The sequence below is a fragment of the Zingiber officinale genome, chromosome 4B, assembly GCF_018446385.1.
Source record: "Zingiber officinale cultivar Zhangliang chromosome 4B, Zo_v1.1, whole genome shotgun sequence".
Classification (NCBI taxonomy): domain Eukaryota; kingdom Viridiplantae; phylum Streptophyta; class Magnoliopsida; order Zingiberales; family Zingiberaceae; genus Zingiber; species Zingiber officinale.
In genome coordinates, this window is record NC_055993.1 from 75758629 (window position 1) to 75902807 (window position 144179).

A 144179-nucleotide genomic window follows, 5' to 3' on the forward strand; every position below is an offset into this window, starting at 1 on the left:
GGGAGCTGGTTTTCCAAGACTAGTGCCATGTTGAAGTTGGTTTTAGAAAAATAGCGTTAAGGTTCATGCCACTTGACACATGATCATAAATTCATGTCGGAGTCTCAAAACTAGATTTGGAGGGTATAAATATATTCTACACACTCACCCCTTCCATCCAATATAAGGAGTTCAGAAATCTAATGCCTCTAGGTCAATCAATGGATTTGGAGGGCATGAATAAATTCTAATAATGGTCCAAGTTGTAAGGGTTTATATGGATCACAGTAGTCACAATATGCCCTCATTTATTATTTAGATATCTTCCTAATGATGGTCTAAATAGGTTGAAGCTTTGTTAACATAGTGGTGTTGGTTTTCCAAGTACAGCGCCATGTGGGAGCTATTTTTCCAAAACAAGTACCATGCTGTAGCTAGTTTTGGAAAAATAACGGCAAGGTCTAGGTTAGAATCTCAGAACCAGGTTTGGAGGGCATAAATAGATTCTACACACTCACCCCTTTCTATCAATACTATGATTTCATAAATCAAAGGCCTCTAGATCAATCAATGAGTTGCGGTTAAACCCATTGATGGACATAGAGTGGTTGGATCAAACCCATTTCAAGTTGTAAGGGTTTATATGGATCACAATAGTCATAATATCCACTCAATTATTGTTTATATATCTTCCTAATGATGGTTTAAATGGGTTAAAACTTTGTTAACATAGTGGTACTGGTTTTTTGAAGTACAACGCCACATGGGAGCTGTTTTTCCAAGACCAACGACACATTGAAGCTAGTTTTGGAAAAACAACGCTAAGGTCCGTGCCACTTGGCCCGCCACCATAAATTCATGTTTGAGCCTCAAAACCAGGTTTGGAGGGCATAAATAGATTCTACACTCTCATCCCTTCCTATCAATACCAGGATTTCAGAAATCTAAGGCCTCTAGGACAATCAATGGGGTTCTGTCAAAATCCATTGATGAACCTAGAGGGGTCAGATCTAATCCATTCTAAGTTCTATAGATTCATATGGCTCACATAAGTTTAAATATGTCCTCAATTACTATTTAACTATCTTTTCAATGATAGTCCAAATGGTTTGAAGATTTGTAAAGATAGTGGTGCTAGTTTTTCCAAGAATAGTGCCACTTGGGAGCTATTTTTCTAAGACCAGCGCCATGTTGTTGCTAGTTTTTAAAAAATAGTGTCAAGATCCGTGCCACTTGGCATGTGACCATAATTTTATGTTAGAGTTTCAGAATCAGATTTAGAGGGCATAAATAGATTCTACACACTAAATACCTAAATTTACGCACCATGTATTAACTTATAACACCCTGACAATAGGTACTAAGAATATTTCTTCACACAAATTCAAGAACAACTTGTAGATTAGATAGAAAAGATTTATTTACATGTTAATGTAAAATATTCAATAATGTCTGTAGGCGCAGCGGGGACCGGCAAGAGGGGGGTGAATTGCCTGAAACTAAAAGTTACCCTCCTCAAAGCTTTTCAACTCTTAAAATAAAGGAACACTTATTAACAAAGTAAAATAACAAAAAAAAATGAAACTCAGCTATTTGACTTGGTTACAACCGAGACGGTTGTTAATCCAAGGCGGTGGAAAGATGCACTAAAAGAGTCTCCTTCTCTGAAGGCGGAGAAGCCTTTTACACTTTGACAACACAGTAGTTGCTAAGAGAATGAGAGTACAAGAGTTGCTTTTCCGTTTGTTTTCGTTGTTCTCGTTGTCCTCTAAAGCTGCCCGAGACCCTCCTTTATATAGGGGTTCTAGAGCTTATCGGATGACCTGATCTTCGGGATCAGGTTTTGACTCGAGAGGGATCGGTCGACCGATCCCCAGGTTCGGTCGACCAAACCTGCTGTACCTGCCCAGTCTTCCATCCAGGTGCAGTCTCTGTGGATCGAGCTTGGGTTCGGTCGATCGATCCTTATGTTCGGTCGACCGATTGGCCAACGGTCTCCAACTGAGTTGGCCTGATCAAAATGCTCGACTAAGTCTCTGGATAAACTTGGGTTCGGTTGACCGATCATGAGGTTCGGTCGACCGATCACTTCACCGCTGGCTGATGTGATGCTGACGTGTCACCAACGGCTGTGCTCTGATGCAAAGGGGTTTGGTCGACCGATCAGGGTGTTCGATCGACCGAACCATTGACAAGTCAACTTCCAGTTGACTTGTTCTGGTTCGGCTTCCTTGGGTGATTTCGGCCATCCGGAATAGGGATCACTCGAACCCAGTTCCCGGCCTTCTCCTCGAGCTGTCTTCCGTCCCGACTTTACGTCCCTCGAACGCCGCACACGTTCTTCACGCCCACCGGTGTACTCTTCTGCAGCTCTCTCGTCCTTCGGACGCACCGAGCCCGTCGGCTCCCTTCCCGTTCCGTCCTTCTCGCTAGCTGCGTCTTCCGCTCGACTTCCTGCACTCCTAAGTTCCTACATACTTAGACACAGGGATCAGACAAACAGGACCTAACCTAAACTTGGTTGATCACATCAAAACTACCACGGGGTCCAACAATCTCCTCCCTTTTTATGTGCATCAACCCAAGTTCAGGTTAGGGTAAAACAAAGAGATAGTAATTTAAAGAAATTACTAAACTAACAATTCAAGCATAATTTTGTAATTTTAAAATAAATTGCAAGATGAAAAATTTATACTAAGATAAAAGATAAAAAATTTATACTAACATAAACTCCCCCTTAACTGAATAAACTCCCCATTAACTGAACTTATCTTTATTCTCCCCCTTTGATCACAGCAAAAACGGGGTACGAAAATATTGTCAAAGTCTTTTGAAAGAGAAATTTTTTTTTGGAGAATTTCTAAGAAAATGTTAAAAAAAACTTTTCAAAGCATTATTTAATTCTTATTTTAATGCTTTTATTAGAAAGTTAATTAAACATTTTATTTCGATAATTCGATTTCCAGGTCGTGGCGAGGCACTAATCCTTCTTGGTTATTGGAGCAATAACCACTTCCTTAGACAAAGCTTCATAAAGAAATTGTTTAATTTACTTGCTGTCAAGCTCTAACTTATATAGTTTTTAATTTAGTAAAGATTTTGGAATCCAATAAAGATTTCTTCCTATTGGATTAATTAAAAACTTAGGGGGTACATAGTTTCTTGGTATTTTCCTAAGTTGACCTTGATGCTTCCTTATGTACCAATTTAATTTTCCATATAACTTTATTTTTGAATGTGGAAAAATATTTTTAAAACATGCATCAGTTTTTAATTTTTTTATTTCTAATTTTAAAATTTCATTTTCTGATTTCAAATATTCATTTTCCTTTTCTACTTTATCTAATTCTTTAGAAAGAGCTTTAATAAAACGAAAGGACTGTTTAGGGTTTAGGGCATGTACCTTACTTACCTCGTCCTACGATGCTCCCCCTTCATCATAGCTTTCTTCTTCTTCTGTTGTTCCTCCCCCTTCATCTATGCTCATTTCTGAGCTAGACGTTTCTTCTAGCTGATGGTTGGCCATCAGTGCTAGTCCCGAGAATTCTTCGACTTCGGATTCGGAGGACGATGAATCATCCCACGTGGCCTTTAGGTTATGTTTGGGTCAAGCTGGCTTCTTACTCTTTACTTTACTTTTGCTCTTCAGTTTTGGGTAGTCATCTTTGATATGTCCTTCTTCGTTGCAATTGTAGCAACGAACCACCCTTTTCTTTTGCTGGAGCTTTTTCGACTGTGATATAAATTTATTAGATTTAAAAAATTTATTAAAGCGTCTTACTAGTAGTGCCGCTTCGGATTCGTCGACCGAGGCTTCGGAGTCAGAACCATTTATTCTTGCCTTTAAGGCAATGTTCTGACTAGACTTCTCTACTCCATTGGGCTCTACAACACGAGATTCGTGAAGTTCAAAAGTAGAAAACAAATGTTATAGAGTACTTACCTCGAAGTCCTTAGAGATGTAGTACACATCTACTAAGGAGGCCCACTCGGGAGTTCTCGGGAAGGCGTTGAGCGCGTACCGGATTGAGTCCCGGTTCGTTACTTCCTCTCCAAGATTGGTTAGTTGCGTGATCAACTCTTTGATCCTTGCTTGGAGTTGCGCTACCTTTTACCTTGGTTCATCCGGAGGTTCGTCAACTGGGTCAAGAGGATGTCGCGCCTTGCTAGCTTCGCTTCGGAAGTACCTTCGTGAAGCTCCAGGAATTTTTCCCAGAGATCTTTCGTGGAGTCATAGCTTTCGATCCGATTTACCTCCTGAGGTGGCAGAACGTTGAGCAGGTGGAACTCAGCCTTTCCGTTGGCGACAAAATCGGCTTGCTCCTTCTTGCTCCACGTGTTTTCTTCTTTATCTTTCGGCGCTGCATATCCATATTTCATTATTAAAAGTATATCAAATTCAGTTTTAAAAAATACCTCCATTTTTCACTTCTATGTAGCGAAATCACCGTTGAACTTTGGGGGATGAATGTTCGTGCCGGCCATTGTTCTGATCTTTGTGCTTCAGATGACGGTTAGTCCCTCTGAGGCTGTTGGGCTCTGATATCACTTGTAGGCGCAGCGGGGACCGGCAAGAGGGTGGTGAATTGCCTGAAACTAAAAGTTACCCTCCTCAAAGCTTTTCAACTCTTAAAATAAAGCAACACTTAATAACAAAGCAAAATAACAGAAAAGAAATGAAACTCAGCTATTTGACTTGGTTACAACCGAGACGGTTGTTAATTCAAGGCGGTGGAAAGGCGCACCAAAAGAGTCTCCTTCTCTGAAGGCGGAGAAGCCTTTTACACTTTGACAGCACAGTAGTTGCTAAGAGAATGAGAGTACAAGAGTTGCTTTTTCGTTCGTTTTTGTTGTTCTCGTTGTCCTCTAAAGCTGCCCGAGACTCTCCTTTATATAGGGGTTCTAGAGCTTATCAGATGACCTGATCTTCGGGATCAGGTTTTGACTCGAGAGGGGTCGGTCGACCGATCCCCAGGTTCAGTCGACCGAACCTGCTGTACCTGCCCAGTCTTCCGTCCAGGTGCAGTCTCTGTGGATCGAGCTTGGGTTCGGTCGACCGATCCTTATGTTCGGTCGACCGATCGGCCAACGGTCTCCAGCTGAGTTGGCCCGATCAAAATGCTCGACTGAGTCTCTGGATAAACTTGGGTTCGGTCGACCGATCATGAGGTTCGGTCGACCGATCACTTCACCGCTGGCTGATGTGATGCTGACGTGTCACCAATGGCTGTGCTTTGATGCAAAGGGGTTCGGTCGACCGATCAGGGTGTTCGGTCGATCGAACCATTGACAAGTCAACTTCCAATTGACTTGTTCTGGTTCGGCTTCCTTGGGTGATTTCGGCCATCCATAATATGGCTCACTCGAACCCAGTTCCCGGCCTTCTCCTCGAGTAGTCTTTCGTCCCGGCTTTACGTCCCTCGAATGTCATGCACATTCTTCACGCCCACCGGTGTACTCTTCCGCAGCTCTCTCGTCCTTCGGACGCACCGAGCCCGTCGGCTCCCTTCCCGTGCCGTCCTTCTCGCTAGCTGCGTCTTCCGCTCGACTTCCTGCGCTCCTAAGTTCCTACACACTTAGACACAGGGATCAGATAAACAGGACCTAACCTAAACTTGGTTGATCACATCAAAACTACCACGGGGTCCAACAATGTGTACTATCATTCCCCAAAAAACACCACAATGTTCAAGCTTAAATCACTAGATGAGATTTGTCATGGTGGAAACTTGAAAGCTGAGTAACGCATTATCTTATTCCCAACTAAAAATTTATAAGTCTTCATATGATTTTATGTGAAATTTATGATTATTCCATAGTAGAGAGATTCAATGAATCATAATACCAAAAATAAACAGTCGTATCTATAAAGAAAGAAATTAAAGAATTAGGTCAAGATGATTAACTATTAAAAGTAATATAATTACTTACGATGAAATTTGTTTGGGAACAGACACTTTCTGGATTGTGAATGGGTGAGTATGCATTGTGGCATGGAGGATAGGGTGCCAATTGTAATTTGCTGATTTCTCTATTCCTAAAAATAATTGAATCTACAACCATCAAAGAAACTTGATCATCAATTAGAAAACAAATATTGTAGTAAAAGAAAAAAATAATACTTACTAAACTAGTAGAGTGCTCCATGTATACTTGTTTTTCAGTTATAGAATTATAATTTATAATATCATGTTTTTCGAAATCAAACACTACAAGGTGATAGTGTTTAGTTTATTCAAGATGCACTCGATAGAATATGTATTTGAAGCCATTATTGACATTGGTTCGAACCATATGTACAAATGCATCATTCCCCATGACAAGGTACATAATCCGTGTAAAAATCAAAGTCAGAGCTTTTTAATGTAAGAAAGTTTTATGGTTAAAAGAAAAAAAAACTCAACCTACAAGGAAGTTAGATGCATAGAAGATCGTTGGGTGATATGCATGATCACTACGCTTCCCCTCATCAGCTAATACTGTAAGGTAAGCATCCATGCATTCCTCGTCGATCAATATATTCCAATCAAATATGGTTAACAATAAATTCATGTATAATAATATGACTACATCTGTGGACCATATGGGTTGTTGTGTTGATCTATACCAGACAAAAAATAACGAAGAAGCAATCAGTCTTGCATCAAAGTGGAACCAAAGATCAAATCAGGAAAATAAAAATAGTAATGGTAGTTAAAGTTATCTCACTTTAACTTCGTGATCCTTTCCACTAAATCATAAATAACTGGATCTAAATTATTGCCAAAATGTTCATTGACTTGCTTGAAAATTTTGCTCTTCATCTCATCGAGGACTTTAATTGGAACGTTATCCTTTTCTACAATGTCTTTGTCTTTGGATTCAATAGTAGCTTTGTCAGTTATGTCATGGCCACCAGCAATAAGCTCTTGACAATCCATTTCACCACCCATCTCACCACATATTTCACTCCCATTGCTACCTAGAGACTGCGTTGACTTAGCTACAACTAATTGCTCATCTAGCTTCTGCCTTTTACCTTTCCTCTGATAGGACACATTTTTTTAGCACATCCTCTTCATTTTTTAGCAATACCGATAGACCATTGGAGTGTTGGTGTTGGTCCCTCAAGGTCCTATGACTTGGACTGGTCTGCATCATTTTATAGTTGACCTATTACACCCTCATTTGAATCAATTATCAATTCTTGAGAAGTTATCAAATAATCCTTTTTAGCAATTAACAATTGGAGTTTATTTATCATATTGTCTTTTTCAGATATGGCACTCTCCTTATCTTTTTCCACATCTTTAACATGATTAAGAAGTAGTTGATTTTCTTTTTCCTTCTTAGTGATGATTAAGGAGCAATCTCTTTTAACCTTCGCACGTTGAAGAAGATCTTCAATTTCTTTTTCCTTCTGTGAGATTGTAAGGTCCTTTTTTTGGCATGATACGTAGTTTTTAGGGCCATGCTATGAAGTATTAGGGGACTGGTGTGAGGTTGATGCAACCACATCTCTAGGTTGTTGAGTTGGTTTTGCAATTATTGATACTAGAAAGGCCTCTGCCTCTGCTGGAATAAGGGCAATCAGTACTTGATCAGGGAACAGACGGTCTATCATCCTTTTGACATTCCATCTCAATAACCTAGGAAACACATACGAATTTTATGGATTGAAAGTAGGGAAATGCTCAGACATCCACACCTACAAGGTGATCATAATATGTAAAGGAAATAATAAATATTAGTACTATGAAAATACATTCTAAATTACAACTAATAAAGTTAGAAAACCCTTTAGCAAGGGTCTAGGCCTTGTACCAATGTGATGTGGTTTTTTCCTCAATGTTAAAATTGCCCCAATTGACTCTATTTGAGGAGGCATGTAGTTGTATATCGCATGACACTAGTTATACTTGGCTAGGATGTCAAAATCATCTATGCATGGGTAACCTAGGAATGCTGGTAGTAGTAGAAAAAAATATACATACAAAAAAAAATATAAAATTAGGAGCTGACGATATAGCTTATCAGATATGGATTTCCTGGGGATCATGAACTCCTAATAAAATTTTCTAGCTCCTTGTATATATAAAATGTATCCTTGAAATGCTATAAATATAGTGGGCTGGAGGCATCATATGATTCCATTGGTACTGGTACTCCTTAGTCTAGTAAGCCAAGAATGATTGCCACATAGGACCTTTTGAAGTTTAATTTTTTTCTATGAAAAATGAAGACCTTTTCCTTAATGTGTTAAATCAAAAGCGCAAGAAGGGGTGAGGGTGAATAATACTCATGACTTTTTTACTTTTTCGATTAAAACTATCAAGAGAGAACACCGCAGAAATAAGGAAGTAAAGGAAGAAAACAAGAAGCCAATCTAACACGAGTTCGTTTTACTTGGTTTGGGGTCTGTGACGACTCCTACTTTAAGACCCGTGATTGATGATCACTTTCGTTGGACAATCCACTAATAGTTCGAATGAGGTTATAAAATTTAAGTACAAGAACTATACTAATTTAAATGTTGTAAACGAAATTATACTGATAACTTAAAGAATTGAAGTTGCGAGCTTTCGATGGTCGGAGAAGCATTTCGGTGTCATAGAGTCATTTCTAGAGTAGTGCGCAGGAGAGAAAGTTGTTCGAATTAATGTGTACAATGTGATGGTTGAACCCTCCTTTTATAACCCTATCCAGGAGTCTGGACTCCTCCCCGAGCGCACCCATAGGGTTGACGTGACGTGCTCTCGTTGAAACTTTATCAAACATGTTTTATCCATCTCCGAGTGCTCAGACCAATTCAGGGGCCTAGACCACTGACATGGGTTGGCCAATTGAAGTGTGACACTACAACATGAAGATGAATTTTGCATAGTCCGGGTGCCTCTTGTGATGTAGGCTGATCACTCGACGTGCTCCATCTCAGCCGCTGACCCAGGCCCCTGGACTCCGGGTGCTCGGAGGTCTAGGAGCTTGGACCTAGTCCAAGTCCATGGATTCCATATTTTCTAGTTTTTAATTACCTGCACCAAGGAGTTAGAAACAAGTAATAATATGCAAAGTAAAGTCATATTTGACAGCCTCCAGATTGTCCGATCCTGACTTTGAGTTTCTCTAAAACTCTAGATCAGACTAACGCCTACTATCCCTTGAATGAGGAACACTTCCTTACCTACTACTCTCAGGAGAGTTTACTTTTTGCCAAATCAATCCTCCATACCATTTCGACTTTTGCTTAGCACCCGAGACCTCAAGACTTTCCGTTGGACATTCGAACTCTAACCCATCTAGTCTTCCGCCTAGTGTCTATGATCCAAGGATTTTTACCTAGTATCCTCGACCCTAGAATTTCTACACAACGTCCTCAACCTACCAAGATTTCGCTCAGCCCCCTAGACCAAGACTTCCTTGATTAGCCGTAACAAGGACTTTCCACCTACCTAGTGTCCACTAGAACTTCTTTGCCTAGCCTCAACTAGGATTTTTACCTTACCTAAGATCACTTAGAACTTTTCTGCACATTCAGTTAAACTTGTTAGAACCACAACAAATCTTAATTTTTAACCTTTTATCATTATCAAAACTTAGGTTCAATCATCTGATGCTCCTTGTACTAACAAGCTTCCCCTTTTTTATTATGACAACACTGTTCAAAGTTAAGTTAAGTAAATAATATTTCAACAAGTTTAGAGCAAATAAAGAATTTTCACAAGTAAGAATGCTTATTCAACGTAAGAAAAAAACTTTTTCAAGGTAAGAAATTTCTAAGTATTAAAACACAACTTTAAAGTTCATGCTTTTCAAAGTTAAAGTTTCTAACTTAAAATTCCAAAAATAATATTTTAGCTTTAAGCTCCCCTAAAAAGTAATTAGTTTTTGAAATTTTAAAAAGCTCCCCCTAAAAATAATACTTTAGTTGTTGATCTTAGCTTTTGAAGCTTTAAAAAGCTCCCCTTGAAAATAACACTTAATTTTAAAAATTTTACCTAACTTTTATACCAATACTTTTGAAAGTATCTAACTTGTACACTTTGCTTTTGAAAATACTTTAACTTTTGAAAATACTTAATTTACTTTACATTTTCTCCTTCTTTGACATATATTAAAAATAAGTAGTGTTCTTTGCAAAAACTTTCAATAAGTTTGAAATTCTTCTCTTGAAAGATTTTGAAAATAATATTTTAAAATTTTTGAAAATAATATTTTAAAAATTTTGAAAATATGTTTCAAGATGAAAAAATTGAATAAGTAATTATTTGGAATAATTGCCTTAATTTTAAGGGAAAAGTAAAATTAAAGTTAGATAAAGTCAATGATTATGTCCCTAGAGTCCAAGCATGGAAAATTTAAAGTAAAAATTTTGTTAAAAAATATTTAAAATAATCATTTACTTTCCTTAAAAGAAGTGTCTAACCATTAGTTACTAGCTATTTACCATAAAGTAGTAATGTTTATTTGGTTAGTCAAGTTAAGTAAGTAATCCAGCTAGTTTGATTAAGAAGGATGACTTAGCTTGATCAATTTAAATTGGTATTTTTCGCCCAGACTTTATGTTGATGCACTGGATTGGTACCTAGCATACATATCAACCACAAATAAAATATCAGGTTGACTTGCAGTTAAGTATAATAGACTCCCTAGTGTACTTCTATAATATTCTAAGTCTACTAATTTTTATTCTAAATTAGAATCAATTTTTACATTAGTTACTGATATGAGTTAGGTTTTGTGGGTCTCCCGATGAGGAAAGAAAAGGAGGAAGGAAAAGCAAAAGAGATAAGCTAACATCGGCCGGGACATACCTTCAGGATGAAGGTAGGCTAATATCGGTCGGGACATACCCCGATAGGAGGTAAGCCTATATCGACCGAAATACGTCTCCCAGGAGGAAGATATATATACTTTAAAGGGAGTAGGCTAATATCGGCCGGGACATACCTTTAGGATGAAGGTAGGCTAATATTGGTCGGGACATACCCCGATAGGAGGAAAGCCTATATCGACCGAAATACGTCTCCCAAGAGGAAGATATATATACTTTAAAGGGAGTAGGCTAATATCGGCCGGGACATACCTTCAGGATGAAGGTAGGCTAATATCGGCCGGGACAAACCTTCAGGATGAAGGTAGGCTAATATTGGTCGGGACATACCCCGATAGGAGGTAAGCCTATATCGACCAAAATACGTCTCCCAGGAGGAAGATATATATACTTTAAAGGGAGTAGGCTAATATCGGTCGGGACATACCGTCAGGATGAATGTAGGCTAATATCGGTCGGGACATACCTTGAGGATTAGGGTAGGCTAATATTGGTCAGGACATACCCCGATAGAAGGTAAGCCTATATCGACCAAAATACGCCTCCCAGGAGGAAGATATATATACTTTAAAGGGAGTAGGCTAATATCGGCCGGGACATACCTTCAGGATGAAGGTAGGCTAATATCGGTTGGGACATACCCCGATAGGAGGTAAGCCTATATCGACCGAAATACGCCTCCCAGGAGGAAGATATATATACTTTAAAGGGAGTAGGCTAATATCGGCCGGGACATACCTTCAGGATGAAGGTAGGCTAATATCGGTCGGGACATACCCCGATAGGAGGTAACCTATATCGACTGAAATACGTCTCCCGAAGGAAGATATATATACTTTAAAGGGAGTAGGCTAATATCGGCCGGGACATACCTTCAGGATGAAGGTAGGCTAATATTGGTCAGGACATACCCCGATAGGAGGTAAGCCTATATCGACCAAAATACGTCTCCCAGGAGGAAGATATATATACTTTAAAGGGAGTAGGCTAATATCGGTCGGGACATACCTTCAGGATGAAGGTAGGCTAATATCGGTCGGGACATACCCCGATAGAAGATAAGCCTATATCGACCGAAATACGCTTCCCAGGAGGAAGATATATATGCTGTAAAGGAGGTAGGCTAATATTGGTCGGGACATAACTTCAGGACGAAGGTAGGCTAATATTGGTCGGGGATATCCTTTCAAGGGGGGAGCCAGTACGGGCCGGTCGATCAATACCTTGGAAAGATATTGGATAAAATGCAGCTTATTAACATAAAAAGGGTGCAAATAGAAGCTGCATGAGAAAGGATCATAAATGAATATTTCACAGAAGATAATTAATGAGGATATCTGTAAAATGTAAATGCATGACAGGTGTTATATATTTTGGCGGGAAATATGCTTCCAGATTATTTTGCAGGTACTAAACGACAAAGAAGGTACATCTGAGGTAAAAAAAAGATTCCTTAAAAGTCATCTACCGCAAGTACGCCGCTGACGTCATCTCATAACGAACTCTAACAAACCAAGGTCCACTTCATGACTACGGAGGTTATATGAAGTGGTATAAAAAGGGGAATCCTCTCCGTTGGCAAGGTAAGGTCACATTATTGAGCACATTCATAACCCTAATTTTTCCAGACCATCTTCTTCCTCCTTCTTCCACACTGAGAGAGATCACTGACTTGAGCATCGGAGGGCCTAGCCAGGGATTCCCACCCCGGTCTTAGGTCACTGACGATAGTGTTGGTTGATCTTTGGTGCGCAGGAAAGCTTGGAAGCTTCGGATCAGAGTTTCTTCTCTTCCGAGTAGTCGTTCTTCTTCATCATCGGGTCTTCATACGAGGAAAATCTCCGGCGACTTTATTCTCTCCCGATCCGCTTTGGATTTCTCGAATCGGTATTCTGCAAACGTTATTCTCCATCGGCATGACATTATTCTTCATCAGTACGGTGGGTTTCTTTCTTCCGGATCTCCGTCTTATCCAGCTTCTCAGACAAGATCAAATTTGGCGCCGTCTGTGGGAACTTCACCTGAATCTGAGGCTACATGATGGAAGAAGCTGGAAAATCAAACCTACTTACTATCAGTCGTGAGGATTTGAATTCTCTCATCAACTCTCACGTACAGAAACCCTTACAACAGCAGCAACAACAACTTCAAGCTCACACTGGAGCAACTCTGCCAATAGCTCATAATCCGGCAATATCAACTACCGAGCATCGGAAAGGAAAGGATCTAGAAGAAGAGGAACATGCGTTTTTTCCTCCAGCTGCTGTTTCTCCGACGAGACGTCCACAAGCCTTCCTTCGCACCCCCATGTAGCAGGGGGGTAGAAGGCCTGTGTTCCAAGAATCCTCTGGTGAAGCACCTGATAAAGAAAAATGTAAGATCAAAATGATAACTAGTGATAGCTCACCAGAGAAAGTCATCTCTCCATTCTCTCAAAGTGTACTAGAGGATCCGCTTCCTAAGCGGTATCAAAATCTTCAGATCGGGGAATATACTGGAACAACAGATCCGGAAGATCATCTGTTGAAATTTGAGAACGTGACATTATTACAACAATTTTCTGACGGGGTGAAGTGTAGGATGTTTCTCACTACCCTCGGAGGAGCAGCACAACGTTGGTTCAAAAGGTTGCCGGAGAAGTCTATTAGAAAATTTAAGGACTTCAAGAAAGTCTTTCTACACCATTTCTCCAGCAACAAGAGGTATCATAAGACCCCTTGGAGTTTATTTTCAATTAAACAGGCATCTAAAGAGTCTATCCGTGCCTACATCAAAAGGTTCAATCAGGTAGCTATTGATGTACCTAATGCTACTACCGAAATATTAGTAAGCGCTTTCTCTCAAGGTTTAAATGATAATAATTTCTTTAAAGATTTGGTAAGAAATCCCCCTGTTAATTTTGATTCCTTGATTGAGTGGACTACTGAGTTTATTAATGTAGAAGAAGCTCCAGCTACTCGTAGGAAGGAAGGTACTACCTCTTCCCCTACCCAGGTCAAGGAGAAAGCTCCGACCCCCGTGCCTCCACCAAGAGGGCCTAGAGTAGCTCATCCACCCCATCGACAACCAGAGTACCGTCCACAAGCTGTACAACACGTGGAGATACAACCAGAGGCACCGAGGAGATGGTGCACTTATCATAAAACTAGCAGTCATCATACTGAAGATTGTTTTGTTTTGAGAAATAAACGAGCTAATCGGGAGCGTTATCAGAGGCAAAATCATTATCGACAGCAGTACCCCAGGCAGCAAAGCCCACTCAAACTGGAATATCGCCCGGTCGAACCTCGGCAAGAGGCAATACCAATCCCGGTCGGTACCGGCCAAGTATCAGAAAAAGCACCTGCTGAAGCTGTGATGACTCGGCAGGAAGAAAACAGAAGCAATGTCACTCGAGGCAATATCAACATAATTGTAGGCGGACCCACTGATGGGGATTCTAATAGAGCTAGAAAAGCACATGCCCGAAAATTGGAGATTCATGCAGTAGGGTGCAGCATGGAACGAGCAGCCGGTCCTGAAATAAGTTTCGGACCCAGAGATCTTGAGGGGGTAGAAATACCTCATGATGATACCCTAATCATCAAAGCTGTGATAGCCAACTATGCCATTGCTCGTACCTTCATAGACACGGGCAGTTCCGTCAATATTATATTCAAGAAGGCTTTCGATTAGCTACAAATTGATCCAAGTGAACTTCAACAAATAGTTACTCCTCTGTATGAATTCACAGGCAATGAAGTACAACCTTTAGGTCAAATAAAGTTGGTCATTTCACTGGGAGAAGAGCCTCTGATGAGAACCAGGAGATCTTATTTTATGGTTGTAGACGCTCCATCCTCTTATAATGTGATATTGGGTCGGCCTGCCTTAAACGAGTTTAGGGCGGTCGTTACTACTTTTTGTCAGAAGATCAAATTTCCTGTGGATGATCAAGTTGGAGAGGTACGGGGCGATCAGAAGACAACCCGAAAATGTTACATAGAGATAATTCAAGCTGAAGCTAACACCGCCTGAAAGATTTAGAGAATGGAGGTTAATGCCATTCGGGAAAAGCAGCCCGTCCTGGTGTATGAAGAAAAGGAAGAAGTCCAGATCCAGGCCGGTCAACCTGAAGCTACTACGTATATTGCGGCAGATCTTGATCCCACTCTGAAGGCCGAATTAGTGCAATGCCTAAAGACGAATAATGATGTATTTGCCTGGACTCCTAAAGAAGTCTCGGGCGTTTCTCCTACTGTCATGGAGCATTCCTTGCATGTCTTCCCAGATGCTCGCCCGGTCATGCAAAGAAAAAGGAGTTTCAGCGTGGAATAAAATCAGATCATTAAAGAAGAAATAACCAAACTTATGGAGGCCGGATACATCAGGGAAGTACAATTTCCAAGCTGGTTGGCTAATGTAGTGTTAGTTTCTAAACCAGGGAATAAATGGCGAGTGTGCATCGACTTTCGGGATCTTAACAAAGCTTGCCCGAAGGACTATTATCCATTACCCAGGATTGATCAATTGGTAGACTCCACTGCGGGATGCGAATACATCTCTATGCTAGACGCTTACCAGGGTTATCATCAGGTTCCCTTAGCTAAAGAAAATCAAGAAAAGGTCAGTTTTATAACATCTGAAGGTACTTATTGTTATAATGTTATGCCTTTCGGACTAAAGAATGCAGGAGCAACCTATCAAAGGCTTATGAATAAGGTCTTCCAAAAGTAGATTGGTAGAAATATGGAAGTATATGTTGACGACATCTTGATTAAGTCTCTTCAAGCTGCTGATCTATGCAGGGGTGTAGAAGAGACCTGCAAGACATTAAGGCAGTATGGGCTCAAGTTGAATCCGAGCAAATGTTTATTCGGAGCAAAAGGAGGGAAGTTCCTGGGATATATGGTATCCGAACGAGGGATAGAGGCCAACCCGAGCAAGGTTAAGGCGCTGCAGAATATGGAGCCACCGCGCAATATGAGAGAAGCTCAGAGGCTGACAGGACGAATTACAGCCTTGTCTAGATTCATTTCTAGATCGGTCGATCATAGTTTTCATTTCTTTAAAATACTCAGAAAGGCCAATAAATTCCAGTGGAACGAAGAATGTGATAAGGCTTTCCAAGAACTGAAGGATTATTTGTCCACTCTCCCTGTATTGGCCAAACCTATAGTAGGAGAGACTCTTTGGGTATATTTGTCGGCTAATGAAAATGCTGTAGGCTCTGTATTAGTCAGACAAGAAGGAAAGGAACAACAACCTGTATATTTCTCTAGCCATTTATTAAAAGGGGCTGAGTGTAGATATACTACACTAGAAAAATTAGCTTATGCTCTAGTATTGACTGCTCGGAGGTTGCGCCCATATTTCTTAGCACATGAGATTATTGTATTAACCAATAGCACTCTTGGACGGGTGTTACTCAACCCAGAGGCATCAGGTCGACTGATCAAATGGACAACCGAACTTGGAGAATATGATATTCAATATCAACCTCGTTCGGCCATCAAGGCACAAGCCTTAGCAGACTTCATCATAGAAGTTCAAGGCCCTGAGGAAGGAAACACTTAGAAGGTTTATGTAGATGGCTCTTCAACTAGACAAGGCAGCGGAATTGGTGTTCTGCTTATATCTCCAAGGGATGATAGACTTCAACTCTCTATCAGATTGAATTATAGAGTTAATAATAATGAGGCAGAATATGAAGCTCTAATAGCCGGCTTACAAGCCGCACGGTATATAGGGGCAGCTCGAGTCCTTATCTATTCTGATTCTCAATTAGCAGCTCAACAATTATCAGGTAATTTCGAAATCAATAATGACATGCTTAAATTATATGCTGAAGCATTCGATAAGTTGAAGTCTCAGTTTCAAGAGGTGAGTATACAAAAAATTCCTCGAACTGAGAAACAGGTAGCTGATGAATTAGCTAAGCTGGCCTCTGCTATAATGCCATGGAGTTTAGATCGGCCCGTGGAACATACCCTGTTAATATCTTGTATTGAAAGACAGACCGAAGCCGAAATTCGAGGTGATTGGAGAGCTCAAATCATATTGTATTTGCAGCAAGGCATTCTCCCCAGTGATATAGACAGGAAAGGGTATTCAAGAAAAGAGCTGCTCAATACACTATGGTAGGAGAGCAGTTATATAAAAGAGCTTTTTCTAGACCTTTGCTCAAGTGTATTGGCACAGAAGATATACAGTTTATTCTATAAGAAGTCCATCAAGGTTTATGTGGTAGTCATATAGGAGGGAGATCTTTGGCTCGCAAAATTCTATTAGCAGGATATTTCTGGCCTACTCTGCATGAAGATGCTAACAAGTTGGTAAGAACTTGTATTTCTTGTCAAAAATATCAGAATATCTCACATCATCATACACAGTTATTGAGAACCTCTATAGTTGCATGTCCCTTTGATCAGTGGGGCATGGACATAGTAGGTCTGTTTCCTATGGCAGCTACACAAAGAAGGTTCTTATTGGTAGCGGTGGATTACTTTTCTAAATGGGTGGAAGCAGAACCACTTGCTCGAATTACTGAAGATGCAGTTATTAAATTTCTATGGAAAAATATAATCTGCAGATTTGACATTCCTCATAAATTGGTCTCTGATAATGGAAGGCAATTCCAAGGGGATAGGATTTTAGACTGGTGCAACAGCTACGGCATTACTCAGGCCTTCACCTCTGTGGCTTATCCGCAAAGTAATGGTCAAGCAGAAGTAACCAATAGGGAAATCATAAGAGGTTTGAAGACCAAACTGAATCATGTCGGAGGTAGCTGGGTAGACGAGTTACCTAGCGTCCTTTGGGCATATCGTACTACGCCTCGAGAGGCTACAGGAATCACTCCCTTTCAATTAGTTTATGGAGGAGAAGCAGTAATTCCCATCGAGGTGGGAGTAGAATCTGACAGAAGACAATTATATGATGGGGACAATGAAGGTCGACGACTCATGGAGCTAGACTTAATAGAAGAGGTTAGAGATAAAGCTGCTACTCATCTTGTATCATATCGGCAGCGGATGAGACAAAACTATAACAAAAGAGTTATCCCTAGATTTTTCCAAGTAGGGGATTTGGTATGGAAGCGAATTAAACTTGTCGAAGATGTCAGTAAGTTGGCACCACAATGGGGAGGACCTTACAAAGTGATAGAAAAGCTCGCATCAGACTCATATTATCTCCAAGATGCTGAAGAGAGAATTCTGGAGCACCCTTGGAGTGCTAACCATTTACAGTCTTATCGAACCTGACTAGATCATACTATTTAAGGATGTGTGTGAATAAATGAATCACAATTATTTTAAGGTCCCTGGTGAACTGAGGACAAGTATACCTGTAGTTTATGTACTTTACTCCTTTTTAATAAAAGCCAGGCAAGACAAATATCATCGCAGGAAATAAATATTGGTTCATACAGATAGATAAATATCGAGAAAACCTTCATTTCCTATTTCAAGCAATCAAAAGGGGAAAATCCTAAAGGCCTATTCAGCTCCCCTCAAGAAAAGCCAAGAGACTTTAAAAATCATCACAGGGTTAGTACAAATATCATATTTTTGCATAGAAACAAGTCGATCGGGAAATCTTATGAAATAACTCGGACGGGTCTTCATAAGAGGAACCGGAGACTCTAAACCATCAGAGATAACAAGTCGATCGGGAAATCTTATGAAATAACTCGGACGGGTCTTCATAAGAGGAACTGGAGACTCTAAACCATCAGAGATAACAAGTCGATCAGGAAGTCTTATGAAATAACTCGGACGGGTCTTCATAAGAGGAACCAGAGACTCTAAACCATCAAAGATAACAAGTCGATCGGGAAATCTTATGAAATAACTCGGACGGATCTTCATAAGAGGAACCGGAGACTCTAAAACATCAGAGATAACAAGTCGATAGGGAAATCTTATGAAATAACTCGGACGGGTCTTCATAAGAGGAACCGGAAACTCTAAACCATCAGAGATAACAAGTCGATCGGGAAATCTTATGAAATAACTCAGACGGGTCTTCATAAGAGGAACCGGAGACTTTAAACCATCAGAGATAACAAGTCGATCGGGAAATCTTATGAAGTAACTTGGACGGGTCTTCATAGGAGGAACCGAAGACTCTAAACCATCAAAGATCACAAGTCGATCAGGAAAAACTTATGAAGTAACTCGGACGGGTCTTCATAGGAGGAACCGGAGACTCTAAACCATCAAAGATAACAAGTCGATCGGGAAATCTTGTGAAATAACTCGGACGGGTTTTCATAAGAGGAACCGGAGACTCTAAACCTTCAGAGATAACAAGTCGATCGGGAAATCTTATGAAGTAACTCGGACGGGTCTTCATAAAAGGAACCGGAGACTCTAAACCATCAGAGATAACAAGTCGATTGGGAAATCTTATGAAATAACTCGGACGGGTCTTCATAAGAGGAACCGGAGACTCTAAACCATCAGAGATAACAAGTCGATCGGGAAATCTTATGAAATAACTCGGACGGGTCTTCATAAGAGGAACCGGAGACTCTAAACCATCAGGGATAACAAGTCGATCGGGAAAATCTTATGAAGTAACTCGGACGGGTCTTCATAGGAGGAACCGGAGACTCTAAACCATCAAAAATAACAAGTCGATCGGGAAATCCTATGAAGCAACTCGGACGCGTCTTCATAAGAGGAACCGGAGACTCTAAACCATTAGAGATTACAAGTCAATCGAGAAAATCTTATGAAGTAACTCGGACGGGTCTTCATAAGAGAAACCAGAGATTATAAACCATCACAGAGCACAATCAAGAGAAAAATCTTATAATTTCCAAGCCTAATTGACTGGGGTTATACAGACATGAAGACAGGATTCAAAAAGGGATGCTATGCATATATGATACATTATTCGTTTGGGAGCCTATCTATCTAGAAGTTCTTATTTAAAATTCACCTGGAGTAATATATTCAGCTTAGAACTCAGGAATTTTATACAGTTCTTTATCTAGAACTCAATTGAAATTATACATTCTTTTGGAATTATGAAGTACACCAGATGTTGTCGGTAGAAGGATTCATCAGAACAAAGCTTAACTTCACGAGATGAGCAAGGGATTCTCGAATAAAATTTATATTTAGTACTCACAAGCATTTCAGAAGGGGTATTCTCAAACCATCATAATAAAGAAGCAAGTAAGTATCAAGAATTTCTTATATGTTGCAAGTACTTGATTACCAAGCTTTAATTGTACTTCTTTATCAGTTCTTATATTACAAGCCTTTTATGAATAATTTCCTTAAACATTCGGAAAAGGACCTTTCAAATCTGCGGGCAGTTCTTTGTTAAGCCTACGACGGTTTATGAAAGAAAGGGAAGGTTCCTTAGGTAGATAACCACCCTCTCTTAATTGTTGAAGAACTCCCGATACGGAATGATTCAGAGCACCCACTATCCTGCGGACAAATTCTTGGGCAAATGCTGAAGACTTTAAATAGGCCTGTCGCCACTCTTCCCACCGACTCTTTTCTTGCTCCTTATAATTTTGGAAATCAGCTTGCAATTTTGTGTTTTGTTCTTTTAAAACCTCCTTCTCTGATTTAAGCTGTTCCAATTCCTTCTGGAGCAGTGATAATTCAACATCTTGAGCTCTCCTCTGCTCTTGTTCCTGTAGGAGAATGAAATCATGAGAGGCTATGTCCTGAACTTGGTCAGAAAGACAGGCATTATGAAGCTTCTCTACTTTCTCTAAAATAAGACTTTTTTGAGAAGCATCTGAGAGAACTTTCTCTTTTAAGGCAATCTCTAATCGAAGACCAGAATGTAGTCGATCCACCTGTAACTCTAAAGTTCTTCGGGCAAGCTCTTTATCTTTCGATAATTGCTGACACTCCTCCAATTCTTGTTTCAAGGTCCCCAGTTGTTGATCTTGTAGGGCAACTTTCTCTTGTAACTGAGCCAAATCGCTACTAGAAGAAGGAGAAATAGCCCTCAATGCTTCCAATTGAGCTTTTAATTTTTGGTTCTCCTGATCCTTAGCTGTAAGTAGTTGGTCGATGTGTAAACTTGAGGCAAGGAACTAAACAAAAGGATAATATAGTTAGGAATGAGGGTACAAAGTTAATAACCTATAACTAGAAATACTTACAGCCACTGCCTGACGACTATGGAGATCAGCTCGGTGTGGGAGACTAAGGCCTCTTAGTTGTTCACAACCCTGCATCCAAGATTCGGCTAATAAACCTTGTAGTTGCAGAGAACCATAGCTAGACGGACTAGAGGGTTGACCCAATTGAGAAGGTAAACCCGCAGCCTGTCTAAATAAAGGACTGGGAGTGGAAGAAGCTGGAGGCGAAGAAGAAGGGATGAAATAGAAGGGAAAGGGATAGTAGAAACAAGAGAAACAAGGGAAGAACTAGATGGAATAGAAGGTAATAGTGTAGGAGGTGTTGTGGCAGTTGTGGGAACACTAACGGCTGAAGGACTGACACTTGGAGAGGATCTCCGGCAAGGTGTCCGTTTGGCTCGAGGCCTAGAAGCCAAGGGAGGCAAGGCCAATGCCAAAGATGCAGAGGACACAGGAGGAATAATGGCCATCTCAGAAGCAGAAGCAGGAGGAGCTGAAATAATAGAAGAAGAAGGGATAAGTAGGCCGGGTCTCATCATCCTAAGAGCAGGATTAGAGATAATATGGGTAGGAGTTATCGGTGCTTTACCTCTCTCGAGAGAAATGGGCGCCGGGATAAGGGGAGCTTGCGTAAAAGTACCAAAGAAATCACCGAAGGGAGAGTCCTTAGTGAGATTTGGCTTTTTAACTAAGGTAACAAAAGGTTCTTCTTCTTCCTCTTCCATGGTTGCAACAGCTTCTGCCCGTCGTTCTTCCTCAGATAGTAAACCCAACATGGAGGAATTAGGATTGGACCTGCGAGCGTGCAACCATTCTTCTCCAAGATTATTTACAAAAGACTTAGTCATAGCAGAATTCTTGTACATAAAAACTGGAAGAAGAGCATCAGCTGAAATACAGAGGATAAACACCATTGTCAAAAAAGATATGCTAATCAGCAAAGGCGAAATAAAATGACTATACCTACCGAAAGAGCTATCCAAAGGAGTGTCAATATTGCCTATCCCAAAGGGAAACATCAGACCCTTGATATCTAGTATTTTTTTGTGCATAATTGGGCTCTTGAATTGAGTATTTTGCATCTTCTCATATGATTAATTCTTGTTTTATCTTATATCTTATGAGTTGAGAATTATTTAGAGCCTTGTTGCATTTTCTATATATTTCTTGTGGAATCTTATCTAATAATGGTACTTTATTTGTTTTGAAGGAATAGGCTCATTGGACTACAAGAATTTGGATTGGGCCCGATCCATTAAATGGAACTTTCCTCTTGAGCTAACCCATGTCAAACCTTCTCATCAAATCCCTAATTTTCCTCCTAAACTAAGCCCTAAACCAAATGCAAATCCCAGTTCAAACCTTGGTATAAAACCTAAAATAATCACGGATGAACAGTGGTTGCGCCTACTGTTCATCGTGCCATCGGCGATTCCTCTCCGTGAGCGCGTGCGTATGCCCCCGATTCCAGTGAACAATCACATTCTGAATTCCATATCCATGGAGGAAGAGTAAGGGAGCTGCTGACCTAATTTCCTGAAGCTGGAGGGTTGCCAAAGAGGTCTCGACGGCAAGCTTTGCTGCGATTCAAATCTTCATTTCCGCCCCTGTTCGAACGGTGTTGACAGCAGGAGATCATCAGCCATCATCGGGAAGAGTTAGAGAGGTCTCTCTAGTGTTTACCGACTTGATTCCAGCCGCAATCATCAATCCATCAGCAAGTAACAGCTGCTCACAAATTTGAATCACAGATCCAGATTTCGACAATTTCGCACAGATCTGAACTTGTGTTCTTCTAGAGAGGTTTCTTTGGCTAGGATCAGCGGGTTTTAGATCTGAACTCGGATCAGTTGCGTTCTCTTTTCTGCTTTTCTGGATTTCGCAATTGAGGTTTCAAGTGAGGACTCTTGTGTGACGACAAGAGTTGTGATTCAAGAACCGGTTGTGATTGGAATTGGTTTAGTTTTAATCTTGCATTTCATTACTGTTTTTAGCTAGACCTAGATCTCAGTTGTAGCACAGTTTGGAGCACAGATCAATTTCTTTCCAGAATTTTGTTTTTAATCTCTGTTCTTTGCTGCAGAATTTCCAGCATGTTTCTTTTAATGGAAGTAGTTTACAATCCTTGTTTTAGATGCAGTAATTTCAGTAGTTTATGTTGGATTAGTTAGTTTCTATTTGTGTTCATTGATACATCGATTTCAACAGAATTTTCTTTAGTGTAATTAGTTTCCAACTTTGTTTCAGAGAAGAATGTTATCTTTTTATCATTAAAGAGTAGTTGTTGTTTGATTGCAATTGTTTTTGCTTGTTTAGAATTACTTGAATCGTTTCAATTTTGAGTAGTTGACAATTTTAGAGAATTGCTTTGTTTTATTTCACTTCTCTTCAGATTTTAGTCATGAGAATTCTGCAGTTTATTGTTTTTTTTCATCTTTGTTTTCTTTAGATTTTGTCATCGAATTTGTTGTTTCTTTAAATCTGAATGAGTAGTTCTAGTTTGGTTCCTTTAGATTTCATTTCTGCAATTAAATTCTGTTTCTCTTGTTTCTCTAGTTGGGTATCTTTATCTTTGTTTCTGCACTTTCCATTGCTGCAATTGTAGTTGTGACAAGTTCCTGCACAAATTCATTTCTGCAATTTAAATTCTGATGTATCTCTTTTAGCTTCTAAATCATAGAGTATGTTAGTTCTCTTAAGCTAGGATTTAATCATTACTTAGGATCAGGTTTATTAGCTGCATTTGAATTCTTAAGTTAGGATTTGAAACAACACTAAACACCCTCATTTTATCAGGAGAAAACCTAAAAAAATAATAACAATTCCAGTCTAAGACCAAACATTCTACTACTAGTTTCCTTGAGATATTCGACCTCGGCTTTTTACTACAACAATCTGGAGTAGTTAAGGGTTTTCAAGATTAATTAATTTGGAGTTCATGCGTGACAGTCAATTCGAACTTGCCAAATTTTGGCGCCGTTGCCGGGGAAACTAGTGAGAGTTTGTTTGTTGTTAGATTGTGCATAGTTTGTCTTTCCTTTGTTTTCACTTTCTTGATTTTATTGTCTATCCACTTTTGTTCTAATTATTGATTTTTGGTGGTATGACCAGGTCTTCATGTGATAAGTTACTTGATATTGATCCGGAAATTGAAAGGACCTTCAGAGCTTTGAGAATTCAGGAGAAAATTTCAGAGGACTCAGGAAGTTCTTTATCATCTTCAGATACCCCCATGGCTGATCATAGTAGGACAATGAAGGAGCTTGCAGCCCCTGATGAAGCTTTCAAATATTCATGCATCACTTATCCAACTCTAGCTGGTGATTTTGAGCTGAGATCAGGGCTGATTCATTTGCTTCCCAAATATCAAGGATTATCTGGAGAGGACCCAAATAGACATTTGCATGAATTCCATGTGGTTTGTTCAACCATGAAGCCATAAGGAATTTCAGAAGAGGATATCAAGCTAAGGGCTTTTCCATTTTCACTTACGGGAGTAGCAAAAGATTGGTTGTATTATTTGCCACCGGGATTTATTACTTCTTGGATTGACATGAAGAAGGCTTTCTTGGAGAAATTCTTTCCGGCCTCGAGGACTGCAACTATTAGGAAAAGCATTTGTGGGATTCAACAAGTGGTGGGAGAGACACTTTATGATTATTGGGAGAGATTCAAGAAATTATGTTCAAGTTGTCCTCAACACCAAATAAGTGAGCAGTTGTTAGTCCAATACTTCTATGAGGATTTATTACCTATGGACAGAAGTATGATAGATGCAGCAGCTGGAGGAGCTTTAGTAAACAAGACTCCAGAGCAAGCACGGGAGCTAATTTCGAACATGGCTGAAAATTCACAACAATTTGGAAGTAGAGCACTCACTACTAGAGGAGTTGGTGAAATTCAAATGGTTTCTAATGAACAAAAGGAGATAAGGAATTCATTGATGGAATTGACAACCTTGGTGAAACAATTAGCCTTGAACAATGCTACTCAACCTTCTGTTGTGCCAAATATGCAATTTCCATGTAAACAAAGCATAGTTTGTAGCATTTGTTCGAGTCAAGATCACCTTTCAGACTTTGTCCAAATCTCCATCAGGATGAATCTTTGGCAGCTTTCTCTAGAGCTCAATTCCAACAAAAACATGATCCTTATTCATCCACATACAATCCGGGGTGGAGAGATCATCCGAATTTGAAGTATGAAAATTCATTCTATCAACAACCATCTTCAAATCAGCATTTCAGCCACAATTCCAGCAATTTCCAGCAACCTCAGCAAGGTTTCCAGCAGCATAATCAGAATTTCCAGCAAGGTTTTCAGCATCATTACCAACCTGCAAATCAATATCAGCAATCGTATCAGCCTTATCAGCAATTTCAGAATCAGAATCAGCATTATCAATCTCAAAATCAGAAATTCCAGCAAGCAATTCCAGCACTTCCAGCACCTACAAGGATGAGTTTAACTCAAGGAGGTTCCAATAATGTTTCAAATTCAGATCCACAGCAAGCTAGATTGGAGGAATTAATGCAGTAAATTCTTCAGCAGCAACAAAATCAGGAAAGGCAGATTGGGCAATTGGCTTCTAGCATTAATCAGATTCAAGCTCAGGGATCGAGTCAATTGCCATCTCAAACAATTCCGAATCCTAAAGGGAACGTTAGTGCATTAACTTTAAGGAGTGGGAGAAAGGTTTCAGAATCTGCAAGAGGAAGAGCTGCTGTTGAAAATTTTCCAGAAATCCAGCCATCCAGTTCCAGCAATGAAGAATTTTCAGAAATGCAGAATGTGTCAACCTCGAGTTCTACCCCAATTTGCATTGATCCAATGGATATGGAGCATGAATAAGGAAGAAATAGTTGTATTCCAGAATTTTCCAGCAAGTTTTCTCAAAATGGGCAGTTTCCAGCAGCAACAACTTCAGAAAGCAGCAAATCTGGAAATGCAGGATTTCAGAATTCAGAGCAAAGCATTCCATTGCCTTTCCCTCAACGCAAAGTTCAACCAAGGAAGAATGTAGAGGAAGAGAAAGCAAAGGAGTTCCAAGAGCTTGTGGATTTATTCAGCAAGGTGGAAGTAAATGTTCCTTTACTCACAATGATCAAGCAAATTCCAAAATATGCAAAATTTTTGAAGGATCTTTGTGTGCATAAGAAGAAATTGAAGGGGAATGAGTTGATTAGCATGGGAAAGAATGTGTCTGCACTTCTTCAAACAGTTCCTCAGAAATGCGAAGATCCTGGAGTTTTTACAGTTCCTTGTGAGATTGGGAGTAGTCTGTTTAAAGATTCCATGCTAGATTTGGGAGCTTCAATTAATGTGATGCCAAAATCAGTTTTTCAGACATTAGGGATTGGACCATTACAACCTACAGGAGTAGTCATTCAGTTAGCTGACCGCAGTCAGACTCATCCAGCTGGAGTTATTGAAGATGTATTGGTGAAGGTGAGAGAACTTATCTTTCCTGCAGATTTTTATATCCTCGACATGGAGAGAGACTATCTGGCCAGTAGATCTCCACTCATTCTAGGACGACCATTTTTGAAGACTGCAAGGACCAAGATTGATGTTCATGCGGGCACACTTTCTATGGAGATAGAAGACACAGTGGTCCAATTCAGTATTTTTGACGCTATGAAGCATCCTAGAGAGGATCATTCAATTCTTAGTTTGGATATTTCAGAGGAGCTGGACAGTGTAGATTTCTTTTCAGTGATTGATTCAGATTCAGAAGTTGCAGAGGGTGGTATAGGTGATATTTTGTTTTCAGAAGAGGAGGATATTTCAGCCTTGGGTGTGGATGATGAGTCTTGTGGAGTATATCCGAGTGAGAGAGATAATTTATGCGTAGGGGATTGCTTAGGAGAAGCTCTATCCCTAGGATCGTCCAGAGAAGAGAAATTATGCGTAGGGGATTGCTTAGGAGAAGCATTACCCCTAGGATCGCTTTCAGTTGACCAGACACAGGATGAGTTGAAGTCATTGCCTCCACACTTGAAGTATGCTTATTTAGGAGAGAACCAGCAGCTACTTGTCATCATTGCCCAAAATCTAGAAACAGAACAAGAAAGCAGATTATTAGAGATTTTGAGACAGCACAGGAAGGCCATTGGATGGACTTTAGTAGATATTCCTGGTATTAGTCCTTCTATTTGCATGCACAGGATTTACTTGGAGGAGGATGTGAAACCAGTGAGACAGCCCCAGAGGAGACTTAACCCACTGATCCTTGATGTAGTAAAATCAGAGGTGACTAGACTGCTACAGGCAGGTATCATTTACCCTATTTCTGACAGTAAGTGGGTAAGCCCCATCCACGTGGTTCCAAAGAAATCAGGGGCGACAGTTGTGACTAATGAAGAGAGTGAGTTAGTGCCCACCAGAGTGAAGAATTCTTGGAGAGTTTGTGTGGACTATAGGAAGCTGAACCAAGCAAGCAGAAAGGACCACTACCCCCTACCTTTTATTGATCAGATGTTGGAGAGACTAGCGGGCAAGTCACATTATTGCTTCCTTGATGGTTACACGGGATATTTTCATATTTGCATCGACCCAGAGGATCAAGAGAAGACCACCTTCACTTGTCCTCGGTACATTTGCCTATAGACGGATGCCATTTGGATTATGCAACGCTCCAGGAACTTTTCAGCGATGCATGGTAAGTATTTTTGGTGATTTATTAGAGCATTGCATGGAGGTTTTCATGGATGATTTTTCTGTATATGGTTCATCATTTGATGCATGTCTAGAAAATTTGTCTAGGGTTTTAGATAGATGTATTGAGACTGACTTGGTACTTAATTTTGAAAAATATCATTTTATGGTTGAGCATGGTATTGTTTTAGGACACATAGTCTCTAAGAGAGGTATTGAGGTAGATCCTGCTAAAGTTAGCGCTATATCTTCTTTATCTTACCCTGCATTCGTGCGGGATGTTCGAGCTTTTCTTGGCCATGCAGGATTCTACAGGAGATTTATTAGGGACTTCAGTAAGATTGCTCTTCCATTGTCTCAATTGCTTCAAAAAGATGTGGAGTTTCAGTTTGACCAGAGGTGTAAGGAAGCTTTTCAGAGATTGACGGAGGCTTTGATTTCTGCACCTATCATCAGGCCACCAGATTGGGCTTTACCTTTTGAACTGATGTGTGATGCTTCGAATTTTGCCATAGGGGCAGTACTTGCACAGAGAGTAGAGGGAGCACCGCATGTGATCTGCTATGCATCAAAGACCCTGGATTCGGCTCAAGCAAATTACACCACGACAGAAAAAGAACTTCTTGCTATTGTTTTTGCTTTAGATAAATTTAGATCATATTTATTATGTTCTCACGTGGTTGTATTTTCTGATCATGCAGCGTTGAAGTTTCTCCTCAAGAAGCCAGATGCTAAGCCCAGATTGATTAGATGGATGCTTCTCCTCCAGGAGTTTGATTTGGAGATACGAGATAGGAGTGGAAAGGAGAATTTGGTTGCGGATCACTTGAGCAGAATTGAAGGAGACATGGACTATACGGCTATTGATGATGACTTTAGAGATGAGCAACTCTTTCGGATGCATGGTGAGTTACCATGGTATGCAGATCTGGTTAATTTTTTAGTAGGTAATGTTTTTCCTGCACAATTTTCAAAAGCTCAAAAGGAAAAATTGAAAAGTGATTCAAAATATTATGTGTGGGATGATCCATATCTGTGGAAATTTTGTAGTGATCAGATTATTAGGAGATGCATACCTGATTTTGAGTTCCAGTCTGTACTTGCATTTTGTCATTCATTTGAGTGTGGGGGGCATTTTGGACCCCAGAGGACTGCGAGGAAAGTTTTGGAGTGTGGTTTGTACTGGCCCACCCTCTTTCGTGATGCTTATATTTTTTGTAGATCATGTGATAGGTGTCAACGAACTGGAAACATAGGACCTATGAATGAAATGTCTCAACATTTCATGCTATTTTGTGAGGTCTTTGATGTATGGGGCATTGATTTCATGGGTCCATTTCCTATCTCTTTTGGATTTTCATATATTTTGCTAGTAGTTGATTATGTTTCCAAATGGGTGGAGGTCATCCCCACCAGGACTGATGATTCTTCAGTTGTTTGTAGTTTTGTCAGGACACATATTTTCTGCAGGTTTGGCGTGCCCAGGGCAATAATCAGTGATCAGGGGTCACATTTTTGTAACAGACGCATGAAGACTATGCTGAGCAGATATGGAGTTTCACATAGAATTTCCACTCCCTATCATCCCCAAACAAATGGACAAGCAGAAGTATCAAATAGAGAAATGAAGTCAATTTTGGAGAAAACAGTGAGACCTGACAGGAAAGATTGGAGTAAGAGATTAAATGATGCACTTTGGGCTTACAGGACAGCTTTCAAAACACCCATAGGGATGTCTCCATATAGGATGGTGTATGGTAAAGCTTGTCACCTTCCAGTGGAAATTGAACATAGAGCATTTTGGGCAGTGAAAGCTTGTAATTTTGATGCTAGCACAGCTGGAGAAGAGAGGAAATTACAACTCCAAGAACTTGAAGAGATTAGACTAGAGGCATTTGAGAACTCAAGAATCTACAAAGAAAAGACCAAGAATTTTCATGACAAGCACATTATAGGGAAGGAGTTCAAAATTGATGACAAAGTGCTTTTGTATAAATCCCGGCTTAAATTGATGAAAGGCACATTGAAATCTCGATGGGAAGGACCCTTTAGTGTGACTGACATTTTCCCCTATGGAGTCTTGGAGATAAAGGAAGAGTCTACTGATCGGAAATTTAAAGTGAATGGACATAGGCTAAAGATATTTCATGAAGGAGCAAAAGGGATGGTGATGCAAGAAATGAGCAGTACTGAGGCCATCTATCCAATGTGAAAGGGAAGTCTTGTTATTTTTCATTATTTCATGTCTTCGTAGATATACATGTCGTTACATAATTGCATGAATAATTCGCTTGTTCGTTTTGGTAGTCTTTATGTTTTCTAATAATGAATTCGGTCATAGTGATTAAGATGTCATCATTTGGTGGCTAGTTTAACTTCTTTGTTTTCTTAATAATTTTGCTTTCACAATTAATAATTCAAATTTTAGGAATCAAGTCCTTGTGAATATCGTGGAACTAACTTGGTAGTTTCAAGTTAGTGATAAATGGTACACCCCCCCCCCCCCCTTTACACTTCTTTATATCATTTTAGAGGTTTTAAAATAAAGTTACATTTGAGAATGAAGTTTCAAGTCTTTGTTGCATAAATGAATTCTAGGCTTGCGTAAGGTTAACATTTAGTGATGGATTCTAATTGATAATTTGAGATAATAACTTTTGCTTTCCTGGTGAGGATTGAGCCTAATTGTGTGATGCACTGATGGTTTTTGTCACTCTAGAACTTGCTTGAATCTTGTCAATATTCCACTTGATCAGAGATTAAATCATTTGAATGAAGGTTATTCCAATTCCCCACTAAATCATCATATCATTTATCTTTCCCTTTGTTTTATTATCTTGGATATGGTTACATGGGATGTTGTGTGATGCTTGTATTTTGACCGGGACGCCAAAATTTAAGTGTGGGGGAGATATTTAGTCTTTGAGATATTTAGTCTTTGATTCAGCAGAAGTAATCAGTTACAGCAAATGAAGGACCTGTTTTGAGGGAGGAAAGTTATGATTTCAATTTATGGAATAATCAGCATCAAGATTTGGATAAAAAGCAGAACTCAGATCTTGGAATTTACATTTTGTGAAGAAGAAATGAAGTGCTGGTACTTAATATGAAAAACCTTCTGCTGATACTAAATTGCTGAAGCTAAAAAATGATGTACAGTTTCTGAAATTTTCAGAAACCGAACCTTAATTCCAAATTACTGCAGAAGCATAATTCGTGTTCTATCAATGCAATAAGAATGGAATTCTCAAGAAAATGGGAATGGAATGTCAACTGTTTAAGACATCAGATTAGCAAATTGAAATGGTGGAAATGCAGAAATTGGTAGCTGAATTCTGGATTTGGCCGGCTGCATTTCTGAAATTGAAAACTAGAGTTGCAGAATTCAGAAATGGCTTCATTTGGTTTAAACTTATGGTTGCAGAAATCTATAGAAGTTGAATTTGAAATTCTGATACCTTAATACATGTGTGCAGGAAACAGTGGCCAGAGAAAAAAAAAACAGAATTGCAGGGAAACAGAAACGTATTCAGTTTTGGGCAGAAATACAGAAATGCAGATTTGTGCAGAGTTGTAAAAGCTGAGAGCTGTTAGCTGAAGTTGAAATAAATCAGTTTCAATTGATTCTTTAGTGCTGAGGGAACAAAATGGGACAAGTGAGATCAGAGAAGAGAGAGAAAGAATATTAGTCATGAGGTTGAAGCATATGCAGAAAATGCTTAATCACAGAAATGTAGTAGTTGATATGCAGGAATGTGCAAGACTGCATCCTGATCTTTTCGGATGGAAGGGATTGAATGGTAACTGATTGTTACTGGATGATGGATAAAATAGTCTTTTGAAGGTTCAAATTAAAACAAACAGGAAAGTTGAAGAATCAGCAAGGCAGAAATTTCAGAAATTCTGCTAATGGTTATTTCTGTGCTAATCTGGAGATCAAGTTGTAACAAGTTAGAATTGCTGAAGCTTGTAATTCTGTGAAGTATGCATCAATAGGGATCACAAGAAGCTAGATGAAGAGGAGTTGAGATTTTAGGGCAGCTAATGATGTGTAGTTGGTACAAAGTCAGGGCTGTATGAGAAATTCAGAATGGAACTAAACTGTACTATGTGGTGTAGAGCTATTGGATCATTGGAAAATCAGAATCCAGCTGTTGATTGATTGTGTTGAAATGATGATCTTGTTTCTCTATAACTTGCATGATTTGTAGACGGTGAAATAGACACAGAAACAGAAACATACAGCTGAAAAGTTAAATCTGAAATAATTCTGCAGCTTGGGTTTTTTCCAAAACACTGAATTGCTTATAATGAAAATTTACTGATATCTGTTTCGGTTGTGAGTAAGGAATTCAGGGAATTTGGTTGGAACATTTAAGTGTTAATATCTGATTTCTTAAACTACAAATTTTGTGGCAGCCAAACTCTACTGAATTAGTGCTGAGTTAGAGTGGAAATGTAGAAATCTGTGGATGTAGAATTAAAGAAGCTGGAAATTATTGAGTATCAAATGGAGTATCAAAATCTAGTGGCAGATTTTAATCAATGAGAAACTCAAGTTAAGCTCTATATTGTGCTGAAACAAATGGTATTCTACCTTCTATGGCAGTTCAAAATATAAAAAAATGATGAAATTCAGGAATGCCATCTGGAAACAGAAATGCAGAAGCAGTGCTTAACTATGGAGCTGAAATCAGTTTTGTGCCAAATCTCTGCTTGAATTCAATGCCCTATTGATACACAGACGAATGAGTACAGATTCACATTATTTCTGAGAAATCTATAAATTATCAGGGATTATCATGAAATTGCTATTTTATACAGAATAGATGGAAGCAATAGCATGCAATGGCTGAATCTGCCATAAAGGACATTCTGGAGCCATTTTCAGAACTAATTATGATTGTATAGATCTGTCTTGTTGAATCTGCAGATTTGGAAGGGAAGTGCGGAGTGAAGTATCTGCTATGCAAAAAAATCTAAAAATTTATCAAGACTAAGAGAACAGCATTGAATGCCATGGCCGAAAATTAGCATCACATAGCATTCTCATTCCATGTCTTCCAATTCTACTTTAATCTCTGTTCTTTTACTTGCCTTTCTAATTCTAATGCTTCCATTTGCTTTTGCTTTTGTTTTCCTTTATACTTTTAATGACCTTCATAAGGATGTATTTTGATATCTGAGATGGAGGTGAGAATTAGATGAAGAGCAAGCATATGGTAGTGCTTTTGCCATAAGTAGCTTGAGTGATCTCTACAATTACATGAATTGGAAATTAGGATGAGAGCCACTAAAAACTACCATGTGAGGACTAGTTGTGTTATTATTTTCATTTTATTCATGATGGATGAAATCATTGAGTGATCAACTGAAGTAAGAATGGAGTTCATGATTGCTTGAGTTTTGAAACTTCATGATTTTAGGTGACTTCTTTTTACTATTTTCTGAATATGGTTAAGAAAGGTAAAGGGGGGTGCAACCTCAGTCATTTCTTTAGTTTGTTTACTTGCCCGGGACGAGCAAAAAGATTAAGTGTGGGGGAGTTGATATCTAGTATTTTTTTGTGCATAATTGGGCTCTTGAATTGAGTATTTTGCATCTTCTCATATGATTAATTCTTGTTTTATCTTATATCTTATGAGTTGAGAATTATTTAGAGCCTTGTTGCATTTTCTATATATTTCTTGTGGAATCTTATCTAATAATGGTACTTTATTTGTTTTGAAGGAATAGGCTCATTGGACTACAAGAATTTGGATTGGGCCCGATCCATTAAATGGAACTTTTCTCTTGAGCTAACCCATGTCAAACCTTCTCATCAAATCCCTAATTTTCCTCCTAAACTAAGCCCTAAACCAAATGCAAATCCCGGTTCAAACCTTGGTATAAAACCTAAAAGAATCGTGGATGAACAGTGGCTGCGCCTACTGTTCATCGTGCCATCAGCGATTCCTCTCCGTGAGCGCGTGCGTATGCCCCCGATTCCAGTGAACAATCACATTCTGAATTCTAGATCCATGGAGGAAGAGTAAGGGAGCTGCTGACCTAATTTCCTAAAGCTGGAGGGTTGCCAAAGAGGTCTCGACGGCAAGCTTTGCTGCGATTCAAATCTTCATTTCCGCCCCTGTTCGAACGATGTTGACAGCAGGAGATCATCAGCCATCATCGGGAAGAGTTAGAGAGGTCTCTCTAGTGTTTACCGACTTGATTCCAGCCGCAATCATCAATCCATCAGCAAGTAACAGCTGCTCACAGATTTGAATCACAGATCCAGATTTCGACAATTTCGCACAGATCTGAACTTGTGTTCTTCTAGAGAGGTTTCTTTGGCTAGGATCAGCGGGTTTTAGATCTGAACTCGGATCAGTTGCGTTCTCTTTTCTGCTTTTCTGGATTTCGCAATTGAGGTTTCAAGTGAGGACTCTTGTGTGACGACAAGAGTTGTGATTCAAGAACTGGTTGTGATTGGAATTGGTTTAGTTTTAATCTTGCATTTCATTACTGTTTTTAGCTAGATCTAGATCTCGGTTGTAGCACAGTTTGGAGCACAGATCAATTTCTTTCCAGAATTTTGTTTTTAATCTCTGTTCTTTGCTGCAGAATTTCCAGCATGTTTCTTTTAATGAAAGTAGTTTACAATCCTTGTTTTAGATGCAGTAATTTCAGTAGTTTATGTTGGATTAGTTAGTTTCTATTTGTGTTCATTGATACATCGATTTCAACAGAATTTTCTTTAGTGTAATTAGTTTCCAACTTTGTTTCAGAGAAGAATGTTATCTTTTTATCATTAAAGAGTAGTTGTTGTTTGATTGCAATTGTTTTTGCTTGTTTAGAATTACTTGAATCGTTTCAATTTTGAGTAGTTGACAATTTTAGAGAATTGCTTTGTTTTATTTCACTTCTCTTCAGATTTTAGTCATGAGAATTCTGCAGTTTATTGTTTTTTTTTCATCTTTGTTTTCTTTAGATTTTGTCATCAAATTTGTTGTTTCTTTAAATCTGAATGAGTAGTTCTAGTTTGGTTCCTTTAGATTTCATTTCTGCAATTAAATTCTGTTTCTCTTGTTTCTCTAGTTGGGTATCTTTATCTTTGTTTCTGCACTTTCCATTGCTGCAATTGTAGTTGTGACAAGTTCCTGCACAAATTCATTTCTGCAATTTAAATTTTGATGTATCTCTTTTAGCTTCTAAATCATAGAGTATGTTAGTTCTCTTAAGCTAGGATTTAATCATTACTTAGGATCAGGTTTATTAGCTGCATTTGAATTCTTAAGTTAGGATTTGAAACAACACTAAACACCCTCATTTTATCAGGAGAAAACCTAAAAAAATAATAATAATTCCAGTCTAAGATCAAACATTCTACTACTAGTTTCCTTGAGATATTCGACCTCGGCTTTTTACTACAACAATCTGGAGTAGTTAAGGGTTTTCAAGATTAATTAATTTGGAGTTCATGCGTGACAGTCAATTCGAACTTGCCAACCCTCCTCAATCAGATGCGGCAAACTAAATTTTGCTCCCCTCAATTTAGATAAAGCAAGAGTAATGGAAGGATCGTTGAGAAGATTATGAGTGCTAGGAGGCGGAGGTAAGTCATATATCCAGTGAATGGGAAACGGAGGAGGAGAAGGGAGACGCATATAGAAAAATTTACTATACTATTCCCCCTGAGGAGGAATGCGGTTGAACAAAATGGCCTTGGGACGAGACTGAAACTTGAAAACACCAACATCTACCCACCGGGGAATAAAGAAATGATGAAAGAGACGGGGAGATAGGGGAAAATCTAACAGTTTAGATACCCCGATAAAACCAACAAGGATAGAAAAGTATTGAGAGACAAATTGGTTTAGTGGAATATTGAAATAAAGACTAACATCACAGAAGAAAGAATGAAGAGGAAATCGAAAACCTTGTAGGACTTGATCTCTGAAGATAGAGATACACCCTAAGGGCGGGAGATGCGGACCCTCATGAGGAGCAAGACGGATGATATAAGAAGGAAAACCATAGGTCGCTTGTAAATCCACTTCTTCTATATCTATAAGGTTGGAAGTACGCGAGAGAAACCATGCTGGAGGGGAAGTTGCCATGAAAGAGCACAATAAAAGGAAGAGGAATTAGGGAAGAAGAACAGAGACGGGAAAAGCGGAAGAAAACTTCGTAAAACCCTTATGTCTCTCTTCTGGCCTTGTGCTAAAACCCCCAAACATAAACAGCAGAAGGAAAAAAGGAGAGTAAAAAGGTACTTAGAATGCCAATCGTCATAAATGAGTAATGGCATTAAAGAATAAAAATAAAAGAAAGAAGTAAAGTTGAGTGATCTTCCTCGAAAAGTGTGTAGAGGTTCCCCGAAAATAATTTTTGAGGAACTCTACATTAAAGTTCAGATTATTGGCGTAATAAAAGGAGGAAAAAATTAAGCGTAAGGTATTTGCTAGCAGAAAGAACCCGGTCGAAAATTACTAAGTAAGATTCATAGATATGAATCGGGCGGTTCTGATAAATCGGTCGAGACAAAGGTCGCCCCAAATGTATCGAACAAAGGCTTATCATAATGAGTCAAATAATATACACTATAATAAAACCCCATGAGATTCGATTAATACGTGAGAAAGACATATGAAGACATAGGGGTAAATCGGTCGAGTAAAATAAATCGACCAATATTATGGACATCATGATGAAACTGTGTCAATCAGGCAAGACACAACTGCGCTATGAAATATCGGGCGATATTTATCAATCTTGATATATATCGTCTGATCATAAAGAAACGATCTAAGACATGATAATCTGTTGGGAGAGATCGTATGGTGGCAAGCTGAGCAACAGTGGACACATTTATATAAAACAGATAACTATCCGGAGAAAGAGTGAAGTTGATAACAAAAGGAGAATAAGCCGCGTTATGTGAAATTGTCATTACACAGTTTTAGCCAGCTTCTTTACAAGAGTTTGAATTCAAGTCAGAGTTAACTTAGGGTACAAATCAGGGGGTTTGTTCTCAATCAATCGGCGTCAATTTAAGAAATTAGGAGGAGGGTCATGAGATAAGTAACTTTCTTCTCTTAATTGCTGAATTACCCCTTGAGCTCCTGCAGTAAAGGCTGACAAGATGGACTTCACAATCGGCCTGTTGAATTCAGGAGACTCTATCATGGCAGTGGCCTGCTCCCTGTAACGAACATCTTCGTCACCCTTGTAAACCACCAGAGCCGTCTGAGAAGTCTTCAATTCGCCTTCTTTTGCAGAAACTTCGGTCTTGATTGAGTTAAGAGAGGTGTTCAAGGAAGTTATTTCATCTTCCTTCAGCTGCAGCGCTTTGAGTTTCTCAGCTAGTTCCGCTTTATAATTACCCTTTAATTCGCCAAGTTTAGAAGTCAACTCCAGGTTAAGGTCAGTAGCCGATTTAAATTTCGTCTGAAGACTCTCAATTTGTGCTTCGAGTTGTTTCTTGGCGGCAGCAGAAAACGCAGCAGAAGATAACTCAGCAACCTCTTGTTTTAGCTTATCATTTTCAGATCTCAACTTCTTATTCTCAGTGTATAAGTTGTGCAGTAGTCGAGAAAAGCCCATATTTTCTATCCATCGCTGGAAGTACAACAGAAAGTCATAAGATAATAGTTGAGAAATAGAAAATAGGCGTTAACAAGCATATACCTGATTCTCCTTATGAGAGAAGCGATCAACTGCCTCAGGAATAGAGAGCTCTTCAAAAAGGGGACGAACTTCATCCCAAGAATTGGCAAAAGAACCCCCTAATAATATGGGGAGAACAGGAATGGCGGAAGAACCAGTCGAGAAGGAAGAAGTAGGAATAGAAGGGGGAGCAAAGACTAAGTAAGAAGAAGACGAGGAAGGTAAAGATCCAGAAGTTGGTATAGATAGAGGAAAAGTAAAAGAAACATCCCCAGAAGCGCTGGCACTGGAGAAAGGAGAGGCAGGAAAATTAAGAGAAGGATAAAGCTCCGCCAGTGTCGGCTCATCAGAAGGAAGGTCAGCCGAAGCAAAGCCTTCTGAAACCAACTCATCAACAGGAAGAATGAGCCTCCTTTTTGAAGGAGGAGCCCTGGTTAGTTTACGCCCTGGACGCTTGCCCGTGGAAATTTCAGTTATCAATTTACTGGGGCTATCAGGAGATGTGAGTTCGATTACGGGGAGAGTAGTAGAGGAAGAAACGGCAGCAGCTGCTGGAAAAGTAACAGTGGGTACAGGATTGGGAAGGATCTCCGTAGAAGGGTCTCTAGGAGCTTCAAGAGCACCCAAAGAACTAGACACTTCAGCCAAAGGAGCTGGCTCTTCGATTGGAGGAGGAAGAGCAATTGCAGCCAGAAGTTCAGCCTCCTTGGCGCGAAGTATGCCCTCTTCCACACGTAGTTCTTCGTCAATCAAAGCATCATAAAAGCTATCCACTACAGAAAAAAGAACAACAGTTCAGTCAGTTAAAAATAAGGAGAAAGAAATAAGGTATTACCTAAAGGAACTCGAGTATCAGGTCTGACAGGGCTTAAACCAAACAAGTATAGGAGATCAACCCGTAGCCACTTAAGAATGGAGAGCCGATGATTTAACAATTTCTCACAATAGAGGGGGAAAGAAGGATGAAGATGAAACTCCTTGACGTCGGGCAAGGGGAGCAAAAAAGATTTCCAAGCATGAGACCAAGGAATAGGTCCTGGAAACTTTAAGAAGAAAAAATGAGATTTCCAAGCTTTGAGAGATGAAGGCATACCCTCAAAAAGAACCATTTTAGTTCGTAAATGAAACAGGAAAACACCCGGTTCTGAGCACTTGGGATAAGAAAACATGAAGAAATTTTGAGTAGGAAGAATATCCCGTAGACGAAACAACATGTAAGTACCGCATAGATAACGAAATGCATTAGGGGCGAACTGCTGCAAAGGAATATCAAAGTACCGACTTATTTCAATCAAGAAAGGAGGAATGGGGAACCTTAAGCCCCCTATCAACTGGTCCCTGAAAAAAGTCACGCAGTCATCAGGCGGGTGATGAGGTCGATCATTCGGTGTTGGGATTATGATGCTGTATTCCCTAGGAATTTCATATTGGCGACGGATGGATAATCTAGCATTCTTATCAAAGGAGGAAGATATATGAGCATACCAAGGAGCAATTGCTTCCGCAGCCATGGACAAAAGTATAGGCTAGTGAAGCAACAGATTACTTACTGAAGACAAGAAAAGATCGTCGAGAAACGGTAAGCCCAGGATTTGGTTGAAGACTGCCACCAGAAAAGAATGCTAGAACAGAACAGAAGGGATAAAGTTTAAAAGGAGGCGAAGGGTTTAGGGTTTGGAAGATACACAACCGTCGTCAGATCAAAACATTTTTTGCAGCAAGCGCGGAGGATCATAATAGAAAGGCAGAAGACCCACGTGACGTGGCGGTCAGAAAAAGTGTGTGTCATACCATCATAAAAACATTTATATCGGAGGTGACAGGTCGGATCACGCTGGGGTTGGTAGCGTCTCGGGGTACATTTTCAACATTCTCTCACTTGAAGAAGAACCAATCACTAACTAGGAAGCTTCGAAAGAAGACGTGAATAACTGGGTATAATAAAATAAAAAGGATTGAACTTTTGACTAAACCCAGGCTAAAGACAAAAACATTTAAGGTTGGAGATTTAGGGGAATAACCAATTTTAAATTAATATCCTTATAAGATACAAACTAATATTTATCAAAGTAATTTTATACTAATATAACTATGATTATGCTAGATAAGTATAGTGTTGACTGTGAACAATAAGACAATATTGGCTGGTATAACATTAGTTATAATGTGAAAATGTTCCAACAGTTAAGATAGCCTTAGCTATAAGAAATGACACACAAGATACACCAAGGAACGATGAATGCCACATCACAATTAATCTGGTAAATTACAGAAGGATTCAATAGAACCACTTAATTCGATACAAAAGTTTGTTTTTACACTTAGAATCTGATCAGGATACACAACATTACATTTTCCCTCAGAACAGTAAAACCTCAGCTAGATAACAAATATTACAAACATAAACTCTTAGAATGTTCAGAAAATTTCAAATCCCACTGGATTCAAACTTACCACGGAGCGGAGATGGAGATAGCTCACTTCGTCCAAGCTTGTCAAGGCTCATAAGTGGCAATATGCTGCCTAGGACGAAGAAAGCAACAAAAGCAGAAAGGCTCAGAGGCAACGAGACAGGGAAACATTTATTCATTCCATCATGGAAAAGTAAATGTAAAAACCACTTCCCCTCTCAAGCCATCTAAGCTCGGTAAGTGAAGTAACCAGGTATAGCCCAAGGGTAACATGTGTTGTGCCCTTCACACAGCACCCTTGGGTCATTTGGCTGCCCTTCTATGAGTAGCAAAAATCTCTCTGAAGTTTCTTGAGTCCTTCAGAGCATCGGCATCTTTGGATGAAAAATATGAATGGTGAGGCTTCATCTCTTAAGACAATCCCTTGAACCTTAGAGGTAGTTGGAGCAAAAATTCCAATAAACTCATATATAGATCTCACTTGGTACAACAAAAGTCGCCCCCAAAGGGGAGGATCCAAGACCATAACCTTAGCAATAAGAGATGACAAGGAAGGAAAAGAACTGAAATGTGTGGTGGATGAAGAGAAGATTGTAAGCCTATTTAAAGAGGCAAAAGGCTCACAGGATCACTATACTTGGTTTAGAGAAACAGTGGTACACAAAATCTGTGAGGTCATTTCAATATCTGGAGCAGAGTCACGGGTAGGAAAGGACAAGACCATACTTATGTCTAGTCAGTCGTCTACACCTCCTTCGACTAGACTTGAAGGGAAGGCTAGTGATATGGGTTAGGTTTTGTGGGTCTCCCGATGAGGAAAGAAAAGGAGGAAGGAAAAGCAAAAGAGATAAGCTAATATCGGCCGGGACATACCTTCAGGATGAAGGTAGGCTAATATCGGTCGGGACATATCTCGATAGGAGGTAAGCCTATATCGACCGAAATACGTCTCCCAGGAGGAAGATATATATACTTTAAAGGGAGTAGACTAATATCGGCCGGGACATACCTTTAGGATAAAGGTAGGCTAATATTGGTCGGGACATACCCCGATAGGAGGAAAGCCTATATCGACCGAAATACGTCTCCCAGGAGGAAGATATATATACTTTAAAGGGAGTAGGCTAATATCGGCCAGGACATACCTTCAGGATGAAGGTAGGCTAATATCGATTGGGACATACCTTCAGGATGAAGGTAGGCTAATATTGGTCGGGACATACCCCGATAGGAGGTAAGCCTATATCGACCAAAATACGTCTCCCAGGAGGAAGATATATATACTTTAAAGAGAGTAGGCTAATATCGGCCGGGACATACCTTCAGGATGAAGGTAGGCTAATATCGACCGGGACATACCTTGAGGATGAGGGTAGGCTAATATTGGTCAGGACATACCCCGATAGAAGGTAAGCCTATATCGACCAAAATACGCCTCCCAGGAGGAAGATATATATACTTTAAAAGGAGTAGGATAATATCGGCCGGGACATATCTTCAGGATGAAGGTAGGCTAATATCAGTCGGGACATACCCCGATAGGAGGTAAGCCTATATCGACCGAAATACGCCTCCCAGGAGGAAGATATATATACTTTAAAGGGAGTAGGCTAATATCGGCCGGGACATACCTTCAGGATGAAGGTAGGCTAATATCGGTCGGGACATACCCCGATAGGAGGTAAGCCTATATCGACCGAAATACGTCTTCCCGGAGGAAGATATATATACTTTAAAGGGAGTAGGCTAATATCGGTTGGGACATACCTTCAGGATGAAGGTAGGCTAATATTGGTCAGGACATACCCCGATAGGAGGTAAGCCTATATCGACCAAAATACGTCTCCCAGGAGGAAGATATATATATTTTAAAGGGAGTAGGCTAATATCGGCCGGGACATACCTTCAGGATGAAGGTAGACTAATATCGGTCGGGACATACCCCGATAGAAGATAAGCCTATATCGACCGAAATACGCTTCCCAGGAGGAAGATATATGTGATGTAAAGGAGGTAGGCTAATATTGGCCGGGACATAACTTCAGGACGAAGGTAGGCTAATATTGGTCGGGGATATCCTTTCAAGGGGGGAACCAGTACGGGCCGGTCGATCAATACCTTGGAAAGATACTGGATAAAATGCAGCTTATTAACATAAAAAGGGTGCAAATAGAAGCTGCATGAGAAAAGATCATAAATGAATATTTCACAAAAGATAATTAATGAGGATATCTGTAAAATGTAAATGCATGATAGGTGTTATATATTTTGACGGGAAATATGCTTCCAGATTATTTTGCAGGTACTAAACGACAAAGAAGGTACATCTGGGGTACAAAAAAGATTCCTTAAAAGTCATCTACCGCAAGTACACCGCTGACGTCATCTCATAACGAACTCTAACAAATCGGGGTTCACTTCATGACTACGGAGGTTATATGAAGTGGTATAAAAAGGGGAATCCTCTCCGTTGGCGAGGTAAGGTCACATTATTGCGCACATTCATAACCCTAATTTTTCCAGCTACTATTCACCATCTTCTTCCTCCTTCTTCCACACTGAGAGAGATCACTGACTTGAGCGTCGGAGGGCCTAGCCAGGGATTCCCACCCCGGTCTTAGGTCACTGACGATAGTGTTGGTTGATCTTTGGTGCGCAGGAAAGCTTGGAAGCTTCGGATCAGAGTTTCTTCTCTTCCGAGTAGTCGTTCTTCTTCATCATCGGGTCTTCATACGAGGAAAATCTCCGGCGACTTTATTCTCTCCCGATCCGCTTTGGATTTCTCGGATCGGTATTCTGCAAACGTTATTCTCCATCGGCACGACATTATTCTTCATCAGTACGGTGGGTTTCTTTCTTCCGGATCTCCGTCTTGTCCAACTTCTCAAACAGGATCCGTTACCATTGGGGTATTGATGTTTTTAGAATTTTTCATTTTAAAATTTTTAATTAATTTTTTAACATATTTTCTTTGATTGACATAAATACCCTCTTTGGTTTATTTTATTTGTAAGCCTAAGAAAAAAATTAAGTTCACCTACCAAATTCATTTCAAATTTATTTTCTATTAATTTAATGAATTCTTTTAAGAAATTTATATTGGTTGAGTCAAAAATTATATCATCTACATAGATTTGAGCTATAAAGATATATATTTTCTAGGGTTTTAACAAATAAGGTTGAGTTAATTTAGCCTTGGTTAAATCCTTTAGATATTAGGTATGATGATAATCATTTATGCTAAGCCCTTAGTGCTTGTTTTAAGCCATACAAGGCCTTTGTTACTTTAAAAACATAGTTTGGGTGATCTAAATCCTCAAATCTAAGAGGTTGACCTATATATACTTCTTCTTTTATAAAACTATTAAGAAATGTGAACTTTACGTCCATTTGAAATAATTTAAAACCCTTATGTGCTGCATATGCCAACAATATCCTAATGGATTCAAGTCTAGTTTCAGGGGCATAGATTTCATCATAATCTAACTCTTCTATTTGGACTAACCCCTTAGCTACTAGTTTAACTTTATTTCTTACATGCAATTTCTCCTTTGTCATATAGTTTATTTCTAAAGATCCATTTTGTATCAATTATGGATTTATTTGTAGGTTTAGGTACTAGTTCCCAGACTTAGTTTCTTTCAAATTTGGCTAGTTTCTTTTACATTACAATTATCCAATCTAGGTCAGGTAGGGTTTCTTTTATAGTCTTGGGTTCAATCTTGGAGATAAGTACTATTTGACTTAAGTTTCTATAGGGTGATCGAGTTTAAACTCCTAGGTTTGGGTTATCCAAAATTTGGTCAGGTGGGTGATTGGATCTTGCCCTAGGTGGTCTTATGTTAGAGTTTGCAATTGGTTCTTCTAATTCACTTGATTCAGGTTTAATTTCATCATCTTCTGTTTCTAGTATTTTGATCATTAATTTCATTAATTAAGTTAGGTAGTTTATTTTCTTCATCAAACATTATATTGATTGTTTCTTCAACTTTTAAGGTACTTTTATTATAGATTCTATAGACTCTACTAGTTATGGAGTATCATAGAAATATACAAGATGTTGATTTAGATGTAAATTTTTCTAAGTAATCTTTAGTGTTTAATATGTAGACTTTACACCCAAATACTCTTAGATAATTTAAATTGGGTATTTTATTATAATATATTTCATAGGAGATTTTCTTGTAATATTTGTTAATTAATATTTTACTTTGAATATAACAAGCTATATTTATTGCTTCTGCCCAAAATTAGTTACTTGGTTATATTCATTTAATATATAGTTCTAGTAGCTCATTGTAATATTCTATTTTTTCGTTCTACTAGCCCATTTTATTAGGGGGTTCTAGGATATGAAAATTCATGGTGATATCCATTAGTTTGGTAAAATTTGGTAAACCTATGATTTTAAATTCTCCTCCCATGATCACTTTTGATTTTTTAAAGTTTGGTATCTTTTTCATTCTGTATTAATCTACAAAAATTATTAAAAGTTTCAAAGATTTTATCTTTGGTTTTTAAAAATTTTATCCACGTAAATCTTGAGTAGTCATCAATTATTACTAAACAGTATTGGTTTCTGCTTAGTGACTTAGCTCCATGTAAATAAAAAAAGGCTTAAATATAGAAGCTCATGTATTGAGTTGATTTGATTTAGGTTTATTGGTTTGTGGTTGATTTAGTTTGTTTACCTTATTAACAAGCATTACATATTGTATTTTCTAAATATCTTAATTTTAATAGACCTCTAAGTAAACCATTTTGATTCATTTTTAAAATGAGTCTAATGTAAGTGTGACCCAGTCTTTTATGTCACAATTTGGTCTCCTCTTATTATGTCAATAGACACTTGAGTGAGGAGGTTGGTGTTGGAGCAATCTGGGTACCCTAGGTTTTAATGTTTGGGCAAAGGTTTAAGTTAGGTTTATTATTATATTTGATATGCATTGTGAGTGTGCACGATAAAGTACAACAAGGAGAGTCCAAGTGTGATCTTGGCAAAGGAGGAAAGTCCAAGGGTGAGTCTTGCCAGTGTAACTCCAAGCATGTAGTCTTGGCAACGTAAGTCCAAGTATGACTTGGCAATGGATGAAGTCTCGGATGCGCGACCTCTTGGCAAAGGAAGACCCGATAACAAGGACAAGGCCAAAGGAAGCTCCAGAAGGTAAGGCGTGAATGATGGGAAGGCATCCGAGGGACGCGAGGCTAATGGAGGAGGCTAGAAGGCTAGGTCTAGGTTGTACGAGCAAGGACGAGTGCATGAGAGATTGTACTCAGGGTAAAATGCTAGGTTTAAGATTTTACTGTAATAATTATTATAGCAGTCGATTGATGTTTTCATCAGTTGACTGCTAGCGAACAAAATACCTCTGTTCGCTCAACCCATATGGAGCAGTCAATTGATACTTTTACCAGTCGACTGGTATTGAGTCATTGGTCTGTAACGATTGAATTCCACATACTACCAGTCGACTGGTGGTAGGAAACACAGCTAGGTGTTTCCTCCCGAGCTCTATTTAACAAAGCTTGGGGTGCTTGGCTAAGGTTGACGAAAGTAGAGGTGGTTAACCCCTATTAGAGTCTCCAAGGTCTTCTTGAGTGATCAAGAGCTTGTGCAACTTTGTGACGAGGTTTCTCCACCCACAAGGAGCTACTCGAGCTAGCCGGAGATTTTCCGGGGAGTCATCCACCAACGAATCAGGATCGTTCATCTTATGGACAGATGTGGAGTAGGAGCTTTATCTCCGAACCACGTTAAACAACGTGTTAGGTTTACCTTCTTTTGTTAGTGTTTGTCTTGTATTTTCATTGTGCACACTAACCATTGTAGGAAGTGACACTTTGGGTATGACGCTATTCACTCCCCCTAGCAGCGTCTAGGTCCCAACAGTTGGTAGGTCAATTATGTAAATATTATTTTTCTTAATTCCCTTAAGTGTAATTTCAAAATTTTTAATATTTTTAATTACACATTCAGAGTTTAAGAATGTTACTAAATATCCAGAATCACATAGTTGACTTATGTTGAGTAAGTTAAACTTAAATTTATCAACTAATAAAACTTTTCGAATAATAAAATCGAAACTTAGTTCTATATTACCTATTCTGATTACCTTAAGTTTTCCATCATTTTCAAATGCAACTGATCCTAAGTTCTTGATTTTTAATTTGGTGAACTTCAATCTGTCTCCAGCCATGTGTCTAGAGCATCCCCTATCTAATATCCATTGGTCCAAATCATTATGTTCCTACACATAACATATTTAATTTGGATCCAATTTAAATAGATTATAAGATAGATTGATTGAATTAACTCCTTATCTTCCACCTCACCGAATCTAGATTGTCAATCAAGTTATTCCTATGAGTGTTTGTGAAATGGTTATCCATGTTACCAGATCTGATTAGATTTTGGTTTAAGTTAAGTTTAGGTTAGATTTATCTTTAATTTAAGTTTGATTTAAGTTAATTTAAGTTTGATTTAATTTTAATTAAGTTAAATTTAATTTCAAGTTTAAAAATGATTCAAGTTAAGTTTGATAATTAGGTTTGATTAGAGTTAAGTTAGGTTTGATTGGAGTTAAGTTAGGTTTAATTTGAGTTAGGTTAGGTTTTTTTTGAATTAGGTTTGATTTAAATTAGGTTTTATTTGAATTAGGTTTTATTTGAGTTAGGTTTGATTTAAATTAGGTTTGATTTGAATTAGGTTTGATTTGAGTTAGGTTTGGTTTGAGTTAGGTTTGATTTACATTGGGTTTGATTTGAGTTAAGTTAGACTAATTCTCAATTTTAACCCAAATTTATCTCACCCTTTTCTATATTTTCAAAGAGAGAGCCTTATTGGTTTTGTGAGATAGTTATTAATTCTATCTTCAATTTAAGTTGAAATCTATGAATTATTTTACATTTAAATTAGACTAAGGTTTAACAATTAGTTGGTTAAATATTCATTTTAATAATTAACTTCTATGTTGTGGTGAGGCACGAAGACTTCTTGAGTATTGGAGCAACAACCATTTCTAGACAAAGTTTTTTAAGGAAATTGAACATTTTTCTTTTTGAGAAACCTTGGTTTAACTAATCAAGTGTTGATCACGCCTAAGTCCTTATCTAACCATCCTAATTTACGAAGAAATAAGGAAAGCAGTAAATCAAGAAATCAAGGAAATCTATTTAATAATAAAAATGGTCTTTCTATTGGCTCCCTTTGGATCATAGCCTCGATAAGGTCTATCAAGGTAGTGGATTTGATCCTTAGGAATCTAATATTGATTAAGTCCAACTTGATTAATCAAGTTAGACTTAAGGACCCATGCTTGGGCTAGGTTTTTATTTGTTCGATTTACAAGAGACGCATAAGATCTAAATCGTTGTTTAGCCTTATATCCGAGTCCAGATCGATTGTATACGACTCTTTATTTTCTAAAAATCATATCAAGGTTCTTGGAACTCAAAGTAAACTATTCCAATGTGTCATTGAGTTCCTTGACTTGTTTTTTCAAGGTGTAATTCTCTTCCTCAAGTTGTTGGACTTGAGTTAAGGTTCCATCTTGAACTTGGTTAGTCAAGGAATTTGGGTTAGTCACTTCCTTAAGAACTTTGACCTCGATTTGGATATTGGGCTTGGCTAGTTTTCTTAAAAAATAAGAAATCAAATTTTCTAATCTAACAACCAATGAGCTTACTATGGAGTTGGAATCGTCTGAACTGAATACGGATCCGTGACTTCGCTCAGACTCAAATTCTAATTCATTCTCGGACTCAGTTTTGACAACTTGTTCTTGGGTCGAAAGTGCGAGGAAGCTTGCTTGCTCATGTCCTTTATTGGAGTCTTCTGATGAAGACTCATCCCACATTACTTGTAGCACCTTCTTTCTCCATTGCTTCTTGGCTTCCTTCTGATTCATACAAATTTGCCTTGATCTGTTCTTTCTTGTTGTATCTGTAGCAGGTGACTTCTGACTTGGCCTTCGTGTTCGAGTTTGGACATGATTATTTTGTCTTCATTTGAATTACCTTCTTGATCTCTAGTTTGGTGAACCCCCTTCTTCTTTTTATATAATTTTCGTACCAAGGTCACAAGGTCGATAGTGATTTCATTGTCATCTTCTGAGTCTGATTCATCTTCAGACTTGGGTTCGGTTCGATGCTTGATTTTTGGATCCTTTGTTTTGCTTGTACTTACAATCAAAGCAATACCTTTTCGGTCCGAAGTGCAGTAGTCTGCTCATGCCATTTAAATTCAAAAAATAGCTCATCTAGTCTAATAGATGAAAGGTCCTTGGAAACTTTGTAAGCATCTATCATGGATGCTCATAAAGTATTCCTTGGAAAGACGTTTAATACATACCTTATTATGTCACGATTCTCCACTTTCTGACCGATTGTGTGTAGTCCATTGAGGAGATTTTGGATTCTAGCGTGAATTTGGCTTACTGACTCTCCTTTCTACATTTTTCTTTGTGCAGCTCGATCAGTTTCTCTCACAGTTCCTTAGCACTTGAGAATGGACCAACTCAGTTCAACTCTTCTTTAGTCAAGCCGCATTGGAGAGTCTGATTGACCTTTGCATCCGCCTCGATCTTCTTCCTTGAAGGTGTGCCCCACTTGTCACAAGGGATGAGTACTCCATCTTCAGTGGGAAATGTGAATCTGATTTGGATTATGATCCATATTTTCACCCGTGTCTTCAAGTGGTACTCCATCCAACTTTTTCAGTATTCAAAATTCTCGCCGGAGAAAAGAGGTAGGCATACAGTACTGTAGCCTTCTTGATGGGCCATTTAGTGATAATCTCGTAAAAACAAAAACAAGAAAACGTATTCCAAGACTTAGTCTTGGATTAGTAGTGCATGATAAAAAAAAACTAAAGAACCCGAGTGGTGTTGCACCAACTTCGAAAAATGAAAAAGAACCCGATTGCAAAAAAAAAATATGATCGGAAGGGGTGATAACTCTAATTCTAATCGACTCCGAAAAACTCAAAAAACACCACAAAAAATTGCTCGAACTACAGTTTCACCGATTCAAAGTGGCACCACTTTGATACGAATTGTTAGATAAAAAACGATAGAGAGGGTGAATAGTATTCATGGTTTTTTCACATTTTCGATTAAAACTATCGAGAGAGAACGCAGCTGAAATAATGAAGTAAAGGAAGAAAACAAGAAGCCAAGCTAACACGAGTTGGTTTACTTGGTTCAAAGACTGTGACAACTCCTACTCCAAGTCCCGCGATTGATGATTGCTTTCGTTGGCCAATCCACTAATAGTTTGAATGAAATTACAAAATATAAGTACAAGGACTACAATAATTTAAATGCTGTAAATAAAATTATACCGATAACTTAAAGAATTGAAGTTGTGAGCTTTCGATCGTCAGAGAAATGTTTCGGCATCGTAGAGTCATATCTGAAGCAATACGCGGTAGAGAAAGTTGTTCGAATTGATGTGTATAAGGTGTTCGTTGAACCCTCTTTTTATAGCCTCATCTGGGCGCCTGGACTCCTCCCCGGACACCCCCAAAGGGCTGACGTGGCTGCTCTCGTTGAAACTACATCCAGCATGTTTTATCCATCTCTAGGTGTCCGGACCGGTCCGGACGCTTGGATCGCTGACGTGAGTCGGCCAACCGAAGCATGACACCATAGCTTGAAGATGAAATTTTGCCCAATCCGGGTGCCTAGACCGTTCGGGTGCCTTTTGTTGGAACCCCAAGGTTATTTTGGTGTGATCAACAAGTTAAGTTAGGTCCTATATGTTTTTAACTTTGTGTCTAAGTGTGCAGGAGCTTAGGAGCACAGATAGTCGAGCGGAAGACGCAGCTAGCGAGAATGACGGCATGTGGTGCGCCCGAGGGATGAGGCGCTGCGTAAGAGTACACCGACAGACAAGAAGGAAGCGTGCGGTGGTTCTGAGGGACGAGAAGCCGGAGCGGAAGACTGCTCGAGGAGCAAGAGACGCAGCTAGCGAGAAGGTCGGCATGGGGTGCGACCGAGGGACGAAGACTACGGATGAGTACGCTGGCGGACAAGAAGAAAGCACGCGGCGATTCCGAGGGACAAGAAGCCGGAGTGGAAGTCTGCTCGAGAAGACCGGAAGTTGGGTTCGAGTGAGCCCTATTCCGGATGGAAGAGATCACCCAAGTGAGCAGAAGACTCGGTCTGAGACAAACGGAGCCGGAGCAGAATACCCGGGGCGGAAAAAGTCAACGGGGTTGACTTTTGGCTTTTCCCTCTGGGGCGCCCAGAACTGTCCGGGGCGCCCGGAACTATCCGGGGTGCCCAGAGTTGACTTTTTGACTAGAACGCGTCAATCGCGATCTGAACGTTGGGGGATAAAGTTTTATCCCCCAGAGCGTCCGGAACCCCTTCGGGGTGCCCCGACCAAGGCTATAAATACAGCCTTGGTCCAGAAGCTTTTTAATAATTCCAAGCAATTCATTCAGACACTTATGCGCTTCTTTTTAGAGTTAAGCTTCTGTCTTTTGTACGTCAACGTTGTTAGAGGCTTCTCCGCCTAGAGGAGATTTGTTAGTACGCTTTTCATCTGCCTTAGATTAACAACCTCCCCGGTTGTAACCAAGTAAATTGTGAGCCTCGTTCTTTCTATTTTATTTACTTACTCTTTATATGCAAGTGTTAATTTAAGAAGTCGAGAAGGGTTGTGCTTTTTATTTTTACAGGCTATTCAACCCCCTTCTAGCCGGCCGCCGCGATCCAACACCTTTTATAACATAGGCTGGCCACCTGACGCGCTCCATCTCAGCCGCTAACTAGGGTGACTGGAGCAACTCCAAGCACCTAGAACTAGTCCAGGCCGTTGGTTAGTCCTAGGAAGATCGTATCGGTTCCACTGTACAAAAAATTTGTACAAGTATCGAACCTTTCCTAAATAACCTATTGTGTTCTTTAGAAGTTAAATTAGGAATCGCAGACGGAACTTAACATCATTGATTCCAAATTTAACTTATCTGTTCTTAAGGGTTTAGATTTGAATCGCAAGCGGAACTTAACACTATTGATCCAAATCCACCTCTGTTATAAATTTCATTAAATATTAATTTTCAAAATTGGCTTCCAGGACTACATGGCGAGGCACATGGCCTTCTTGGGTATGGGAGCATCCACCACCGCCTAGGCAAAGCCTTTTAAGGAAAGCTAATATTTAATTTCCTTATATAACTCTAGGTTTAACCAAAAAGAATAATCGAATCATAAATTTGAAAAACAAAACAAAGAAAACACAACTTCGAAACAAATCCGAAAAACTAGAATCTAATGCCTCTTGTGTTTGGAATTCTTACAAAGAAAAATAACTAGCATGATGCGGAAAACAATTGCTAATTATACCTTCTCTTTGTGTGCTAATAACCTCGAGATCTTCTGTTGTATTCCTCGCCTCGCCTTGGACGTCGTGTGGGCGACGATCCTCCAAGATGAACACCACCCAAAAGAGCTTCTCCTCCTTCTAGTATTCGGCCACCACCACCAAGGAGCAAAAGAGAGCAAAGGGAAAAGAGAGGGAGAGAGGGTCGGCCACCAAAGAGATCACCAACAATAGAATAAGAATTGTTATGTCATGTGGCCTCTCCTCCCCTTCTTTTATAATACTTGCCCAAGGCAAATAAGGAAAGACTTTTTACAAAAATTAAAATCTTCCTCTTGTTTTTCCTTTTTCCCTTTTATTTTTCTTTTTCTTTCCTCTTGATTGAATCAATCACCAATCAATGATTTAATTGATTTTATTTGGCCGGCCCCTTGCTTGGGCACCAAGCAAGGGTGGCCGGCCCCTTTAAGGAAGGAAAAATAATTTTTGTAAAAAATTTATAAGCTCTTATAAAATTTTACAAACTCTCTTTCAATATTCTAAAGTGGGAGTTAAAAAAGGAAAGTTTTAAAAATTAAAATCATGTTTTAAAATTTAAAACTTCTCTTCTAAAAATTTCTTTTTTTAACATGGTTACAAAAATAGAAAATTTTATTTTTAAAACTTCTTTTCCTTTTTTCTAAAACCATGAGGATGATTAAAAAAGGAAAGTTTTAAAACTTCTAAAACTCTCTATTAAACTATGTGGCCTAATTCAAATAAGGAAAGTTTTATATTTTAAAATTTCTCTTTTAAAACTTATAGTTTTCTAAAAAGAGAAGATTTTAAAAATTTAAAACACCCCTCCGATTTGAATTAGTCATGGTCGGCCCCTACTTGCTTGGTCACCAAGCAAAAGGGCCGGCCCCCATAGAGGAGGATGTGGTCGGCCCTTGCTTGGTCACCAAGCATTGGACCGGCCCCCTTCTTGGACACCAAGATGGACTTATATTCGAATGGACTTGAGGCTTTAATGAGGCTACGACAGGGACCTAGAGGAGAAATTGGTTTTGGCCTTCCGATGAGCTTGAGTATCCCGTGTTCGCCCCGAACACACAACTCAAGTTCATCAACAATAACTTATTCCACTAGAGAGTTATTGTTGCACTGCCGCACCAATCCCAAATTACATTTATGGATTCTTTCTTATCATAAGTGTGTTATTCTCTCTGTGTTTAAGATAACGAATGCCCACTAATTAAGTAAGTTACTGACAACTCACTTAATTAATATCTAAGTCCAAAAGTAGTACCACTCAACCTCATTGTCATGTCGGACTAAGTCCACCTGCAGGGTTTAACATGACAATCCTTATGAGCTCCTCTTGGGGGCATTCTCAACCTAGATAACTAGGATACAGATTCCTTTTATAATCAACAACACACACTATAAGTAATATCATTTCCCAACTTATCGAGCCTATTGATTTATCAAACTAAATCTCACCCTTTGATAAGTTAAAGAAATAAATACTAAATATATGTGCTTGTTATTATATTAGGATTAAGAGCACACACTTCCATAATAACTAAGGTCTAGTTCTTTTATTAAGTCAGTATAAAAAGAACTTACCTAAAATGGTCCTACTCAATACACTTAGAGTGTACTAGTGTAATTTATTAGTCAAGATAAACTAATACATAATTACACTACGACTATTCCAATGGTTTGTTCCTTTGCATCTTAGTTGTGAGCAACTGTTTATAATTTATAAAGAACTGATAACATGATCTTCTGTATGTGACACCACATACCATGTTATCTACAATATGAATTAATTGAACAACTACACTTAACAAATAAAATATAGACATTTGACCAATGTGATTATTTTATTTCAAAAATAAATGTTTACAAAAGCTAGACTTTTAGTATACACTCTAACACAGGCGTCTGGATTCCCTATTTTCTAGCTTTCAATCTACTGCACCCGGGAGTTAGAAACAAGCAATAATATATAAAGTCAAGTCATATTTGACAGTCGCCGAACTGTCCAGTCCTAACTTTGAGTTTCTCTGAAACTCTAGGTTGGACCGATATCTACTGTTCCCTCAACAGAGAACGCATCCTCATCTACTTCTCTTAGAAGAGTTTATCTTTTGTCAAATCGGTCCTCCAGGCCATTTAGACTTTTACTCAGCACCCGAGATCTCAGGACTTTTTGCTAGACATCCGAACCCTAACTCGTCTAATCTTTCGCCTATTAGCCGCGACCCCCAAGACTTTCATATAGTGTCCTCGACCTTAGGATTTTTGATCGACGTCCTCGACTTGCCAAGGTTTCGCCTAGTCTCCCGGACCAAGACTTCTTTGCCTAGTCACAACTAGGATTTTCCACCTACCTAGTGTCCACGAAGATTTCTTTACCTAGTCTCAATTAGAACTTTCCTGCACACTCAATTAAACTTGTTAGAATCACAATAAATCTTAATTTTGAACTCTTAACTATTATCAAAACTTAAGTTAAATTATTTGATACTTCTTGCACTAATATAATATCTCAATCGTCAAATATATTTTACACGAGACCTCTAATATATATTTTCTTAGAAATATATAAATAATTTATCCCCGGTCTTACACGAGACCTCTCATATATATTTTCTTAGAAATATATAAATAGTTTATCCCCGGTCTTTTTTTTTTTTTTAAATGGAGATGGAGTACAGGATATATCTTAAAAAAACAAGGGTGCATTTTCCGTATTCAATTTTTATACAAAAATAAATATACGATGATTGAATTATTTGTGAAGTTAGGATACCGAACTATTAGTGAAGTTGACGCTCCGAGAGGAGCCATCGTATTTCTTGATTTTACTTATGGGCGAACTATAGACCGGACAGTGTATTGATCAGTCGTCTTACTGATACCCTATGTATATAAAACAAAATCAAGAAAGTATTTCCGTGATCCGTACTTTAGGGTGAACAAACAACACAACCAAAATCCCAATCCACTGCAACCCTCGTCTTTTCCTTCTCCACTTCTCCGGCGATTTCTCTCCAGCATCCGGTGACTTTGCCAGTAACCGAGACGAGAGAGAGAGAGAGAGACGATATTTTGATGGGTGCAAGCGGAGATATCAAGGTCCCGGAACGGCGGCCTACGCCTGATCTCGGATCCTCGGAGGGCGACGGCGAAGAGGACCTGCAGAAGCAGCAGCGCTCGGAGATCTACACCTACGATGCGCCTTGGCATATCTACTCGATGAACTGGAGCGTCCGCTCCGACAAGCGTTACCGCCTCGCCGTCGGTAGCCTGCTCGAGGGCTACAGCAACCGGATGGAAATTGTGCAGCTGGACGAGGCGTCCGGCGAGATCCGCTCCGACCCCGCGCTTTCCTTCGACCATCCTTTCCCTCCCACCAAAACCATGTTCGTCCCGGATCGCGAATGCCTCCGTCCGGACCTCCTCGCTACCTCCGCCGACTTCCTCCGCATCTGGCGCATCGCCGAGGACTCCTCCCGCATCGAGCTCGGCTCGCTCCTTAACGGCAACCGTAACTCCGAGTTTTGCGGCCCCATCACGTCCTTCGACTGGAACGACGCGGAGCCCCGCCGCATCGGAACCTCCTCCATCGACACGACATGTACTGTCTGGGACATCGACCGGGAGGCAGTGGATACCCAGCTCATCGCCCACGACAAGGAGGTGTACGACATCGCGTGGGGAGGCGTCGGCGTCTTTGCCTCCGTCTCCGCCGACGGATCCGTCCGCGTCTTCGACCTTCGCGACAAGGAGCACTCCACCATCATATACGAGTCCGCCGACCCCCCTGGCACGCCGCTTGTCCGCCTCGGGTGGAACAAGCAGGACCCTCGTTACATGGCCACCATCATAATGGATAGCGCCAAGGTCGTCGTCCTCGACATTCGCTTCCCTACCTTCCCCGTCGTCGAGCTCCACCGCCACCAGGCCAGCGTCAATGCCATCGCCTGGGCGCCCCACTCCTCCTGCCATATCTGCACAGCTGGCGATGACTCACAGGCCCTGATCTGGGACCTCTCGTCCATGGGAGGTGACCAGGGCAACGTCCAGAAGTCTATGGCGGCGGCGGCTGCCGCTGCTGCTGAGGGTGGCCTCGACCCCATACTTGCCTACACTGCCGGAGCAGAGATCGAACAGCTGCAGTGGTCTTCCTCACAGCCAGACTGGGTAGCCATTGCCTTCTCCACTAAGCTTCAGATCCTGAGAGTTTAATGCAATAAAAACGGAGATTAGAGCAGTAAAAATATTGCCTTTGATGATAAGACGCTGGGTTTTTCAGGATTGAATTAACAGGAAATGTAGCAGAGCACTAGTATTGCTCACCATTTGGCCGGTAAGCAATGAACTGCGCTCTGAATCATTTCATATTCAGTGCCAATGTTTCATTTAATGTCTTATCGTTTTCCTATTTCACTGGTTTTTCCCATTATTTCCTGGCATAATTTCCCTACTATTCGTCGCATCAAAAGAGCAGGCAGATGAATTGTTCTGGGTCCATGTTCTTCGGTTTGCCATTTTCACTTTACTGAATAGTGGTGTTTAAGTTTCTTAGCTATCGAAATCATTAACTCATATAGTCATATTGCAGGTGATGTTTGCCTTGTTTGTGTATGTTTTGGCTTAGTTTTGTAGAACAATTTTTTTAATTCTGGATTTTAGAAGCCAGAGTTATTTTCACTTTTGTTTTAGTTGCTTCTGTTCTCTGTAGAACTAGTTGATTCTGATCTGTGTATAGAACTAGTTGTACATTTTTTTTTTGTTTCTCAAGAGAGACGGTTTAGGCATATTTACGATCTTGGTGGATCATTCGTAGGATTTGTGACGTTGGATGCTGTTACCAAATTGCAATCGATGGAATGGAGCAAATAAAGTTAGGTTTATCTTACGATTTTTACTAACAGAGAACATCTTGTGCTGCATTGTATTCTCGATGTATTTTGGTTTTCATCTCATCTCGTAGAGTAAGACTGCATAGGTTGGGCACGACTTCTTGGTTGGAGTTATTATGTGTTACTTGGAGCATGAGAAGAGTAGGCAGAAATGAAATTGTTTTCTATGTTGCACTAGCTGCTTCTTCAGTTTGCCACTTGCACTTCTGATATATATGGTGTCAATAATCCAAGAGAAGACAAGTTAAAATCAAAATCACTCTTAATTTTTTTAAGAATAAAAGCTCCAAAAATATAGTTCAACCAAGGAAATTACAAGAACGTACGTAGTCATAGATTTCTAGCCGATAAATTCAAGTGCAATCAAGCTTGTAAAGTTAACTACGGTTGGGAGGGAGGCATTGGCTTGATCTTGAATACAGCCCAGTAATCTTCAATATGTCACATTGGAAAGCCTAACAATGTAACGCCAAATCTAAACTCCAACATCTGAGGCAAAACTTGCTACCTCATGTCTCCCTTCTCGACTTCCGAGCTCTAGGAGCAGATGCATCATCAGCTTTCCCGTTCTCTTCTTTCTCCTCGGTGGTTGCTGCAGCATCATTCTCAGCAGCTCTGGCTGGCTTGGTTTCGGAAGCAGTCGGTGCTACTGGTGCCTGTAAAACCCAAGGTTTATGAAGTCAGAATCGTCTAAAGAGAACGCATCAGCTAAATTTTAGTCAGATTGAATCCCTCAACTCACCTGAGGTTGCTTTTTGCCACCAAAGAGAAGCCTGAGTATAACAGTGATAAATACCACTACTGTGGACACCAGGACTCCAATAGTGATGGTAGGTTGTTTCTCTGCCTTCTCAATAACATCCTGTCCGGAAAAAAAAACCATTAAATGTGACAAGGAATAAGGAATGGAAATTCAAGAAATCTAAAGATAATGGTAACATACAATGATTTTGATCTTGTATGGTTCCAAGAAAGGAACGTCCGCAATCTTGTAGAGGACATCAAATATTTTCTTCTGCAATAAAAATGACAGAGTGAGAATACCGTGGTTGATAGGAAGATAGGAGCAACACATGATTTAGTAAATTGATGTTGGTGGAATGGAAACGTTACCTGGAAACCTGAAAGTCCATCTTTAAACTCAGCAGCTGCTTCTTCAGCCTTCTGCTTCTCTTTCTCAACCTCAGACTTGGGCTTCCACGTCTCCAACCGGTATTGTTCGGCAACCTTCTCGTTGCTAGCTATCAAAATGTTGTCAAACAGAATACCATCTTGCATAGTCCATATCTCAATACCAATGGCAGCAATGGGCTCAAAATTGGGCTTGTCAAGTTCATAGTACTCAGGATTATCTATCTCTTGTGGCTTCCAAATACCCTTGTAATTTGGATTGTCAATTAGAGGAGCAGACCATTTCCCCTTGTATGCTGGATTCCTCTTCACGGGTCTTTTCCACTCTCCACATCCAGGTGCTTCTTCACACTTCGGGTTGTCAACCTTGGGTGCTTCCCATTCTCCATCCTCTTCGTCATCCCAGTCCTCTGGCTTTGTGGCTTCAGGGTCATCAACATCCTCAGGTTCATCGTCCAGCCATCCTTCTGGCTTGACAGCTTCCTCATCTTCAATCTCCATTGGTGCTTCTTCATCCCAGTCATCAGGCTTTACTGCATCAGGATCTGGAATTTTAGCTCTCTCATCCCAATCCTCAGGTTTCTTGTCATCAGGGTCAGGTATCATCTTGGGTGGAATAAGAGCTGGCTCAAAATCGTCAGAAGACAAGAAATTTGCTTTTTTCTTCTCTTCGCCATCAATCAAAATTTTCAGCTCATTGTCAGGTTTCAGGATAGCAGTATAAACATGTGAGTTTTTGTCAACTGGTACTGACGGAGGATACTTTAGATGGTGCTCCACAAACTTCCCAGTTTTAGGATTCTTGTGCTGAAGAATGAAGTGCACCTTATTTGTGGACCCACACTTATCAGGTCCAAACATTATGGTATATGGAGACTCATTGTTAAATCCCTTGGGAGTCCATCCAGCTTCCTGTGGACGAAGGTATTTCAGATATGCACCTCCACATTCAAGTCCATTTTGTAACCGAACTTCAAACTGAAGAACAATTGTTCCATCCTTGAGGACAATTGGCTCCTCAAGTTCCTTAACAATGGCATATTTTTGCGCTTGTTGACTGACGAGAAGCCCATAGTCTTCATGACCATCACTCTTCGAGTGTTTCCATGTACCTAGTCAACAAAGTAAAAGTTTGTAAGAAGGATGCATCGGCTACCAAAAGATTATGGAAGGAAATAACTAAAAAACAAAAATTCAGTAAAAAGCACACAATTCCAGGATATATTCCTGTCTACATGAAACTAGCAGTCAGGAGTATTTTGCCCCATGCAAGTATTCTTGTTGTGCCGAGTTGGGGCAACACTTATCCATTTGTTGGCTAGATGTTATGCACAACATAGAATTACAAATGTTTACTTCTGAAACTGATTACAGTAAACTCATCAATACACTGCAACCTGTTAGCAACTAAATTGCTATGAGAGAACCATGACCCAGGTCTGAAAACCCTAGTGTACTTATTGCTTAAAATTTCTAAGTTGTAGGCCACGCTTTCCAAATCTATATTGGAAGAGCAGTCATTCCCAATGTTAGATGAAAAAAATATCAGAGCTATTATCTTAAAGTTTCAATGAGTATCATTCTGTTCCTGAATAACAAGGAATAATTATTAAAACCTCAAATCTAACATGGAATAATATTAAGGAACAGAGTAATGTCTTTCCCACAGTTGTCTATGACAGGACACTATTTAATTAAAGAAATTCACGTTAACCAACTAGATAAAATATACGCAAGGTCATAGAATTAAAAATGTCTCTAGAATTAGAAAAAAAAAAGTATATCACTATTAAGTTATCACACAATGCTTATTAACAACTGTCGCTTTCTTTAAATTTTCGGTGGTTAGTTGTGTTATGATTCCTAGAAAATATAGTAGCACTTGGAAAAGCTGATGTCAAACCCATTCTTGGCTTGGCTGAATAGAATAATGATTCCCACGCTTGAGGTAAAAGTGGTTCCTACACAAGCCAATCAAAATGCGCTGGACAATATTGGAGGTCAATCTATTCAACTAAACATCCTTACCTTGTGCTCCTAATGAGCATAACAGTTAGTATTATTTTATGTAAAAATATGTTTACTGTAACTTTACTTAACCTTTTATAATTTATTTCATCATATTGATTTGTGTGATTAGTATTTTTTATTCAAGATATTATTCTATTTTTCGTTATTAAATGAATTTACTAGATCAAATTGCGGCTGTAAATAACCAAAGGTGTTTGCCATTTTTCTGAAGAAAATTTTGGAACTTACATTTTTCAATCATTCATAAAGCACACTTTGCATGCTACAACTACCCTCCCAGTCAAGTGGATATCATTCTCATAATTTATTCTGATTTATAGCTCTTTAAAATCAAATAAGAGAGCATGTTCGTTTGTTCTTTATTTATATTATTTATGCCTACTCAATTTAAACTATCAAAACACCACACCATGCATGTTAATGGCATTGTATACAACTAACAAAACACCAAACCATCCTTGCTAGTAATGACATTCTATGGTACTAACGGTGAAGCATTAAAACAAAGAAAAGAGACAAAGTATCATATCTCAAAAGAAATACATTTGGATAATTAAATAATGCCTTATGATATACAAACAAGAGAATAATTGGATAACAACCATTTTAACTATGTCATACTTTTAAGCAATCAAGTTAGTTATTTATTTTCAATTTAGAGATTTTCTATCATACCAGAATTGTAAAAAGTTTATCAGTAAGGTTGTCAGCTTTAGTCTAAGTACACTAATAAACAGATATTTTAGTAGTTTCAAAGTCATTGTTTCATGAAACATCCAGAATATAAACACCATATGTCCATTTGTTCAATCAAACAAAATTCCATTACATCAAGTTATGGAACCATCTAGATGCGGTTGATAAAAAAGTAGGTTTCCCATTTAAATTAAAGAAATTACGGAAAATTCAATATTTTCTTTATTTTATTTTCATATTTCATATCATATATTATGAATTAATATATATTACTAATTAATATATATTACTATTACATATATACATATATATTAATATAATATTATATATTATAAATATATATTATAAATATATATTATAAATATATATTATAAATAAATTATTATTTTATAATTAAATAAAATGCAATTATAAAATTTTATATTAGGAATTTCTGATTTGTCATTAATGACTAATTATTTTATGATAAGAATTAGATTGAGAAAATTATGTACTGTGATAAGCTAGTTTGCGTATCAACAAAAGGAAAGCATTTCTTTCTGCAGTGTAGCTTGCCTACTTATTATTAAAAAAAAACAAAATAGGAAATAAATGTTGGACACCCATACAAGAGAATATGATCAGGCTCCTGACACTTGATCAGCACAATATATCATTAGATTTTTCAGAGAGAAACACGATGGCTCCCCAAAACAGCTAAATTAGAAACTGTTACAATTGTGGTTGAGTTTCATAATATCAAATACCAAAAGCTTTACAAAGTAAACAAATCAAAGAAATTTAAACCATTGATATGAACCAATAGATCTGAGCCAATAAAACAATATACTCTATTTAGTGCAGGTAAAAGAAGTGCCAACACAGAATCAGATCCAAGTAAATTTATCAAGCCCAAATGATTAGTTGTTCCTTAGCTATGAACACCGATCGGTGAGACAACTACAAATATAGAATGTCTCGATATAGTCAAACAAAATTAGTAGATTATGTCCATAACAAAACAAGGTGAACCCTTGTTCAACTATCTAGTTTCCTTTTCGTGGAGCAACTAAACAACAATTTAGCCTCCACAAGTGACAGAAAGCTAATGCAGGAGCGTTTGAATTCCACTGCTTTTTATTGTCATAATTAATTTCCACAACTTTCGTTTTTTTTAATCTTTTTTAGATCTATGGAAAGTGATCATAGAATCGGCTACCAATCATGAAAGAAGGAAACATAAATTGAAAGGTAAAATCTTAGCACTGGTAACAGAAAATTTTATTACACGGGAGAACCAAGAACAGATCCAGAAGTAATTTACCTTGGTAATCCGCCTGCTCGGAGACGGTCCATCGAGCCTCGAACGATTCATCAAAGGACTCATAGAACAGCTGGACCAAATAGGCCAAATCAGTCTCTACATCCCGAAATCACCAATAGCTAGAGGGAAAATGCGTGGGGAAAAAAAACTACCGGATCCGACGCCCAAATCTGGAAGAAAAGGGACGCAACCAGCGTCAAGATGAGCGGCGCCGTCAACTTCCTCTCGCCCATTGTGAGGGGAGAGAGAGCGCAGATCGCCAGGTGAACTAGCGAGCGATGGCGGTGATCTCTAAAGACTGAGACGGGAAGACGGACCGAGTCGCTCTTGCTTGCTCTCTTTGCGATCGTGATTCGTGGACGATTAAAAAGAGCACGATCTGACTTGTCTCCGCCAATGACACGAGCGACCACGTCGGTCTGACCAATAGAGTTGCGCCACGTCATTCACAGTATGCGGGACTTTGTTCTGTTAGATCCGCTGTTTGAACCGTTTGATCTGACATCTGGGCTTCAAATAGACGATCATCATAAATGTGACGCGGTTGGATTGCGGAGAATTTTGATTTAAACTATTATAATATAAATAAATATTTAGTGATAATATTGTATATAAGAGTTCCTAACTTTTGAGATTAGTATGTACAAATATTTTCAGTATCAGCAATATTACTAAAAACAACTCCCTCCAATTTTAAAAACCAACAACATGAAAAGTTATAGAAAACATAATTGATACGGGGATAATGGCGCGGTGATAAGGAATGTCCCATTCTGTGAAGGGACAGTGTTACGACGAAGGTCAAAGTCAAGGTCCACTTCCTTATATCATCGGCCGGTTGGGTAATCCTCTTGTCTGACTGGGATAAAGAATGTCCAGTCTGATATTATCATAGCTCGGCCATGCGCCGAGCTTCTGACGCTCATAAGAGTCAAGTATCGGCGAGGCACACGCCGAACGGCCAGCTCGCTCAGACTTTCATCAAACTCGGAACCGGCGAAGCGGAGTCACAACCGAGTAGATTATACTCAGACCAGGCTTCCTACTCAGCATAGCAGCGAAGCTCGGACAGTGGAAGGTTGGCCGAGTTACTCTCTCACTCGGCCCAGTAACAGACAAAAGGAGGATCCGGCGATATCCTTTTAGGAACCAGAGCCACCGACAAACGGCATGGTTGGCGGCATGATCAGGCAGAGGATCGTACGACGAAAGCTTCCACTGTCATGTCAGAGATGTGCTCAACTCGTTAAGATATTGTGTCAAAGACACTTTACTGATAGGTCTTTTCGTGGAAAGCTGTGAGAAGCATGCATGCTTTGGGAAGGATGTACGCACGCTGTGGGAGCCCTATATAAAGAGGTTCAAGCTTCGGCGGAGGTACGCGCACATTAATGTTTCTACTGTTCTTATACTTCTTCACTCTACTGCTTCCACATCGCCGATGATTGACTTGAGCGTCGGAGGGCCAACGTCGGGGAACCCTTCCCTGGCTCGGCACTGATGTGGTTGTGGTTGTAGGCCCACTTTGCTCGGAGTCTTCGCATGGTCAACAAGAGCGCTACATCCCCAGCATCCGTCGACTCCACTTTCGGACAGGATTAAATTTGGCGTCGTTTGGGAACGCAACCTGCATTCGAGCCGAGAAGATGGAGGATGCTGGACGACTTCACGTCTTGACGCTCACCCAAAAGGAGCTAGACATGCTTGTACAGGCTCGAGCGCAAAAGATAATCGAGTAGCAGCAACAAAAGGCGTTGGCCGATCGGCAAGCACAGCAAGCAACCTCAACGGCAAGAGACCGAGCGGCACAAGAGGACCGCCCAGAGCAACTCTCCATCTAGGGGCAAAATAGACTGCCGACCGACACGCATGGAGAGGTACCACCCGCTCTGATACTGTTCCACCGGGCTATGTTCCCGACGTCCTCAGAGATCGCGTAGGCTAATCAGGAGTGAGGATCCTCTTCAGACGAAGCGCCCCTTCGGGATGAGTAAAAAGGCAAGGTGCCCCGAGGTGAAACGTCTCCCGAGCGGATCAACTGCCAATTTGCTGACGCAATATTGTAAGACCCTTTGTCGAGGCACTATGCTCCACTGACGATCGGAGAATACAACGGATCGACCGACCCCGACGATCATCTGGGAATGTTCGACAATGTCGCCACACTTCATCAATATACAGATGGGGTGAAGTGACGAGTCTTCCTCACCATGCTCTCTGACTCAGCACAACGCTGGTTTAGAAGGCTGTCAGACGGATCAATACGAAGCTTCAAGGATTTCCAAACGACCTTTCTACATCATTTCGCGAGCAGCAGGCGCTATCAAAAAACGAGCTTAAGTTTGTTTTCCTTGAAGCAAGGACCGAGAGAAGCTCTCCGAGCGTACATCCAGCGTTTCAATCACGTAGCCATGGATATCCCTTCGGTCTCATCGGAGACCATGATAAATGCATTCATGCAGGGGCTCGTTGAAGGAGACTTCTTCCGATCGCTCATCAGGAAGCCGCCCCGAGACTACGACCACATGCTCAAGAAAGCTAATGAATATATAAATGTGGAAGAAGCTCAGGCAGTAAGAAGGAAGGAGGCGCCAGCTGAACCCTCGGCGCCGACCGAACGCCGACCGCCGAGCAGCCACCAGCCGCTAAGGGGTCCAAGAGCTGAAGGAGTGCAGCCACACCAGGAGGTAAGGGCATATGTTGTACAGCATGTGGCTTCCGAACAGCGGAAGGTGTCGAAGGGCAAGGTATGGATACCTATGTTCTGTTCCTTCCACCAATCGACATCGCACAACATACGTGACTACCGTGGTCTGACGCCAATCACCAAACCAGCTCCGAGAGGCTATCATCGCCGATCACCCTCTGCCGACCGACGACATGGGCATCAATCCGTAGGGCGGCAGGAAGATGCAAGAAGATCACCTGAGCAACAACAGCATCATCAGCGAAGGGAAAGTACTGATTCTTCCCGAGCCTCGTACGAGTGAAACAAGTCATCCGCTCAGGAGGAGGAAAATAGAAGTAATGTTGCTTGGGGAGAAATAAACATCATCGTTGGTAGACCGACCAGCGGCGACTCTAACAGGGCCAGGAAGACATACGCTCAACGCCTGAAAATCCATGCAGTAGGTTGCAGTCTAGAAAAGGCAAACGGGCCCGAAATCAGCTTCGGACCCCGAGACCTCGAGGGAGTAGAGGTCCCTCATGATGACGCCCTTATCATCTAAGCGGTAATCGCAAATTATACCATTCACCGAATTTTTGTTAACACATGGAGCTCGATGAACATAATTTTCAAGAAGGCTTTCGATCAGCTCCAGATTGACCGAGGTGAGTTGTTGCCAATGACGACCCCACTATATGGATTCACTGACAATGAGTTTTTGCCAATCGGTCAAACCAAGTTAGCCATATCGCTCGGAGAAGAGTCGCTCAGGAGGACCAGAACCACGAACTTCATCGTGGTAGACACCCCTCAGCCTACAACGTCATCCTGGGTCGACCGACCCTCAATGAGTTCCGTGTAGTAGTCTCTACCTACTGTCAAAAGATCAAGTTTCCTGTAAACGATCGAGTAGGGGAGGTCAAGGGTGACCAGCTGGCCGCTCGGCACTGCTATGTTGAAATGATCAAAATCGAGGTCAGGTCCGTCCGAAAGACCCCGCGGCTAGAGGTTAGTGTTGTTGCTGAAAAGCCTCCTACTCTAATCTATGAAGAAAAAGAGGAAGTCCAAATCCATCCTCGCCGAGCGGAAGCGACTACCTTTATAGTGGCTGATCTGGAAGCTGAGCAGAAGGCGGAGCTGATCGCCTATCTCCAGCAAAACCATGATGTGTTCGCATGGTCGACCCACGAGCTTTCCAGGATCTCCCCAAGTGTCGCGCAGCAGGAACTTCACGTCCGACCTAGCGCTCGGTCGGTGAAGAAGAGAAAGAGAGACTTCAACGCTGAACAAAACCTGATCATCCAGGCAAAGATAGAGAAGTTGCTGGAGGCTGGCCACATACGGGAGGTTCAATTCCTGAGTTGGCTCGCAAATATCGTGCTGGTCTCCAAGCCGGGCAACAAGTGGCAGGCCTGCATCAACTTCCGCGACCTAAACAAGGCGTGCCCGAATGACTTCTATCCATTGTCGTGGATCGACCAGATGGTGGACTCCACCGCGGGATGCAAATTGATCTGCATGCTCGTACACTAGTACTCCTAGCCTCCCCAATAGTTCTCTCTTTGGGGATAGTATAGGTTCGATTAGGTAGCAAGAGCGAAGAAGAATTCATGAAGAAATTACTGAAAACTCAGCTAAATTTAGTTACCAATTGATTGATATCAGATATCAATCGATTGACACCCTTTTAATCGATCAAAAAGAATGTGAATCAATTCACACGCGTGCCAATCGATTGATCGATCGATTGAACACGCGTGAATCGATCCAGAAAGCTTCTGTTCGTTGGTTCACCCACCCCAATCGATCGTCTGATTGATTGACTAATGCCAATCGATCGATCCGGAATCCTTCTGTAGATAACCCATTGAACTCTAATCGATTGGCTGATCGATTGGTAAATTCCAATCGATTAGCCGATCGATCCAGCAACTTTCTATTAGATTTTTATGAACTTCAATCGATTGACCAATCGATTGGTAACCCTAATCGATCGGTTGATCGATTCAGGAGCTTTCTGTTTGATTCTTGCAACCTTCAATCGATTAACTGATCGATTGGTGACCCCAATCGATCAGCCAATCGATTCAGAAGCTTTCCTTTGAATTCTTGTCACGATCTGTAGTCTGAATCGATTGATTTCTCATGCCAATCGATTGGTAAACATCAATCGATCAGCTGATCGATTCCAGCCTCTTCTGTTCATGAACTTAGGCCTCCCAATCGATCAACTAATCAATTCTAACCTCTTCTGTTCACGAACTTGAGCATCTCAATTGATCAAACCTTACGCCAATCGATTGGTAAACACCAATTGATCAACAAATCGATTCAAGATGATTCTATTCATGAATCCGCGACTCTCAATCGATTGGGAACCTTCCCAATCGATTGATATCAGAAAACCCCTATTTTTTAAACGTGATTTTCTACCATTAAATCGCACCACCAATCTCGTTCTTCACAGATAATGTGAAAAACTCGATTCAAAGGTTAAATTCTAATCTATCCATACTACATTCAACGAATATACATCAATTTCGCTCATCCATATGGAATCGAATGCAAAAATTGATGTATTTGTGCCAAAACATTGAAAATTATCCTTGCGCCTTAAAAACTAATAATAAGTCAAACATCGCTCTGATACTAATTGTAAGATTTGAAATACATCATATATGAACTAGAGGATGTATCTATAATAAGATTTAGCTTCTATCAATCTCTAAAGCTCAATACAAATCGAAACAATAGCACATGAATGACTGACTTGAATTCATCGCAAAGACTAATACTTCTTACTTGTCGCTGGAGTTCCTGTTATTGTGGAAAAGTCTTCTACAGGAGTGGGCAGCGACAATCCTTAGCTTTCTCTTGATGAGGAAGAGAAGTGGTTGAAGAAACTCAAGAACGTGTCCTAATTCATGAGTCTCATCCTTTTTATACCAAGATCATCCTATAGGGATTATCCTCTTTAAAGTTCATCCATCATTAACAGTCCATCAATGTTAATGAATCAGATTTTGGATCTACACATTGAATCCACATCCATTTAATCTAAACTCTCCTTATATGCAATGAAGCATTAGATTACTTAATCGGGTTTAATCACTTTAATGGTAATTAGTTATGTATGTGTGTTAATCAAGTGTGAGCCCAACCTTATAGAGATTAAGTCCACTCATGCGGACTCAATTGGATTAGTCCATCCATATGTACTTAATCCTACAAGATCCTCACCCGCTATCAATTGCAATTGAACTCTACATTGTGTGGTTGAAGAGGTTCCCAACATACACACAAAACTTTTACTCTTCCTTGAAATTGCCTTCTCCAACATTTAAGGTGAGTTAGCTTCACTTTCCCAACCCATTGTTTAATTTGCTACTTGAACAAACCATTGCCAAAGCTAGAGGTTATGATCAATGCCATTGATAAAAGACCACTCCATTCACCTTGCCCTTTGGACTATTACAAAGTAACACCTTTGGTTTGTTATTGAGCCTCAGGCTAGACATATTGAAGAATCCTAAGCAATTAAGGCAGGTAAATCAGATCTCCCAATTCACTCAATAATATATAAGGCTTGAGGAATTATCTTAGCTCACTCCCTCCTAGAGGGCACAATAAGCTTAGATTGTTGGCAGACTCATCAATAAACTAATCTTATTATTTTTATATATTGTGTCTCTTGTGATGGTTGTACGTAGAGGGTGAGTAAAAATTTAGTTTGGTTATTTTAAAATTTTGATTAAAAAATTGATTATTTTGAATGATTCTGTTTAATTTTAAAGCTCCTAATTCGATTAAATTAAATAAATTAAAATTTAACATCACTATAGTGTTGATTTTTTGCACCATTATAGTGTTTATTTTTAAAAATCAACACCAAAAAATTAGTTGTGTTGTTTATTTTTAAAAATTAGCACAAAAATAACTTGTGTTGATTTTTAAATTAGTACCAAAAATCAATTGTGGTTTACTGATTTTCAAAAAAATCAATATCATAGTGATATTGCATAAATTAATTATGGTATCGATTTTTAAAAATAAACATAAAAAATTAATTGTGGTGTTGATTTCTTAAAAAATAAATTAGTTTATATGTTATTGGTTGATTAAAAAAAATTAAGTGGATATGAGTTAATACATATTTGTATCACAATTTTCATATTATTTTTATACAATAAGGTAATTATCTGCCTCCTTTACCATTTTTTTCTTTGTAAACTCAAACAAAGGACATCAACTTTGGAAACGAATTATCCATAAAAAAAAAACAAAAACAAAAACAAAAATCCTATACTAGAATTTAACTTTATAATTTATAACATGTAAAATGTCTAACTTAGAGGGTGTTTAATTAAACTTATTAAAAGCAACTTATAAGCTCGTACAAATTATAAGTTATTTTAGGAGCTTATAAGTTGTTAGGTCTTATTTTAAAAATAAGTTGTTAAAATGTTTGGGTGAACTTACTACAACCAACTTAAAGATATTGATATGTTTGGTATTATAAGATCTTTTTATTAATAAAATTACCAAAAAGGGTATAATACTATTAATAGAGGGTTTTGAGATTTTTATTAATAGAGAGTTTTGGACGAATTTCTGCACCGGGGGAGAGAAAGTTAGAAAGAGGCGTTGACAGAGAAGATGACACAATGTTGGAAGAAAAGTCGGCGGAGATAAAAAGATATTAGACTTATAAAAATTTATGGAGGATAAGATGAGGATTTATAAAATTATATAAGGATATTTTAGAGAAACAAATTATTAAAATAAATTCTTTTTTAAAAAAGTAGGGTCTTCCATACTTTTTAAAAAACAACTTATAAGCTCCAAAATAACTTATTTTGACAGCTTATAAGTTATTTGGAAAACAAATTACCAAACAATTGTAGAGCTTATAAGCTCCAAAATAACTTATAAGTTATTTTAGAGAGTTTATAAGCTCAGCCAAACACCCTCTTAGTCAATTAAATAATATATTTTTTGTATTTTCCTTTTATTTGCTAACATAGCAATCATTTTTGATACGTAATTAATTTAATAGAAAATGATTGTTTACAAGCATGATTGTGAAAACGACAGAAAGTATTTAGCGTAAGATAGCGAATAATATAACTTCCAAACTTTCTTCGTAGAATAAGAGAATCAATATAATAGACAGAAAGTATTTTAAGGATATAAACATGAAAATATTGTTAGATATTTTTAAATATTGGTATATAGATCTTCGATGTTGAGATCTAACAATTAAGTTTGGTTAGTCATTTCGATGATAAATCAATGATTCTAATCGATGGAGCTCGGTATGACGATATGGACTTTGTCCCATTTATACTCTCGACATCACCTTTTGGTTATCGAAGTACCTCTTCGGATAAGAGACATACTCTTCTTGGTATCGTCGTCGCGACCTAATCTCGTTAGTCGTCGAATTATCCCTTCGGGTATCAATATAACCCCTTTGGGTAAACTTATCCCTAAGGATAAGAATATTAAGGTCAAGGTGAAGACTAGACATTATTTCCTTAAGACGATATTGTCCAGTCCAAATACTTACGATTTATTGGCAATCGTCTTCCAAAGGTAGATTCACTATCTTAGAGGCCCCCTTAGTGTCGACCTGACAGATATGGAGGGAGGTAAATGCATGTACACAGGCCATAAGCGCGTGGTGGGATAAATCCCAAGTCGTCAGTTCCTAAGAATCGATGGCAATCGTCTCATAAGATATAACGACTTGCGTCTCGAAATAGGAGCATTCCAAATTTTGAGCCCTGTCAAACTTTTGAAGTCTTGAAACTCTTAACAGAAGAGAGAGAGAAGAGAACCTAAGAGTAGATAATTTACAACTTGGGAATTAAATGAGTTGAGTGGAAGGAATGAGATTGTTTTATAGGGATGAAGAGTTACTCCCAAGAGGCAAAAGGTTTCTTTCAAAAGGTAAAAGGATATGAGATGTGGGGCGAAAAGTTTCTTCTAACCCTCTGTTTGGATAGAGTGAGGGAAGGTTCATTAATGGAAGGAGAAAAGAGGGGAAGGAAGGGAAAGTGAAGGGAAGTAAAGTATTTAACTTCTCCTTATTAGGGAGGGAGGGAAGGTTCATTAACGTAACATGTGTTACTTTGTTTGAGAGAAAAGGAAGATGAATGAAAGCTAAATAGATAAAGTTACAAAAATATCATTACTTTTTAAATTAGACATGTTTCATAATATTAATATTTATTTTATAAATATAAATTAGATATTTTTAATAATAAAATTAATTTTTTATATTATCATTTAAATTAGTTATTTTTTTAATAAAAAATTAATTTTTGTATACTATTCATAATAAAATAATGAATTACCGATAATCAATTAATTAAATGAGAAATAATGAAAATAATGATTTTAGAAATCTTAAATAAAAAAATTTGAAAGATAACGCTGATAACGAGAATTTCTATTCTTTAAAAACACTACAAACATGCATGTGATTAACGACAGGGGTACCGACGGAATCACAACTCCGTCGAAGTTTGCCGACTGAATCTAATTCTGTCGGTATTTGCCGAAGGCTATAGTTTCCATCGGTAATTACCGACGGAATTTGGTTTTCGTCGGTAAATACCGACGGAATTATTAATTCCGTCGGTAATTACCGACGGATTTGGATAATCAGTCGGTAATTACCGACGAAACTAAATTCAATCGGAATGCCGCGCGACGAGATAACGGATTTACAAGATCCGGGTTTAGGGGTTTATGTATTTTCGACGGAATTAATACTCCGTCGGTAAATAGGTACAGTTAATAGGAACGAGTTTTAACGGGTTTTAAATCTAACGGGTGCGGGCGTAAACTTTACCGAGGGAAATCGAATTCCGTCGGTAAACACCGACGGACGTATGTTTCCGTCGGTGGGGTTCCGCATGTACCCGTTAGCTTTTAAATTCGGTAAAGCTAGGCCCGTTAACCAGACGTAATCACCGACGGAATTGTTAAGTCCGTCTGTAATCACCGACGGAATTAGTGTTCCGTCGGTAACTCACAATTTAGGGCACCGATCGACTTAGCTTTCCTCTTCACGCGACCCTCCTTTTTCCTCTGATTTTCTAGCGGCGATTCTCTCAGCGATTTTCCAGCGGTGATCTCTCCAGCAAACTCGTGCCCTCTCCTCCTGTTCACCGCGATCCGGCGATCTCTCAGGTATGCTCCTCTCCTCTCTCCTCTTTGGTTTTCACACGGCCGGCAGCCGCCACGGCCTGCTCGCAGCTCGCGGTCGGCGGCCTGCTCGCGGTCGGTGGCCTGCTCGCAATTGTAGCTGTGCTTTGCTACTGTTCGTAGCTAAGCACATTCAAAACCCTAGAAAATTTTAGTGCTGTGACATCTTTTGATCCATATTGCAATTGTACTTGCATAAACTGTAGTGCTCAACAGGTGTTTGATCGATGCTTCTCAAACAATACAATTTCAACAACATTAAGAGGAATTGAATTGAATAACACATTCTTTTGAAGGAACAACAAAGTTAAGCACACATAAATAGAAAAGATATCATCGATTTTTAGGAACATAGTTCTGATTTGTTTTACTTTCATATATGTATGATTATTTAATTTGATGATGTTATAAGGAATAACATGTTTATAATAGTTTTATTTATTTGCTTTAGTGTAGAGGAGATTTTCAGTAATATGATATGATGATCGTGAGATGAAATTGTGTACATAATTCTTTATTTAAGATTATTTCAAGTGATACAACTTTAATAATGTTTCAAATTATATTCTCTTTAGGTTATAACAATGTATATGAACAAAGCTTGGATGTACAATCGATTAGACAATGATTTTATCAGAGATGATTTTATTGCTGAAGTTGAACAGTTTGTAAACTTTGCTAAAAGTCATCCAGAATGTATGAATGGTGCTGAGTTACGATGTCCGTGCAATCATAAAAAATGTCAAAATAGAGCATTTCGTTATGAAGATACTGTAAAAATGCACATATGTAGAAATAGTTTTGTGCCAAATTACTACAATTGGTATTGTCACGGAGAGCCTTATTTATATGAACCAATTGGGCCATCTGGTGGTTCGTATTCTGGGACTACTGTTACCGCTCCTGAAGCATCAAATAATATTGATATTTCAATGCAATCAATGGTTCAAGATACGATGAATGCAGTTGATTATTCGAATATAGATGAAATATCAACCCCTGAATATCAGCAACTATATGAAATGTTAAATGTTAGTGAAAGAGAAGTGTGGGAAGGCATTCCTTCTGGTCATTCACAACTATCATCTACAGCAAGGTTATTGAATATGAAAGCAGAACATCATTTCTCAGAAAGATGTTACGATGACATTTGTGAATTGATGTCAGAGTTGCTCCCTACTGATAATATAATGACTGATAGCTTCTATGAAACAAAGAAATTGATCAGAGGTTTAGGTTTGCCTGTAGAGAAGATTGATTGTTGTATAAACAATTGCATGATATTTTGGAATGAAGACAGTGATTTGAATGAATGTAAAATCTGTACTCACCCTCGTTTTAAGCATCGTACTCGCATGCCAGGTAAGAAGAGGAAAATATTGCTTGGAAAGTGATGTATTATTTTCCGTTAACTGCTAGACTTCAACGCTTGTATGCATCTGCAGCTACAGCTAGCCACATGTTGTGGCATCATGAGCATGAGCATCAGCACGAAGGAGGTATAATGTGTCATCCTTGTGATTCTCCTGCATGGAAACATCTTGATATTGTGTTTCCTTCCTTTGTAATGGAACCACGAAATGTGAGATTGAGACTTTCTGCAGATGGATTTCAACCATTTGGTCAGTCGGGACAACAATATTCATCTTGGCCAGTTATATTAACACCGTACAATTTACCACCATAGATGTGCATGAAAGATGAATTTATGTTCCTTACCATGCTTATTCCTGGTCCAGCAAATCCAAAAGATAAGATAGATGTTTTCTTGCAACCTCTAATTGCCAGCTTAATGAATTATGGAATGTAGGGTCAATTATTTATGATATTGCAAGTAAAACTAATTTTACATTGCATGCGGCCTTATTATGGACGATCAGTGATTTTTCAGCATACTCAATGTTGTCGGGATGGAGCACGGCTGATAAATTAGCATGCCCACATTGCATGACAGAGTCCGATGCATTTTCATTGCCTTGTAGTGGGAAGGTATCTTGGTTTGATCATCATAAATTTCTACCACTAGATCACCCTTTTAGGCGAAATAAGAAAAATTTTCTAAAGAATGTTGTAATCAGAAAACCTCCCCCAGCAGTCCATGCTTCAGGTGAAGAAATCATTGAACAAATAGATAGTTATGGATTCCTCCCAGTATCTCAGCCTAATTCTGATGAGATAAATAAATATCTTGTGAGGATGTACAAGTGTGGTTGGAAGAAAAAGAGCATATTCTGGGAGCTGCCTTATTGGAAGTATCTACTCATTCGACACAATATAGATGTGATGCATGTTGAGAAAAATTTCTTTGATAATATCTTCAACACTACGATGAATGTACTTGGAAGAACTAAGGATACTGCAAAATCACGTGAGGAATTAAAAGAACTAGTCAACAGACCAGAGTTGCATCAGAATGAAACAACCAATAAGTTTCCAAAAGCTTGTTATACATTGGACAAAGATGGTAAACAAGCTTTATGTAGTTGGTTAAAAGAAATCAAATTTCCAGATGGATATGCTTCGAATATGGCTCAATGCGTTGACATGAACAAATTAAAGATGTTTGGAATGAAGAGTCATGACTGTCATGTGTTCATGCAAAGACTTATTCCAATAGCTTTCCATGATTTACTTCCCAATAATGTTTGGCAAGCACTTACAGAGTTGAGTCTTTTTTTCAGAGATTTGACAACGAGGTGTATTATGACGGTTGATATGATTCAGCTAGAGACTGATATTTCTCTCATACTTTGTAAGTTGGAGCGTATATTTCCACCTAGTTTTTTTTATTCAATAGAACATCTACTGGTACATTTACCATATAAGGCATGAATAGCTGGTCCTGTGCAGTACAGATGGATGTACCCATTTGAAAGGTTTTTGAGAAAATTAAAAAATAATGTTCGTAATAAAGCAAGAGTTGAAGGGTCAATATGTAATGCTTATCTGGTTGAGGAAGCATCTTCTTTTTGCTCTTATTATTTTGCTGATAATGTTAAAACCAGACACCGCAAATGTCCTAAAAATTCCGATGATACTCAGAATATAGATCCATCGATGCTTTCTATTTTCAAATTTTCTGGTAAACCAATGGGTGCATATGTTTCTAGATGGTTAACTCAACAAGAATATCATGCTACAAGAACATACATACTCTTAAACTGTGATGAGGTCAAACCCTACATAAAGTAAGTTAACTTCTCTAATCAAGCTTTTATTTCGTTGTACTTATTTGCTTGATATCCTAATTTTCTAATAATTACCTTCTTTCAAAGCTTATAAGAGCAATAATTATATCATCAAAATCCATCAATGACTGCAAGTGAGGTTGCTGAAAAGTTAGAGACCGAATTTGCATTATGGTTTCAAATATACGTGAGTTAGAGAAATTTTCATAATTCTTTATTAAAATAAGTTCGATCCTAATTTTTCTTATTACTATTTTGATAAGTGAAAGACCGAAGAATATCTAATGTACAAGATGATAGAATATTGAATCTTGCATCTGGACCCCTATGCCAAATAATGGTCTATTCGGGTTACTATGTTAATGGTCTCAAATTCCATGTGAGACAACGAGATTCGCAGAGATTAACTTTTAATTCTGGTGTCTGCGTTAAAGGATCTATCGACACTAATAACACTGAGTTTGATTACTATGGTAGACTTGAGGAAATTATAGAGGTTGAGTATCCTGCATTACCGATAAAAAGGTGTGTATTGTTTAAATGTTCATGGTATGATCCGACCCCAAGAATAGGTATCAGAATACATCCAAATTATAATTTAGTAGAGGTTAATGCAAACAGAATGTTCAATAAGTTTAAACCTTTCATTTTTGCAATACAAGCGGGTCAAGTTGTTTATCTTGAATATCCTACGAAGAGAAGAAGAGCTAGTGAATGATTGTCTATTTGTCGATTGAAGTCTCGTTCTACCATAGAAATGTCGAACACCATTACTGCTCAAAACCATGATGTATTTCAGAATGACAAAGTAGAGAGACATTCGGTTGATTCACAACTCCAATCTACATTACAATTACTTGTAGATAGTAATGCCACTGACGAGGAGATAGATGATGGAGAGAAATCCAGCAGTGAGGATTTTGTTGAACTAACAGAGTCTAGCGACGACGATTTACAAACTGTTAATGTTGAGTAGAAATGCTTCCAGAGTCTAGCATTGATTAAATTTTAGCATTATTATTCATCTAGTAAGTTATGCTTCAATCATGTTTTGTTGCTTATTTATCATGTTATTAAAGATTTATTATGATGTGTTGTAATATGTTTTTGTAGATATAAGGTATCATGGCAGATCTTCCAGCACCACTCCGTGGATCCACCGTCCTTAGGGTTGTTGGAGAGTCGTAAGTATTTTTTTATTATTAGTAATTCAAGTTCTTTATTTATAACATATATCTTATGTCTTAATATTGTTTATATGTAGGTTTACTCCCGACGGTCATCGAGTATCCACATATATCACACGGAAATTTAAGAAAAGAGTCTGCATATTTGGGACTACATGGAGACATGTAGATGCTGCAACTAAGGATTTTTATTATCAAGAATTTGTGGTAAGTAAATTGAATATGTACATTATATTTATCCTTTAATATACTAAAATTTTATTTTTTTAATTGCAGAAAAAATATACATGGGAGGAGGGGCATGAGGCAGAATTTGCAAAAACTTGGAATATTTATTGTGCCAAGTTGTACAAAGACCTATTATACTATGTGAGAAAGGATGGCACACGGCCTGCTTATGTATCCGACGAGATCTGGAGTGCATGGACGGCCACTTGGTCTGCAGAAAGATGGCAGACAAAGGCTCTAAAAGCTCGAGCGAATAGGAATACAGAGCCAGGTGGGCCGAGTACCGGATCTGCTCTGTAAAATACCGAATCAGATAATAATTAAATAATAAGATTAATGGACGAATAATCTTATTAGAATTTTTAGGAATTTTTAGAAATTTTCTGGGATTTAATTGGAGCTCATATGATATATTTAGAGGGGATGTACTAATGGGGCCGATAAAAGCATGTTTGGAATACCCATTAAGTTGAGAGTTGATTGAGAAATTAACCTAGGTCGTTTTAATTAAACCTTAGGTTATAAATACAAACCCTAAGTTTAACTCCTTTAATTGCCGAGTTATATTCTCTCCTCCCGATCTTAGCCGTCGCCCCCTTCCCTCTCGGCCAACTCGCGCGCCGACTCCTCCCCGAGCCCTCACGCGCCGCCACCCAAAAATCCAACACCGGTCCTCTTCTTTGTCGAGCCACGGCCGCCGGACACCACATCCGGCGATCTCTTCTCCTCGCGAGTTCCCGCAAGCACAGCCGCCTCATCGACCGATTGCGCCGGTGCTGCTCATCCCGACGCCGAGCGAGACCTAGGTTGGGGGGGGGTGCACGACTCTCCCAATCCTTCTTCCTCTCGATCTTGCGGCGCTGCTCATTCATCGGATGACATCAGAATTGGTCGCCTGTCCAAGATGAGTAGGGAGCAACGCCGAACCCTATTTCCCTCTAGCCAATCGTCTCCTCTTCTCTGGATCTTGGATCGGGTAGGTCCATTGTTGCCTCCTATTCACCCGTCGTCACTTTGTTGTGTTCCTGATCTCACCTCCTCACCACCTGTAGAGATCAACACCGAGTCGCACCTTCATCAATGATCTTCTTCATCTCGAGCCCTAGCTTCGACCATTAGTTGTGGCAGTCGCTGCTTTACCGACACCTTGGAGGTAATCAACTAACCTAGTAGATGATTTGAGGGATTGATCTAAGATCAGTGTTGATTTAGAGTTATTTGTTTGGAGAGCAGCGACTCCATTCTGCTTCGGCCACTGATTTCGACAGCAACCTCCTTTGGCAGCTGGCAGCAGGTCAAGTGGCAGCGCTACGGATTTTGGTGAGTTTTGATTGATGTTTGAATTTAAATCTAGATTGATTGGTGATATGATTGGAGTAGTTAATCTAATTTGATTATGGATTGAATTAGTGATTTGTGGAGTTAGAAGAGCTTACGATGGAGATTTGATTTCATGATGTGTTGTGGTTTGGTTAACTAGTGGCTGGTTTTTAATATTATTACCAGATTTGAGTTAATTGGTGTTGAGGTGTTGTTTTGAAGAGATGAATAGTTATGCCTTTTGCTAATTCAGTTAGGATGGAGGTTATTTTGATTAAGTATCAATCAATGGGTAAATGATGACAACTTGGATCAAAAATTGTTAAAAAGGTTGATTGTATTAGGGCTAAGCGATGATCGTGTTTCGATTAGGGCTATCCTAATTGGTTTAGAGATTGGTTTAATTATTTGATTCTTGTGAGAGTAGCTAAATAATATCTATTGACGCAGGACATTGATTTGGAGCGAGCAGCACAACGTGGATTTTATTTTCATATGATCGATAAGTAAAGGCGGGTACTTCTTGCTTTGTTTTCTTTTAGCACTTTGACCTTAGTACATGAATTATTTTGGATAAGGACTGTTTACTTTGACTCCACTCTTATTTTTCTACGCTTGATACTTCCACGCAATCTTTGAGAAATTCGTTCCATATTTATACAGTCTCTTATTGTTGTCCATGATCAGTAGCAGATACTAGATACCATGTTTGTATGCTTTGACTGTTGCTTATTTAGGTACGATATTGAGCATGCTGGCTTCATGTAGCATACTTGTTTCTGCTTATATATATATGGTGACTGTTGCATTGTTCGCATCATGTCATTGCATGCATGCCGCATCCTCGGCCACTCGAGAGAGTGGTAGTTGGAGTTGATGTCGCTTGTCCTGTCGTGCCGCACTCGGCCACTCGTGTGAGTGGTAGCTGGAGTTACGAGCAGCAGGGACCCCGTCGCAGATGTAGCTAGTTAGCTACTATGCAACTGTCCCCTCGGCCACTCGTGTGAGTGGTAGCTGGAGTGGTGTACAGTCTATCACTGACCCGGCCTCTCGACCATACAGGGGTCATGATGCAGAGAGGTGGGCGGGAGTGACCATCCGTGCATACACTGTTGTTATTATATTTGTTATGGTTGCTGCTGTTTATATATGCTGTTATTACTTACTTACTACTGTTGTTCGCATATGCTGATATGCTTGTGTTGAGATATATTCTCATTGTCGATGTTTAGTTATTGGAAATTTGTATATACATTGCTTATTACCTCTGTAGTATGAGCAATACTGTAGCAGATTAGTATCAGTTCTGACCTACTATACCTAGCCTAGGATATGGTTTCAGGTATGAGCATTTATTTTGGTTCTATTATAGTATCTGCTATTCTTCCTATGAGGCTATATACTGTTGACACTCTCTACTTACATGTTATGTTCATGCACTATCTCTTTCCTTACCCGCTGAGTTCCAATACTCATTACCCCACAAAAATAATTTTCTTTCACCAGGTAACAGATAGATGATTCATGGATGCTTGGAGAGATGTCGGCTGCCAGTCCTGGGTCCTACGTCACACTCGAGGATAGTTTTCGTTTTGGTTTTGTTATCGTTTGGGGTGGTATATTGTTTTTTTTTGTGTATTTTGTTTTTCAACAAGTCGATGTGAAATTTGGGTCAAGTCTGTTGATCATGTCCGAATGTTGAATCAACGGACGCTGGGCACGTGGCGCTCCCCGGGTCGATGACACGGATCTTCGCCTGATTGCACGAATCTCCGGCGAACCTGCACAGAAGTCGGGCCGGGAAGGGGTTCCCGGCGGCGACCCTCTGACGCTCAAGTCAGGCAAGCAAGCAGTGAAAAAAGTGGCTCCAAAGGTGTTGAACGCGTACCTCCGGCGAAGTATGCGACTCTTTATATAGAGCGGTGAAAGAACTCCTGCACGTCCACCGAGGTGCATACGTGTCCGCAACCCATACCTCGGTATGTGTCTGTCAGAAAGCTTACCTGACGCCATACTGCTACAGTCCGAGTATGTCCTTGATGGGACAACAGAGCACCTCGTTGTCAGACTTGGAGCATGGCCTAGCCATAGGACTTGACGGCTGTCAGAAGGTGTTCTTGTCCATCTTTACCCACCACAGGTCGGGACGTCCGTCCGTCCGGCTGGACGGGGAGTTCACGCGCCGGCCGGCCGGACCTCATCTCATGCCCTGGCCGGACGGAACTCCCCTCCCGTCCGGACTGCCATTTACTTCGATATGCTGGGGAGAATTTCGGTAGGGTGCTATGTAAGGACTGTTAACAGTATATCACCTTCTCTTAGGCCTTCCGCTCGGCTCCTTGCTACTGTTCCACTGAGCGTCGGAACCCCGACTCCCGCCGGGGCGCCTTTTACCGTCAGATATTCCTCGGTCGGCCGGCCGGGAGGTCCCGGCCGGCCCATCCTTCTCCGGTCGTCCAACTGGCCCTTTGACTTCCGTGGGGCGTTGACCCCTCAAAATAGGGGTCCCCTGTTCTAACCACCGGATCACTTGCCTCCCCCTCGAGTCTAGTCGAAGGAGGCGAAGTCCGACTGACTGGACTGCCGATCTGACTGAGTAACAACCGCTATCTTAATCCGCTCAGCCAGACTTAGGGATGCTCATCCGTTCGGTGGTATCTTGTCCGTGCCTTGTATTCTCTTGGAACCCATGCCCGATTCTCTCCCCTGGTGCCCATCACGTGTGCTGCGCACGATAAGGGGCGCTCATTAAATGCGACCAGTATCCTACTGACACGTGGCGATCGTGCGTTTGTCAGCGTATGACGGTGGCGTCACTTCCGATGGGACAGCCGCCGTTTGAAATAAACGGCTGGATGATGGCCTCATTTTTCACGACCTGGATCGGATGGTGGAGGTGGCTCCCGGGCGGCGATATAAGGCCCGCGACTTATTTTCCGCCGCACTGTTGCTTCATCCTGCTTCGTTTTCGCGCTGCTATTGCTTCTGCTCCGGCGATCGTTATTCCTCACCTGTTTGGTGCGCTCGCCCTCTTCCTCCTTTCCTTGATCTTTCTCGTACCCGTAAGCCTTCCTTTTCAGCTCCCCTTCTCCTGCATTGCTTTCTTTTTCATTCATCCAGCCATTTATTTCAAACGGCGGCTGTCCCATTGGAAGTGACGCCACCGCCATACGCTGACAAATGCACGATCGCCACGTGTCAGCAGGATACTGGTCGCATTTAATGAGCGCCCCTTATCGTGCGCAGCACACGTGATGGGCAGTAGGGGAGAGAATCGGGCATGGGTTCCAAGAGAATACAAGGCACGGACAAGATACCGCCGAACGGATGAGCATCCCTAAGTCTGGCTGAGCGGATTAAGATAGCGGTCGTTACTCAGTCAGATCGGCAGTCCAGTCAGTCGGACTTCGCCTCCTTCGACTAAACTCGAGGGGGAGGCAAGTGATCCGGTGGTTAGAACATGGGATCCCTATTTTGAGGGGTCAACGCCCCGCGGAAATCAAAGGGCCAGTTGGGCGACCGGAGAAGGATGGGCCGGCCGGGACCTCCCGGCCGGCCGACCGAGGAATATCTGACGGTAAAAGGCGCCCCGGCGGGAGTCGGGGTTCCGACGCTCAGTGGAACAGTAGCAAGGAGCCGAGCGGAAGGCCTAAGAGAAGTCAGGACGGGAGGGGAGTTCCGTCCGGCCAGGGCGTGAGATGAGGTCCGGCCGGCCGGCGCGTGAACTCCCAGTCCAGCCGGACGGACGGACGTCCCGACCTGTGGTGGGTAGAGATGGACAAGAACACCTTCTGACAGCCGTCAAGTCCTATGGCTAGGCCATGCTCCAAGTCTGACAACGAGGTGTTCTGTTGTCCCATCAAGGACATACTCGGACTGTAGCAGTATGGCGTCAGGTAAGCTTTCTGACAGACACATACCGAGGTATGGGTTGCGGACACGTATGCACCTCGGTGGACGTGCAGGAGCTCTTTCACCGCTCTATATAAAGAGTCACATACTTCGCCGGAGGTACGCGTTCAACACCTTTGGAGCCACTTTTTTCACTGCTTGCTTGCCTGACTTGAGCGTCGGAGGGTCGCCGCCGGGAACCCTTCCCGGCCCGACTTCTGTGCAGGTTCGCCGGAGATTCGTGCAATCAGGCGAAGATCCGCGTCATCGACCCGGGGAGCGCCACGTGCCAGCGTCCGTTGATTCAGCATTCGGACAGGATCATCTGTGATGACTGGTATTTTTGTTAGTGTCGTTGTTGATTTTACGTTCATATCGTTTTATGTCTTCCGCTGCTGTGTGTTTACGTTCAGCCGTGTAGGCTTATTAAACTGCGTGGTTATGATATTTCGATTCTATATATATTCCAGCCGAGTGTGGCTGAGGTATATTTTGTATGTAGTAATGCTTCAGATTGTCACCCGTACAGGGGAGATGCTGTCGAAATTTTTTCGGACAGGGACTCCTCTGGGGCGTGATATGCTCGGCATACATCAGGATCTCGATCCATTATTGAGCACGCTATGGATCTGGTGATTTTAATTTAAAGTTATATAAATTAAATTTTTATTTATTAATAAACTTGTATAATTTTAGCCAAACTTATTTGTGCATGCAGGAGCGTTCTTTAGAAAGACAACCCACTTGCTTGGAGATCTTTCTCAAGACTCACCAGAGAAAGGATGACACATATGTTGATGATCGATCAAAGAACATTTGGGTTTGAATTATTAACTTGCAATTTATATTTAATCTTTAATAATGATTAATTAGCTTTATAATTGTGTATAAGTTATAAATTGTATATTTTTTCTACACAGGAGGAAATGACAAACAGGGTTGCTCAGGCATCTCAGCCACCAGTAGAGGGAGGGGAGTCATAGGATCTATCCACCCAGGAAATAAACGAAATTTATTATGATGTTGTGGGTGGAAGGACAAAGAACTCCTCCCTCTACGGCCTTGGCTCCCAGGCCAAGGTGGTATTTGATCGCTTGAGGACTCCTATGGGTCGTGCGAGTTCCTCTTCTTCTTCTTCTTCTAAGGTGGAGTCATTAAGAAAAGAAAACCAAGAATTGAAGACTCAGATGACTACCATGGATCAGAGGTGGGAGAAGAAGTGGGCTGCATAGGAGCAGGCATTGGCCCATATGCAAGCAATCATTGCATGATGGGACCCATCACAGCAGCCCCATTCACAGTAGCCCTAGTCAGAGGAGACCCGAGACCCATCAGACCCCACTGATGATTAGATTTTTTTGAGGTATGTTTAACTATAACTTGATTTTTTTTAGAATTTCTTAGAAATTCATTAAGTCAAATATATTTATTCTATTGGGATATTATTAGATGTTTATCTTAAAGTGTTTTACATTTTCCAGGAGTTAATACTGATACATTCACCATCACCACTATTATTGGTTATCCAAAATATAATCCAGGTATTTTTTTTTTACAAGAAAAATTAGTTATATATAACAATGTTTGAGTTATATTACATTTGCATTGATTTATTCTAATCATAATCTATTGTATTTGACTTTTACAGGATTATATTCGGATATATGTATAGGTGATGTATCATGGTATGTATTTTGGATATTTTGTATTTGTCGTTCACTTATATACTTTTAGATACTTATGATTGTGAGCACTTGATACTTAGATTTTATTATATTTTGGAGATTTTCTATTTGTCGTTCAGTTATGTTTATGTATTTATTGTATGTTGTATTTTGGAGATTGTGGATTGATTTATATTGTGATCTTGTTGTTGTATGTTGTTAGTATATTATGTGAATTGTGATATATGTATGAATTGTGTTTGTGATGCCATCGCTTATGATGGTTTGTATTTGTATTAAATTATATATGGGAAACGAGCAAAACAAGTGCAGGGTTTTAAATTTTTTCAGTTTTTTACCGACGGAATTATAATTTCCGTCGATAAAATATCAAAAGAACAGTAAAAGTTTGCGATATATTGCCGACGGAATCCCTAATTCCGTCGGTACTTGCCGACAGAATCACTCATTCCGTTGGAGAATCCTGACGGAATCACTCATTCCGTGGGTAAGTACCGACGGAATCAGGGATTCTGTCAGCCTATTTCCGACGGAATCAATGATTTTGTCAGCCTACTCCCGACGGAATCAGTGATTCCGTCGGGAATCTCCGTTACCTACCGTTTGGTTTTTTACCGACAGGGAAAATATTCAGTCGGTAATATACCGACGGAAAATATAATTCCGTCGAAAATTACCGACGGAAATACTATTCCGTCGGTAAAGTGAATTGTCGACCAAATTACTCCCGATACCATGAATTCCGCTGGTATTCCGTCGGTAATGCCAAATACCGACGGAATACCGACGGAATATTCAGTCGGTAATAATAGTATTTTTTTTTAGTGAAACTTATTAAATTTTGATGGAAAAATTAAAAAATAGTATATATCCTCTTAAATTTTGACGATAAAAATGGTTTCTCCCTTCAACTCAGTTAGAAGACGTGTCGAAGTCCCTCCTCTAATAATATGGCAGTAAGTGAGCTGGGAAGAAGGTGAGAAAATTAGACTCCGGCGACATAGCAAAATTAGAAATTGGAACATTTCTTGAACTATTAAGAACAGGGATAAAATTGGAATAAAAAATCTTTTGTTTTCCATTCCCCTTCCTTACACCCCAATTCGGAGTGTAAGAAAATCTCTCTTTCCAGGGATTCTGTCAGCCTATTTCCGACGGAATCAATGATTTTGTCAGCCTACTCCCGACGGAATCAGTGATTCAAAGTTTCCCTTCCCTTTATTTCCCCTTCCTTCACCTCCTCCCAAACAGACTGTAAGAGGTAAAAGAATATGAGGGATGTCTTTTCCCTTAAATATTTCTACTTAAACCTTTTTATTATGATTAAATATTAATTAATCAATTAATTAATATCATAATGATTAATCTTTTAATCAATCAATCAATTAATCAATAAAATTAATTATAATTTCATACCCCTCAATGATTCCATATATTCAAATTAATATTCATTCATAAATTCAACTCGTATATAAGTTAAACTTTTATCCAATCATATCAGACCAACTCAATACTTATTTTGGACCAACAATCTAGTATTGAGTCAATAACAATACAGAAATCCTATCTTACGGTTTTAAGCAGTTCTAAGGTTAGACTTTTTTTCTTTGAGTTTCAACATTGTGACAATTGAAATTTCATAATAACTATTGATAATTTGTTATGCTTAGGAGATATCTGGTGATGTATTTGAAGTAGGAATTACAGAATTGAGCCAAATTAATTAAAAAAATTATTGATATTTAAGTTCAAATTTGAAAAATATGCTATATTTTAATTCAATTTGAAGTTCGAAAGTATAAATGACTTTGATTCGAGACTGATTCAACGTAAAATTGAAGTTTGAGTTATGTTTGACTTGTTCCAACTTGAATTCAAGTAGAATCGAATAATAGATAGAAATGACGCAAATTTGAAATTTGTTTGACATATTTGATTTTTAATTTGAGCATATTTGATCTAGAGTTATGTGCAATATAATCAAAAATAAAAATAATGATATCAAAGTATTACCAAAGTAAACAGAATATTATGAGTGTGAATTTGATTTATGGACAATTGAATAAAATATTATAGATTTAAATTTGATTAGTAAAATTATTAAATATGTTTTTATTTGACTCAAATTCAATAATTTTGAAAATGAATCAAATATTTGTTGAGTTGTCTTGAAAAACTTGTGAGATAGCTTGATTCATTTGCACCCTTAATTTGGAAAAGAAAAGTGAACATTCTTTTTTAGGTAGAGATGTTGGTAGAATGTAGGGTGAAGTTTTCTATTTTTCTCAATCAATATTGATTGAGAAGTTAGGAAAATTTTAAAGATCATTTTTTAAGTTTGGTCTAAATTCAAATCAAATATTTTTTAAGTTATTTCAAAAAGATCATGAGCCAATTCGATTCTCGTTTGCACTTTTAATTTGGAGGTCATAAAAAAACACTTACTTGAATTCGAATTAAATATTTTTTTTGAAATCTCTCAAAAAGCTCATAAGTTCACTCCATCCATTTACACCCATAATTTGGAGGATTAAAACAACTATATTACTTATAGAGAAGTGAGCATTCTTCTTATGTAGAGGCATTTTAGTGCTGGTAGAGTGCTAGGTGATGTTTTCTATTTTTCTCCATCAAAATTGATTGAGAAGTTTAGGATAGATTGAAAGATCAGTTTTGCAAGTTGTGAATATTAATTTATCTAGTTTTGATTATACTTTTACGCTTCTTATTTTTATGTTATGCAAACTTAGATTCTCTGAATGAATGTAGATTCTCTCACTGTGTATGTCTGTATCTTGTGTTTTTCACCCATTAATGACAAAGATTTCATTGCATGGGCTGGAGGTTATTCCCCAAATTAAATCTCATTGAATGTCAAAAATTTTTGAATCCCATTGAATGGTGTTCTTAGAGACCAGAGGTTATTAGTTTATGGGGTAATGCATCTACTCCATCCATGGATGATAATTTACTTCAAATTGGATTAAAAAAAATTGATATATGATCCAAATAAAGGAGGGTATGGAGATTTTTTAAATTAGAGCTGATTAAATAATCAAATGAAGATTTTTAAATTCAATTATGGATGAGGATCCCATCACGACTTAAATATCTCATTAAATTATATATAGTGTCATGTTAGCATGCACATCTACGATGGGTGTGGCTATCTTCTCTTAATATATCTAGAGAGAGATTTGTTAGTTTGTACATCCGTTCGATGCACACTTTTGGATGATCCTCACATGACCGGGCGCTCGGAGCCTCTTCCGAGCATCCCGATTCATTTTCATATATATATATAGAGAGAGAGAGAGTGTACACAAATGGTGATTTCCGAAACTGTGTAGCTACCCAAATCGCATAGATGGGTTTGGGATTGTCCAAATTGTGTAGCCTCACGTGGATTCATTTCCCATTTTACTCTTCCTAAAAATTGCATGCATAGTTATGTGATCATTCGAAGCAAGGATGTGGTTTAAACGACAGTCCGAGGCATCTTACTGAACCACTCGCGCATTTTCTCATAAAAAGATTCTGACACCGCCTCGCTCACACTTCATGGGCAAAACTAGAAACTCTAGTTTCCACCGACGAAATCAATCAAATCCTTACTTTTACTTCATCAATCCATCTCCATTTAGTGTTGATCATTGACGCTTTCACAAGCTTCTCTCACACCTCATCGACGAAACTGAGAACAGTAACTCTCAGTGCTTTATCGGTGATCGTATGATCTCCCTTAGTACAAGACTTTTATCTCTTTAGTTAGATGTTTATTTCCCTGAAGAATTAGGTCTGAATGAATGAGAGTTGACTCTAAGACTACAAAATTATTAATATTCAAAATGTCAAAGCATGCATCATTTCTCTTTTAAGTGAAATTATTTTGATTATATATTTTTATGTTTACCTTTGTTTCATAAAAGATATGTGATTAAATTAACTTAAACAGTATAGTACAAATAGGTCAACGAGTTTAATTTAAAAAATGTATTATGACAGTATTATTATCAACTAAAGAATAATGTTTACAAATAGTTTGTTCTGTGCAATTAATTACTAGCGCTACTAATTATCATATTCAGTTTGTATTTAAAATTTTAATTATACTGAATTAGATAAAATGTATAATTTATTTTGACTTTTATGATATATTTTTTACCATTCAAAAATTGCCTAACAGAATGATTGTGGTAAGTTTTTCAAAAAAAAAAATCTTTTTAATTTTTACGCAATTATTGTGGCCAGAGGGGTATGTCAATAAATGGTAAATTTGGGGCTCTTTTGCGATTTGGTCCGTGCCCGACTTCCCGTTCATCGACCAGCCATCGCCTACTTGGCGCGGTTTCTCCATTTTTAGCTTCCGATAAAAACGATAACAACACAATTGCATCGATCCTTCGTCCCCTTTCTCCTCCTCCCGTTGCGTCGTCGCCGAGCCGGAGCTCGTCTAGCCGTCGATGAGCTCGGGATTCGGCCTCCTGCCGGACGGTATCGGCAACACGTAGCTCCTATGTCCATTCCCTAGGCCTGACGGAGAACCAAATCCGACGTATCCGCGGCCTAGGGTTCCCCCCCTTTTCGCCCCATCGTTTCTTTTTCGCCGAGGTAATGTTCCAATCGTGTTCCTAATTCCGTCGTTCTCTTCAAATTGCGATTTCCCTTTGCTGTTCGTCCAGGCTTTCATTTTAATTCCATCTTGCCATTGGTGTTTGCTATCTCTTGTTATTTTGTCTATTGGATTGTTTTTTGGGTGTAAAATATGAATATTTATCGTGATTTTTCGACAATTTATTTATCAATGATTTGCATGCCATTTTTTATTTTGTCGTGGGGAAATGACGTTGTTTCCAATTACAAGGAGACACTTGCTATAGTGTTTCTGATACTAACACATGACAATATGATCTTCTTTAGCAGATATCAAAAGGTTGCAAGGTAAAATGTATGAAAACTCTCTTCCTCATCAAATTACTGATTCGAATCAGAGGATCACTGAGGGGGTTGGCCCGCCAAAGCGGTTATATCGAGTGTGGAAAGGAAGCAATGTAATTAGATCCCCAACTTCATGTTTTTTTATATGATTCTGCTGATTCTTGCACGGGCCAATCCGATAACTGCTCTCAAGTTGAAATAGCAACTTATTATCTCCATTTTAATTTCTTGCAGAAATTCTGTTTTGGTGGGAGACTTATATTTGGTCCAGATGTCAGATCTTTAATGCTCACAGTGCCTCTTATTGTTGTCCCAGTTATCTTCTTTGTGTTATTTGTTTCGGACAAGTTGGTGAACGAGTTTCAACATCCCTTGGGAAAATTTATAGTTGATTTTGCTGTTGTCTTTGCTGCTTATGTGAGTGACCCTTCCTCATATTGTTATTTAATTGTTTATGGTTTCCTTTCTCTTACTGTGCATAATTTCTTTTCCAACTGTCACGTCAGTTTCAATTTGAATTTTCTAGGTTCAAACAAATTAAGGAGTGTGCTTTGTTGTGGGCGAGGCTTAGCCGACATAATTACTTACTCATGCACAAATAAGTGTGCTTCTTTTGTTTCAGCTTGGTTACATCTTCTGAAAGTAACCATAGACCTCTGTCCTGAAGTGTAGTATCTGTTGTAAGTTTCATAATGAAGATACAGCTAAAACCTTCAAGGCTCATTAAAAATAAAGCCCCACTAACCGTGATTATTATTGAGAAATTATCTGAATAATAATATAAGCTGAAGCACAACTGTACCAAAAACTAACCACAAGAATTTGTAAGAGAGAAGTCAAATTTTAAAATTTTGAACTCTGACACTGAAATATCTGCAAATCAAATTGCAGGGATGACAGTTTTTTTTAAACTCAAGCCCATTTCAGCTTTTGCCGGAAGTTTGCTATCACTCTTTAATAATATCATCAATATTCTCAGTTTTTGATATGTGCAGGATGTTGCAATGCTATTTCTCACTTCAGGCAGAGATCCAGGGATTGTTCCTCGCAATGCACAGCCTCCTGAACTGACAGATTTTGATAGCACCTCCCCTAGATTCGCAGAGTGGTCAGGAGCTTATACTGGCTCAAGTTTGCCACTGACCAAGGATGTATTTGTTAATGGAATTGTTGTGAAAGTCAAGTATTGCAATACGTGCATGCTTTATCGCCCACCTCGTTGCTCCCATTGCTCAATTTGCAACAACTGTGTGGAACGCTTCGATCATCATTGCCCTTGGGTCGGCCAGTGTATTGGAAGAGTATGGTTTTCTTTTTTACTTTTTTATACTCATCCTTTTGCATCTTTGTTTATGGAAATATCCATGACCATGAATCAGGTGCAAGTTAACTAGCGTACTGAGTCAAGCAAAGGGAGACAGGATTGGATAAAAAAGAGAGATAATATCTCATGGACTTTTTTAAGGTTCTGATATTCTTCCAGATTACTGGTGGTGAATATCCTGATACAACAATAGTCAGATTAAATTAGGAACAATATAATCAATGAAAAGTAGCTTGGTATTAAGACTTTAGCCTGATTTGACTTAAATTTGCCTAGGCTTGAGCTACCCTTAGATCCTGACAGTGAGGTGTCTCCTCTGACCTTGACTTTCATTTTAAATACTGCATTGCTCCAATCCATCAAGTTCTTCCTCTCATTTGCTACTAGAGTCATCATTCTTCTTGATGTTGTCATTGGCCTTCAACAAATTGGAGGCTTAATTTTCTAATGACCAAGGTGATTAATCATCTCAATGTTGGTTGAGTTTCTTTTCTAGTAACAATGTCCAAGTAACAACTTATTTGCCAGGAACATTACGAGTGCATTTTGATTTGAAAATATATGATCCATTTTACTTTTTTTAGTGAAAATCTCTCATAATTCTTGTACAGTATCTTGTAATAGATTCCAGCTAGCAAGAGAAACATAGGGTAACATAAGGGTGTCCCTCTTATGTCTAGACTTAATAATCAAATCTTCATTCGAGATTATTCATGTAAGGTTTATACCAAGTTTGTGCTAGATTTCCCTGCCTTTTTATTTACTTAAGTGAGGCCCTTGAGGCTCACTTATTGATGTCAGGAATAAAAGGCCTATAGACTATAATGGCCGATAAGGCCTGGTCAATTGTTGCTCATGATTTGAGCAACATATTGATTGTAGGAAATTAGTTTTCATAACCAAGTGATTAGTGATTGATAAGGATATGGATGGACTTTTTTACAAGCAGATTGATTTAAATCAATTAATTGAATAAGAAATTGATGTCCAAAATTATTTGAGCGATGGAGAAAACCATGAGATTATTCATTGATTTGGTAAGGCATGAGCTCATATACGAGCATCGTCCATATATGTGAACACGTGAGTGCTATCTCAAGTATGTGTGAATCCTAATTTGCATGGGACTAGAGGAAATTGAAGCATGCAAAGCTAATTGGGCTGCTAAGCCTCAATTAGGCATCGATGTAAAAAGCCTATTTGGACGATTGATTGGTTACCCAAAGCCTACCATAATTGGCTGCAAGAAGGCAAAAAAAGAGCCTTAATGGGTGAAGCTAACGGCTAAATTAGTAGCGACACCAAGGGGGCACACCCTTTGCTAATTTGTTCTTGATTGATTAAGCCAAGGGGCTTAATTTCTTCTAGAAGTATAAAAAAATTATACATCATGGGACATAACTCTAATTTGTGTCCTTTGAGTGAATCTCTCCATCATTACAAAAAGAATCTCATTCTATCACTCTCGCCTATCAAGTTGTTGTATCTTGAAAGACAATTGCCGATAAACTGTAAGCATATTTCGGTGTGTCGATTATCTGAGTAGTATCTCTACAACTGATAGCAAAGTCGTTGGTGACAACCATCCCAAATAGCTGAGTCACCCCTCCTAGAAAGAGGATGTGTGAAGACGTCCTATGGCTCCGAGACAACTAACCCAAATGGTGACTTGACTGCCCAAAGAGGTTGTATCAAATAATTACAGAGATGTGCTACTTCTCGAAGGGGTAAGTATATCCAAAGGGACACATCAAACCGAAGGGGTGCCTCAACAATCAGAAGGAGTGTGTCAAATAAAGTTGAAGAGATACAATTCACATTATCATAATAAAAATCTTGTTGTATTGAGTAGCCAATGAAATGACGAGCTCACCATCTCCATGAGAAAAGCTACACCACCAAATCTACAACTACATTGATTACTCCCAACTCGCTTTTGGAGGTGAGGTGGGTAGACATTGTTTATAAACATGTCATGTTGTAGTTATGTATCCAACTCTTTGCCAGAAAGACTTTGCATTTCACAATTGTTCATACAGTCATTCTTTTCTTAGTTAGCTTCAAACTATTTAATTGCCAAGTAAAAAAAATAATATAATTTCCAAGCACATTCAGGCTACATCTGTTTCATTCATCGAGACTTATATTGTTTTATTTTGTGGAAGCAGAGGAACTATCGTTTCTTCTTTATGTTTGTCACGTCCACGACATTACTATGTCTATACGTATTTTCCTTTTGCTGGGTTAACCTCACAAAGATCATGGGAGCATATCACTGCAATCTTTGGCAAGCTGTTCTGCAATCACCTGTTTCGGGCATCCTCATCATTTATACATTCATAGGAGCTTGGTTTGTTGGAGGCCTGACAGCTTTTCACCTTTACTTAGTTTGCACCAATCAGGTATGTTCTTCGTTGCTGAAAGTTGTAGATAGCCAATTCAGCCTCTATCTTTTTTGCTATGCAAACTTCAAGTCCTCACAAAAATTATGCTTGCAGACAACATATGAGAACTTCAGGTATCGTTATGATGGCAAAAAGAATCCATATAACCATGGATGCATTCATAATGTCAAGGAGATCCTTTTCTCAGAAATCCCTAAATCCATGAATAATTTCAGAGCAATGGTGAAAGAGGATTCATCCAGGTTCTCTTCATCAAATTCTATGGGGAGAGCTATTAGTCCCCCTATTATGAAGCCAGACTTCGACCTGGAGATGGGTGTCAAACGGCACAATGTTGCTGCAGACGAGCTCGACGACCTGCAGAATCAGTTTCAGCTTGGAGCACTAGAAAGATGCGACTTCGGGACGCCACGTTCAGACTTTTCTACAGACAAAAGCAATCAGGAAACACCGAAACATGTTAAAGAATATGAAATGGACCACCATTGGGAGAAGAAACAAGACACGGAGAGCTTTTCTGCTGAGTTCAAGATGTATTGACAGAGTATCGAACCATGAATTGGTTTGATAAGCCAGTTGACAAACAGTTGGTGATCATTTGGTTTCGATCCAAAAGGGGGAAAACAACAGTTGTCAATCCAGCTAAATGGAAGTGGATCTCGGAACTGGCAGACAGCGGAAGCAGCATGCAAGGACACTTGCCTGTAATTTCATTATTCTTGAGTTTGGATAGACACTAACACAGACATGGAGTTTATACGTTTGTAAATGAATGCATCGATCGCTGTTAATAATATCCACATTTTGTTTCATACAATTGTAGTATGCCAATGGAGCCTTTCTAGAAACATCTTTAGCGATATTTTATTTTAAGATAAATTATTGAACATTCTATGTACTAGTGTATTTTGTTAGTATTCTATGTTTATTTCATCTTGTTTAAAGGAAGAAAGAAATCCTCACTTTTACTTTAATACATATTATGATTAATTTAATATAAATTAATATTATGGGAAGTGTATGATATTAATCTGTGAAGGATGAGCTGTGGATCCACCTATATATATATGTAAATATGAACAAAATATCTTAATTTTATTAGATTCTTTTATATAATCCCGATGCCCAATAAAAGCAGAGGAATGAAGAGCAGAATAAGATAAATCATGAGGAATTGGATTTTGGCATTTTTGTCGACAGAGGAAAGCTTATTAGAATAGGTTATTAGACTTATTAATTTTTATAACTTAAGCTGCAGAGTGCAGATCCTCTCATTTGTAATTGGCCGTCTCTTCCATAATTTATGTTGGATAATCTGTTATCGAAAATATTCAGAAAAATTTTAAAAAGATAGCTCGGTGCACGAAGCTTCCCTCATACAAGATCCTAGGGAAAGATTCATTATACACAACCTTACTCTGTTTTTTACAAGAGGCTTTTCTAGGATTCTAACTTATTTTATTTACCGAGATAACATGAGCGAATAATCTCATACTGTCAACGGGACTGGTTCTACCAAGCTTTCATTAGTCCGAATTGCGGAGTTGATGCGGTGCATAGCAGAATTGGGAGTCGATCGCCGAGTCGGGAAGAGAATTCGCTGACTATGATACTAAGGTCCGTGTTCAATACAGTTCCCTTGAAACATATTCATCCCACCTCGGGATGTACTTCAAGGTTCTCTCGGGTTGTCTGTTTCTCAAGATACAACGACAAAATCACGCTCGCAACCAAGCACGGGTTGTTCGTGGCGAACTGAGAATGCATGCGAGTGCTATCACGAGTAGTTCAGCCGAACGAATGCATGACTGAGAGAGTTTTGTGGGAGAACATGGGTGGGCAGAGGTTCGCTTCCTGCTCTTCCTCTCGCTTTCTCTTTCACTTATCTTCCGCTACTCTCTATCCTTTACTCAAGATCCAACCTCCCTTATATAGGAGTCCTTACTTTGTCTACAATGAATGATCAAATTATGGTCCTTTAATACTGGATTTAATGTCGTCATTAATAGGATTAATGTCTTCATTAATGTTGAGACGTTACGGAATCATTATTAATATGTTTAATGTCGTCATTAATGTCGAGACATTATGGAATCACTATTAATTTCATATTAATCTTTCCATTACATTCTTGAGCAGGTAGCAAAAAGAGACTCAGGTGGTAAAATGTTGGTTTATTCACTTGGAAAAATCTTGCCTCGATCAGCTCGACATTCAACGTGCGCAGGTTGTGCTCGCACACGAGTCAACCTTGGTTCAGTATAATCTAGACTCTGGATTTGCACCCACTCCTACGCACCACACGTTAGAGAGTCTCTCCCCATGTATATGTTTACAACATCAATGCGTGTGCCATAATTTAAATTAACAATAAAACCAAGAAACTTTTAATGTGAGACTAATAACCCATGCACAATAGAATCTTTTTGTCTTCATCTCTTTATTCCATTCACATTTCCAACAATTTGTATGTCGGATCATGGTCGAAATTCGATCAAAATTAGCTGCGATCTCCCCTAAGTTCACCTTTCCACTTAGCTTATAGTTTTGGGTCAAGCTAAGCTGCCGGAGGCAGCTGACGGTGGGCGGGTCGCCCCCTGCTAGACACTATACAGCCTGTCCACCGCTAGCAGCCTCCGGCCACCTAGTTCGACCTAAAACTATAACGTAGGTGGAAAGATAAACCCAGGAGAGATCGTAGCTAATTTTGATCGTATTCTGGCCACGATCCGATATGTAAATTATGGAAGGAATTAGGAAGAGACCAAGGATTGCAGACCAGAGGATTTGGACTCATATAAAAGTTGGTATCTAAATATTCTCAAACTTCATGACATCTTTTTATATTGCTTTTGATTTGGCAACAAAAATCGTAAATGAGTATATATCTTAAAATTGCAAATGGGATTTTGAATGAAGTACACTTATTAGGATTGACTTATTTCATTTTAACTATCGTTCCTGGAAGAAGAGTGATCTTTTTTATGCATGATATGACTTTGAATCGATTTATTATGTGAAACTACTTCGTTCCTTGTTATGCTATGGACCTCTTCTCAGTAGTGTGATTTAATGTAGAGAAGTTGCAGTTGGCCAATAAGATCGTGTAGCCCCATCAGTAGTTGATCCCCTTGAGAATTGTGATGTTTGCAGTTCACCCATTTTCTTCAATATCATTGATTTACTTCTGTTGGGATCTTATGCATAAAATAATATATAATGTAGTAAAAAAAGAATCTTTTCAGATATCCTTGCGAATATAATATACTGATCCTTTCTACTCTATTAGATAGAATAGTTACTTTGTTGTGTGACCGGTACTCCCGACAACAACTTTAATTCGGATGCAAATCTCAGCGTGATCAAAATGTTCATACCTCTATGGTATCCACACGAACACGTTCCACCTTTGTCGCATGAACACAATTTCGGAGAAGAACCATCTTCGTGGTGCTAGCCAAAAGAGAGGTTTGACAAGGCAAGAAGAAGAGGAGGAGGAAAAAGATCAAGAGTCTCATCAACCAAAATGCAATACCCTAAAAATCTGGTATATTCATCCAATGAATACTAAAGATTTTTGCCCTTTAGTTTTCCTCTTCAATGTATAATTAATCTTTATTAATTATCTTTAATGGATTGGATTTTAGCATATTGGATTAACTATTAACTCAATAAGTCAATCTGTATCCATTAACCCAATAAACTTAATCATCTTATAATTGACTCTTAGAGCTAATACTAACAACTTCTTCTTTCTAGCTATCCTATTGATGATAATCCTCACTCGGAGGATTAGGATATCTTGGAATATATGGTGCATAAATCTTTTATATATATTTTCTTATCCTTGTATATGTTTCATTTTTATCTTTATCTCTTTATGATGTATATAAATACACTTTGTATCATTATTCTTGTAAAATAAAAATATATTATTTCAATACCTATCACATGATATCAGAGTCTCAGGCTGATACGAACCCCACCAATAAATGTGATGGAACCCGAAACAAAGGTGGATAGAACCCCAAGAACTAAACGACAAGAATGTGAGTCTTGACCCGTAACCAAGAATTGGCACGAACCAAGCCTACGAAGGAAAGAAACGTCACACCTAGGGTTGATAAGTTTCGATGGGTTGAACGCCACGAGAGTAGACTCGATAAGTTCAGCAAGTTCTTTCAAGAACTAAGAGAGCACACAATCTCACCAAAAACTAAGTTGCTTCATACTAAGATGTCCCTCCCTTATATAATGGGAGTGAACAAGGAAAATACAAGATAAGTACATGCACAATTAGAGTCCCAATGTTGCATGTCTCATGCAAGCTATCTAGAAACCCAAAACAAAATAAATGCATGCACAATTAGAGTCCCAAGTTGCATGCTTCATTAAACAATCTAAAATATTTAAGTCTTCATGCATGAACGAATTCCCATGTTTTGCATGCTTATTAACGTTCTTCCGTTAAGCGCGGTCAGTCATCGATGGTTATGCCCGATTACGTGGATTATGCCACGACTAGCAGTTGCGATTATCTTGGTTTCTCCTTGCTCATAGTCCTCCCAATGTTTTTTGATTAGCCCATTTAGTGCTTCCTTGAAACGCTTTGTTCGTAGTCTTGTAATTGGGTCTTCCGGAAGTGATAACTGATCTCTCCTATCTTCAGCCCTTGGGCATACATCATTCTCCCCTTCTTGAAAAGGATTTGTCCTCAAATCATCACCTGCATCAAACGGGGATAAGTCAGCAACATTAAAAGTAGAATGTACGCTGATCCGGCAGTAAGAATGGGGGACCCACTTCCTGAAGGGTCTCAGCTTGAGGACCGATGAAGGGCTGACTAAGTGGTTAATGGCCGCGCCGAGAGGCTTAGTAGGTCCGAGCGGAGCTAGAGATAACCCGTCCATGGGCTTGGGTTTCCGACGCCAAGGCAGGAGGATCGAAGGGCCGAGCGGGAGTCCGCTCGGCTGGGACCAAAGGGCCGAGCGGGTTGTCCGTTTGGCCCAGATAAGGGCGAGGGTACAAAGGTGGCCAAGCGGCCTATGCGCTCGGCTCGGGATATGGGATATCAGCAGAAGCATGTCTGATGATTAGGTCGTACACAAGATCGCACGATGGAGGATCTTGCCGTCACATCATGGAAAGGTTGATACAGTAGCAGTATGGCCTCATGGACGTCTTTCTGACGGATCCATATCTGGGCATGGCCCTTCTGACAGACCCATACTTGGGCATGGTCAAATGCAGGTGGTTACTTTGATTGGCGCGCCCAGACTTCTTCGAGGGGTCTATATAAGGTCTCCATTTCTTCACCGGAGGTATGCAAATCTTCATCTTGAGGCCACCTATTCGTTATTCCTCGCCTGACTTGAGCGTCGGAGGGCCGTCGCCGGGACACCCCTCCCGGCTCGGTTTTGCTGCAGGTTCACCGGAGCGCTCGAGGATTCAGCAGGGAGCGCCGCGTGCCCAGTGTCCGTTGGCTCCTGGTTCGGACAGGATCAAATTGGCGCCGTCTGTGGGAACGCTCCTGCATTCGAACAAGAACAATGGATGAGGCTGGACGACAACACACGGTGGCGCTTTCAACAGAAGAACTCGACGCTCTGGTCGAGATGAGGGCCGCCAAACTTGTGGAGCAAAAACATAAAGTCGCGGCCGAGCGGCCGGAGCAACAAGCAACATCTGCATCGGGTGCCGAGCGGAAGCACCTCAGGCCACCGTCGCATTCCACCGGGCCTTATTTCGCACCCCTGAAGCCGTACCAGCTCGGAGAGATAGAGGCTCTTCTTCAGACGAAATGCCAAGGCGGGATGACAGAAAAGGGAAAGCTCCCCGGGCGGACACATCTCCCGAGCGGATCAATCGCCAATTCTCGGAGGCTATTCTACGAGACCCCCTACCCAAGCATTACGTACCTCCGACGATCGGCGAGTATAATGGAACAACAGACCCGGATGATCATCTGGGTAAGTTTGATAACACAGCTACACTCCATCAATATACAGATGGAGTAAAGTGCCGCGTCTTCCTTACAACCCTCTCGGGATCGGCTCAACGGTGGTTTCGGAGGTTGCCGGACGGATCCATCACTAGCTTCAAGGACTTCCGAACGGCCTTCCTCCACCATTTCGCTAGCAGTCGGCGGTATCAGAAGACAAGTGTCAGCTTGTTCGCCATCAAGCAAGAGCCGAGAGAATCGCTTTGAGCTTACATTCAGCGGTTCAACCAAGTGGCGATGGATATCCCAACGGCCACATCGGAGACGATGATGAATGCCTTCACGCAAGGCCTTGTAGATGGGGACTTCTTCCGGTCGCTCATCCGAAAGCCGCCCCGAGATTATGATCACATGCTGCATCGGGCCAACGAATACATAAATGTGGAAGAAGCGCAAGCCGCTCGGAAAAAGGAAACTCCAACCGAGTGGGCACCTGTTCAGGCCGAGCGGAAACAGCATGCCGCTCAGCAGCCACCAAGAGGACCGAGGGCCGAAGCAATCCGATCCCCCCACGCCAGGTCGCACGTACAAGAAGTGGCTGCCGCCCGACGCAGGCCAAAGAAGAGGTGGACCCCTATGTTCTGCTCCTTCCATCAGACGGATACGCACAAAAGGAGGGATTGTCGAAGTCTTCCCTTCGTGGCCAATCCCGTTCCCAGGAAAGCCGAACGACTGTCTCCTCCCATCGACAGGAGACAAAGGACCCATGAAGTCGACCGGACCCGCACCGAAAGGCGACATCAACAAACACCCGATCGGCACCGATCTCCAAGACAGGAGAATCGCCGGGCGTCCAGAGAACGGTCACGACCGTCCACTCGGGAAGAGGAAAACAGGAGCAATACTTCCCGGGGCGAGATCAACGTCATTGCTGGCGGGCCAACCGGAGGAGACTCCAACCGGGCCAGAAAGGCGGGCGTTCGGCAGCTACAGATCCACACAGTCGGCTGTAGTCAAGAGCGGGCAAGTGGACCGGAAATCACTTTCGGCCCCGGAGACTTGGAAGGAGTAGAAGTGCCTCACGACGATGCTCTGCTCATTAAAGCGGTAATAGCAAATTATACTATTCACCGCCTATTTGTTGACACAGGGAGCTCGGTCAACATCATATTCAAGAAGGCGTTCGATCAGCTGCAAATTGATCGTGCCGAGCTGCTGCCCATGACGACCCCGCTCTACGGGTTTACTGGCAATGAAGTTCAGCCGGTCGGACAAATTCGGCTAGCTACCTCACTGGGAGAGGAGCCGCTCAGGAGGACCAGGACAATAAACTTCGTGGTGGTCGACTCTCCTTCGTCCTACAACATCATTTTGGGACGACCGGCGCTTAGCGAATTCCGAGCCGTCGTCTCAACCTTCCACCAGAAGATGAAGTTCCCCGTCGAAGACAAAGTGGGAGAAGTACGGGGGGATCAGTTAGCAGCTCGGCGATGCTATATCGAGATGGTCCGAGCAGAATCCAACTCTGCTCGGAAGGCGCCTCGAATCGAGGTAAATGCCATCACCGAGAAACCTCCTGCTTTAATTTATGATGAAAAGGAGGAGGTTCAGATCCATCCGAACAGATCGGAGGCCACAACTTTTATCGCCTCTGATCTGGAGAAGGAGCAGAAGGAGAAGCTGATCCAGTGCCTCCAACGAAATCATGATGTCTTCGTCTGGTCGACACATGAGTTGCCAGGGGTTTCGCCGAGCCTGGCGCAACATGAATTGCATGTCCGACCGGACGCTCGGCCAGTGAAGCAGAGGAAAAGGGATTTCAGTGCCGAGCAGAACACCATCATCCGGGCGGAAGTAGAGAAACTTCTGGAGGCCGGCCACATACGAGAAGTGCAGTTCCCTAGCTGGCTGGCCAACGTGGTATTGGTCTCCAAGCCGGGCGGCAAGTGGAGAGTCTGCATCGACTTTCGGGACTTAAACAAAGCATGCCCCAAAGATTTTTATCCCTTGCCCCGGATAGATCAGCTGGTGGACTCTACGGCCGGTTGTGAATTGATTTGCATGCTCGACGCATACCAAGGCTATCATCAGGTGCCGCTCGCCCGTGAAGATCAAGAAAAGGTTAGCTTTGTGACTGCCGACGGCACGTATTGTTACAATGTGATGTCGTTCGGACTGAAGAATGCTGGGGCCACCTATCAACGCTTGATGAACAAAGTGTTCAGGGAGCAGATCGAGCGGAATCTGGAAGTCTATGTGGACGACATTCTCATTAAGTCTGTCCGAGCGGCCGATCTTTTCAAGGACATAGAAGAAATCTTCCGAACGCTGCGCAAATATGGAGTCAAGCTAAATCCCCAGAAGTGCTTGTTCGGAGCAAAAGGAGGGCGTTTCTTGGGGTACATAGTGACCGAACGGGGAATCGAAGCAAATCCTAGCAAGGTGAAAGCTCTGCAAGACATGCCGCCCCCAAGAAATACAAGAGAAGTGCAGAGGTTGACCAGTCGGATAACTGCTTTGTCTAGATTCATCTCCAAAACCGCCGACCGGAGCCTTCCATTCTTCAAGATCCTGCGCAAGGCTACTAAGTTCCAGTGGGACGAAGAATGTGACCGAGCGTTCGGAGAATTGAAGACGTATCTTAATTCTCTGCCAGTGTTAGCCAAGCCGATCGGGGGTGAGTCACTTTATATTTATTTGTCATCGACTGAGCATGCTGTAGGCTCAGCACTTGTGAGGGCAAGCGGCGAAGAGCAGCCGGTGTATTTTCTAAGCCACATTTTAAAGGATGCTGAATCTCGTTACACCGGGCTCGAGAAGTTGGCCTTTGCTTTGGTTCTAGCCGCTCGGCGCCTTCGACCGTATTTCTTGGCTCACACCATCATTGTCCGGACGAACAGTCCACTCGGAAGAGTACTGTTGAATCCAGAAGCGTCCGGACGGCTCATCAAGTGGACGACAGAATTAAGTGAATTTGACATCCAATATCAGCCCCGCTCGGCGATCAAAGCCCAATCCTTGGTTGATTTTGTGACCGAAGTGCAAAGGCCAGAGCCGGAAGCTATGTGGAGAATATATGTGGACGGGTCCTCCACTCGGCTCGGAAGTGGGGTCGGAATATTGCTGCTCTCACCTCAAGAAGAGAAGATGCACCTATCCGTCCGGCTGGATTACAAAGCTACCAACAACGAAGCAAAGTATGAGGCCCTCATAGCCGGATTGCAGGCAGCCCGGCATGTGGGTGCCGGTCGGGTGACTCTCTATTCGGATTCACAGTTGGTCGCTCAACAACTTTCTGGCACCTTTGAAATCAATAGTGTTCGGCTTAAACTCTACGTTGAGGCCTTTGAAAAGCTCAAAGCTACTTTCCGAGAGGTTCTTATACAGAAGATCCCCCGAACGGAGAACCAGGCAGCAGACGAGTTAGCCAAACTCGCGAGTTCAATAACACCAGTTGTCATTCAACAACCAATTGAAAAAGTACTGCTGGTGGCGCACGTCGATCGGATGCAAGGCCTCACGTTTCCAAGCGATTGGAGGACACCTATTATAGAATTTCTCCGTTCGGGCACCACACCCTCCGATGAATATGCAGCCCGGCTCCTCAGAAGAAGAGCCGGTCGGTTTACACTCATCGGAGATCAGCTTTACAAGAAAGCTTTCTCGCGCCCGTTGCTGAAATGTGTAAGCTTGGAGGACTCAGCTTACATCCTCCAAGAAGTACATCAAGGATCATGCGGGGGTCATCCGGGCGGGCGCTCATTGGCCAAGAAGATCCTCTTGGCCGGATACTTTTGGCCAACTTTACAAGCAGATGTCGCTCGGACAGTATCTACCTGCATTTCATGCCAGAAGTATCACAGCTTCTCCCACCGACCGGCTGAAGAAATGAAGGCGTCAAGCGTTTCATGCCCGTTCGACCAATGGGGAATGGATATTGTCGGTCCATTTCCGATGGCGGCTGGGCAGAGGAAATTCTTACTAGTGGCGGTAGACTATTTCTCCAAGTGGGTGGAGGCCGAGCCGCTAGCAAAGATCACTGAACAAATGGTTAAAAAATTCATCTGGCAACACATCATTTGTCGGTTCGGCATCCCTCGCCGACTAGTGTCCGACAACGGGCGGCAGTTCACAGGGAAGATGTTAGAGGATTGGTGCAAGAGCTACGACATTGAGCAACATTTCACATCCGTGGCCTATCCTCAGAGCAACGGTCAAGCTGAAGTGGCCAACCGGGAAATTCTCCGTATTCTGCGCGCTCGGCTCGACCATTTGGGAGGAAGTTGGCCGGATGAAGTGCCGAGCGTCTTGTGGGCCATCCGAACAACGCCAAAAGAAGGGACAGGAGTCACACCGTTCCATTTGGTATATGGTGGCGAGGCCGTCATTCCGATTGAAGTCGGCGTGGAGTCCGCCCGGATCCAGAGCTACGATGAGGACAACGCCGAACAGAGAAACATGGAGCTGGATTTGGTAGAAGAGGAGAGGGCAAAGGCGTCCGTTCGGCTGATGGCGTACCGTCAACGAATGAAGCAAAACTATAACCGGCGCGTCATTCCCCGATCATTCCAGGTCGGCGACCTTGTCTGGAAGAAAGTCAAGCCGGTCGGCGACGTCGGCAAGCTTGAAGCTCCATGGGCAGGTCCCTTCAGAATCATCGAAAAGCTCCGCTCGGGCGCGTATTATCTGGAGGATGAGGAAGGTCGACAGCTAGATAGGCCGTGGAGCGCGAACCACCTCCAGCCTTACCGGGCAGGGTGAAAGGTGTGCCTATGTAAATCATCTTGTGTACTTTTTTTCGACTGAATACTTGAAATGCAGAAACGAAAAATCAAGAGAACAAATAAGACATCGCCAACAAAAGAACGAAGGCCCCGAGCCGCTCGGCCGGAGGTAAATGGGTCGGGCCAAGCGCTCTAAAATTGAAGGCCCCGTACCATTCGGACGGAGGTATATTATCCTAGCCCAGATGCTCGACGAAGCAGACCCTGAGCCATTCGGCCAAGAGTACGTTATCCGAGCTAGGTGAAAGGAACCAAAAGTGATAAAAAGGAGGGCAAAAAGCTTCGCCGAACGGAAGCGTCAAAATTAGCCAGAGTCGTCTAGCCCAGACGTTAAACCGTAGAGCCGCACCGACCGGCTATAAAAACCGAGCGGAAAACCGACGAGCACCGTCGTTAAAAATCGAGAGCCGCGCCGATCGGCTATAAACATCCGCGCCGACGAGCACCGTCGTTAAAAATCGAGAGCCGCGCCGATCGGCTATAAACATCCGCGCCGACGAGCACCGTCGTTAAAAATCGAGAGCCGAGCCGATCGGCTATAAACATCCGCGCCGACGAGCACCGTCGTTAAAAATCGAGAGCCGCGCCGATCGGCTATAAACATCCGCGCCGACGAGCACCGTCGTTAAAAATCGAGAGCCGCGCCGATCGGCTATAAACATCCGCGCCGACGAGCACCGTCGCTAAAATCGAGCCGAGCCGATCGGCTATAAACATCCGCGCCGACGAGCACCGTCTTAAATCGAGAGCCGTACCGATCGGCTATAAACATCCGCTACCGACGAGCACCGTCGTTAAAAATCGAGAACCGCGCCGATCGGCTATAAACATCCGCGCCGACGAGCACCGTCGTTAAAAATCGAGAGCCGCGCCGATCGGCTATAAACATCCGCGCCGACGAGCACCGTCGTTAAAAATCGAGAGCCGAGCCGATCGGCTATAAACATCCGCGCCGACGAACACCGTCGTTAAAAATCGAGAGTCGCGCCGATCGGCTATAAATATACCAAGCGGAAGAACGAATATCAGAGTAAGAAACCACGGAAACTACAAATATTAAAACATTCAGGCCCGATTGGGGGTTGGTCCTTCGATACTCGGCGTTTGTTGACTTCACGCAAGCAGGATACGTGCAGAGCGAGTAGGTCTTCTCGCTCAGACTTTATGCAATGAGCCAAGCCGATCGGACGCGTGAGGGAGAAAGCTTAAGAGCGTGACTGGCAAAAATTTTACAAGCATCAATGTTAAGCAAACAGAAGAATATTATGGACAATGAGTAGGAAGACATGAAAAGGGGCATCGTTTCATTAGAAGAAAAATTATGCCGAACGGCACGTACAAAAATTTTACATCCGCCGAGCGGATGAAGTACAGAAAGTGCTTGAAATAACCCGCATCACTCCGGATCCTCAAAATTAAAAAAGGTGTCCGGGATGTCGTCAATCATGGCCCCCAGTTCGGGAGGGGGAATGCTCAGGTCAGCAGGAAGATGCCCCCCCTTCTTGAAGTACGCCGTGGTGACCTTGACCGCCTCGAGGAAGGTTGAGGAGACGTTGCCACCAAACTTTTCGCCAAATCGCTCCGAGCGGATGTATTCCTGGCGCGCTGCTGCTAGCCGACCTGGCTCGCCCTCCTTATATTTTTTGAGTGCCGCTCGGGAAGCGGCTAAGGTATCTTGGACTGCCTTCAAGTCCATCTCAGCTTTTATGCGTTCGGCCGAACGGATCTCCCGCTCGGCATCCAACTCGGCCCCTAGCTTCTTAGACTGCTGATCTAGGGCCCGGACTTCGACTTTCATTTTATCTAGATCAGCAATTGCCCGCCTCTTCCGACCATTGGCGCGCTTCACGTCCCCGTCCCGCTTCTTCACCAAGTCTTCGAGTCGGGCCACCTCTGCAGCCAGATCGACAGCCTTCTTCTGTTCGGCCTCAAGAGCTTGTTTCTCCCGCTCGGCCGTGGGACCTCCCGACACTTGGAGTTTTTCTAGGAGATCCTCCAACTCGGCTAGCCGATGGCTCGTGGCGATTTGCTCAGCCCAGCGCTGTAAGGGAAATAATAATGTCGGGAATCAAACAATAGCATGACACGGGAATGAAGATGGGTTTACCTGAGTGGCCTGCTGCATATTGTTATCGCCGAGCTGCTTGGGCGTCATAAGGGCCACCTGAATCTGGGCGTCCTCGAAGAGCTTGGCGAGCGGACCAGTCAGGGTTATTTCGTGAACGGGGCTCGATGGCCGATCGGCAGACAGTAAATATTCCTCTGACGGGAATCGGAGGGTGGTCTTGATGGTAGGGTGGCCGGACGACGCTTCTTCAGTCGCGGCCGCCTGATACGGGGACTCCCCTATGGTGGAAGTTTCGCCCAACCGACGTAAGCGGCGGCGAGTTCGGGGAGGAGAGCCGGAGGGCTGTGCGATAGGCGAGGCCACAGGGGTCCCGATCTGCGGGGGCGTGCGGTCAGGCGAAGTTACGCTGATCGGCGCCTGTGGTTCCCCCTCTTGGGTCGGCGGAAGGCTGGGGTCTCTTCGACGTTTCCGCCGAACCTCCAATGGTGGATCTCCAACCTGGGGAACGCCCAGCTCGGCGGGGGCCGAGGAAACAGGATCCGCCTCAACCTCCGTTGAAGCGGATGGGGCAGTTTCTGTTTCAGGGGCGGACTGCGCCCCCCCCTCTCCTGCATCCGCCGGGCGGCTGGGGATGAGTCCCCGCTCGGCGAGCTCTTTTTTCGTAGCCGCTTCAATCTCCACAGACTTCAATTTCAGGTTAGCGGTAGCCTTGGAACGCCACATGACTTCAGCTGCAATAAACGAAATTAAAATCAATTAGACAAAAAAGAATAAGAGAGTAAAGAATCCTTACTCATGCGGAAGGGGAGATTTGCCCGAACGGGAGACAATCCGAAAATATACAACACCCCCTTGAGCAGCAACTGGTCGATCTTGTATCGCTGACCAGACAACCAGTTCGCCGCATGAAGATAGGCTGGATTGCTTCTGAACTTGCCGAGCTCCGGCTGAGTCGGCACAGTGGTCTGCCATTTGGTTCGGAATGCTGGCCGCTCGGGAAGTCGAATATAGAAGAAAAACTCCTTCCAGTGTTTGTTGGAGGTCGGCATATTATCAAAAAATTTAAAGCCTATTCTACTTTGGAAGATAAAAGTGCCCGGCTCGGATTGTTTGGGGTAGAAGAAGAAGTGGAATATTTTGGGGTCAAGAGGAATACTGTGCAGCTTAAAGAGGACGACCACCCCGCTCAGCAGCCTAAAGGAATTCGGCACGAGTTGGCCGAGCGGGATGCGAAAATAGTTACAAACCTCTAAAATAAAGGGATGGGTAGGAAATCTAAGGCCACCCTGGAATTGGTCTAAAAAGAAACAGATTGTGCCGATCGGCGGGTCATGTGGTCGGTCAGTCGGGTCGGCTATAACTATTTCATGGTTATCGGGAATCCCATACGTCCGAACCAGGCGCCGAGCACCCTCCTCATCAAACCGACTCTCCATGGTCATATACCAGGGACCGTGAACGTTGGTGGCGGGTTCAGAGGAACTTGCCATCTCGGAGAGGCAAGAGGATAGCAAGAAATCGAAAGAAGGGGAGCGAAAGAGGCGAAATGAGCAGGGAAAACCTAGTAAGTGAAGGAAGAAGACTCACTGAGGAGGAAACGGGCGGAAAAGATCACCGGGGAAAAGGTAGTAGCCGGAAAGTGGGACTGGATCGCCGAAGGCTACAGCGGCAGAGGAGGCAGAAGGAGGAAGCACGAGTGAGCGTGCGGCAGAGGAGGAGAACTGAGACTTTATACAGCCGGGGCCCGTCGGCCTCCGCCGTCCGATCCAGGTCACGAAGGACAAGGACGCCATCGGGCCGTCCATTTTAAATGAGGGCGTCCCATCGTGAGTGACGTCGCCGCCACACAATGGTCGACAAGTGGCGCTCTGTCGCCAAGCACAATTAATGCGCCCATACCGCGCATGCTTCGACCTAATGGAGAGGATTTGTGTGATTTTCAAGAAGATCTAGACAAGCAAATATCCACATTAAGCGACAAGGCAACCGAAATGAAGAGCCGAACGGCCCCAAGAATATTATGAGCCACGGAAAGGCGGCGACCGCCCGCTCGGGCACGTATAGTCCAGTCAGTCGGACTCACTGCCTCCTTCGACTAGACTTGAAGGGAAGGCAAGTGATCCGGCGGTAAGAATGGGGGACCCACTTCCTGAAGGGTCTCAGCTTGAGGACCGATGAAGGGCTGACTAAGTGGTTAATGGCCGCGCCGAGAGGCTTAGTAGGTCCGAGCGGAGCTAGAGATAACCCGTCCATGGGCTTGGGTTTCCGACGCCAAGGCAGGAGGATCGAAGGGCCGAGCGGGAGTCCGCTCGACTGGGACCAAAGGGCCGAGCGGGTTGTCCGTTTGGCCCAGATAAGGGCGAGGGTACAAAGGTGGCCGAGCGGCCTATGCGCTCGGCTCGGGATATGGGATATCAGCAGAAGCATGTTTGATGATTAGGTCGTACACAAGATCGCACGATGGAGGATCTTGCCGTCACATCATGGAAAGGTTGATACAGTAGCAGTATGGCCTCATGGACGTCTTTCTGACGGATCCATATATGGCCTTGGCTCTTCTGACAGACCCATACTTGGGCATGGTCAAATGCAGGTGGTTACTTTGATTGGCGCGCCCAGGCTTCTTCGAGGGGTCTATATAAGGTCTCCATTTCTTCACCGGAGGTATGCAAATCTTCATCTTGAGGCCACCTATTCGTTATTCCTCGCCTGACTTGAGCGTCGGAGGGCTGTCGCCGGGACACCCCTCCCGGCTCGGTTTTACTGCAGGTTCACCGGAGCGCTCGAGGATTCAGCAGGGAGCGCCGCGTGCCCAGTGTCCGTTGGCTCCTGGTTCGGACAGGATCATACGCCATACTCACCTGGTAGTTCAAGTTTGTAGGCATTATCATTGATGCGCTCTAACACCTGAAATGGGCCATCCCCTCGAGGTAGAAGTTTAGAACGACGTTTGTCCGAAAATCGCTCCTTTCAGAGGTGTAACCAAACCCATTCTCCTGGTTCAAACATAATTTTCTTGCGCCCGTTGTTAGCTTGTCGCATGTATTGCTGAGTTCTTTTCTCAATATTCAGTCGTGCTTGTTCATGAATCTTCTTTAAGAATTCAGCCTTCTGCTTACCATCTAAGTTTATATGCTCACTTACAGCTAAAGGAATCAAATCTAATAGTGACAAGGGATTGAAACCATAAACAATTTCAAATGGAGAAAATTTAGTCGCAGAATGTATGCTCCTATTGTAAGCAAATTCAACATGAGGTAGACAATCTTCCCATATTCTCAAATTCTTGTTAATGACCGCACGAAGTAAAAAGGACAAGGTTCGATTGACCACTTCAGTTTGCCCATCAGTTTGGGGGTGACAAGTAGTAGAGAACAATAATTTAGTTCCTAATTTCCCCCACAAAGTCTTCCAAAAATAACTCAAAAATTTTGCATCTCTATCAGAGACAATGGTCCTAGGCATGGCATGCAACCTAATAACCTCTTTAAAGAACAATTCAGCAATATGCGATGCATCATCGGTTTTATGACATGGAATGAAATGTGCCATTTTAGAGAATCTGTCTACCACAACAAAAATTGAATCTCTCCCCCTCTTGGTCCGGGGTAATCCCAAAACAAAGTCCATTGAAATATCAGTCCAAGGTTCACTAGGTATAGGCAAAGGAGTATACAAGTCATGGGGTTTCAATTTAGATTTAGCTTGTTTGCAAGTGATACACTTCTCACAAATTCTTTCCACGTCGCGTTTCATATGAGGCCAAAAGAAATGATCCTGTAAAACCCCTAAAGTCTTAGTAACGCCAAAATAACTCATCACCACCATGGGCTTCCCTAGTGAATAATTCACGTAACGAACACATAGGCACACACAATCTATTTTCACGAAATAAAAACCCATCATGCCTATAAAACTTACCAAATGCAACCTTATTGCATGCTTTGAACACCTCAGCAAAATCAGTATCGTTAGTATATAAATCCTTGATATATTCAAATCCAAGTAACTTCGTATCTAAAGTGGACAGTAAAGCATACCTTCGAGATAGTGCATCAGCAACTACGTTCTCCTTTCCTTGCTTGTATTTGATCACATAAGGAAATGTCTCAATGAATTCTACCCATTTAGTATGGCGTCGGTTCAACTTATGTTGGCTCTTCAAATGCTTTAGAGATTGATGATCTGTGTGAATCACGAATTCTTTTGGCCATAGGTAATGTTGTCATGTCTCCAATGCTCTCACCAATGCATACATTTCCTTGTCATATGTGGGATAGTTGAGAGTGGCTCCACTCAACTTCTCACTGAAATAAGCAATGGGTCTCATTTCCTGCATAAGCACAGCACATATACCAACACTAGAAGCATCACATTCGATTTCAAAGGTTTTAGAAAAATCTGGTAGGATTAGTAAAGGAGCAAAACTTAGCTTTTCTTTCAAAGTGTTGAAGGTCCTCTCTTGCTCCTCTCCTCACTTGAATGACTCATTTTTCTTGATGACTTTAGTAAGAGGAGCTGCAATATTGCTAAAATCATGAACAAACCGTCGATAGAAGCTGGCCAAACCATGGAAACTCCTCACTTGGCTAATTGTTGTCGGTGTTGGCCACTCTTGGATTGCTTTCACCTTTTCCTCATCCATCTCAACGCCTTTAGTACTAACAACAAAACCAAGAAACACGACTTTCTCCGTACAAAAGGAGCATTTAACGAGGTTAGCAAAAAGCTTTTCTTCTTTTAGCACACTCAAAACTAACCTTAAATGTGTAACATGCTCTTCTAAGCTTCTGCTATAAATCAGAATATCATCAAAATACACAACTACAAATTTTCCTAAGAAAGCACGCAAAACATGGTTCATCAAATGCATAAAAGTGCTAGGAGCATTAGTTAAGCCAAAAGGCATTACTAACCATTCATATAAGCCATGTTTGGTTTTAAAACCAGTTTTTCATTCATCACCTTCCTTCATCCTAATCTGATAATATCCACTCCTAAGATCACTTTTTGTAAACACACAAGAACCATGCAATTCATCAAGTATATCATCAATCCTAGGAATTGGATGGCGATACTTTACCGTGATGTTGTTGATGGCTCGACAATCCACACACATCCTCCATGTTCTGTCCTTCTTGGGAACTAGTAACACAGGCACGGCGCAAGGACTCATGCTTTCTCGAACATGCCCCTTTTCTAATAATTCATTAACTTGCCTCTGAAGTTCCTTTGCTTCCTCCGGATTGCTTCTATAGGTAGGTCGATTCGGAATGGAGGCACCAGGTATGAAGTCAATTTGGTGCTCAATTCCTCTAATGGGAGGTAAACCATGCGGAACTTCTTCAGGAAAGACCTCCTTGAATTCCTGTAAGAGAGAAACAATAACACTAGGCAAAGAATTGTTAAGGTCGTTAGTGCTCAAGAGTGCCTCCTTATACAAAAGGATAAGGGGCAGCTGATTTGAAAACAAAGCTCGCTTAATCTCACTTTTTTTTGCATAAAAAATATTTTTCTTTCTCTCTCTTTTTTTTTCCTTGCCCACTCCTTTTGTCTCTTTCCTCTTATCTTCTTTCCTCTCATTTTTCTTTCCCTCTTCTTCTTTTTTCTCAATTTTCTTTTCTCTCAATTTCTTTTTCTTTCTTTTTTTCATTTGCTTTTTGTAGTCTCAACTAGTCCTCCATAACTTGTCTTGGAGTCAACGGTACAAGAATAATAGGTTGCCCTTTCAAAGTAAAATTATACTTATTTGTGAGGTCATCATGTGTTACCTTTCGATCGAATTGCCAAGGTCTTCCCAACAATAGATGTCATGCATGCATGGGAACCACGTCACACAACAGCTCATCTTCATATTTGCCAATGGAGATTGCTACCAAGACTTGTTTTGTTACCTTGATTTCTCCGCAATCGTTTAGCCACTGGAGTCGATAAGGTCGTGAATGTTTCTGAGTTGGTAGTGATAATTTCTCCACCAAATCAGTACTTACCACATTGGTGCAACTCCCCCCATCAATAATAACACTGCAAACCTTGTTATTGACAAAGCAACGAGTATGAAAAAAATTCGCCCTTTGATTACCTTCTTCCTCCTTAGCTTGTAGATTGAAAACTCGTCGGGCCACCAATAAGTCTCCAATAACAGCATGTTGTTCATCATCATTGTCCTCTTTTTGTGGCACTTCTTCAACTATTTCATCCTCATCTTCCGACTCAAGTTCACCTTGAGCGTTTATTACCATCACCCTTTTGTTCACACATTGACTAGCTATATGACCATGCCCTTGACATTTAAAACACTTGATATCATAAGTTTTGGAGGAAATGAGCTCGCGATTACCTTGAGTAGTTGATGGTGTGGGTTTGGGCTTCTTGAAGGGTTCAAACTTTGGCTTATTTTGAGGTTGTTCCTCCTTTCTTGGAGTTGTCCGTCATGTGCCGTGAGTAGTCATTGGTTGTCCCTTCCTAGCCAATCCTCTCCTCTTGAGTTGTTCTTCCACTTTTTGTGCTTGGTGGACCATATCCGACAGCTCAACATAATGCTGCAATTCAACAATATCAGCAATTTCTGGATTTAAACCATGTAAAAACCTGGCCATAGTGGCTTCCTGATCTTCATTGACATTAGCTCGGATCATGGACAACTCCATGTCCTTGAAATATTCATCCACACTTTTGGAGCCTTGAGATAATCTTTGAAGCCGCTGATATAAGCTTCTATAATAATGGCTGGGTACAAACCTCCTTCTCATGAGCACTTTCATCTCCTCCCAAGTGGACACAGGTTGCTCTCTGTTTCTTCTCCGAGTCATCGCCACTTGATCCCACCAAACAATAGCATAATCAGTGAATTCAATGACAGCTAACTTCACCTTTTTAAACTCTGAGAATTCATGACAGTCAAACACCATTTCCATCTTAGTTTCCCATTCCAAGTAAGCTTCTGGGTCATTTCTCCCTTGGAAGATTGGAATCTTCATCTTAATCCCTCCTAAATCATTATTTCTTCTAGTTCCGTTCTTATCTCCTCGATGTCCAATCCTGCCTCGATTGTAGTTTTGCTCATCAAAGTCTTCCACAATAACCTCTTCATCTTCTTCGACATCAATCCCTTGGGCATGTCTTCGTTGTGGTCTAGTAATACGGTCTTGTTGATGTCTTCTTGGTGTCCCATCCTCCACCTGATCCAACCTCTCATGGATAGATTCTAATTCCGCCTTCATCATCCGCTGCATCTCCCCCCATCAATGCTTGTAATTGTAGGTTCGGAAGTGTCCTAGCCCCCTCATTTGCTCCATCCTCCTGGTTGTTGGACATGGCTGCAAAATGAAAGAAAACCTCACAAGCACTCAACTCACGTTTGGGTAGTAACTCTCAATTAATGATATCTCTCAGTTCTTGATCAAACTCTAGAACAAATCAGAATATCACGTAGCAATTCAAAAGATACACCGAAACTTATGATGGCAGAATTTTAAGAGAAAATGAAAGAGTAGAAGTTTGAGAATAAGAAAAACAAGAAAAGAATTGTTGAAGAAAATTTACTTCGATTCACACAAGCAGTTTTTTTTTTTGCGCTTTCTTCTTCTTCTTCTTCTTCTTTTTTTTTGTCTTTTCGTTGCGCTCTTTTTTTTTTCTTTTTTTTCCACGATTTTTTTTTGCTTTTGGCTGAACAAAAAGTAAAGATAGATTTGCACTTGCCTTTGAACCGAAGCTCTGATACCAGATGATACGAACCCCACCAATAAATGTGATGGAACCCGAAACAAAGGTGGATAGAACCCCAAGAACTAAACGACAAGAGTGTGAGTCTTGACCCGTAACCAAGAATTGGTACGAACCAAGCTTACGAAGGAAAGAAACGCCACACCTAGGGGTGATAAGTTTCGATGGGTTGATCGCCACGAGAGTGGACTCGATAAGTTCAGCAAGTTCTTTCAAGAATTAAGAGAGCACACAATCTCACCAAAAACTAAGTTGCTTCATACTAAGATGTCCCTCCCTTATATAATGGGAGTGAACAAGGAAAATACAAGATAAGTACATGCACAATTAGAGTCCCAATGTTGCATGTCTCATGCAAGCTATCTAGAAACCTAAAACAAAATAAATGCATGCACAATTAGAGTACCAAGTTGCATGCTTCATTAAACAATCTAAAATACTTAAGTCTTCATGCATGAACGAATTCCCATGTTTTGTATGCTTATTAGCGTTCTTCCGTTAAGCGCGGCCAGTCATGGATGGTTATGCCCGATTACGTGGATTAGGCCACGACTAGCAGTTGCGATTATCTTGGTTTCTCCTTGCTCATAGTCCTCCCAATGTTTTTTGATTAGCCCATTTAGTGCTTCCTTGAAACGCTTTGCCCGTAGTCTTGTAATTGGGCTTTCCGGAAGTGATAACTGATCTCTCCTATCTTCAGCCCTTGGGCATACATCACAAGCCTACGCCATAAACCCTAATCCTAGTTGTCGCCGCCGCCTACCCTCTCTCTCAAGCAGTCACTCCTATGACTGCATGTGCGACTGTCCCGATCTCCTTTAATGTTTCTACTTATGCGCCCTTAAAATTGACTTCATCCAAGTATCACTCATAGCGTCTAAAGTTCACGACCCTCCTCACTGGTCATGATCAGCTTGACTTTGTTGATGGTTCTCACCTCTGTCCAGACAAATTACATACTGTCGACAGTGCTCAGACTCCTAATCTTGCATATCATGCATGGATCCGTGAAGATCAATTCATACTGAATGTTATTATTAGGTCTCTTTCTCCATCCTTAATTTTGTTCATTGCTACTGCTCGCATATCTCGTGATGTCTGAAACACTCTTGCTCTCACTTATGGCATGCCCTCCTGTCATATTACACAACTCAAAATACAACTTTGCAATGTAGTCAAAGGCTCAATCTATCATTGAATTTATGCACCATATATTCCAAGGAAAATTGTGAAGAGAGTGATGAGTTAAAAAAAGATAATTTATGCAATTTATCAAATCCAAGTATGATGAACTGACTCTCATGAATGCCCCTCTTGACATTGAAGACCTCACCATCAAGTCCTTCATGGTCTTGATGATGACTATAAGGAATTCACACATGTCATTCAAGCCTTGGACGCTGCAATCTCATTTGAGGAACTTTATGAGAAGCTCCTCAATCATGAAGCTCATCTTGTTGCTCGTAGGGATACACAAATCACTCTTCTTGCAACTGCTCACCCCTTTTCTCAATCTGCTGCCGAGTATGTCTCTGGAGGATTCTTGTGTTGTTGATTCTTCACCTATTTGTTCCTTTAACCTATGTCTGGTACTACCGGTTGTTCACCAGCCAGTCCCTACCGAGCCTATACCTGCTAAACCTCTCCCTGTCGAACCTCCATCTATCGTGCCAGTCACAACAGTAGCTCCACCCTCACCTGCTCCTGTAGTTAACCCTGCTTCTAGCACCAACACCCATCCTATGGTGACTCATTCCAAAAATATGTCTTCAAGCTTCATCCTCTCTTTGGTCTCACCGCTATCACTAACACTGCTCTATCTAAACCTACAACACATACCATGGCTTTCAAGGATCCCCACTAGCATGCAACCATGTCTAAGGAGTTCGATGCTCTCATCCGTAATGGAACTTAGGATCTTGTCCCATTTGATACCTCTCAAAATGTTGTTAGTTGCAAGAGGATGTTTCAGCTTAAGCAAAAGTCTGATGGCTCTGTTAATCGCTACAAGGCTCGTCTAGTTGTTAAGGAATTTCATCAGCGCCTGAGTCTTGACTACACTGACACTTTCAGTCTTGTGGCAAAGCCTACTACTGTCCATCTTCTCTTGTCCCTTACTATTTTCAAAAGGTGGTCTCTTCGTCAGATGGATGTGAATAATGTATTTCTTCAGAGTCAGTTAAATGACTATGTTTATATGGCTCAGCTGCCCAAATTTGTTGACTCTAATTTTCCATCTTATGTATGTAAGTTGAACAAAGTAATTTATGATCTTAAGCAGGTGCCACGTGGCTGGTACACTTAGTTTCATCATTTTTTAATCAGTGTTAGCTTCATGACCTCTCTTGCTGATACGTTGTTATTTATTTTCCACTCTGGAGGTACTAATTGTTAGTTGCTACTCGGAATATCGTACTGGTTCCCCTGTACAAAAATTTTGTACAAGTCCCGAACCTTTTTTAACAACTTATTGTGTTCTTTAGAAATTAAATTTGGAATCGCAAACAGAACTTAACATTATTGATTCCAAATTCAACTTATCTGTTCTTAGATGTTTAGACTTGGATCGCAAATGATACTTAACATTATCGATCCAAATCCACCCATGTTACAAAGTTGATTAAATATTTATTTCAAAGATCGGCTTCCAGGTTAAATATGGCGAGGCACTATGCCTTCTTGAGTATGGGATCATCCACCACTTTCTAGACAAAGCCTTTCAATGAAATTCAATATTTAATCTCCTTACAGTAACCCTAGGTTTAACCACCAAGAATAATCGAATCACAAGATCGAAAAACAAAAGAAACACAAAATCAAAACATAAAATCGATTGCCTAGAATCGTTAGCCTCTTGTGTTTGGTAATTCAAAATCCGTACAAAGAAAACTAGTATGATGCAGAATAAGACAACTAGTTATACCTTTCTTTGTTAACAAAAACCTCTTGATCTTCTATTGTATTCCTCTCATTCTCTTGGACATCGTGTGGGTGACAATCTACCAAGAAGAAATCCACCAAAGTCTTCTTCTCTTCCTCCAAGCTCCGGCCACCAAAGGGATCTAGACAAGAGGGTCTCCTTTCTCTTCTTCTTCTCCTCCTAGTAACCGGCCACCAAAGCTCCTAGTAGACTTGATGTCGCCGACCACAATGTGGAAAACAAAAGGAGAAGAGAGAAAGGAAGAGGGCCGACCACCAAAGGAAAAGAGAGGAACAATAGAATAGAAGTTGTGTTCCATGAAGACACCCTTTACCTCTCTTTTATAATCCTTGGTGAATCCAAAAAAGGAAAGTTTTATAACAAAAAATAAAACTTCCTTTTCTATTCATGACATGGCCAGCCACCTCTTACAAAACAAATAAGGAAAGATTTTAAACAAAAATTAAAATATCTCTTTTAAAATATCCCTTTTGTGGTTAGCTATAAAAGAAATATTTTATAAATTAAAATATCTCTCTTTTAAATCCTTTTATGGATATCTATAAAAGATAAGATTAAAAATAAAACTCCTTTTATATCATGGTTACAAAAAGGAAAATTTTCTTAAAAATTAAAATCTTTCTTTTAACATTATAGATATCTACAAATAAGGAAAGATATCTAATCTCTCTTTTAATCCTTTGTAGAAAATCTATAAAAGGAAAGATTTTAAAATTTAAAACTCTCTTTTAAAACCATGTGAATAAAAACATAAAAGGAAAGATTTTATCAAAATTTTATTTTTAATAAAATTCCCTTTCCTTTCCTTACTTGGCCGACCACTTGCTTGGGCACCAAGCAAGGCTTGGCCGGCCCTAGCTTGAGCTCCAAGCTTGGCTTGGTCGACCCCTTGCTTGGGCTCCAAGCAAGGATAGGGGCCGACCCCTAGCATGGGCTAAGAGGCTAGGCTTTGAGTGGATATAAGACTATATATAAGAGGCTACAATAGGGACTGAGAGGAGAAATTGATTTTGGTCTCCCGATGATCTTGAATTTCCCGTGTTCGCCCCGAACACCCAACTCAAGTTCATCAATAATAACTCATACCACTAAATAGCTACTATTGAACTACCACACCAATCCCAAATTACATTATGGGCTCCTTCTTATTATGAGTGTGTTAATCTTCCTGTGTTTAAGATATCGAATGCCCACTAATTAAATGAGTTACTGACAACTCACTTAATTAATATCTAGCTCCAAGAGTAGTACCACTCAACCTTATTGTCATGTCGGACTAAGTCCACTTGCAAGGTTTATATGACAATCCTTATGAGCTCCTTAAGGGGACATTATCAACCTAGATTACTAGGACACAGTTTCATTCTATAATCAACAACATACCATATAAATAATATCATTTCCCAACTTATCGGGCCTATTGATTTATCGAACTAAATCACACCCTTTGATAAATTAAAGAAATAAATATTAAGTATACGTGCTTGTTATTATATCATGATTAAGAGTACACACTTCCATAATAACAGAGGTCTTGTTCTTTTTAAAGAGTCAGTATAAAAAGAAACTGTCTCAAATGGTCCTGCTCAATACACTCATAGTGTACTAGTGTAATTTATTAGTCAAGATAAACTAATACCTAATTACACTACAACCACTCCAATGGTTTGTCCTATTCCATCTTGGTTGTGAGCAACTGTTTATAAATTATAAGGAACTGATAACATAAACTTCTGTGTGTCTCCTCACACCATGTTATCTACAATATAAATTAAATGGAAAACTACACTTAGCATAAATGTAGACATTTGACCAATATGATTCTTATTTCAAAATAATTGTTTACAAAAAGCTAGACTTTTAGTATACACTCTAACACTAATATGTATCTACTTGTCTATGTCGATGATCTCATTCTTACAGGGAATAATGCTAGTGCCCTTTAGGGATTCATCAATCAACTGGATGTTCAATTTTGTATCAATAATCTAGGAACCTTATCTTATTTTCTAAGTGTTGAAGTTGTTTCCTCTCCAAGGGACCTTTGTCTCTCTCAGAAAAATATCTCCTTGATATTTTTACTAAAACCAACATGGCAAACTCAAAACCTGTTTAAATACCTATTGCCACGTCCATATCTCTACATCTCTCTGATGGCTCCCCTCCTGCAGACGCTACTTTGTATCATCAAACAGATGGTAGTTTGCAATATCTCTCTTTTACTCGACCAAATATTACCTTTGTTGTTAACAAACTATCTCAGTTTATGCACGCTCCCTCATCACTCCACTGGGGGCTGTTTAACGTCTGCTACGTTATCTTAATGGTACATGCTCTTATAATTTGATTATCTGACGACACTCCTCTCCCTCTTTGCATGCCTACTGTGATGCATATTGAATTGGTGATATTGATAATTGCACGTCCACTGGTACTTATATTATGTTTCTGGCTTTCAACCCAAGTTTCTGGAGCTCCAAAAAGTAGGATTCTGTTGCTTGCTCATTTACTGAGGTAGAATATCTTGTCATTGCCTCTACTGCTGTAGAACTACAATGAGTTCGATCTTTTATTGATGAACTGGGTGTGGACATTGTGGTCTCTACAACCTCTATCTATTGCGATAATATTGGAGCAACTTATCTCTATACAAATCCTGTGTTCCACTCACTCCTGGTGCATATTGCTTTGGATTATCATTTTGTTCGCGAATTAGTTCAGAGTGGTAAATTCCGAGTCTCTCATGTCTCATCGTCTGACCAGTTAGTTGATGCTTTAACGAAACCATTTCCTAGTGCTCGACTTTGTCTTCTCTATTCCAAGATTGGTGTCTCTACGAGCCCACCATCTTGAGGGGACCTATTAGGACATCTTGCAATATATGGTGCATAAATCTTTTACATATGTCTTTTTTTATCTTTCGTATATGTTTTCTTTTCATCTTTATCTCTGTATGATGTATATAAATACACCTTTTATCATTATTCTTATAGAGTTAAAATATATTCTTTTAATACATTTCACATAGAGCCCCTTAAGGACTGTATGCGATCTGAAGGGAGGTAAATTACAAAGAGAGCAGGAATTCGTCTAACACAACGCCCCTTTGCATGAGGTCAGATGACTCGTGATGCATTTCACACATATTGGAAATCGATACTGTAATCTATTACAATGAAATCACATACAAATATCAATTGCTTCGTGCGATATTAATACCAACTCCCCCATGCGATATGGAAGGAAGGTAAATTACGATGAGCTTCGTCTAGCATAATAATCCTTTGTATGAGATCAGACGACTCACAATGTATTTTACACATGTTAAGAATCGAACCCATAACCTATTATAATATTATCATATATAAAATATCAACTGTGCCGTGATTACTTCATAACTATCTTGATTCTAAGTAAATGAATATTAGAAGCAAGAGTTTCTTGCCTTATCAATGATTTATTGATACCAAGAAATGAGATGGAAGGCGGGTGCAAACACGGCGCCATGTGACAAGATTGAAGAGCAAGAGGCGGGACAACCGATGACCACAAGGTAAGGTAAGGTAAGGTAAGCTAAGGGAAGGGGGGAGAGGTTGGTTTTCTCGAACTTGACTAGCCATCAAGCATAAATCATCAATTGATAAGGAGGATACAATTAAAATTCTTAAAAAACATATTTAACTTTTAAATTTATCAGAATATATTTATTTTCTATTCCTGCCCATATCATTGTATTAGTACCGTACTGAAATTTCAAATAATAATATAATATTGATTTTTAAAAATCATTCTATTATGTTACTCTTTAAAATATGATATTATAATAATATTGTTATGTGAAGACAAATGATTAATCGGGATAGCAAAGTAGAAAATGTGTGTAACAGTAAGTCAACTTTTCTTATGCCCTTCAATCGTTAATTATAAAATACCATATAAAATATATTAAATTATACTGATATTATCATTATATTAAAATTTCAAAATTAAATACGATTATAAATTTTTTTAATATAAATGGTATGAAATTTATATAAAAATTAATATATTGAAATTTTAAAATAGAGCATAGCATAGTTTATAAAATCGTGATCCGGATAGTAAGATCATACGATCCTACAATCCTGAAACCCAAAATCGATCTAGGATCATGCAGAATCACTTTTTACAGTATAATCGCAGCAGGATCGGTAGGATCGGAACAGAATCGATAGGATTGGAACAAGATCGGAGCAGGATCAGTAGAAGCTTTGAAATGTCATAACTTTTGACTCGGATTGAACCACGAGGGCGATAATATATCAAATCAAAGCTCTTTCAGAGTTCTTTAATAAATTTCAAAGTTTATCCTTAACCATCCTATTTCAAACACAAAAAATATCATTTAAATCATTTTCAGATGTCTAGAAGATTTTATCTTTTTTTTTATTATCTGTTTTTCATCTTATTAGGGTTTTAAATTATTTAAACATATGTTTAATTATTTTTGAGTTAGTTTTTTATCAATAATATTCTGTCATTTCTTTTCTCCAAAATAATGAGCTTTTGGATGCCTATTGTCTAGTATTGTGTGGTATCAATCAATCTTTATAATATTATTTCCGGTGTTTCAATAGCTTATGTTATATACGTTAGGTGTTTTGTTGCCCTTTAAATTGAATTATCTTATAAATCAAGGAAATATTTTTGATATTAATGTGTTATTATTATTATATTAATATAATTTTTATATTATTTCATTTTATGATATGAAAATATAAATATTATTACTATGCGAAAATGATAGTTGAATTATAAGTTAATTTAAATTTATACATGTAGTAATGTAATTTGAGATGTTGAGTGTAAATGATTGCATATATATACAAAATTAGTTATTTATTTAATATGCAAATGAGTTTTTAATGTATTTTTTCTAATTATTAATCATGTATGATAAAATTTAAAGAATTTTTAGTAAGATCGTACGATTCTACAATCGATCCAGATCCAAAATCAATTCTATATATAATCGTGATTCTACAAACTATGGAGCAGAGGATGAGTGCTCAATTTTAATACGGTATAATATTAATTTTCTTATAAGAATTTTTTACGGCAATTTACCAAAAGGCGCACTTGAAAATCTGAATTTACCAAAAGGCGTACACTACTTTGATATTTACCAAATAGCGCACTTTTTAAAAAACATTTCTTATTTTACCCTCATGATAATTTGACTTTTTCAATTTTTTTCCTTTTCTTCATTATATTTCTCTCATTTCTCTCTCTCCTCTGTCGGCAGAATATAGGAATAACATTAGTCAATCTTTAATCACATTTTAATACATTTGAAGAAGCCAAAATAAATAATGGACAACATATTTGGACTGCTTGTAATTTTAGAAATCCACAGGAACTGAAATGGGTGCAATCGGAGCTTTCTAGGTCGATTAGTGAGTTTCGGTTAAAACTCACTGATGGACCTAGAGAGCTCCGATTGCACTCATTTCAGTTTCTATGGATTTCTAAAATTACAAGGAGTTCAAATATGGTGTCCATTATTTATTTTGGCTTTTTATAGATGTTAACAAGCAAAATCAAAGAAATAGCATAAAAGGCCACGTTGGGCCTGATATGGAATCATATCAGGCCCACGTTGGGCCTGATTTGAGTCCATATCAGGCCCAACGTGGGTTTTTTTGCCGATTCTTTGATTTTACTTGTTAACATCTATAAAAAGCCAAAATAAATAATGGACACCATATTTGAACTCCTTGCAATTTTAGAAATCCATAGAAACTAAAATGGGTGCAATCGGAGCTCTCTAGGTCCATCAGTGGGTTTTGACCGAAACCCACTGATCGATCTAGAAAGCTCCGATTGCACCCATTTCAGTTTCTATGAATTTCTAAAATTACAAGAAGTGAAAATATGGTGTCCATTATTATTTTTGGCACTCCTAGTGGTGGACCAGAGGTTTTGAAAAATCCTAAATCTCTCTTTCTTTTTTTTTTTCTGTTTTTTTTGATACGAAGAGATATCATGCCCACGTTAGGCCCGATATCTCTTCATATCAAGCCCAATGTGGCCTAATATCTCCCATATCAGGCCCAATGTGGGCGATATGGGAGATAGTAGTGGCAGTAGTAACAACAAAAAATAAAAAAAATAAAGAGAGATTTAGGGTTTTCAAAACCTCTGGTCCACCACTAGGAGTGCCAAAAATAATAATGGACATCATATTTTCACTCCTTGTAATTTTAGAAATTCATAGAAATTGAAATGAGTACAATCGGAGCTTTCTAGGTCGATCAGTGAGTTTCGGTCAAAACCCACTAATGGACCTAGAGAGCTCCGATTGCACCCATTTCAGTTTCTATGGATTTCTAAAATTGCAAGGAGTTCAAATATGGTGTCCATTATTTATTTTGGCTTTTTATAGATGTTAACAAGCAAAATCAAAGAATCGACATAAAAGCCCACGTTGGGCCTGATATGGAATCATATCAGGCCCAACGTGACCCTAATATCATTCCATATTAGGCCCACGTTGGGCCTGATTTGAGTCTATATCAGGCCCAATGTGGGATTTTTTACCGATTATTTGATTTTGCTTGTTAACATCTATAAAAAGCCAAAATAAATAATGGACACCATATTTGAACTCCTTGCAATTTTAGAAATCCATAGAAACTGAAATGGATGCAATCGAAGCTCTCTAGGTCCATCAGTGGGTTTTGACCGAAACCCACTAATCAATCTAGAAAGCTCCGATTGCACACATTTCAGTTTCTATGAATTTTTAAAATTACAAGGAGTGAAAATATAGTGTACATTATTATTTTTGGCACTTCTAGTGGTGGACTAGAGGTTTTGAAAAACCCTAAATCTCTCTTTCTTTTTTTTTTCTTTTTTTTTTGTTTAGGCATGATATGAAGAGATATCATGCCCACGTTGGGCCTGATATCTCTTCATATCAGGCCCAATTTGGGCCTGATATATCCCCATATCAGGCCCAATGTGGGCCTGATATGGGAGATATCAGGCCTAGTAACAAAAAAAAATAAAAAAATAAAAAAATAAAAAAAAAATAAAGAGAGATTTAGAGTTTTCAAAACCTCTGGTCCACCACTAGGAGTGTCAAAAATAATAATGGACACCATATTTTCACTCCTTGTAATTTTAGAAATTCATAGAAACTAAAATGGGTACAATTGGAGCTTTCTAGGTCGATCAGTGGGTTTCGGTCAAAATCCATTGATGGACCTAGAGAGCTCCGATTGCACCCATTTCAGTTTCTATTGATTTCTAAAATTGCAAGGAGTTCAAATATGGTGTCCATTATTTATTTTGGCTTTTTATATATGTTAAAAAGCAAAAATCAAAGAATCGACATAAAAGCCCACGTTGGGCCTGAATCATATCAGGCCCACGTTGCTAGGAGTGCCAAAAATAATAATGGACACCATATTTTCACTCCTTGTAATTTTAGAAATTCATAGAAACTGAAATGGGTACAATCGGAGCTTTCTAGGTCGATCAGTGGGTTTCGGTCAAAACCCATTGATGGACCCAGAGAGTCTGATTGCACCCATTTCAGATTTCTATGGAGTTCAAATATGAAAATATTTTTGGCATATTGTTAGCAAAATCAAATCATTGAACACAATAAACCCATCTCATAATATGCAAGCCCGATTAGCTTCGTAAACCTAAAGAAATACTTGAGAACATAATGGATCCTATCAGGCCTGTAGAAGCCTTCCTATTAATCAACTTGCAGTGCCAGAAACAGCTGTGCTTATTGAAAAGATTCTCAATCCTGTACTGGAAGTTAAAATGATTAAGACAATCAAACACAAAACTGATGATGTATTTGTTAAGACAAACTCTACTGCACAAAACAAGCACTAAATACAGCACTACTAGTAAACAGAAAATTTATTATAATAGTAGTAGTGGCAGTAGTAACAACAAAAATAAAAATCTCATTCTAATAAGGATTATAATTTTCTTGCTATCTAATACTTCTCTATATCAAAAAAAATATTGATTGACAATTGTAATAGAATTGAAATGGGTGCAATCGGAGCTTTCTAGATCGATTAGTGGGTTTCGGCCAAAATCCACTGATGGACCCAGAGAGCTCTGATTGCACCCATTTCAGTTTCTATGAATTTCTAAAATTACAAGGAGTTCAAATATGATGTTCATTATTTATTTCGCTTTTTCATATATGTTAACATACAAAATCAAAGAATCGGCAAAAAAATCCACGTCAGGCCTGATATGGAATATATCATGCCTACGTTGGGCCTGATATGATTCCATATCAGTCCCAACGTGTAGCTTTATGTCGATTCTTTAATTTTACTTGTTAACATTTATAAAAAGTCAAAATAAATAATGGACACCATATTTGAACTCCTTGTAATTTTAGAAATCCATAGAAACTGAAATGGGTACAATCTGAGCTCTCTAGGTCTATCAGTGGGTTTTGACCGAAACCCACTGATCGACCTAGAAAGCTCCGATTGCACCTATTTCAGTTCCTGTGGATTTCTAAAATTGCAAGGAGTCCAAATATGGTGTCCATTATTTATTTTGGCTTCTTCAAATGTATTAAAATATGATTAAATATTGACTAATGTTATTCCTATATTCTACCGACAGAGGAGAGAGAGAAGTGAGAGAAATATAATGAAAAAAAGAAAAACAATAGAAAAAGTCAAATTATTATTATGAGCGTAAATTAGGAAATGCTTTTAAAAAAGTGCGCTCTTTGATAAATACCAAAGTAGTATATATCTTTTGGTAAATTCAGATTTTTAAGTGCGCCCATTGGTAAATTGTCGAATTTTTTTTCATAAAATCGCTCAGGCTTCACCGCACTATAACGTGTTCATTTTTAGAACCCGCGTCTAAACCCTCCGTTTCGCCTCCAAGCCGGCAAAACCTAACTAGTTCAGATCTCAATCCCTCCGCTCTCTCCTCCGTCTGTTGCTCAGATGGCGGCAATGCTGGTAACTTTGTCTCTCTTCCTCTTACGTTCTATTTTGTTTTACTATGGAAACGGCTTAGTGATTATTAACCCCTTGGATCTCTTGGCGGCAATGTTCGCAGCAACCCCAGATCATACTGTTGAAGGAAGGGACGGACACCTCGCAGGGGAAGGCGCAGGTCGTGAGCAACATCAATGCTTGCACCGCCGTGGCGGACGTGGTTCGCACGACGCTGGGTCCACGAGGAATGGACAAACTCATCCACGATGATAAGGGGAATACCACCATATCCAATGATGGCGCCACCATCATGAAGCTGCTTGATATTGTCCATCCTGCCGCCAAGATTCTCGTTGACATCGCCAAGTCTCAGGACTCTGAGGTAAGAAATTCCCGCCTGGATCGGTTCTAGAACATGAAGTCCTGTTTGACTTGTGAAAATTTTCACATTTTTCAGTTTTGTTATCTGTTCAGTCCGCAGAAAATAGTTTTTAGAAAAATGTGAAAACTATTCTGCTAAAACTGACGAACAGAAAATTAAAATTGTGAATTTTCATCAAATTTTCCTCATGTAGCTTTGTAAAATAGAAAAATCAAACCATCTTCATTAAAATTGTTAAAATTTCTCACGATTTTAACTTTCTATTGTCAGTTTCAGCAGATCAGTTTTCACATTTTTCTGAAAATTATTTTCTAAAAACTGAGAACAGAAATTGAAAAGGCTGAAAATTTTCATGAGCTCGTGGCCTAAGAACATGAAAAGGCACTCTCTTCTCCTGATGAATATTGGATGACTTGATTTCCATGTTAAAAATTGGCTTTGAAGTTTTGTTGAAGTAGCAGGGATAAACAATTTAACTAATCTGAAGATTTGATCAATTAGGTTAGATACAGTGCACAGTGATAAGTTTCTTACTCGTTACAGATATCTTTATGGGGAAAGAGACACTTCGCACAAAATGATCACTATGTATCCACAACATTATGTGCCAATGCCATTTTGAGTATTAAAAAAGACGTTAATATATTAGCTCAACTACCAGCTTTTGGTGTGTCTGAATGTCTTAAATCCTGCATATTCTGGTTTAGGTTGGTGATGGGACAACAACAGTGGTGCTTTTGTCTGGTGAGTTCCTAAAGGAGGCAAAACCTTTTATTGAAGATGGAGTTCATCCCCAAAATCTTATTCGAAGTTACCGGACTGCATCATTTTTGGTAAGAATTAACCTGTTTTGTTATTGAGTGCAAATGTCAACTGCTGAAAATCACATGTCATATTTTCTAGGCCATCAACAAAATTAAAGATCTTGCCGTAAGCATAGAGGGAAAAAGTCTTGAAGAGAAGAAATCCTTGCTGGCTAAATGTGCAGCTACTACACTTTCTTCAAAGTTAATTGGTGGTGAGAAGGAGTTTTTTGCAAACATGGTTGTGGAGGCTGTCCTTGCAATTGGCAATGATGATAGGCTTAATTTGATTGGGATAAAAAAGGTTAAGCTTGTATTTCTAACATTCTTAACCAGTTCAGTTGATTTGGATTTCATATTACAGTTTTTATACTTAATGGTAGATTGGTAGTACTTGTATACTGCCTGTGTTATGTGACGCTAACTATATAGATTTACCATTTTTCAAGTGAAGCACTATTTTCACATTTTGAGGAATACAATATTGAAAAAAAAAATCACTTGTAAGGAATCTATCCCAGTATAAAGTATAAACAATTGATTCTCCCTGGACATTTTTTTCATTTCAGTTGCTAAAAGGTTGTAATAAGCCAGCTCATTATTCCTGTAGGTAATCTTAAGCAGTGTTAAAACCATTACTTTTCTTAGTTTATGAAGATCTTATCTGTCCTTTTAGATTTATAATGTATCTAGTGTGTTTTCATGATCTTGAATGCCAAGTACATTATGTACTTTTAATCTCACAACTGTATGACATTAGAGCCTAAATCTCCTAAGTTGAGTGGCTTCTCTATTTCCTCCAACAGTCGTATGGCGGATATGTTGGAGAATAAATTATTTTCTTTCATTCTTGCATAGTTTGATGGCAGTATCATCAAAGCTTACTCTATTACTAGTCTGTCTCATTTGGTCTTTGGTAAGCCTGATATAGACCGCAGCTCAGCTTGGACCACTTAATTTCATTAAAAAGTTTCAAGCTGCAATGATTCTTGCATTTCTTTGTCTAATATTGAGATAGAATATTATGATTTTAAATGGCCAGCATGCTCATTTTCCAACTGTATCGAGCTGGGAGTTTCAGTTTTTGTGCTTAACTTCTGAACTATATATCCTGTATTTGCTAGGGTGCTGGGTGCCCCAGTGAAAATCTCTAGTTTGGCAGCAGTTTAATTTGTATTGCATGTACAACATTATTCTTGATGTTTTCACAAGAACAGAGCTCACTGTCTTTAGGTGTGCAACTGCCATTTGTTCCTGGGTCTGGATCTAATTGCACATAATGGGTTGAAAAACACTGTATACACTTTTATTTCTTTCTACATAGATTCTTTTTTTCCTTTTCATTCTGAGTTACACTAGAGAAATTGAGAGATGATTCTAGCTTTCTGGTGGAATTTCAGAATCTAAAATTGCAGCTACTTTTCTGTAGGTCCCTGGTGGCAACATGAGAGATTCATTTCTTGTTAATGGTGTTGCTTTTAAAAAGACATTCTCTTATGCTGGTTTTGAGCAGCAGCCAAAGAAATTTTTAAACCCCAAGATTCTTTTGTTGAACATTGAGTTGGAGTTGAAGTCAGAGAAAGAAAATGCAGAAATCAGGTCCACTAGACTTGCTGTTACTACAATCAATATTTCATATATTATATTCAAACGTTTTAATTATGCTTTCTGGTTCTTATGTAGGCTTTCTGACCCTTTACAATATCAATCAATCGTTGATGCTGAATGGAATATCATATATGACAAGCTAGATAAGTGTGTTAAAAGTGGAGCAAAAATTGTCCTATCAAGATTAGCAATTGGTGATCTTGCAACTCAGGTACTTTAGTAAGTTGTAAGTTACTAAACTGAATTCATTGTTTTTTGGAGCATAACAATTGGTCTTTCTGCAGTATTTTGCTGATCGGGATATTTTCTGTGCTGGCCGTGTCATGGAGGAAGATTTACAACGTGTTGCTGCTGCAACAGGTGGAACTGTTCAAACCTCTGTCAACAATGTCATTGATGAGGTATGCTTACTCATTCATTTTGACATTCTTTACCTAGCTTATTCTTATTTGACTATTTGATTGTTGAATCTAAAATTTTGGTTGGTATCATTTCATATTGCTCATGGTCTCTGTTAAAAGGTACTTGGATCTTGTGAAGCATTTGAAGAAAGACAAGTTGGGAATGAACGATTCAACATTTTTAGCGGTTGCCCTTCTGGTCAGACTGCTACGATTGTTCTCAGAGGTGGTGCTGATCAGGTTTGTTGATCAAATTGGGTTGTGTTTTACAAAATTTTAGTAGGGTTCAAATTCAATGGTGTTATTAAGATCCAAGTAGTCTTACATAGAATTCAATGATGAATGTGATATAAGATCCATATATCTGAAAATAGTTAGGAGTTGCCATTTTATTATTTTTTGTTGTTATTCTAATATGAGAAGAATCTAAAGGCGTGCACAACGGTAAAGTTGTTGCCGTGACCTCCAGGTCATGGGTTCAAGTCTTGGAAACGGTGTATTGCAAAGCATAAGGTTGCGTACAATAGTCCCTTACCTGGGACCCGCCAATGCGGAGGCTTCGTGCACGGGCTGCCCTTTTTTATTCTAATATAAGAATCTACTTTTTACTGGTAATGATAACTTTGTTGGCTTATCCTGTTCAGTTCATTGAAGAAGCAGAAAGGAGCCTTCATGATGCCATTATGATAGTTAGGAGAGCTTTAAAGAACTCTACCATTGTGCCTGGTGGTGGTGCTATTGATGTAATTTCCTATAATTAACCGTTGTTACTTCTTATCTTGCCCGTTTTCTATTGTAATTTTTTTTCCCCATCACTGGCAGATGGAACTAAGCCGGTATTTGAGGCAGCATGCCCGTACAATAGCTGGCAAGTCGCAGCTATTTATCAATTCATTTGCCAAAGCTCTTGAGGTAGAGGACTATGACTACTTATTTCCTATTCATTTAAATCCTTGATAGTATCTGTGATAGTGTCTATTTATCACGTGGTTTCAATAAGTGTTAATCTTTCATTGGCTCTATGGATTACTGTAATCCTTTTATTATATCTCTGAACAATTAGACAAGGTGTGTAGGCTTACATTTTTATTAGAACTATGAACATGATGATTTCTAGATTTTTGTTGAATATTTTTATAATATGACTGATACGTTAGGACAGTGGTATTGGTAATCATACTTTTGCATTTCCTTTCTACTTCTCTTTTATTCTGTCTGCAATTTTTGTTCCCACAAGTAATGCAACTGAAAGTTCTTTTGTCAAACTGCCTCTTGGCTAAAGGAACTACAAAGCACAGACTTTAATACCATGTGCTCTTGAGACAAGAAACAAACATATTCTGGCTGTAATTATCTTGAATGCATTCACCATGTGCTCTTGAGATAAAAGTACATATTTCTGTTTGCTTTGTTTTCCCCCATAAAGCCACAAGGAACAGATGTAGCTCCTGCTATTGTGAAATTCAGCATTCTTATTGGCCAACCAAATATAGTTTTGCTATCTTATAGGTTTACGTTCTCCATGGCAAGTCAGCAGTAGTGCTTTCTATTTCATTATTTTGACTTTTTGTGTAAAAAAAAAGCACATGAAAGTGCACATTTTTTTACTTATCTACATAATCAGTTGACAGAAGAAACCATGAAAACTTTCAATCTAAATCCAATGTTTCAAATATTTGGGAACATGTGAACTAGGGTACACCATTAACTTGTGTGTAATAGGCGTAGGTTTGTTTGGAGTGTAGTGATATCACTAACCAAGGCCTCAATGCCTCACATCTTGGATGAGCACCTTTGACAACGTGACCTCAGGTTGGTGCTGGGTGTTTGGTCAGATGCCTCACTTTCTAAGAAAACAATTCTTTTTCCCCCTTCTATTCTTTAGTCCATTCTTCCTATTCCTTTTCGTCGCCATGTTAGGGGTCACATGGGATTTATGTGGATCCATCTAGGAATCTGTTAACATGGATACGTGAAGGTTCAGAGTCATCTTCTTCCAGAATTTCTGCTAACATTACCACACGAGATGTCTTATATATATATAGCATATGGAGCATATGACAGGTTCACGAAACCTTTTGTGGCACAGAATCTAGAATAACCTCAGGATCGGATTTAAATATAGTTAATCTTGATTAATTGTTTCTTGCTTCAGTTTGAGTTTTATTATAGTTGACATTTTTGTTTTTTTTACTATGGACAAATGCATTGCATTTGTTGTTAACTAATTGCATTTTTATTTAAATGATTTATTAATGTTTATATTTCTTTCAAAATAAAGGTCCTATTTGGAAGAAGATTTTTTTTTTCAAATTTTTTTTTGAATAAAAAGAAAATTTGAGAAACAAAAATGAATTTTGATTGTTTATATCTTAGAAATTTAAAAACATTGATGGTGGATCAAAACAGAATCCCGTTTTATAAAATTGAAAAATTATGAAATATTATTTGGGAGAAAAAATGATGTTTCATTAGTATAGTTTTGATAAAGAATTATATATGTCTGATATAATTTAATTTTTATTTTAGCCTTTTTTTATGAAGTTATTACCAAATAAATAAAAATAGTAAAATGAGAGCTATAACCTTGAAATGGAATTGGTTTTTTGTATAAAAGTATTTAGTATTTTCTCCTATTAGATATGCAATTCCTAAAATTTAATTTTCTATACTATCCGACAATCAATTAGTAATGCATGATAATGGTTAACAAATAGCTTAATATGAAAATTTTAATGTAATTTTCTTCAGAGATGAGACCCACAACTTAAATTATGCTGTTTCTTTGTATGATTTCATAATTTCTCACTTACTATCTAAACTATCTTGGCATTTTCAGGCAGTGTTTGTCCCAACACATTGGGGTCGACCATATGGATCCTATCCTTCATTTTATACTATGCAAAGCTATATCTATAGTAATATTAGACTATTCTTGATCATTTTTGATTAAATATAATAAAGTATTTTTGGTCTCCCTCCATCCCCTTAGATCTCTGATTCTAGATAGTTCAACTTCTCAAACTGTAAAAGTTATTGATTGAATTTAAATATGTCTAATATGATTTTAACTTATTTTTATTTTAATTTTGATTTTCATTAGATATACTAAATTTCTCCCAAATACTAAGTTTTTTTTAAAATTTTTTTAATATTGTCAATGAATTCAAACAGTAATGTTAGTATTCTGTGTCCTCTTTGCTATATTAACTTTACTGGATTGTTTCCTAATTGTTTCCAGATGAGTTTTAATCAATAACTGCCTCTCTTTCTCTCATACTATAATCATTATAGAGGACTCGAAATTCATTTCCATTTCAACCACCTTTGTTCTTTTAATATATCTTTATAATTATCTTTTTCTTGGATCGACTATATTTAAAACATATTTATAAAAATTTCATGGCCACATGTTTCAACTATTTCTTCACTTATCATTAAAATTACTTTTACTTAATCTACTGTTATAAAAACATAATATCCTTAATAGATCTAACACTGGTCATTATATTTTTATGTATCCTTCAATTCAGCAATATAATTGATTTGCTTTGTTATATAAAACTCATCAATTGTCTAACGACTCTAAGGACTATCTTAAATCTTTTTAACTTTATAAAATCTATCAAATTCAATACATACTATCTAAAATTATAACAAGTCCAATAGAATCTAAATGGACAAGATTAGCATCAGAGAAAGTTTATTTTCTTTTCTTGTCTTGAATTTGAAAATTGAAGAAAATAATTCATTGATTAATCTGAATGCTAGATAGTGGTGGCGTCATTGTTCTTGTATGCTGAAAGAAACTTTTGAAGTGATAATATATGTGTTAAAGCCCAAGGAGCTTAATCCCAAGCCAAAATGTTACAGCACTTATGTTGACATTCTTAAAAGTCTCACTTTGCAATGTAGGACTAAAGGGGTGGAGTTTCTGTGAATCTTCCCTTCCTACTTTATCATGTCTTTAATGATCACCCTTAGGTCTTTCATTACTACAGGCAAGAGGTCCAACTTTGATACCATGTTATTTTCTAAGACCCAATCCAAATCCAAAATGCAGTGCTCTTAGGTGGAAAACCTTTTCATATATAAATATGCTTAAGAAGCCCCACTTGGCAATGTGAAACTAAATGGGTGGAGTTTCTATCTTTCATCCCTTTCTGTTTACCTCCTTTGACAAGCCTATTGATAGTGTTAACAATCCAAACTCTACTTTGAATGATGCACATTTGATTGGATGGAAGGACTTAAGGTATTTGGAAGGATTTCTTGTTTGGAAATTTTAAGAGAATAATTGTTTTTTGTTTTGTTTTTTACTTCAAGATTTTAATAATCAAGAAAAATAATTATATCTGTCTGATGTTCATCTTTTAAAGGGTTGTAATTGTGGCCTAAACAAGCTTGAAGAATGGATCTGTTATAACTATCTGGTAGGTTTGATAAACTTTAATGGGTAATTCCTAAACTTATTAATTTAAATTTGCAGGTCATTCCACGTCAACTTTGTGACAATGCTGGATTTGATTCTACAGACATCTTGAACAAACTAAGACAGAAACATGCATCTGGTTAGCTTCCTCCTGTAAATGACTGCATTTGGCTGTGTCTTCTTTTGTCCTGGTATCATCTGCTGAAAGTCATGGCTCTAACAGGGGAAGGTGCAAATTATGGTGTGGACATTAATACGGGTGGAATTGCAGATTCATTTGCAAACTTTGTATGGGAGCCTGCTGTTGTGAAAGTAATATCATTTTTCAAACCTTTCTCTTTCTCTTGTCCTAGTTATTTGTTTGTATTGGCATTTATATTGACTGAATATATCAATGGCAGGTCAATGCTATAAATGCTGCAACTGAAGCTTGTTGTCTTATCTTAAGCGTGGATGAAACAGTGAAAAATCCCAAGGTACAATTTTATTTGTCATAAAAGCAGGGGATTTTATTCCTTTCAGGGTTTCGCTTGAGGTGTTAGACTCTTAGTGTACTTAATTTGTTTTCCACTGTATAGTTCTTTTGGTGCTGAATGATGTATAGCAGCAGAAACAATTCCATCTCATACCATCTCATATATGATTTAGCACATAACAAAGAGTAATTTATAGTGTTTCCGTATGACATTATCCATAATATTCCTATTTTAAAATCTAAGGGTTCTTTTGCAGGAGCTAAATAAATTGTGGAAACTACTCATTAACAACATATCCATTTGACACACAACATTTATTTGTTTAATTTTGTTTTGAATGGTTTGTCGCTTAAAAACTTTCTCATCTTTGATGATGATAGTGCTTTTTCATATTGCTCACTTAGCAATAAATTTTTTTTTTACCATTTTAATCCTACACCTTTTCTGTCAGTTTATCTCCCTAATATAATGTCAGTCAGACTTTATCTTTAGAGAATTCAACTAACACTGTCAGCATGCAATATTCTTATTATTCTCTGAGTACTGTTGAGCAATATACATATGTTAGGCCTATTTAATCTAAATTTGTTTTTTAGTATCTCTAACATCAGTAGGGTAAACGAACTGCACGAGTTTTATGTCGTTTAGTAAGATAACCAAGCCAAACCTAAGTTAACCAAGTTGCTGAAATGTTTGTTCAAGCTCAGCTTGGTTTCTTCTTTTGATCTCGAAACTCGACTTTAGTTGGGTTTGAGCTTGGGCTCATTTAGATGTCATTGAGCTTGTTTGAATGAACAAACTTTTTACATTTTAAAGCTCTTTTGGTTGGTTAGTGAGCTTAATATAACAACTTCCTTATTTTTTTTTTCAGAGCTTGTTTGTTTATTTGCAAACTTATTTATAAGTTTGATTAGAGTTTTGTTCATGAAAATGGTTCACAAGTTTTGTACATGGACATTGTTTATCAATATTGTTCATAGTTCACAATCTCTATTCATGGAAAATAGGTACATGTATAAAATGCTTCCCAAGGTAACAATCTCAAGAAGAAATCCAAGAAAAACATAAGCTAACCACTAGCTATCAACCTCTACACATGAGGTATCACCTTCACACACCAATCGCTACACATGAGGTTTATCATAATACATCAAAAAGAAACATCACCACCAACCTCCATACATGAGGTAACATCAACGTCAACAACCTCTACATGAGGTAAAAACCCACTCACAAACATTACAATCAAGCACATGTTCGGCCACACACCAAACCACATCAAGCACACACAAGCCATGTTTGACCAACACACAAAACCACAACAAGCATAGGCCGACGCTCATAAGTTCATAAACCGATACACATGTATCTGGATCTTGCGAAACATTCTCTCCATGTTAGGCACCATCCCCTCGAAGCGACATCTATTGCGGGATTCCCACAAGACGTAGATCATGCTCCAAACTCCAAGGTGCCTTGCCTTCATCTTCCGGTTTCCCCCTTCGTATTGCTGTCTGAATTGGAAGACCTCATCCATCGTTCGGGCCTCATGTTGAATCTCCAACTAGCACCTCACCTTCTCCCAAAGGGCACGGGAGATAGGGCATTCAAAGTACAAGTGCCAGTTTGTCTCCTCCCACCGCCAACATAGGACACAAGCTTTGTTCTCTTCATATGACTTCCTATCCGCCGTCTGTAACTTCTCATGCGCTAGTAGCCACCCAATGAACCTATGCTTTGGCATAATCTCCGGCCTCCATACACAGGGGTCCAAGTTATCGCCGACCCCCTTGGTTTGAAGAAGTCGTAAGCATTAACAACCCCGTTCTTTTCACCCACAAACCATTTAATCATCTTCATGTTTGCCACCTCATTACCTTGTGAACCTCTCTGAATTTTACACCTAATATCCACAAGTTTTTTAATAAGAGGTGAGTTCGAAGGCTTTACCCCTCATTGCCAAAAGTTCACACCCTTGATGTAGTGTTGGTACACCCATCTCACCCATACCGAGTCCTTTGATTAAATCTCCCATAACATTTTACTTAGCAAGGCTTCATTCCACGCATGAAGATCTCGAAGTCCATATCCACCGTCGTCTTTAGAAAAGCAAATGGTAGCCCATGATATCGAGGGAAGCTTGGAAGTCCACACAAACGTTCGACACATAGCCTTTATCTTCTCAATAACACCACTAGGAATAGGGAGCATAGAGAGCCAATAACACTCCATTCCTTTAAGCACCGATCTCTCCAACTCCAATCGACCCGCATATGATAGGTAGTGCTTCGGCCAAGCACTTATCGTTCTTGCAATAGCATCAAGCAAAGGTCCATAGTTAGCCATCTTCAACTTCTCCGCCGTAAGTGGAATGCCCAAATATCGAAAGGGGAACGTTCCCTCTTGAAACCCAATAATCTGAAGTAGCCAAGCCTTCATCCTATCATCAACCCTTACCATATATATATATATGTGTAATTTCCAGGGATTTGCCTTCAGCCCGGTCTCCTCACCAAAACGTTCCAAATAGTTCGCTAGCACCTTGATGGAGGTCTCATCCACCCAGGCAAACATCAAGTCGTTGGCATATGCTAGGTGTGTGATGCCAACCTCTTTGCACATGGGATGGAAGTGAAAAGTGGGCTTCAAAGAGGCCACTTGTAATCTTTTTGATAAGACTTCAATACATAAACCAAAGAGTAAGGGTGACCAGGGGCCACCTTGCCTTAATCCACGCCGCCCATTAAAGAAGTCATGAATGCCATCATTTAGAGATTTGGAGTAAGAAGCCGTGGTGACGCGCTCTCTAATCCATCCACAATATGGTTGGGGAAATCCAAAACCAACAAGAGTCATCATTAGAAACTCCCAATTAAATGTATCAAACGCTTTCTTCAAGTCCACCTTAAGCATACACCTCGGTGAGATTTTTTTCCATGCATATTTCCTTAGAGGTTAACGTTATCCCCAATAGATCGCCTTGGGACAAAAGCCACTTGGGTGGGGTCCAACAAATATCCCAACACCAATGCTAAACGGCCAGCCAACACTTTGGCAATCACCTTGTAGAAGACATTACAACAAGAGATGAACCTATAATCCGCAACCCCCGCAGCATGATCCACCTTTGGCACTAGAGAGATTAAAGAATGATTCCATTGTTTTAGTAACCTCCCTTCTTGAAAGAACTCTTGAACCGTTGCGATAAAATCCGGACCAATAATATCCCAAGTAGAGGTAAAGAACTTTGCCCCATAATCATTCGGACCCGGCGCCTTGTCATATCTATTGTCGTATAGTGCTCCTTTGAGTTCTTCCACCCCCATTGACCTGATCAAGTCCCCAACTTGGGTATCCGTTAGCCTTTGTCCAGTGAAATCATTTCTGTCCATAGGGGTACACATCGCCATTTCCCTAAGTAAAGCATGGAAGTAATCTAGAAACTCATCCGCCACTTCACCCAAGCTTGTTGTTTGGTCCCCATGCGTTTGGTGAGCGTAATGATGGTGTTTCTCTTGTTATTCTGCTTCACCACATCATGGAAAAATTTGGTACACTTATCCACACTATTTAGATAGACATGCTTTGCCCTTTGTTGATAGAATTGCTCCTCCTTCTAGAATACCATGTTGCATCTCCTCCAACTCGGAATTTGCCCTTCCTGCCTTTTTAGAAATGTGGCCAAATTGTTCCTTGTTCAACTCCCTCAATCAACCCTTCAAATGCCTTAGTTTCTCCTTGAGCACAAATTGAGCATTAACATTCCCCATAATTGGCGCCACCTAAGATCCCGCCACCACCTTCTTGAAGGTCTTGTGCAATGACCACATATTAAGGAACTTGAACGGCCGGTTGAGTGTTCTATCCTTTGCTAGAGTATGCACTATACCACATAAATGATCTGATAAGCATCCCGGCGCCGTGAACTCCACGTAAGCATCAAAATCCGACATCAACCATAGTGAATTCACCATAGCTCTATTCAATTTGCATTTTGCAAGATACCATACCATTAGTCCAAGTGAGCCAATGTCCCATAGAGCAAAGGTCCACTAGTCCACAAGTTTGGGCAAAAATTTGAAGGTCCCTCATTTCGTGATTTGTGGCTGGAACGCCTCCTCTCTCATGAATTGCTAATATAGAGTTGAAGTCCCCCATGATCATCCATGGCTCAGATATAGTCCCTCCAAGCTCCATAAATTTTGTACATGGACATTGTTTATCAATATAGTTCATAATTCACAATCTCTTATGCCCCTCCAAGCTCCATAAGTTTTGTACATGGTAACATGGACATTGTTTATCAATATTGTTCATAATTCACAATCTCTATTCATGAACATAGACAAGCTGAACGCGTGTGTTCAAGCTTATTTATTTAGTTTAATGGGATCTACATGCTTGGTTATTCAATTGAACTTGTGCATGTTGAAGAACATAAACGAGCCAAACGCCAAACTTGTTCGAGAACATTTGGTCTGTTTACAGTCATAAACATCAGCATGCATGCATCAATTATTTGGTCAGGAATCAAATATTGGTAGCGACATAACTAACTTAAAATATGCTTTTGCAACCGCCACCTTATCTTCAAGTTTGTCATCAGAGATACGGCTAGAGTCATCCTCTTGCTTTAAGCGGCCTTGTCTTGGATCTAAACTTTACCATTGATTTCAGTGCTAACTATTTGATGCTCTGCTAGACCCACTGATATTTTCAGAGTAAGGTGATTGCTAGAACTGTTTGCTTGTTATTTTATATTTACAATTTACTGATGGGTTTATGAAAGTTGTACTTCAGGACTTCAGCCACCCATGATATTTTTCCTCTATTTTTTATTTTGGTCTTTAACTTAGGGTTCCTTAAAAATCTCTATTGCTTATGAATTTGCTTTAATATTATACAATGATGTGGACTTATAATTCCTTTTTACTTCTTTTTGCCTTTCAACTGCAATCAGTCGGAGAGTGCTCAAGGTGAAGCTGCTGCAAGTGCAATGGCTGGCCGTGGTAGGGGTGGAGCAAACTTTCGTGGCCGTGGCGGAAGAGGCATGCGGAGACGGTGATTTCCAACACCATATCCAACTTCTTGTTTTAGCCTTATGGAGCGTTGTGCTTTTTTTTCCCCTCCCTCATCTCGATTTATTTAATTAACATATTATGAGATTTTTTTTTTTTGCTTTGGGAAACCAGTATGAATTGAAATGTTCCTTTGTTGTCTTGGTAGTTAGGATATTGTTGCCGATGCATTGATTTGTGTTTGTTGTGAATGCATTTGGAATTGCATTCTTAGAGACAATTTTTGGTTACCAAGATTCATGGCAACGAAACTTGCTGAAAACCGATCCTGTCTCAAATTATCAGGCCTGTATATTGTGACCCTTGTTAAGTCCTTTCTGCTATGTATCTTTAAACAATTAGTGGTAGGAGAGTAAAGAGAGAGCAATTGAGATTGAAGGGGTGAATATGTTTTTTCTACTTCATATTTTAGTCTCTCTGGTTCTCCCCTTTTAACTAAATCTTATCTGAACAATTCTTTGCGCTTGGTTGAATTCGAGCAATTTGATTTATTCGCTTGGAAGTGCCATAGGGACTTTGAAGAATCACAACTTTAGAGCACATATCGGACATTTTTCATGAATGGTGTTGCCGTTGGGTTGGCATGCCGTTTAGGAGATTGTGGATTACATTAAGAGTGCGTTTGATTGAGAGTTATCTTTGATAATTTTGATTATTCATCCAAAATTATCAATGAAAATTTTACTTGATTTAGGTAATCGATAATTCTCGAGTAATGTTCCATGTCCGACATGTTAGCAAAAAGGGTATGCAATTTGGAATCGGAAAATTTTGAAAAATTAAGATTTTTCTTTATTCCGGGATTAATGAATTATTTTTATCCAAAATATCCTTGAGTAAGAGAAAAATATAAAGGAAAAAATAAAAAAATATAAAAAAACATATATTTTTTTAAAAAACATAAAAAATAAAAAAAATAGAAAAATATTTAAAAAATAATAAATAATAAAAAAAATGAGCGGAAAAATCATAAAATAGAAAAATAGAAAATACAAAAAATACAAAAATGTAAAAAAATAAAAAAACATAAAAAAAATATATAAAAAAATAAAAAAAAATAAAATGAAAAAAATAAAAAAACGAAAAGAAATAAAAAAAAGAAAAAAATATTGAAATATAGAAAAACATGAAAAAGAAAAAAATAAAAAATGTAGAGTTTAAAAATTAATAATAATAATAATATATACGGTTGATTTTGTAACTAAGGGTAATATAGTAAAATATGAAACTAAGTTATTTATTAAAACCTTTATCAAATAAGTTTTTGTTGTGTTATCTAAGTTGAATCAAACAACATTTGGTTATGTGATTACTTGGTAATCACATAACTAAGTTTATACATGATAACTTGAATCAAATCCACCTGTTAGGTTGGGGGTATCTTGGTTATCCATCTAAAGTTATTAACGAAAATTTTATTTGATTTAAGTAATCGGTGATTCTCAAGTAATGGTTTATGTCTGACATGCCAGTAAAAGGAGCTAACAATCTAAAATTGAAAAATCTTGAAAAAGTGAGATTTTTCTTAATTTTGGGATTAATGAAATTTTTTTGGTTAAAATTATCCTTCCATATTTATACTTTGGCATAAAAATAGTCCTAAAATTTTTATAACAAAAATTTTATTTTAAATTATAAAAACTAACTAAAAAATAAAAATATGCGATATTTTATTTAAAAAATAAATTTGTATTTCTTTTAAAAAATATATATATAGAGAGAGGAGTTAAAAAAAATAATAATATATATTATTGGTTTTATAATGAAGGATAATATAGTAAAATATTAAATAGTAAAATATTAAACTATGTTATACATTAAAACTTTTAAATAAATAAGTTTTTGTTACATTATCTAGGTTGAACCAAACAACATTAAAATGACGTTTGGTTCTTTCGTAGGAATGAGAATGAGAATGATAGTATTGTGGAATGAGAATTAGTATGAGCATAAATGATAAATATCACTCTTAAAAATAATATTTGGTTAGTTGAATATTTTCTATCGGAATAAATCGATTTCTTTTTTATCCTTAGAGGAAAATAAGAGAAAAAAATAGATATGAGAGAAAGTTTAATATGAGAGAAAAATATGATAAAAGAGAATGATGAGAGAAAATGTAATGGGAAAGAATGAAAGCGGGAAAATGTGATGAGAAAAAAATGAGGAAAGAGATTGTAATGGGAGAGAGCATGGTGAGAGAGGATGAGAGAGAAAGTGTAATGGGAGAGAATGAAGAAAGAGAAAGTGTGATGAGAGAAAATAAGGAGAGAGAGTGTTATGGGAGAGATTGAGGAGAGAGAAAATGTGATAAGAAAAAAATAAGAGAGTGTGATGGGAGAGAGCATGATGAGAGAAGATGAGCATAGAGAAAATATAATGAGAAAATGTGATGGGAGGGAATTAAGAGAGAGAAAGTGTGATGAGAGAAAATAAGGAGAGAATATGTGATGGGAGAGATTTATGAGAGAGAAAGTATGATGAGAACAAATAAGAAAAGAGAGTGATGAGAGAAAAAGTATGATGAGAGAGGATAAGAAGATAGTAAATGTGATGAGAGAGAATAAAGCGAAAGAAAATGTGATGAGAGAAAATAAGAAGAGAGAGTGTATGATGGAAAAAATTGAGGAGAGAGAAAGTATAATGAGAGAAAAAGTGTGATAATAGAATGAAGAGAGAGAGAGTACAATGAGAGAGAATAAAGAGAGAAAATGATATAAAAAAAATTGAACAAATATATTAAAAGTAATTTCGTCCAAAATTTAAGTCTTATTATTATTCTCATCAAAACCTAATAGAGGAGGTGAGTTTCATTAATATTTAATTTTTTTGGTTGTATTCTAAAATTTTAATTTCATTTCCATCAATTAAACATAATGATTGAGACTGAATACATTCTCTCATTCCCAAATTTCTAAACTAAACGATATCTAAATTATGCTTTATTTTCCATAATTTTAATTATATGATTATCAGGTAATTATATAATTAAGGTTATATATATATCCTAAAAGGTTATTAGGCTAGTAGTAACTGATAATAACAGTCACGGAGTTACTCCGTCGGTTAAAAAGTTCTCTATTTGTTTTTAGTTCATAGATTCCTAGGCTAGTAGTAACTGATAATAACAGTCACGGAGTTACTCTGTCGGTTAAAAAGTTCTCTATTTGTTTTTAGTTCATAGATTCCGTATATATATACATCATAAAAGGTTATTAGGCTAGTTGTAGTTCTCTATTTGTTTTTAGTTCATAGGTTCCGCTTGGACATAGTCTATCGCATTGACAGACCATGTCCAAACAGTGCCCTCTTAACCCTAATTTTGCCCATTTTAGCTAAAAGAAGGGATGTTTCTCATGGTAACCACCTGACTATGATTTTACCATTGAATCTCATTCTCTCCCTGCTTTGATCTATCGCATTTGACTCCTTTATGTATGTGTGGTTGTTTTTTTTTTCTCGTTCCGTTTTCTAGTCGAAGTTGTTTCTTATGGGAATCTTCGTCTTCGAATGCTCGACTCAAAGAAAACCTTTGACAGGTAATTTGTAAGTTGAGATTTACGTTTGGCACTTGAAGGCCCACTACCATATATTTATCTTCAACTCAAACAATCATATATTTGTGTTCTTTGGAGCTATACAACCTTGTATGCTTTCATTTTTATTCTTGAAGTAAAGATAAAGTTGTTGACATGGGAAATAGTGGATGACCCTCTTGTTAGAATGGAGACGATAGTTAAAATAATATGACAGTCAAAAGTCAGGAGGAGATGATGATCATGGTTAAAAATTATATGTCCAGATAGTCCACTCCTCTAATCTCGGCTGACTTGACACCGGTCGAATCCCCAGGACTCAGTCTCCTCACTTCTCCTGAGTACCATCCCAGTCTTACTCCCGGCTGGCCTCTTAGTCGGTCAGACCCCAAGGCTTAGTCTCTTTACTTCTCCTGAGCACCATCTCAGTGTTACTCCAGGCCGGTCTCTTAGTCGGTCAGACCCTTAGGGTTCAGTCCTATCATTTCTCTCGGGCACCATCTTAGTCTTACTCCCGACCGAGAAGTTGGTCGGACACCGAGGGCTCCGTCCCCTCACTTTTCCTAGGCACCATCCCATCCTTACTCCCTACCGATCTCTTAGCCGGTTGGATCCCAGGGCTCAGTCCTCTCACTTCTCTTGGGCATCATCCCAGTCTTACTCTCAATCGACCTCTTAGCCGGTCGGACCCCAAGGTTCAGTCCCCTCACTTCTCTTGGGCACCATCCCAGTCTTATTCTCAACCGGCCTCTTAGCCGGTCGAACCACAGGGCTTAATCCCCTCACTTTTCCTCGGCACCATTACAGTCTTACTCTTGGCCGACTTTTTAGCTGGTCAGATCCCAGAGCTCAGTCTCCTCACTTCTCCTAAGCACCATCTCAGTCTTATTCTTGGCCGACCTGTTAGCTGGTTGGACCCTAGGGCTCTGTCCCCTCACTTTTCCTGGGCACCATCCCAGTCTTACTCTCATCAGACCTCTTAGCCGGTCAGATCTTATGACTCAGTCCTCTCACTTCTCATGTGCAACATCCCAGTCTTACTCTCGATCGACCACTTAGCAGTCGAACCCCAGGGCTCAGTCCCTTACTTCTTCTGAGAACCATCCAGTCTTACTACTGGCCGACCTCTTAGCCGGTCGGACCCTTAGGGTTTGATCCCTTCACTTCTCCTAGGCACCATCCAGTCTTACTCTTGGTCGGCCTCTTAACCGGTCGGACCCAAGGCTCAGTCCCCTCACTTCTTCGGGGTACCATCCCAACCTTACTCCCGATCGACCTCTTTGTTGGTCGAATTCCCAGGGGGGCAACCTTGTCAAGAAATCGTAACAACTTATTAGAGAATAACATATATTCACCAAGGAATATTCCAATACTATGCCACATACAAACTACAGAACCTTCCTCTACTTAATGGAAGTTCATCACACATTTTCTTTCACCGGACACCCCCTGACACGCGACATTCTCTAATGTCTTATGATTGCAGAGGTTACAAGAGGCAGTATAAAAAGGGAGATTCTTTTCGTTGGTTAGGTACGCGCTAGATAACATTCTTACTTACGCGCACACAATTACTACTCTTTATCTTTTTCTCCTCGGCCTCTCTTCTGACTTGAGCGTCGAAGGGCCTACGCCAGGGACCTCTTCCTCGATTCTCGCTCTAACGCTTACAGGTACTTGGTTTGTGGTGTTTACAGGGCCGTGGGGTACTATTAGTGATCCTCTCTCTCAGGCCCTAGATCCCTCTCTTTGTCGATGTTCTCTCCATTGTCACCGATACCCTCATCTGACTCAACTTCTAGATGAGATCAAATTTGGTGTCGTTTGTGGGAACATATTCATCTGCTCCAAAACGTGAAAATGGAGGACACCGATAAAATCAACGTCACTATGATGCTAGGAGAATATGAATTATTCAAGGAGGCCAAGATGCAAGTGACTTCAAAAAAACAAACAGTGGATTCTCATCCATGCCGTGCACCTGTGGCCTCGAAGGATGGGCCCTCCGCCTCAAACAGAAGGTCCACGAGGGCGCGACCATGTGAATTCCCCCAGGCATTGCATCGAGTCCATGCAGAAGGTGGCAATAGGATGGAGAAATCTCAGGCCTCCTTGGCTAGGAACTCACCCTTAAGGGACCCAAAGAGGGAAAAAGCCCCACCTATTCAGGAGACGCCTAAACGGCTCAAAGTTCCTTTCTCCCAGGAAGTGCTAGACGAGAAAGTTCCAAGGGGTTATAAACCCCCGTCTATTGGAGAGTATGGAGGTAATAATGATCCAGAGGATCACCTCCAAAAATTCCAAAACGTTGCTCTATTGCATCAATATAGCTACGCAATAAAATGCTGAGTGTTTCTGAACACTCTCTCTGTCTTAGTGCAAAGATGGTTCGACATGCTACTAGTTGGATCCATTACTTGTTTCAAGGAATTTAGGAATGTTTTTCTACATCATTTTGGCAACAACATGACATATTAGAAGACTAATCATAGTATGCCTGCGCTTAAGAAGGGACTATAGAGTCCTTAAGAGTGTACATTAAGTGTTTCAACCAAGTGGCTCTAGATGTCCTGCCCGCCACCTCTGAGATATTAATAAGCGTCTTCTCTCAAGCATTATTAGAGGGAGACTTCTTTCAAGCTCTCATTCGGAAACCTGTAAAGGACTTCGACGATTTGCAGGGAAAATGATCAAATATATTAATGTGAAGGAAGCTTAAGCCACCCGAAAGAAAGAAATAAAGACCCCCGCTCCAACCTGTCAGGCGGAGAGGAGGCCACCACTGCCTCATGTCCGTCCTAAGGATCCCCGACCAAATTTCCGACGGCTCAAGAAGTAGGGGTGGCGCAGTGGGTTGGGGTTGTTCTAGCCCCTATCGACCAGTTTGGCCCATGGAAGGCTCGGTATTGCACTTACTACTAGTCTCACACTTATGACACAAGAAATTATCTCCAGTTTTCTCGGGATTCTCGCCAAGCAACCAAACTAGGCATGCCTCGGCTTGAAATCGTGCCTCAACTTCTGAGATAGCATGCTAGAAACCCTAACACCTCAGCCTGATCGACTAATTTGCCTTAAGGGAAAGAAGATTCGGGTGACCCGTCAAGTGGTAGAGGAAAGGAAATGAGAGAAACCTAGGAGGAGGAGAATCGGGGAAATGCTGCCGTCCGAGACATTATGTAGATGTGTCCTCTACTAGGCCGGAAAGCCATGTAGTGTCGATTGGAGATGTAACTAAGCTAATACCCCATGAGGATGTGCCGTAGAAAATCCTTAAGGGGCTTGGGTATAAAATGTCAAAGGTAAGAAGCTGGATCACCCAGGGAGCATGAATTACCTCTAGCCTTACCATAGTTGAGGAGGATTCTCTATTTGTATTAATTTTTATTTAATGAACATATTCCAGACTCTCGCTCCAGTGCGAGTTATAAGCGAGCAGGGTTCTCGCGTCTCAACAACCATCCAGTCGGATTCCAGACTTTATCCCCAGTGTGAGTTATAAGCGAGCAAGGCTCTCGCGTCTCAACGATCATCCGGTCGAATTCAGACTCTTGCCCTGTGCGAGTTATAAGCGAGCAGGGTTCTCGCGTCTCAATGACCATCCGGTCGGATTCTAAACTATCACACCTGTGCTAGTTATAAATGAGTAGGGCTCTCTCATCTCAATGACCATCCGGTCGGATTCTAGACTCTCGCCCCGTGCAAGTTATAAGTGAGAAGAGCTCTTGCGTCTCAATAACCATCCAGTCGGATTCTAGACTCTCACCCCTATGCGAGTTATAAGTGAGCAAGGTTCTCATATCTCAACGACCATCCGATTGGATTTCAGACTCTTTCCCCTGTGCAAGTTATAAGCTAGCAAGGCTCTTGCGGCTTAATGACCATTCGGTCAGATTTTAGACTCTTGCCCCTGTGTTAGTCACAAGCGAGCAAGGCTCTCGAGTCTCAATAACCATCCG

General features: G+C 39.7%; 4 protein-coding genes and 1 long non-coding RNA gene across 5 annotated transcripts; 3 read left to right on the plus strand and 2 right to left on the minus strand.

Annotated features, from left to right (window-relative positions):
* Window positions 1-24899: 24899 nt before the first annotated feature.
* Window positions 24900-33992, minus strand: LOC121975174. Its single transcript, XR_006110282.1, has 2 exons — window positions 33594-33992; window positions 24900-25224 (listed from the first exon to the last, which is right to left on the minus strand). It is a non-coding gene; the product is annotated as an uncharacterized LOC121975174 (long non-coding RNA).
* A 19887-nt stretch (window positions 33993-53879) lies between these two features.
* Window positions 53880-55391, plus strand: LOC121975175 (WD repeat-containing protein LWD1-like). Its single transcript, XM_042526635.1, has one exon. It carries the CDS (start codon window positions 54038-54040, stop codon window positions 55172-55174), a length of 1137 nt encoding a protein of 378 aa, XP_042382569.1. The 5' UTR covers window positions 53880-54037; the 3' UTR covers window positions 55175-55391.
* A 704-nt stretch (window positions 55392-56095) lies between these two features.
* LOC121975176 (calnexin homolog) lies at window positions 56096-61367 on the minus strand. Its single transcript, XM_042526636.1, has 6 exons — window positions 61165-61367; window positions 61013-61082; window positions 56965-58094; window positions 56795-56866; window positions 56594-56713; window positions 56096-56507 (listed from the first exon to the last, which is right to left on the minus strand). Exons 1-6 carry the CDS (start codon window positions 61243-61245, stop codon window positions 56361-56363), a joined length of 1620 nt encoding a protein of 539 aa, XP_042382570.1. The 5' UTR covers window positions 61246-61367; the 3' UTR covers window positions 56096-56360.
* Window positions 61368-86712: 25345 nt separating this feature from the next.
* On the plus strand, window positions 86713-91873 carry LOC121975177 (probable protein S-acyltransferase 7). Its single transcript, XM_042526638.1, has 6 exons — window positions 86713-87005; window positions 87318-87445; window positions 87567-87749; window positions 88328-88633; window positions 90825-91058; window positions 91155-91873. The coding sequence occupies exons 2-6, from the start codon at window positions 87341-87343 to the stop codon at window positions 91599-91601; spliced, it is 1275 nt and encodes a 424-aa protein (XP_042382572.1). The 5' UTR covers window positions 86713-87005; window positions 87318-87340; the 3' UTR covers window positions 91602-91873.
* A 31524-nt stretch (window positions 91874-123397) lies between these two features.
* On the plus strand, window positions 123398-137067 carry LOC121975178 (T-complex protein 1 subunit eta). Its single transcript, XM_042526639.1, has 14 exons — window positions 123398-123525; window positions 123626-123886; window positions 124594-124719; window positions 124790-124993; window positions 126119-126288; window positions 126373-126508; window positions 126582-126698; window positions 126819-126938; window positions 127343-127441; window positions 127521-127610; window positions 131188-131269; window positions 131354-131442; window positions 131532-131606; window positions 136567-137067. The coding sequence occupies exons 1-14, from the start codon at window positions 123511-123513 to the stop codon at window positions 136669-136671; spliced, it is 1689 nt and encodes a 562-aa protein (XP_042382573.1). The 5' UTR covers window positions 123398-123510; the 3' UTR covers window positions 136672-137067.
* The last annotated feature ends 7112 nt before the right edge of the window (window positions 137068-144179 follow it).

Bases quoted from the DNA above. Each gene is read 5' to 3' on its own strand.
- LOC121975175 (XM_042526635.1), top strand. From the start codon at position 54,038: ATGGGTGCAAGCGGAGATATCAAGGTCCCGGAACGGCGGCCTACGCCT.
- LOC121975176 (XM_042526636.1), bottom strand. From the start codon at position 61,245: ATGGGCGAGAGGAAGTTGACGGCGCCGCTCATCTTGACGCTGGTTGCG. The intron at 61,083-61,164 runs GTAGTTTTTTTT...TATTTGGTCCAG, and splicing joins AGATTTGGGCGTCGGATCCG to CTGTTCTATGAGTCCTTTGA. The intron at 58,095-61,012 runs GTAAATTACTTC...TTTGTTGACTAG, and splicing joins CGAGCAGGCGGATTACCAAG to GTACATGGAAACACTCGAAG.
- LOC121975177 (XM_042526638.1), top strand. From the start codon at position 87,341: ATGTATGAAAACTCTCTTCCTCATCAAATTACTGATTCGAATCAGAGG. The intron at 87,446-87,566 runs GTAATTAGATCC...AATTTCTTGCAG, and splicing joins GAGTGTGGAAAGGAAGCAAT to AAATTCTGTTTTGGTGGGAG. The intron at 91,059-91,154 runs GTATGTTCTTCG...TTATGCTTGCAG, and splicing joins ACTTAGTTTGCACCAATCAG to ACAACATATGAGAACTTCAG.
- LOC121975178 (XM_042526639.1), top strand. The intron at 124,720-124,789 runs GTAAGAATTAAC...CATATTTTCTAG, and splicing joins ACCGGACTGCATCATTTTTG to GCCATCAACAAAATTAAAGA. The intron at 124,994-126,118 runs GTTAAGCTTGTA...ACTTTTCTGTAG, and splicing joins ATTTGATTGGGATAAAAAAG to GTCCCTGGTGGCAACATGAG.